The 121,896-nt window shown below is 36.3% G+C and overlaps 5 protein-coding genes across 6 annotated transcripts; 4 read left to right on the forward strand and 1 right to left on the reverse strand.

Moving 5' to 3' along the window:
- The first annotated feature begins 24,734 nt into the window (after window positions 1-24,734).
- Window positions 24,735-28,799, forward strand: LOC121426564. The gene has a single exon (XM_041622914.1). It carries the CDS (start codon window positions 24,735-24,737, stop codon window positions 28,797-28,799), a length of 4,065 nt encoding a protein of 1,354 aa, XP_041478848.1.
- Window positions 28,800-28,938: 139 nt separating this feature from the next.
- On the forward strand, window positions 28,939-30,153 carry LOC121426565. The gene has a single exon (XM_041622915.1). The coding sequence runs from the start codon at window positions 28,939-28,941 to the stop codon at window positions 30,151-30,153; it is 1,215 nt and encodes a 404-aa protein (XP_041478849.1).
- Window positions 30,154-45,819: 15,666 nt separating this feature from the next.
- On the forward strand, window positions 45,820-54,576 carry LOC121426830 (alpha-1B adrenergic receptor-like). Its single transcript, XM_041623226.1, has 2 exons — window positions 45,820-45,906; window positions 52,866-54,576. Exon 2 carries the CDS (start codon window positions 52,883-52,885, stop codon window positions 54,152-54,154), a length of 1,272 nt encoding a protein of 423 aa, XP_041479160.1. The 5' UTR covers window positions 45,820-45,906; window positions 52,866-52,882; the 3' UTR covers window positions 54,155-54,576.
- An 8,675-nt stretch (window positions 54,577-63,251) lies between these two features.
- Window positions 63,252-85,758, reverse strand: LOC121425938 (retinol dehydrogenase 7-like). Its single transcript, XM_041622057.1, has 7 exons — window positions 85,683-85,758; window positions 76,089-76,324; window positions 75,288-75,440; window positions 69,682-69,908; window positions 66,872-67,130; window positions 66,066-66,235; window positions 63,252-64,589 (listed from the first exon to the last, which is right to left on the reverse strand). Exons 3-7 carry the CDS (start codon window positions 75,392-75,394, stop codon window positions 64,369-64,371), a joined length of 984 nt encoding a protein of 327 aa, XP_041477991.1. The 5' UTR covers window positions 75,395-75,440; window positions 76,089-76,324; window positions 85,683-85,758; the 3' UTR covers window positions 63,252-64,368.
- A 6,315-nt stretch (window positions 85,759-92,073) lies between these two features.
- On the forward strand, window positions 92,074-119,096 carry LOC121426588 (calpain-7-like). Of its 2 annotated transcripts, XM_041622941.1 has the most exons (21): window positions 92,074-92,446; window positions 97,257-97,362; window positions 98,424-98,605; window positions 99,273-99,337; window positions 101,591-101,923; window positions 102,513-102,602; window positions 103,660-103,786; window positions 104,516-104,601; window positions 105,006-105,099; window positions 105,886-106,032; window positions 106,980-107,207; window positions 107,709-107,853; window positions 108,196-108,295; window positions 109,047-109,173; window positions 109,588-109,660; window positions 110,521-110,585; window positions 111,066-111,530; window positions 113,765-113,827; window positions 116,342-116,481; window positions 117,305-117,394; window positions 118,399-119,096. In XM_041622941.1, the coding sequence occupies exons 1-21, from the start codon at window positions 92,168-92,170 to the stop codon at window positions 118,541-118,543; spliced, it is 3,150 nt and encodes a 1,049-aa protein (XP_041478875.1). In that variant the 5' UTR covers window positions 92,074-92,167; the 3' UTR covers window positions 118,544-119,096. The 2 variants fall into 2 exon arrangements, with proteins under 2 accessions (XP_041478875.1, XP_041478876.1); XM_041622942.1 differs by lacking the exon at window positions 111,066-111,530 and having other exon boundaries at window positions 110,521-110,666; window positions 118,399-119,087.
- Window positions 119,097-121,896: the final 2,800 nt, after the last annotated feature.

A 121,896-nucleotide genomic window follows, 5' to 3' on the forward strand; every position in this document is an offset into this window, starting at 1 on the left:
CCTGTCAGGTGTACCCATTCACCTCACCTGGGTTGAGTGCAGCACAATGTGGATAAATTCTTGCTAAAGGAAACTACGCCATGGCTGGGATTTGAACCCACGATCCTCTGTTTCAAAGTCCGGAGACTAATCCTCTCGGTCACAACGCTCCATATCAAAACAATGAGACATACAAATATCTGATAAATCGAAGTGACGCCACATGGACGGCCTAGGTTCAGAATCCTACTGCTTGACTAATTTTCAGCAATTTAATAAGAGAATTAACTGGGTGATTTATAGACAAAAAAGTAACTTTTAAAATTATTTTCTGAATATTATTTCGAAATCTATCACAGGATAAGATTGTTATTTTAAAGAGGTCAAATGTTTACTAGCTCATTTCGCTCTCTCAGGGTTTTTACGAAATTTCGCTACTGGATATCCGATTCAAACATTTTGATAGGTACGTGATGTAAGAGGACCTAATTGTGATGACAATACTGTACTGGCTGAGAGCTAACCATTGCTTACCGTCAATGCTCTGGTGACCCTCCCCTCCCAACTCCATTTAACACCTTCCACTGGCGTGCGGATGGGGGGGGGGGGGAACAATTACCCTCAAAATCATGACTAAGGAAATAGAGAAAAAGAAAGAAGAAAAAAAAAACAGGAAAGTGGCGAAATATACTAATTTTTTTAAACACTTACCCGTCTTATGAAATTATCATTTTTTTAATATCGAAAGTGTAAAAAAAAAATTACGCTGTCGATTTACCCCTTGGCATCTTTTTAGAAATTCCCCATATTCCATGTATGGTCTCCTATTTTTTTTTTTTTTGGGGGGGGGGACTGATTTCGCCAACGAACTGACAATTCTTTGTCTCTCTGTGTGATCAATTAAAAACACCCGGGTCATCCAGCAAAGAAACCCAATGAAGGTGATATCATGATCTATCTCAAATCCTTTTACAAGTCCCGGAATTTCCTTGTCTGGAAGTTTTGCATTTAATCAAACAGGTCAGATAACAGAAGAAAAGGGAAGGAATCGAGTGAATAATACGATACCATTTCCTGCCAATGTGTATTTTGGGGGTTGTTTGGATCTTTTCCCATTTTCATAAAATAATATTTGCCCATTTTATGTGACTTTTGAAATTTTTTCCCCCTTTTTTTGAGGGGGGTATTTTTTCTACCCCTTTGTTTTCTTCAAAAATTGATTTAGTTTTAATAACTTAACCACCGTTTTTCTAGATCTATCATGCATTTGGGATAAGTTTTCATTTATATTTTTTAAAAATCAGTAACAAGGTAACTTATTGGAATCAAGTTTTACTGACGACAATAAGAAAGGCTTTGGCTTCAAGTTAACAAATCAAACAAGTACTCCAGGCTGGGTTAACGACAATGTTTTCGAGAATTCTGACTGGACCAACGTTTAATGAGAAAACATGTTGAGAATGACAATGACGATGGTCAAGCAGTGGCGTACCGTGGGTCACGGCATTGGGGGGCACCAGCAAAAATTTTGAGTCATTCGCGCGCTCAGTATAGCAAGGTATACTGACCTAATATATTGAATTGAATTTATTTTCATACTTCACAAGATAACAAAATAATAACATAATACAAGAAATACATTTGGTTACATAGAAAAATACAAAGATAATGGCAGTAAATAAAGTGAAATATGAAGGAACCTGCATGAAAAGCAGAGCTTGTAGTGTCTGCAGGTTCCTTAAAGTAATTATGAAGTTCGTAAGGAGATCGGACACTAAAGAATAATTAGACTACAAAGGAAAAGCCAAACATTAGCACAAAATCAAGGGGTAAAGAATTAGAGGAAAAGTGAACAATGTGAAATATAGGAGGGGGATGAGCGAAGAATGAAAAAAAAAAAAAAACTATACCACATTATACCTTTAAAAAGGTACAAATCAAATATATTACATATATTCAGCCAGTGCGTCTTAACGGTGTCCATAACTGGACAAAAGAAATGATTTCAGTTTACATTTAAACATACTTAGAGATAAACAGCTAGTTATTTCGCTTGGAAGATTATTCCAAAGCCTTGGTCCTTCGAATACAATTGTTCTTTGAGCAAATAACGTACGAGTACGTGGAAGGTGAAATGAGTCCCTTTGGCGGGTAGGGTAAGAATGGATAAGGTTGTTTCTTTGAAACAAGGAAGAAAAAAATTCCGGTAAATCATCTTTTGAGAGTTGAAACATGAATGTACCCAAATGAAATTCGTAAAGATCATGAATTTTCAGGATTTTATTTTTCATAAATAATGGATTTGTGTGTGCATAAAAGTCAGATTGGTTAATTACCCTAATTGCCCGCTTTTGTAGTTTGAATAACATTTCTAATTCTTGTTTGTATAACCCCAAGCCAATATACCATAATTTAATCGTGATGAAATGAGAGTCATATATAAGTTTAATAGTATATAATCAGGGAAAAAGAATTTTAGCTTGCTTAAAATACCAATACTCCTAGAAGTCAATTTACTCAAGTAATTAATGTGACACTTCCAAGACAAATCATGATCAATATAGAGCCCAAGAAATTTGGTGGAATCAACCTGTAATAAATTTACATTATCCATGACTACTTGACCAGGTAAACTTTTGAGAGAATTACTAAAAATCATAAAATTAGTTTTCTTAACATTAAGTGACAACTTGTTAGCTCTAATCCAAGACTGAACTGATAGAAGTTCTGTATTCAAAGTATTAAGTAGCGTATGTGGGTCACGATGAGACAGAAAAAGATTAGAATCATCAGCAAACAAAATAAATGACAAAATATTGGAAGAATTCTTAAAATCATTAATGTAAAGAATAAAAAGTAAGGGACCAAGGAGTGATCCTTGTAGTACTCCGCAAGATATTGATTTCAAACTAGAATTTATACCTATAAGAAACAAATTGTTTACGAGAACTGAGGTAGCTCCTGAACCAGTCCAAGGCCTTCCCACGAATACCATAATGTGATAATTTATATAACAATATATCATGATTGATCGTGTCGAAGGCCTTGGAAAGGTCCAGGAATATACCAACAGTATGTAATGACTTATCGACAGCACATGCCACCTTGTCAATAAAAGAAAGTAAGGCATGAACGGTTGAATGTTTTTTCCTGAAACCAAACTGAGAGTCACTTAATATTTGACAGTCGGTTAAAAATTTGATTAAGCGTGAGTATACTATCTTTTCTAATAACTTTGAAAGGGAAGTGAGAAGTGAAATTGGACGATAGTTGCAAACTTCTCGTTTATCATCTTTTTTAAAAACAGGTATAACTTTTGCTACTTTCATATTGCAAGGAACAACTCCATTTTCTAATGATAGATTAAAAATATATGTCAAAGGTGAGAGTATTTCATTAATTATCCTTTTCAAAAGAAAATTTGTTATTCCATCACCACCAGGACTCTTATTCATTTTAAATTATTTACAATATCTTTAACTTCGTATTCGACTATAGGGGTAAGGAAAATAGATTGCGGATTAGGATTCATTAAAAACGATGTAAATTCTCTATCAGATTCAGGGATATTCCCTGAGAGATTAGTACCAATGTGAACAAAGTAATCGTTGTACAACTCGGCTATTTCAGTAGGATCTTCAATAATTCTCCCGTTGTGTGAAATTTCTTTTGTTGGTTCGGACTTTTTGTTTGATCGTAGGACCTTGTTTATCACCCTCCACGTACTCGAAATATCGTTCTTGTACTTGTTGAATTGATCAGAAAAATACATTTTTTTGGCGAGACGTAGGGAAGTTGTCAGTACATTACGATATCGAATATATTTCCTTTTAAGTTTATCATTACCAGGCTGTTTCTTGTATTTGCAAAATAAATTGTTTTTACGGTTGATAGACTTAAGGAGAGATTGAGAGATCCAGGGGAGTCTAGGTGTCTTTTCATATGTGGAGCGGGAAAACTTCTTAAGGGGGATATAGACATTTTAAAGACAGTGCCACTAAACGAATATGTATTTCACTTGTCATATAATGCGAGCGCTTTGCGCGAGCTGAAGTCTTATAATATTCAGACCTAAAAGGGACATGTTGTACGCACGGACAAGATTCGATTCCGGCGGTGAATTTCCCGCGTTTAATTTGCGACGTCATAATTCTTCTTCCGTTCGAGATCCGCGAGCCGTGTTGAATTCGCCTTTTTATATGTACGAATAAACGCGATCTCTGATCCCTTCTTCGCAGTGTTCAACCGGGCTCGCGGATTCAACACCCGAGCCGAGTCAATGTGTAAACACGGTATCTATCTATCTACCGTGAAGCGTTGTGGCCCAGTGGATTAGTCTTCGGACTTTGAAACAGAGGGTCGTGGGTTCGAATCCCAGCCATGGCGTAATTTCCCTCGACAAGAAGTTTATCCACATTTTGCTGCACTCGACCCAGGTGAGGTGAATGGGTACCCGGTATATAGGATTTATTCCTTGAATGCTTTAGCGCCTATATGGCCGCTTGGCTACAGCCGGGGTAATAATAATATACCAAGTACATTTCAGCGCCTTGAGTACATAATCAATGTAGATTTGGTGCTTTAGAAATTATTATTATCATTATCTAAAAGGCTGATATTCGAATCATATTTGATTCTGGTGAAATCATCCTTCAGCTTTCCACTGATATCTTATTTGTACGGTTTGTGCCACGCATAGCCGAATTAATTGATGTTGAAGACAACAGGAACAGATTCCAATTTTTCCAAGTGTAGGTAAAAGTGGATAAAACGGGCGCTTGATCGAATAAAATGTTTTTCAAAGTAATTTTTGGAATGAAGAGTCAAGAAATTCCTCTGAAATGATGATTGGAGGGTTAATGTCCATTAAAGTCCACCTTCAACATTTCCTTCGCTCCTTTGGCTTTGCACACAAAGCCGGCAACGTGGAAGGATATCTTGGACAACTCGTCTGACCATTGCCGGAAAATTGCGCAAAGCACCCACCTCATATCGAATACGACCCTGCAAATCATCAAGTTCTTCAGCAGGAGTTGCAAACACCTTCTTTTCTAAAGTGTCCAAACTGAGGAAATAATCACAGGGCGTGACGTCAGGGGATCTCCATGACCATTCTTCATCATGGTTCAGGGCAACAACACGATGTCCAAAGATTTCTTTGAGTCCATCTCGAACGATCAGACGATGTTGGAACGATGGGCAGAAGCGCCGTCCTGAATCCATCGAACCTGTCTCTCAAAGTGTTGGTCCAACTGTAGTACGATCTCGTCGTTAATCATCTGCGAGTACATTCGCTGATCTACACTTCTTTGGAAGACAAATTTTCCAATCAAAAGATTCTTGCCAGTTCGGGCATCGATGAAAGTGTTTACATCAATCTCTGCCCTTTCATCAAGTTTTCAAAAACTTGGGGAAAAGTGGTATCTGCACCTGTTTTTCCACATCAATTAATTCGGTTGCGAGTGACACAAATGGTACAAATAGGGCATCATTGGAAACTGAGGATTCCCCTTCTCATTTCCAAGCAAAATAAATATACAGAATTAAATGGACTTACAACATCGGCCGCCTAGATTTGGATTACCCTTTTTTTTCTGAAACGCTTTAAAGACGTGTTTAGTTCCCATTCTTGCACAACCTAGCTATATGCCCTGTTGATGGTCCCTTTTCTGTAGTTGCTCTGGACCTTAAAACTACATTATAACTGACGTAAGATAGTTTATAAACAAAATCGAGTAGGATACAATAAAATAATGACCATCCAAGTGTATATCTGCATTTAGAAATAAAAGGCAATGATTTTATTAGAAAATGAGTATGACGTTCCATCATTTTTTTTTCCAAGTAACATGCCAAGGTGTGGGTTTTTGTGTTGACGATTTTCAGCGAACTCAATTTTTCAGCCTAGATTTTCCCATTTAACAAAAAGTTAATATTGTAGATGCACTCTGTCAGAACTGCTTTAAGGTTCATCTATGTAACTCCAGAAGAGTCATTGACGAGATGGCTAAATGTCCTATTTTTCTTTGTCGACTTTAAAATGGCATTATTATGTCGACATGGCGAGGTCAGCTATTAAGTTCAAGTTCAAGTTTTATTTAATTCCTCAACTCAATACAAGATAAGAAATAATTACATACATATAAAATAATAACCATACAAATCAATACAAATGAATATCTTGCAAAGTCGACTTGTACAAAGTTGAACTTCGACATGGTGAGATACAAAGTAGAAAAAAATGATGTAAAACTTACTCGCCATATCGAGTGTGAATGCAATAGAAATCATTTCTTTCATCAAAAATATTTTCAAGATGAATGAATATTCATTTGAAATAATTCATCAAGGATGTTACTACCAAAGGAGAAATCGGAAAAGTTGTGTCAAATCAAGATCTAGTCACTGACTGGTAAGTCGGGGGATTCATAGTCCCATCTGTATTGCATGTATTGTGTGAAGATCGCACATTAAACGTTGGATTTAAAGCATCCTCGTAGGATGGTGGTGCAGTTCTGTCGGGATGTGTCGACGGTGGTGACGGCGGGGGAGCTGTTGGTTCCAGAGAACCCCTACCTGCTGAGCTATCGGAAGTGACGTCACTAAACGATGGAGGCGGTTCGGGTGGTACCGTTGGAAAAGGTCTCGGTTGCAAATCCGGTTCGGCTTCGGCCAGTGGAGCCCTTAGTGGTTCCTGTGTTTCAGGCTCCTGAGATGCCCTTTCCCGTCTCTCCCGTCGCTTTCTGCGCAGTTCTTTGCAAGTTAAAAGTCGGTAAATGTGCGTAAAACATAATTGGATGGCCAGTCCTAAAATACAAAACCACTCATATACCCAGCCAAAGAATCCAATCACCGCATCGGCCATAATTTTGCAGATGGAGAGCAGGCATTCCCACAGACATTTGGCAAGAAAATGTCCGATGGAGCTGCTTATGCAACCGCCAATACACGTGATGACGGCGACCGAACATAAAGAGATGAAGGCTAAGAGCGAACTAGAAAGTCCGCTTGATGAGCCTATGTCTTCTTCATCTTCACCGTTTGCTGGCTCAGTGTCTACTTCGGAAGGAAAGACATCGTTTTGGCCATGATCTGCAATGAAGAAGTTAGTATATGAGGAATATCGACGTTTTGACCTAAAACGTTAACAATTAAGAGAGAAGTCCATCCTAACAAAAAGTTGATTTGAATAAGAGCAGAAAAAATCCAAGAAGAATAAAGCAGGAAATTTCATCAAAATCGGATGTAAAACATGAAAGTTATGACATTTTTCGGTTTCGTTTGATTTCACAAAACAATATAAATGCGTATACCGGTTGGTATGCAAATGAGGAAATTAATGGCATCATTCACTCACTATTTCGTTTGTATTCTATTACATGAAACATGAAATATTCTAATCCCCATTGTCATGTGTAACACAGACTTATTTCTCCCATGTGGAATTAACCATTGTTTGATACTTCATAGTTCAGTCAATTCGGTCCTTTTTGTCTGACTTTTCTCTAATGCTTCATATCAATATTTTTCTGAAATGGACAATCTGCAATCTGTATGGAGAGTAATTAATGGACCCTTTACTTGCAGCCACCAAAAAGCTATGCCCACTAAACAGGAAAATAAAATTTGACAAGTTGAAACTGCAACAAATCAAATAGCATATAAAACACATGATGATTATAGCAATGGTGAAGATCATGTTTATAATGTTTAGTATGATAATTTGATATCGATTGACAATAACATTAACTTCAGTGGACGATAATATCAATTTCAGTGCTGATGATGCTGATACCAATGATATTAATAACAACAGTATTGTTTTCAACGAGAACGAGGTTTATGATATAAAATAGGCGTAATAAATGATACCGTTATACGCTTGATAATAACGAGTTTGATTACGGAGGAAGTTACTGATTTTCGCAACAATAATAACGTGACTGCCAAATATTGTTTTCTGTTAATTTGCATCTTAAGAGAATAAAATGCAGTATGGTCTCATGAACACCTTTATTATGAAAAAGAAAATTAACGTAGGCAAAGCGTGAGAGACTAGGAAGAAAATATTTATACTTATTGCGTTGTTTTCACACACACTTTGAGACTGGTCAGAAGGGATGAATAATTACCTTAATCATTGCAGTTGCTCGCCTCAAATATATACAAAGACATTATCAATTATTTATTATTTTTTGTGTTCTTTCTAATCGTCAATTGTTACAAGACATCTTGATATTTCCTGGCAGATTAATATAATGAATGTTTAAAATGTAAGATAAGTCGGTGTAATTTTTAACAAACCTTGATTCTTCTTGCAGATAAAGTTGAGTCTGGAGGCAAGGCAATCTGATACGGTCCACGTTCCATTTTGTTCAAGATTAATCACTGAACATCTGCTCGTGCTTAGTGTTTCATATCTAAAGCTGTAAACCATAATAAAATAAATAAAATTATGGCCCGAATTCACAAAAGTGAATGGACTAATGTTTTACCGGGGTTAAATTTAGCCCGGGGTTAATACCCCTGGTATAACTTTAGTCGACCTTTGTGAATTCGGGCCAAAAACATAGACCTCAGTCTGTTTGGAGAAAACCAATGGCACAATACAGATACATGTAATTATTTTAATTCATAGGATCTAGCCGTGTTTATGCTTCCACTTTTGAGGCCAGAATCAGCGTTTCCAAACGTGATTAGTCCAAAACACGGTTGCGTCCATGCTTACTTTCATTTAAACGCTGTTTCAAAACGCCGATCGTAAACTCACAAAAAGGTGCGTTTGTAAACGTCGTTTGACCAGAATCAGGCTTTCTGGGGAAGTATAAACAGAACCACGATCGTAAACGTGTTTAAATGACGTCATTTGGTACATGCTTCCGGTGAGATGAAAATCCGCGGGCAAATACAGTCGCATTGCCCTTTTTTTTCTCCACGTAATAACAACTCTCGGAAAAAAAAAACTTTCGAAAAAAGGCGCGCCCGATTTGACCTCGCTTTCCTGCGAAGCCAGCTGGAGATCGTGATTTCGCCTCGAAAAGTTAAGCATAAACAGCACTCCCAGAACCACGTTTACGATCGGCGTTTTGAATCGACGTTTGAAAACGCCGATTCTGTCATCGCAATGGAAGCATAAACACATCCGATTTGTTTTGGAAAATTACACCTTGCTGTCTTTAAAACCATCACTCATAACTTCCTGCTGAACATGCTGAACGAGCTAAGGATTCGCACCTGGCACCACCCGGCCGGTGTCACTTTGCAAAAGTATAGACCTATATGAAAAGGAGGCAAAATGTAAACCTTTATGGAGTTGATAACCACTTTCTCTAAGCGTTTCTGACTTTTGAGGAGGCAAATTTAGATCCGTTATACCTCCATGGTCAACCATTTTGTTGATGAGAATTAACCACACATTTGACAAGTGAATCTTTGAAAAGGGAAAATTATACATTAAGGCTTGTCAGGTGTGACTAATTTCTTTGACAGATATCCCTCAGTTCTTTTGCTAGTTAACCTATTAGCATTCTTGATTCCTTTATATATTGCAGACACAACTTTAGGAGCTACAGTTTGACTTGATATGCAAATTAACTTCTATAGAAACTGTGTGTTGGCTTGAGCGATTATGAATGGAAGTGTGTGAGCTGATGTGTGGAATGAGAGATAGTGTGAAGGGTTGCCTTTCTAGTATAGCTTGGGCAAGCACTGTGCCTATTGACTTTTGGAGAGTGAGGACCTGTGTCTTCCTTTTTGGCCTATTTTCACAAGTCAAGTTGTAAGTTGAATTATACCCTTATATTTCTTCCACTTTAATTGAAAGATAGACAGGTTAGAGAGTAATAATACAAATGCTGTTTGAAATGTGTATTCTGAATATTGAAATCTTAATTCCCTGAATTATCTTTACATGTACTTTGTCCTTATTTGCAGTGGATAAAATATCTTTCAGTTAAAATGCATTATGAATAATAATTATTATGGTATGATAAGTGATATCCTGTTGTATTATGATGAATACTGACATTTATAAAAGGAATGGTTACTGTTACACGCAAGCATTGGTTATGATTTACAGGTAGCTCTTATTACTGAGGATATTGTCTCGACTTCGGCCACGCCCTTTGAGTCTTGGCTTGACACCGGAGACGCCTTTGTGAGGCCCCTTTCTTTGTGGCAGCAACATTAGACATTGGAATTTGATCGCCTGCTACCTCAGTGAAACGGCAGGGGACTTACGCTCCTTCTTTGTGGATGTACTTAGTGAGACTTGGTGACAGTTGCTAACGCCTGGGCCAGCGCTCCAAACTTGAAAGCCAACTGTGCGATCTGCAAGACCGCGTTCTGTTGTATATCATGGCCGAACCCTTCTGATTCTTCAGTCATCAGTCCTGATCCGGCTTACCGTAGGTTTGATGAAGGCGTATTAGGTGACGTATGCTTCTGATAGTTTCCATCAACATCTTTATAGACAAACCTTATGGAGTTGGTGACAACCGTTTATTTCTGAACTTGCACTTCCAATCTAAGTTTCAACCACATGTTCATGAACGAACCTTTGGGGACATCGCAACTGAATTTAACTGACACTCATGAATACAATTGACTTTATCTTCTAAATGGGGTATATTGGCCAATATGCATGTAGGCATTAGTAGTCTTTGTCATTTTTTACACTGTGATACTTGATTAATTTGAAATCTGTTTTTCCAGCAAGTTGATGCACTTATTAATGTGTTATTTATTAGTTGAACAATTTGATCCATTGGAAGTTTGTATAATTTGATATTAAATTGATTTGATATTCGGTGTGCAACCAATTTGAGATTGTTTGGTGTTGGATTAACTGGATAAGTGTTAAACGTGATAAGATTCCACAAGTCCTTGATTAAAAAGGGAAGGTAAAAGTATATTTCAGTGATCTATAAGTTTCTTTTGTTGAAGTTCTTGGCTCAAACCTGACAAGGCTATTTATCAGTTTCATTCTAAGTTTTTATATTATTCTTATTTCCAACAAAAAATATAAAGATCTTGAATGATATCATGAAATTTAAGAATTAAAGTAGAATTGCATTTAACGTAAATTTTGTATTATGAATTTGAAACCAGCCTTAGTATTGAATTCAATGGATATCAATCTAAACATCGTAAAACAACACATGAAATATAATGTTCCTTAACCTCTGATATGTATCAAAGAAAAGTTAGTACATCATCAAGGTATAAAATAAATTGGATTATACATATCTACCTACCCATTTGAGAAACCTTGAGAACTCGATCCATCTAACCAGAGTCCTGTAGAATCCATTACTATCCAGGCTAAGGATGTCAGATTTCTAAACGATTCTAAGTGAGAAAAAAGGCAACCCATGCCCTATCTTATGTAATGTTCTACAAACAATTTATAAATGTACTCAACATGGAGCGATACCTTGTATAAAGGATATTACATATATATTTTCTATTTTAAAAAATGAATAGTTTCTTCTCAAGATTCAAAGTTTGTCTTCTTCCTTTCAGTTTTTAAACAGGAAACAGCTATCTTTTATTAAATTATAGAAATGCTATCATGTTTTGCTTCTATGCCAATGTACCTTTAAATAATTGGAGTATATGTCCTATTAGAGTGTCGTTTATGCATTGGTACTGTATTTTCAAATATTACTAGAGCTACGGACGTTATAGAGAAACAAAAACATGAATGAAAAGTATGAACCATAAACCTACAACAATACAAATGATAGAATGTAATGATCTACTCTGCACCCAAACTCTGGAATAGTCTCCCTTCCTCAATAAAAAATGCATCCTTTGTCAACTTATTTAAAACCAAACTGAAATCCCACCTCTTTCAAGAGAGTTTTTAATAAAGAAGTCACTTTTTCATGTTTTTGCTTATGTATTTTGTAGAAATAATTAATCTTTACTTACTTTTCTTCGATTAATTTAGCGAACTAAATTTTTGCGTATCCTGTTAATTGTTTTTCTGCTTATCTGTTATGTATTGTAATGCCCAGTTGAGTATATCCAAATAGAAATTGCGCAATAGAAATTTACAATTATTATTATTAATTTGAGGCAGTATTGCTAGGGAAATGGGAGGCTCGTAGAACTTTTAGCAGCGATCGAGGAAATGTGATCATGGACCTACTACTAGGTCCGTGATTTAGGTAACGTTTGAAATATTCCTCTCATTCGTAAAATTAATCTTACCAAATCGTACGAACAAATATAGTCTCGAAATATAGTTTGAATACGTTTCTGAAAGAAAGAAAATGTATAGAGTACAGCTTACCTACAAGGAAATCATTCTCATTCCTGTCTACTATGGAGGTCAAAAATCCTCCATCAAATTTACATTGTTCCCCTGCAAGTCGCCATGACAACCTGTCATTATAGAATTTGTAGCAATATCTGGGACGATTTATCCATCCAGTTGGACAGGAAACTTGCCCAAAAAATAAAATAAAAGCAAAAAATAATTATTCACAGCGATTGACAATTACACAACCTTTCACGATCAAAAGTATTTCTGAGAAAAAAATCAATAAATTATGCCTGATAAAGTTCTTTTAGAGGACACATACACAAACCATTACCATTTCATCTTTAAACACCATCAATGAAACACCATCACATCCCAATCTACATCTTCCCTTTATCATCATCATCGTCCTTATTATCACCATCCGTCATATTCATTATTATAATCATCACCATCATCGTCGTCTTTCAACAGTATCTATATTATCGCATCTGTTTCTTTAATTCTGTTTTTAAGTTTATATTCCTTTCGGTCTTTGCCGTCCATTCTGCTCATTCAATGTGATTATATATCTAATATATGTTTGGTGTTTTGGTTTGTCATATTCTCAAGCATTCTGCCTACAATGACAGTCGGTCGTCAAGTGATTTGATGTTCATTATGCATGTATCTGATTAGTTGTCAAAGCTTTTTTTGTGTTACCATATTATGCAGAAGAAAAAATAAAATGAATAAAAAATCTCGTATACTTGATTTGTTTCATAATGATCTGCTGACTCAATCCGGAGACCCATGGAACAACTTTGTCTCAATGGAGTAAGGAAAAAAAACGCTCAAAGAAAAGAGGAAAAAATGCATCAACCCAAACTTCTAGAACCCCCACCCCCGGTATCTAATGATGCGTTCCTTACCTTGGTAACATCTTGATCAAGATTAATATTAGGGCAGTGTCTTACAAAAGGTAGTGATTGATCGAAAATTCTTTACTATCTAAATCAATCAATGTCATGCATTGTTCTGCAGACAGGAAATTTCCCATTTTGGGTACAAAGATGGAAAATTGATTTGTGAAACCAATGATGCATATGTGAGCAAAAACTGTATTAAGAAAAAAAAATGAACAGATAGATGCATATGTTGGCGTCGCTCCATAGTTGTAAATGATCGGATCAGTCACAACTTTTCGTTAGACGGGTTCCAGGAAAGCAGATAGGGCTTCAAACAGGGTCCCACTGCCTAATTCCTAACAGTGGCCATGGTGGGTTTTGAAAATTTTGCCATTAAGGCATTCACCATGGCAACCTTGATCATTTTGATGTGTTTTCTGCCGGGCTCTCTACCATAATCGAGTTGCCATAATGTTAAAGGGGATTTCACACCGAAGGTTGCGTAGAGTTGCACAGAGACTACGCAACACTACGCTACCATTGTTTTACATACGCTAGTCTGCGCTGGTCTACGCAAGTGGGTAGGCGGGAGGAACGCACAAATTAAAATGTTTATTTTTTGGCGCACTGTTGGCGTGGAGCAAGAGAACGCAGGGCATGTACAAGCCTACGCAACACTACGTAACGGTACGCCACTCCTACGCAACACAACGCCAAAATGCCCCGGTTCCTCAAAACGCCTTTTTGGAATGGCGTAGTGTTGCGTAAAGACCTATGTTGACTTGCGTAGACCTGGCGTAGTGTTGCTAATTATTGGCGTAATCATGCTGGATTCTACTGTTTCTCATCAGGTTTTTGCTGATTGTGCAGTCAGTCACGATAAAAGCTCTGCCATAACCAAATCAGCACTGTACTTCATTTGAATGATTGATTGTTCTGTCCATATTGATGCAAGATGCCCCAAAATAAGACAAATAGGGGCAAGAAATCTGTCGTTTTTGTTTCAAGTGACCAACGTAGAGATTCACCTGCACCACAATCTGAACATAGTGATGCAGCGAAGACTTTTATTTTGGAGGATTGATTGTAAGAAAAATAATTCATCTTCGGAAGAAATATAAAATTATGACGAAAGAGAAAATATAAACTACCTTGACAATCAATAACACGAATTTGTGAAATCAGGAGGTGTGTAATAAACATCAATGCCCAAGGAACCTGATAAAAGAAGTGATAAGAGATGACGTGAATCATATCAAAAGACAGACATATTCTTAAGCCAAACGTAAAATGGAGTCTGTAACATTTTTATTAATACTCGAACAATTCTCTCGTGCCCGATAGTAATATTATTTATTCAGAAGTTTGAGAAGTTATCATAACCCAATCAATCCAATTACACAATTGATAAATGAATATGGTGTCATTGAAGATGAATAAATGACGATTGAAATTTTGATTTTACTACTACTACTACTACTACGACCACGAATATTACTACTTCTACTACTACTACTACTATTACTACTACACTACTACTACTTCAAGCACTACCCCTACTACTCCTCCTCCTATTATTACTACTAATACAACAAATATACTTCTCCAACTACTATTACTGCTTCTAGTTTAGTTTAGTTTAGTTTACTCCAACGATGTTGTAGGACGAAGCCTGTTCATCGATCAAAGTAGAAATGTCTATTGTTGCTCTCCTTCAGACAAAATTAGATGCGCTACTTATGTTGGCATGGAGGGGTGGCAGGGGTATCGTAGACAGTGAAAAATCCCATGGAAACACACAAGAAACGAAAATTACTCAAAGTCATAGGCAATCTTCTCCCAATGCTTATTAAAAGCAATCACTGAACAAGCAGTAACTACATCTTCTGGGAGACTGTTCCACACATCTATCACTCGGTTAGCAAAGAAAAACTTACGCACATCAAGACGCGAATATCTTTTCTCTAGCTTTAAGGAATGACCTCGCGTTTTACCACCTTGTCTCAGATAGAAAAGTTCAGAACTTGAATCATAGTAACCATGCAGATATTTGTACACATCAATCATGTCACCTCTTTTACTACTGCTGATGCTAACACGTAAAAACGTAACACGTAAAAACGTGAGTCACTTACTCCGTGCAGTGAATCAAAATGACGCTTTCATAACCTCACTTTGTAGGCGAGTGACTTATTTTTTACGAACTAAAAACATAGACCTACATAATATTCCTACTGAATAAATCCATGCCAAATCCAGTACTGATCACCCAACCTACCTGAATGGAAATATTGATGTTTAGGAGTCTGTTAAAACGGTATCCATCCATATCAGAAGCAGAGACACTGATCAGTTCAGTTCAAGATAAATCACAAAGATAGGGAAGATCGTATTGCAGAAATAAACGGCCTCAGAGCGTTTATCTAACAGTCACGGTATAGCAAAAAAGTTATAGTCATTGCAGCACACGTATGAGTAAAAGAACACCGGATAAATATTGAATCCTAATTGGTACGTTGCGATTCCATCCGTATCAGTAAAACAAAATCTCTAAAAACACCATTTAGAGCAGTTTAAAACAAAGACTTATCGAACCGATCATTTACTTTGATATTTTGAAAACACGCAAATTTTTCGTCCCACATTTCAACGCTTATAATTCAATCCGCAGCCATGTACGATTTCAACGATTTTAGCCTTTGAAAGTGTGCATACACTATATCTAGCAGTTGTTGGTCCTACATATTTGTAAAAGGGCGCCTTCCAACTTGTCTATTTGTATTTATCGGCTTGGATCTTTTGAGTTTTTACTTAATCTGCAATTACTGCTATACTGTTTTCCACCATTAAGCTGATAGCATAGACATCAGCAGTGCACGGTCACACAATGTTTTCAACATAACTTTATTGGCTTAATCATGTCTTACATGTTTTGCACGGTCATTTTGTCAAGTATATATTTTCTACTCAATAATCATTTCGAAGGGGCGTAAGGTGATGTGCGTGTGTGTGTATTGCAATTTGAATAAGACGTGACCGGACAAGTTAATTATTGTGTGTTTGTATAATGATGGACACATAGGGTTATAAAGGTTTAAATCTTGGAATTTCCACGTTCAGTATATCAAAAAGTAATAGATTTGAATTAATATACATGTATGCCATATTTCATGTTAAAATGTCTTCTACTCAAGCATGTATCTATCTAATTTGGATATCAAACACGTATGCATTGATATCCTATTCATTGATGAGGTGGAAATATATGAGTTTGTACCATCAGGATGGATTTTACATCGAGAAGTTGCCCGGATCTGGTGGTAGTGTGTTGTACAAGATACTTACAATATAAGGGTTGTGAAAATAAACTTTATTGCGACCTTAAACCTTTTTTCCTCGTGTCTAAGAATATATAATCATCTCAAAGGGCATATCTATGAACAATGTTTCGTTATGAAAGAAATTGTAATATACAATGTTCAAGTTAAGCTTACACTTCGGTTTCATGCTTTGGTTTCTGCTTCCCTTTAAAAATGCAATTGATGGATTGTTATGTTTCAAAGGAGAAAAATTCCATCTTGAATGTTTGCCCTGTATTAATATTTGCAAAGTTTTATTTTTAGCACCACGTCATGTTCCAAGAATCACCATGTAGAATAGTGTATGGGTTTATAACACTTTGAAATGTGTTTAGTCCCCGTCTGAAAATGGTCCAAATCGTTTTATATTACCAACGATGAAGAGAATATTTTTTCACAGAAATAATTCTGTCCTAGTCAAAGTTGACCTTGTTTACTGTGTATTTCATTCTATTCATTAATTTAAATTGTTGTTTCTTAGTCTACGATATAAGCTGTAGGCCTACCTAGAAACTGTTTTTTACCTCGGACCTAGGTCAATGCTTTTACATATATAAAAGCCTACGACCGGACCCAAAAGTGAAAGTGACATATCACAATAAACTTCAAAACTCAGCATTGCAGGCTGTATGCATTTTCAATGCTTCCCAGCTAGGCATGTTGCTGAAGAATAGCTCCATCTATAGGCATGATAGGGTTCGAAAATAAACTTTGCTTCTCAGATTACGCATAATGACGTAGAAATATCGTAATCATCCTTCCATGCAAGCTTGAATTAACGAAACCTACAAATTTGGACTGAAGTTATTATACCGTACTGTGGCACAGCCTTCCAAACTCCATCTCCATTCAGATCATGTGTAACGTCTTTTCATGACATAGCAAATTAGGCCAAAGAAGAGCCAAACAAAGAATTACAAAAAAAAATAAAGCGCTGAATACTTGCTTGTGCAATCTTCCTCTGCAAATAATCTTTTTCTACATAAATCAAAACAATGCAGACACAGTGTGACTTCACGTAATCTAGGCCATTAAAGGTCAAGTCCATCCCACAGTATTGTAGATTGGAAATGATTGAGAAAAGTCAAACAACCATAATGTTGAAAATTTTCATCAAAATTGGATGTAAAATAAGAAACTTGTGACATTTTTAAGTTTTGCTTATTTTTTCTCAAAGCATTTATAAGCACAACTCAGTGATATGCAAATAAGAGAATCGATGATATCCCTGACTCATTCTTTGTTTTTTTTTATATAATAATATTTCAATTTTTACAAATTTGACAAGGACCATCTTAACTTAACCGTAAAATGAAAAATAATGGTAATTCCACCTGTTCAGGGAGAAAAACCATTTGTTCCACATGCCAATGAGGAGAAACTTTTTTATATTTCATATAATAAAATACAAAAGAAATAGTGAGTGGGTGACGTCATTAGTCTGCTGATTTGCATACCGACCATGATGTGAAACTAAGCGAAACCTTAAAATGTCTTAATTATTTTACATCTGATGTTGATGAAATTTTCAGCGCTATGCTTGTTGGATTTTTCTCCTTTTATTCAAAGGAAGTTTTTTTTTATTGGTGTAGACCTGTCCTTTAAGAAGCCCATGCAGTAAAGCTTATTGTCGAAGCCAGTTAATTTAAGTTTTCTTCAGCAAAATGCTCCGTTGTCATGCGGTGAATGTGAATACAACTTTTGTACAATAATGTTGTGTTGGCCTCATAAAGTTCAGAAAAGTCAGTTATACTCTTTGCTCCGGTCATATGAACATAATTATACATGTAATAAATCAATCAGTACTGAAAACAATGTAGTGTTATTTTTGTACAAATAAACAATAAAGAATAAAATACGATTACTTAATCTACAGTGTACATATTGAGAAGTGTATATGTTTAGGTTTTCCATAATCTCAAGCATGTTTGTCTACAATGGGAATCCGTATTTCGCTAGTGAATTTATGTATGTTTGTGATTTATTATGGCAAAACATATTTGGCGCAATGTTGCGCAAAAGAAAAATGAATAAATAAAAAAATATATTTAAAATATTACAAGCATGACAAGTGTGGGTTGTGTGCGTGCGTGAGTGAGAGAGAGAGAGGGGGTGGGAAGGGAGAGACAGGGGAGAGAGGTTGAGGTGATTGTGTGTGTGCGTGAGTGAGAGAGAGGGGAGAGACAGAGGAGAGAGGTTGAGGTGGTTGTGCGTGAGTGAGAGAGGGGGAGAGACAGAGGAGAGAGGTTGAGGTGATTGTGTGTGTGCGTGAGTGAGAGAGAGGGGGAGAGACAGAGGAGAGAGGTTGAGGTGATTGTGTATGTGCGTGAGTAAGAGAGAGGGGGAGAGACAGAGGAGAAAGGTTGAGGTGGTTGTGCGTGAGTGAGAGAGAGAGGGGGAGAGACAGAGGAGAGAGGTTGAGGTGATTGTGTGTGTGCGTGAGTGAGAGAGAGGGGGTAGAGACAGGGGAAAGAGGTTGAGGTGATTATGTGTGTGCGTGAGTGAGAGAGTGGTGGAGAGACAGAGGAGAGAGGCTGAGGTGATTGTGTATGTGCGTAAGTAAGAGAGAGAGGGGTCGGAAGGGAGAGACAGGGGAAAGAGGTTGAGATGGTTGTGTGTGTGCGTGAGTGGGGAGAGAGGGGGAGAGACAGAGGAGAGAGGTTGAGGTGATTGTGTGTGTGCGTGAGTGAGAGAGAGGGGGAGAGACAGAGGAGAGAGGTTGAGGTGATTGTGTGTGTGCGTGAGTGAGAGAGAGGGGGAGAGACAGAGGAGAGAGGTTGAGGTGATTGTGTGTGTGCGTGAGAGAGGGAGAGACATAGGAGAGAGTTTGAGGTGATTGTGTGTTTGCGTGAGTGAGAGAGAGAGAGGGGGGATATTTCACGCGAAATATATGACCCCACTGAGAGCGACCCTATGGCAACAAGACCACTTTACATGAAGTGGTTCTAGTCTAACAAAAATAAGGTTTGACCTTAAAAAAATTATAACATAATATTTTTCACCGCAATGCATTTCCAAGAAGTACCCCTAAATCAATATCCATTCTTTAATTTCAAACCTGTTGAAAAATTCCTAGAATCTACGAAACGTATTCTATATTCTTTCCAACTTCTGGCAGAGTCACCATTTAAGTTACGCGATGAGGAGTGCAGAGTCAATCATGGTAAGCTGCATGTATCTCCCTTTTAAAGAGCAACAATCCCAAGTTACGATCTAGATAGGAGAACATAAATGTCTTTCAAAGTGGGGGTTTACATAGATATGACAGCAAAAATTGCTATTGAGGCATTCCACAAATCATGTTACATCTCACAACAGCCTAACCTCAGAGAGTAATGTATACTAGCCCAAGAAGTTATGATGACCACAATAAGGAAGGTTGTGCAGTAAGTCAGTTCTAACCAAATATCTGGCATTCATTGGTACACGCAGATGGTGGACATAAACGAAAAGCTTTTAGATACCCATACTAATTAAGAGAGTGTTAATGAGTATGTATTGCAGGTTTTGCCCTTTGACATCTGAGGGCCTTTCTAAAGGTTAATCGATGACGTCAAAATGATACTTGTCATCATCGGTTAAAAACACAAGGCTATCGTATGCTTGATCATGTTGATGATACAGTTTTGTTCATTAGATCACATCTAGGGAGCGTTTTATCAATATTTTCATCTGACAAGTTGTCAGATCTGACATCTTTTCATGATTTTGATTGGCTTAGGTGTTCAAAGATTGAATTAAAAATGACCATTTTTGAAAGTCACAAGTGTCGTGTTTCAGATTGTGTTATTACAAAGTTTGACAAAGTGGGTGAATTTATGGTGTTATACTGTTTTACTACGCATCATTTAGCCACTCCACACACAATTTTGATATCGTATGTTCATAGTTGAGTGAGCACATTGTATTGCAGGGGCCGCGGGGGGGGGGTTCAACCTCCCACTTTTTTCAAAAAGCATCTACAAATATGTAAAAATGACCATACGATTGTGATTTCTTGCATGGTCAGCCCCCACCCTCCCACTTTTGGCTCAGTCACCCACCCCCACTTTGAAAACCGTTCCGCGGCCCCTGTATTGTGACGTATCATCATAGGGGTTTATGGTAGTATCCTCTACAACTTGTTAGATCATGTTAAAATTTGAAAATGTTGGTGGCTCCCCCCCCCCATTATAGGCCCCTCCCCCATTTTAAAATTCTGGATCCACCACTGATTTGCCCATATATTATACTGGTCATGAGAAACTGTTACAAAAAGAATACATTTATGCCGCATAAAGAGTATTCATTCCTAAGTTTTCAAATGTGCTCGCTCAACCATGAAAATGTTATAAGTTCGGAAAGTGCGTGATGATAGAAATGATGGATGATTAAAAAAAAAACATTTGAAACCGAATTTGCCCTCAATATTCACTTTATTACCATTTAAAATGAGTCTGTGACATTGAAAATACCATTTTTTCCACTTTGATGCGTGCTCATTCATGCATGAATAAACATATCGATTTCATTCTTGCACAGAATTCTGCCCATAGGTTGATAAATATTACTGCCAAATGACATTGCTAAAGACAGCCTTGAAAAAAAGTTCCACCAAATTGAATAAGGGGTTACTTATTCTTAAACATATGCAGCCATAATGTACACAAGTCTATGAGAGAAGAAGTCAAATTTCTTACAAATATGAAATGAGGGTTTGTTTCATGGACGGTTTTTGTTACTTCTGCCAACAGTTATTACACGAAATTTCGCACATGGCTTCAGGTTAACACTATCCAAAAGGTGCGCACACCAGTGGGGCCAAGGCCTTGAACTTTCTTCTCATTTGCATAATTTTCAAATATTGTATGCTCACTGATGCATTAAACATCGGGATTTTCATAAAAATCAAATCAAATGAACTATGCAAAGAGGTTTGAGACCGATATCCATAGTTAAAAAATTGCATTTTTACCAATAACGTAAAAAAAGAGCTAATCACATTCCACATGTTCATTCAAGCGTGAATATTTAATTAAACGCCTTTGAATCATTGAAGCATGTTAAATTGTCTGAACATAACAAAAAAGTTGACAAAAGATCATTTTCAGTTACCAAAATGAAACAATACTTGCCTATGATATTTGAAAATCATATTTTTGTTTTCAATAAATGTTCATTGAACCGTGAAACGATAAATAATGTTGAAGATACTCTTCCCAAAAATAACTGTCATTATATTCTTTCATTCTTATTGATATAAATGTGTAAAAATCAAATTATAGCAAATATGGACTTGTGTTTATTTAACCATGAAATTTAGCCAAAAAAGTTATATCGTCTTTTAAAAAGTACCTTTTACAAAACTTCTGACTATTTTTCATGATGAGAATGTGGAATTAGTTCCAATAAAATGGAATCAAAGTCATGATATTTGGCTTGTCACTTTTAAAAGTGACATTTTTGCCTTTTGATGGTGCTCACTGAAGCATGACGCAAAATACGTCCACAACATTTACTCAGAGGGTAGCTTATAAAATTACCTACGCGCTCATGTAAGTATATATTAAAAACTCGCATTGGTTCGGAAATTATTGATGTTTGTTTAAGGGGGGACTTACTTTTTTGTTGTGTATATATATAAATTTCCACTATTCTGGAAGCTTCTAGTATTGTCTACAAAAAGAACATTCTGCCCTAATTTCTAGATCAGTCTAATTTTAGAAGATTCTTGAATGACCTCAGTGAAATTAACAACGTAAACAACATCCTATTGTCCTTTTCCACTATAGGAGTCTATTGTGTAGCAATCTCAATTGTTTGTACATTCCAGAAATAATACAGAAATAAAGATAACTCCATCTCATTAAGTAGGCATTAATCCTAACAAAGCTTTACTGAGACATTCTAGAATATTCTTAATCATTACATGCTATAAATGTCCTTAAAGAGGAAATAACTAAATAAATGAATGGAATTGCTCTTATAATTCTTATATATAACACTACTGAGAAAAACTGAAATGTCAAACATCTAAAAATATCAGTTTATCATTAACATAATTAACCATTGATTTAAGTATATTTTTACATGTTAAGGCCCTCGACTGTCAAAAGTCAAAGCCTGTAAACACCTAGGAATTTTCTCTGAAATATTCAGCGAACATAAAAGTTGATGTAAAAAAAACCAATTTACCAACATAAACATGCTCTTCAGAGACTATCGATGCAAAACATCAATATTCTGACATTTAGAGGTCTTTGGCATTAAGGATATTGACTTGTAGTTGTCAGCAGAGGTCAAATTTGACTTGATTATATCCTAGTTTTAAAATGAAGTTATTGACAGGCTATAACACGTCCGATGGCTGTATAAGGCTTTGCTTTGTAAAAGTGAAATGATTAGACCAGTGTTTGTACTATTACCAAAATTCTCACAATATCAACCGTGTTGGTTTTATCAGTGCAAATTAGACATCTTTCCACCTCCGAGTCTTTTCTGGACTTAAAGTATGTAATTTTGGCAACTTCATTAAAAATGTATTGTGCTAAAATAAATTGTAATGCAATACTTTATACGATAGCCTTGTATGTAACCAGTAATGCAACGTTTCAATATTATAAAATGTAAGGCCATTGACGTTTCCCCTCTCTCCTGGGTCAAAGGTCAAAACATATAATGCACAAAATTCTCTCTAAAATATTAATATACCAAAGTCAGTATTAGATAACTTTTTTCATTATAACTACATTTATGAAATAATGACGCAAAACATCATTTTTTCGTATTTCGAGGTTGTTAACCTTATGGCCACTGACCTCTAGAGGTCAGAAGAGGTGTAATATACCTTACATCCTAATTTTAAAGTGAAGGCTATGGTGACATATAACACTGGTGAAAGTTTGATGCTTTAATCATAATTTTCTTTATAATGCTATGGCCAGATCAGTCATTGTATACTAATAAACATGTTATATTCTATGGATGGCAGCCATTTTGGATTTATACAAATCAGACGTCTTTCCACCACTGGAATTTTTGGGGACTTTTAGAGTAGACTTGTTAACTGCAAAAAAGGGGCTTACCGCTGCATTTTTGAGTACAAATGTCCCTGTGATGAAAGTACATCTGAATTGATAAATTAGCGCACCAGAATTAGCGCAGAAGTGATTTAGCACTTTTTGCATACTTTCACTATTGCACTACCTGATTAACATATTTGTATCTAGCACTCCCTTAGTCAATATGTACACTTACATAGCACCATGACAGTGCATTTGATTTTTGGACATTGGGTTGTGTGAGGGACCAGGATTTTGCCCTTCAAAATCACAAACATCCTGGCTCAGAAGACATTCAATTTACTTGAGAAAGCAAGCAAAGAGGTTAGTTGATGTTTTATTTTATATATTTTTAATTATGGTCTAAGCATAAAGTGAGATTTTAGAGATCTTTTTCTTGGTTCATAATGACTAATGATAATGTGTATGTAGTATGTATAATGTATGTACAAACTATAGCAGGCTCATCGATCCCATTCATAATCAAATAAGACTCAAGAAACTACATTTGTACTACATTTATTATATGATAAAGAATGATTGTTGATTTGTACTTTTATTCTTATAATTGTAGTGAGAACAAAGCTGAATTGTGTTTGTAGTTTGAAACCTTTAATGAGTAAACAATCATATGTATAGTGGAGAGAATTTGGAATCTAGTTTATATTAGACTATTTAGGTCTTCCAAAGATTGATGTTGCACTATTGTTATTTAAGATGTTTCATTTTGCTGGTATTTATTATTCCTTTTTCTTTATCATTGACTCCACAGTTTTCACGGATTAAAGATATCAATCAGATTAAAGGAACGAATTGGTTTGAAAGAAGGATTAAAAGTACCAATTGGATTCAAAGGATTAAAACGACCAATTGGATTGATTGTATGGATTTGATATCAGATTAATCGATTAAACAACGAAATCCTGTAGAGGCCTTTGTTACGCTTGTCTTTTGTTGTCGACCTCACTACAGCCACAGTGAAAACTCTTTGTGCAGCGAGAATTCTTCGACGTGAATTTCCTTTTTCGACACGATCAAACATCCTCGCAGTTCATCGGACTTTGTGAATTCTTCCAGCTACGGAAGAACTTCGAATGCAAATGTGGAACTTTGATATTCAAGTTCGACACGATGAATGAAATCTTCGTGATATGTTGATCTCAACCTTCTTTCATCACAAATCTTCTATTTGGGAATAATCATGGCAGAAGGAGTTGAGAATGGACGGGATAGAATGCCCACTGAGAAGGGTTTGCAGTATAAAGCAGACGTCACAGTCAAGACATGGAGAGATGCCATTCGACTTTGGAGGAGAAGGGCAAATAAGCATCGCCAGCTTATAGTTGAAGACGATGTCAACACTGTGATGATTAAAGAATCCCGTAATCAAGTACAGGAAGCCATGGACATGGCCATTTCTTCTCAGGAAGAACTTGCAGCTATAGCTCCTTCAGCAGATCTTGATGATGGTGAAGATCTACTTGAGACTATCGAAGATGAACATTCTTCTTTAATGAGAGAAACAATGAAAGTTATTCTCCGATTGCAAGGTGGGACGCTTTCATCTAAGTCAGGTTCCCGATCATCCAGAGGGAGAGTTCAAGACTGGGTTGATCGTCAAGTGTCAGTTTCCCCTCGAGTTCAGAGTATAGTTGATGGAGGTAACAGTGCCCCTTCAATGGAACCCACGATTGAGATGAACAACTCTGCTCCACCTTCGGAAAGCCCTGCAACTAAGATTGGTCATCTACAAGAACCAAAGTCCAGCAATGATGATGTTCTCGCCAACAGTTTGAAAGAGTTGCTATCCTTGAATAGACTTCCTCTTCCAGAGCCTGGAATTTTCTCAGGTAACCCTCTTGACTACACGGCATGGAGGCGAAGCTACGACGCATTAATTGAACATCGTGGAATTCCTATGGCAGAGAGGTTCTACTTTCTCTTGAAATACATGACGGGTGAGCCGAAATCCTTGGTAGAAGGCTACTCTATGATCGGCGATGGCAGAGCTTACCTTAATGCGAAGGAAGCATTGGAACAGAGATATGGGGATCCATTTGTAGTTTCAAATGCCTACAGAGACAAGCTGGATGCTTGGCCCAAGGTTGGATCAAGAGACTCCTTTGGACTTAGGAGATTCGGAGACTTCCTGAAACAATGTGACGCAGCATCCAAGTATGTTCCGCACCTGAATCATCTTGATGACGAACGGGAAAATCAAAACCTACTGAGGAAACTCCCTGAATGGCTAGTCGTTAAATGGGGAAGGAAGGTTGTTCAGTGGAGACAGGATTGGAAAACCTTTCCACCATTTGCCATCTTTACAGAGTTCATTGACGAAGAGGCAACCGTTGCTTGTGATCCCGTCACCTCTCTTCAGTCTCTGCAGACCTCAAAGGAAAGGAAGAAGTCAACTCCTCGATCTTTGCAGACTGGAACACACAATCACAAAGATGGCTCTGCTGAGAAGAAATATCTGTCATGTGTCTTTTGCAAGGGTCAACACCATATTAGTGAATGTTCCTCATTCAATTCAGAAACGATGCAGAAGAAAAGACAGACTATTAAGGACAATGGTCTCTGCTTTGGTTGCTTGAGAAAGGGACACATGTCAAAGAGATGCAAGAAAAGAAATACATGCTCCGTATGTAAAGGAAAGCATCCAACTGCTCTACATGATGATGAGTGGAAAGAGAAGCGACGGGATGCTACTAACAGAGAGAGGAGCAGTAAGGAAACTCTGGAATCAAATTCTCATGCTTCCCAGTCAGATTCCAGTCAGTCTATGAAGTCATCGATGATTGTTCCGGTATGGCTATCACACGAGTCCAGTCGTAAGGAGAGACTAGTGTATGCGCTGTTGGACACGCAATCCGATACGTCCTTCATTCTCACACAAACCAAAGAAGCAATGGGAATCAAAGGCGTACAAATACACTTATTGCTTTCTACAATGACGAGGACAAATGAGAGAATAGCTTGTGAGAAGGTGACTGGATTGAAAGTGAAGGCTTACTACAACTCCGAGAAGGTAATTAGCCTCCCTCCAAGCTATACAAGAGACATTATCCCAGCAGATCGACATCATATTCCTACTCCTGACACAGCAAGATCCTTCAAACACTTGTCTAGGATTGCCAATATGATTGCTCCTCTTCAGGATGTTGAAATTGGACTCTTGATCGGCTACGACTGTGCCAAGGCTCTAGCTCCTCGTGCTGTCATCCACTCTCCTGACGAAAGAGGACCCTATGCAGTCCAGACAGACCTAGGATGGAGCATTGTTGGGACGGTGAACGCAGGTTATGTTGAAAGTCACAATGATCCCATTGGTGTGAGCCATCGTACAACTGTACGGATGGTGCCTGAGGAGGTACAGTTGAAAGGTCATCGCTCAGAAGTGATCTTCACGCATCCAGCTACTACAAAGGAAGAGATCACCCCTCTTCATGTTGTCCAACTTCTCGAAGCTGACTTCACTCCTGATAAGAAGCAGAAACCCTATTCCCAGAATGATTTGAAGTTTGTTAAGCTAATGGAGAAGGAGATTCACGTTTCAGAGAGTGGACACTACGAGATGCCCCTTCCCTTCAAGGAGAAAGAGGTACCTGTACTGCCTAACAACAAGTTTGTTGCTGCCAAACGTTTGAACCACCTGAAGAAAAAGTTTGAAAATGATGCCACCTACTATGACCAATACCTACAGCAGATGAACAATCTTCTTGAAAAGAAGTATGCAGAGAAGGTGTCCGAACCAGGTGAACCAGGCAAGCTATGGTATATTCCACATCATGGAGTACAGCAACCAAAGAAACTGAGGGTGGTGTTCGATTGCAGTTCACAGTTCAGAGGAGAGTGTTTGAACTCTCATCTTCTCACTGGCCCTGATTTGACCAATGCACTTGCTGGAGTACTGTGCAGATTCAGAAAAGAGAAGGTAGCCTTCATGTGTGACATCAAAGAAATGTTTCATCAGTTTCATGTCAACAAAGAGTACCGTGACTACCTGCGCTTCCTCTGGTGGCCAGACGGAGACTATCGTCGAGAGCCTACTGACTTCAGAATGAATGTGCACCTCTTTGGAGCTGCCTCTTCGCCCGGGTGCGCAAATTTTGGATTGAAGCAGATAGCAACCGACATGGCAGATAAAATAAGTCAAGATGCAGCCAAGTTCATCCAACGAGACTTTTACGTCGATGATGGGCTTAAGGCAGTAGAAACAGAAGAAGAGGCCATCGATCTTATCTCAAAGACCAAGAAGATATGTGGACATGGTGGTCTTCATGTTCACAAAGTTGTCTCCAACTCAAGGAAAGTGCTAGATTCAGTTCCAAAGGAAGATAGAGCTAAAGAAGTGAAAGAATTTAATCTTCTACTCGATCACCTGCCTGTAGAGAAAGCTTTAGGGGTGCAATGGTGTGTCGAGTCTGATACTTTCCGCTTTAGGGTGACCTTCCAAGACAAGCCTTTGACTAGGAGAGGTGTGCTGTCAACCGTGATGTCTGTGTACGACCCTCTTGGATTGTTAGCCCCATTGCTGCTTCCTGGCAAGATAATACTTCAGGATCTTTGTAGAACTTCTGCCGCTTGGGACGACCCCCTTCCAGACCTACTTCAAGACAGGTGGAATAAGTGGAAAACGGACATTCTCCAACTCAAAAGGGTCTCCATTGACAGGTGTTACAAGCCGGAAGACTTTGGGGAAGTCAAGAATGTCGAGCTACACCACTTCTGTGATGCGAGCAACCTTGGTTATGGTCATTGTACTTACCTGAGAATGATTAATGGAAGGGGGGAAGTACATTGTACGCTTGTGTTGGGCAAATCCAGAGTGTCACCAATCAAGACAGTCACAGTACCAAGGCTGGAACTGACTGCAGCTGTTCTGTCAGTGAAGATGAGCGCCTTTCTTCAAGCTGAGCTAGACCTCAAAATTGATAGGGAGGTCTTTTGGACTGATAGCCGAGTGGTGCTAGGCTATATCAAGAACGAGACAAGGCGTTATCATGTCTTTGTTGCAAATAGAGTCCGCCAAATTAGAGATGAATCATCACCCAATCAATGGAGGCACGTCAGCACTCAAGATAATCCAGCTGATGCCCCATCAAGAGGACTCACGGTCGATCAGCTTGAAGCATCAAAGTGGTTCATGGGTCCAGACTTCATTTGGGAAAGCGAAATTCCGGAAGAAACTGAGGAAGAAGCTACAGTCATTCCTAAAGATCCTGAAGTAAAAAGCAACACCCTCAGTAAAAGGGGTAGATGAGCTCGAGTTAAAGCGATTTGATCACCTCTCTAGTTGGTATCGAGCGAAGAGAGCTGTGGCGAACATCCTCCGTCTCAAATCATACCTACAGAAATGCTGCCAAGCAAGAGGAGATGGGAATGACGTCAAGAAAGTTGTGATGGAACCTCTGACTACTGAACGACTTCTTCATGCAGAGAAGGAAATCATAAGACTGATTCAGAGGAGGACATTTGATGAAGCGAAATCATCAGAGATCAGCAAGTCTCACAACGAAAGAGAAAGAAGGCGTCGTTGCAAGGAGACCAGTCGTTTGTGTCGTCTTGACCCATTTATAGATGATGATGGCATCCTTAGAGTTGGAGGACGTTTGAGGAGATCTGACCTCTCATTTGAAAGTAAACATCCTGCCATCCTTCCTCAAATTCACCTGACCAAGTTAATTGTATCTCAGTGTCATACTGAGGTGGCTCATGGAGGAAGAGGCATGACGACTAACCATCTCAGAGCAAAGGGATATTGGATCTTGGGTAGCAGCAACTTCATCTCGAAATTCATCTCCCAATGTGTAGTCTGTCGCAGACTTCGACAACCTCCACAAATTCAGAAGATGGCAGACTTACCTGAGGACCGTCTTTCCCCAGCTCCACCATTTACCTATGCTGGAGTTGATTGCTTTGGGCCTTGGCTAATAAAGGAAGGACGGAAAGAACTGAAACGCTATGGTCTGATATTCACATGTATGGCATCGAGAGGTATTCACATCGAAGTTCTACACTCCCTCTCCACCGACTCCTTCATCAATGGTCTCAGACGCTTCATTTCTGTCAGAGGCCCTGTAAGACAATTGAGATGTGACAGGGGAACAAACTTTGTAGGTGCTGAGGTCAAACGATGTGCTGAATCCAGTGAGAAACAAGTAAAAGACTTTCTCCTGAAAGAGGGATGCGACTTCATCGCTTTCAAGTTCAATGTACCTGCTTCTAGCCACATGGGCGGAGTGTGGGAGCGGCAGATCCGCTCCATACGTCAGGTCTTAGATGTTCTGCTACACCAGGCAGGCCAACAACTAGATGACGAGTCGTTGAGAACTTTGATGTGTGAGGCGGCTGCCATTGTAAACAGTCGTCCGCTAACCACCGACCTCCTGAATGAACCAACACATTCCACTCCATTGACTCCTAATCATCTGTTGACTCAAAAATCGAGGGTCATCTTCCACCCCCTGGTAGTTTCTCTCGAGAAGATGTCTACGCGAGGAAACGATGGCGGAGAGTACAACACTTGGCAAATGAGTTTTGGTGTCGATGGAAGAAGGAGTTTCTTTGTCAGCTTCAGTCGCGACAGAAGTGGACCAAGCCACATCGCAACATGAGAATAGGAGATGTGGTAATTATTAAAGACGATAACACTCCTCGCAATGTTTGGCCTCTTGGAAGAATCGTTGAACTGTATCAATCAAAGGATGACTACATTCGTAAGGTTAGGGTCATGGTAGGAGACAGAAAATTAGATAATGTGGGAAAACGAAGTAACCCAGTGACTTACCTTGATCGTCCCATCCACAAGCTAGTTCTTCTTCTTCCGAGTGAAGACCAGGAATAATTCCCAGCCAAGGAGCCAACGTGACTCATTAAGAAAGACTAAAATGCTCATACAGAATCTGATAATCTTCAAGTTAATTTGATGATTTGATCTGGACTATAATTCACCAAAACTTTCTTTGAGAACTTTGCATGGAGCACAGTCTGAACTCTAAACTAATCATAAGATATGAATACATCAATTTGTGGGTTATGGAAACAGAAATTGACTGTGTTAAAAATTTGAAGTAAAACTTTGATTTTACTGTCGTTCTAAACATTCTGAGTCTGATTTAAGACTATATTGCTTCGTGAATTTCAGACAATGAGTCTGATCATTGCAGAATAATTGCTTGATCATGTTTTTTCATACACATTCATAAAAACGTTTACCAAAATTCAATTCGATCGAACATACATTGGTCTGGAAATTAGACTAATTCTCGTCATTTTCATTCAGAAGAAAATTAACAATTTGGTATATTGCATATTTTCAAAGTTTTATAAAGATGCAAGGTGGAGAAAGTCTTGAGAACAAGTACGTTTCCAGTCGTATTCAAACTTTTCAAAGATGACTTTGTGTGTATTTCAGAATATTTCAATATTTTCATATACATGTATATAATGAGCAGGAAGAACGCATAAGTATATATCATAGAATGTTGAAATCTTCCAAGGAAGAGTGTTGATTTATCTAAAACATAACAAGTTTTGACTGAATTCAAGTTGAATTCATCTGAGATATGGTACACTATGCAATTTGTCTTTCTATTATATTGATGCAGATTATATACACGTATCTCACATGCATCGAGGTCTGAATCTATATATATGATTAATCTATATATATATCTCGTCTGAAGATGAGATTATAAAATTTATAACGATTGTCTTCCTTTTTGGCAGAAGCCTTTTTTCTTGGTTAGATAAATATTCCATGAAAATAGAGGAAAGGTACAAATATTGGAGGTTAAGTTCGTATTCTACCAAAATGATTTGTTTCTTGATTATGAATACTTATTGATTTCTTGAAGTAGTCAAATTGTGTGAACTTGATGTTTTTATCTATATACAAAGAAAATGAAAAAAAAGGTGAAAGGCAGAAAAATAGTAAATTGATGTTTTTGTTTTACATTGAAAGCCTTTCGAGTACTACGACACTTTCGAATTGGATTTACGCTTGTAAATTATTGTCAAAATTGAAGTATGACATTTTGCGATATCAATGTTTCATTATCATGTTTTGAAAGATGTAGTTTGAGTTTCTCATCATTTGTATATAGTACTTAGTGTATCATCTTATGGTTGATGGTATAATTTTACAGCCAGGGAATGTGATTTCGTGAAAATTTTCTAGGAAACGTTCATGTATACTTAGTCTAGTAGCGTAAATTTATCTTTTAGAAGTATACATGTATGTATTCTATAAAGTACTTAAATTTAGATTTATTCATTGCAGATGTTTTCTTGAGGTAAATTAATGCTTAATTTAAAGGAGCCATGTGATGAAAGTACATCTGAATTGATAAATTAGCGCACCAGAATTAGCGCAGAAGTGATTTAGCACTTTTTGCATACTTTCACTATTGCACTACCTGATTAACATATTTGTATCTAGCACTCCCTTAGTCAATGTGTACACTTACATAGCACCATGACAGTGCATTTGATTTTTGGACATTGGGTTGTGTGAGGGACCAGGATTTTGCCCTTCAAAATCACAAACATCCTGGCTCAGAAGACATTCAATTTACTTGAGAAAGCAAGCAAAGAGGTTAGTTGATGTTTTATTTTATATATTTTTAATTATGGTCTAAGCATAAAGTGAGATTTTAGAGATCTTTTTCTTGGTTCATAATGACTAATGATAATGTGTATGTAGTATGTATAATGTATGTACAAACTATAGCAGGCTCATCGATCCCATTCATAATCAAATAAGACTCAAGAAACTACATTTGTACTACATTTATTATATGATATATAAAGAATGATTGTTGATTTGTACTTTTATTCTTATAATTGTGAGAACAAAGCTGAATTGTGTTTGTAGTTTGAAACCTTTAATGAGTAAACAATCATATGTATAGTGGAGAGAATTTGGAATCTAGTTTATATTAGACTATTTAGGTCTTCCAAAGATTGATGTTGCACTATTGATATTTAAGATGCTTTGTTTGCTGGTATTTATGATTCCTTTTTCTTTATCATTGACTCCACAGTTTTCACGGATTAAAGATATCAATCAGATTAAAGGAACGAATTGGTTCGAAAGAAGGATTAAAAGTACCAATTGGATTCAAAGGATTAAAACTACCAATTGGATTGATTGTATGGATTTGATATCAGATTAATCGATTAAACAACGAAATCCTGTAGAGGCCTTTGTTACGCTTGTCTTTTGTTGTCGACCTCACTACAGCCACAGTCCCACTTGGCACAAATGTTCCTTGAGTCAAAAGAAAAAGATTCATCCAAAGAGACACGCTGTATCTATGCAAATAAGCAAGTAATTTGCATAAATTTGCATATTATGTCGATATAGTAAAAACAAGTAATTCAGAATAAATATTTCAACAGAACTGCCCTAAATATGAAATAAAGACTTAGGGTAAGACAGGGAAGAAAACTGTCATAAAATAATTGGGATATCCTTGTTTATTATTACCTAATTTACATAAATTATGCAAATTATAATTTAAAACAGAGTATTCTTTCAAGAATCCTGAACTGTTTTTATAAATAACAGCAATTAATACAAAATGTCAACATTCTACATGAAAGAGAATATATTAGCGAAAACATCGATATGCTTCATGACAGTATTAGTGTCTTAATTTGCTTAGAAAGAGGGCAAATATGTCAAAATGTATGACGTGATATTGCGCTAAAACGAGACCAAAACAACCTCTATGTCACAGTCACACTCACGAATCGGACAATAAAGCGATCAATGGTATGTCATTCGAGATAACACAATCTCAACACAATAGCTTCCATCGGCTTCTCGTATCGCTTTTGTTGGTGTGTCTGCCACACCGTAATCTGTGATACATACGGGCAAAATGCATTTCGGTATCGGTAAAACACTATTAATTTTGTTTTATTTGTTTCTCTTGGAAAATTTACAGGAGACATTGCTTTGCAGGTTACTGCTTAAATGAAGCTCTGGCACATGAATCATGACGAATGTACCCCACATCAATCCATATTTTAACTTTGTTAAAATATATGTCTTTTGGAGACCCCGAAGTGGCAAAACTGCATTCCCCGGCTCGCGGCATTCTCGCTACTTTACAATACCAGTTTGACTTGTTTGACAAGTTGCGTTTTTGGTATAATAAAGCAACTTTTATATCTATATTTCATATTTATCTATATTGATAATATTATTAATGTTATTATTATTATTATTATTGTTCTGCAGTTTGTAATAATGTTCTAGCACAGTAAAGGCTATAACCCAACAGGAGCATGCCTAGGATACCCTTTTCCCTTTTGGTTTTATGTATTCAAAAATCGTTTATTGTCTTTAGAACTCTTAAAAGATTACTTTTGTTTGTATCAGGGGCGGAAATTTCTCCCAAAAGGTAGGGGGGACAAGGGTCTGGAAAATTTGACAAGCAAAAAAATAAAACGCTATTACCTAAAATTAAAGGTCATTTTGACGAAAATATATTTGACAAGCAAAAAAAAATTAATAAAAAAAAGGTCATCTCGTCCCAAAACGTACGTTTTATTCCCATTTTGAGTGATATATTTCTTAGCATCACCAAAGACCCAAAAAAGTAGGGGGACATTTGATATTGTGTCCCCCCTACTATTTTGAGTAGGGGGGACACGTCCCCCCTGGGATTTCCGCCCATGGTTTGTATTGATATCTTGGAATAGATTGAGGAGAAAATACTCTACAATTGACATGTAGAAGAGCTGTAGTACATTGAAAAAAAAGCCACACGTAAGCTCTAAAATACTCAAACCCCTTTATTGCTTCCACTCTATGTTAAATTTAAATATTTTCAGAGCCCATTCGGGAGAAAGATACATTTCTACTACACACAGTAAAGCCTCTTTACTTTCTCCTCTTGAAAAAAACAAACATAGAAGGCATTGTTTTATATCTCATAAAATAAGTTCGTGTACATGACGGTGGCCTGTCAAAGTTGCCCAACCCTTTATTTTGTTTTGACAATATATATTTAGAATATCGTCTAAATGAAGCCCTCATCTGGAAAAGGGCACTTATTAAAGGCAGCATCTACATTACATAGAGGAGGCCCTGGTACTTGGAAGCGGGGGCTGAAGCACAACGCAAGATTTTCCGGACGAGGGGGCGGGAGGGGGGTGCTGCGTGTGTTATTCTCGATAGATAGCACCCCCTGGAATTCCGGCAGATGTGACAAAACGAAAAAAAAACGAAACGTTACCCCCAAAAAATCATTTTGTAGTGCAATCCTTTTTGTTTATTTCCTGTAAAATTTATTGATGTAAATTTGAAAAACGAAAAAGGTTCAATGTAAAATTTTGGTCCCAAGAAATCAAACAAGCTTCAGCCCCCTCTTCCAAGTGCCAAGGCCTCCTCTATATAATGTAGATGCTGTCTTTAATAAGTGCCCTTTTCCAGATGAGGGCTTCATTTAGACGATATTCTAAATATATATTGTCAAAACAAAATAAACGGTTTTTGGCAACTTCGACAGGCCACCGTCACGTACACGAACTTATTTTATGAGATATAAAACAATGCCTTCTATGTTTTTTTTTCAAGAGGAGAACGCAAAGAGGCTTTACTGTGTGTAGTAGAAACAGTGGCGTAACTACGGGGGCCCCCCATCGGCTGCCCCCCCCCCCCCCCAAAAAAAAGGGGGGAAAGGGCGAAAAAGCGGGAGAAAGGAAGAGAAACGTAGTGGAGAAAGAAGAAATTATGTTCATTATAAATGTTATATTATATTATAATTATGTTATATTACATGAAAAAACATTTTTCACACTTTTGAAACATTATTTGCTCACATGGCCTATGACTTTATTGTTCCTGGTGCTCGCATAGACCGTTTAAAGAGATAATAATCCTGATGTACTAAAACCTTCTGTTTTCAAATCAATACTGTACACCAAATACATTACCTCGCAATTCGAGTCATAAGTTTTTCATGTAGTGACATTTGCTCTTTTTTATGACTACTTAAATTGATTGCCCTATTTAAGGTCTAATATAAAACATTTCCTGTCCGTGCTAACGTTCGCATTAGTTGTTTGGTGAGATGTCTACTCTTCAATGAATTTCTAAAATCAGTCCTTAAAATGCCTAGTTTTCTGATCTCAATATCAAAAATTTTCAGCTCGCGCTTCGCGCTCGCATCATTTGGTTAATGAAATACGTACAGTCTTAGTGAATTCCTGCAAACAAACAAGACTTAGAATGCCTCTCTTTAGGTCTGAATTTCCGAAATTTTCAGCTCGCGCTTCGCGCTCGCAGTATTTGATTAGTGAGATGCGTATGATAATCATGATTACCATGTCTCCAAAAAATGCTTAATGTGTTTATATGTAATTCTAACAAAATCAGCAAAGGTTGGTACTAGCATTAGATGACTTTGCTGAGATATGTATAATCTTAATGGATTCCTAAAATATATTCCCCATTTTGGGTCAATATATACAAAAATTTCAGCTCGCGCTTCGCATTGTATAGCGAGGCAGGTACATATCATGATTACAAAAAAAATTGCTTATAATGTCCCTTTTTAGGTCTGAATATCAAAAATTTTCAGCTCGCGCTTCGCGCTCGCATTATTCAATCAGTGAGATACATATCCGTTTAATAGCACTGCAAAATGTTTCTATTAGGTCAGTATACCTAAAAACTTAGCGCGCTTCGCGCGCTCCCTAAGTGACTCGATTTTTTTGCTGGTGCCCCCCAATGCCGTGGCCCACGGTACGCCACTGAGTAGAAATGTATCTTTCTTCCGATTGGGCTCTCAAAATATTTAAATTCAACATAGAGTGGAATCAATAAAGGGCAGTGTGGCTGTTATTCAATTTACCACAGCTCCTCTACATGTCAGTTGAAGAGTATTTTCTCCTCAATCTATTCCAAGGTATCAATACAAACAAAAGTAATCTTTTAAGAGTTCTAAAGACAATAAACTATTTTTCAATACATAAAACCAAAAAGGGAAAGTGTATCCTAGGCATGCTCCTGTTGGGTTATAGCCTTTACTGTGCTAGAGCACTATTACAAACGGCCGAACAATAGCCTTTACTGTGCTAGAGAACTATTACAAACGGCCGAACAATAATAGTAATAATAAAAATAATAATATTAATAATAATAATAACAATAATAATATTAATAAAAGTTATAATAATATCAATAATGATGAATGTAAATATAAAGATGTAGATATAAAAGTTGCTTTATTATAACAAAAAAAAACGCAATTTGCCTTGCCGATGGCTTTAAAACAAGATATTTTTTGTATTTAAAGTCGAAATACGGAGAGGGGATGGGGTAAATTCGAAAGGCTCCCGTTGGCTTAAATAAACAAAAATATATTTTTTTTCAGGAATCATGTTGTCTGATGTCTCAAGCATCTGTGTTTTCCAAGTAGATAATACAAGTCAAACTGGTTTTGTAAAGTAGCGGGAATGCCGGGGAGATGCAGTTTTGCCACTTTGGGGTCTCCAAAAGATATATATTTTAACAAAGTTAAAATAAGGATTGAGGTAGGGTACATTCGTCATGATTCATGTGCCAGAGCTTCATTTAAGCAGTAACCTGCAAAGCAATGTCTCCTGTAAATTTTCCAAGAGAAACAAATAAAACAAAATTAATAGTGTTTTACCGATACCGAAATGCATTTTGCCCGTATGTATCACAGATTACGGTGTGGCAGACACACCAACAAAAGCGATACGAGAAGCCAATGGAAGCTATTGTGTTGAGATTGTGTTATCTCGAATGACATACCATTGATCGCTTTATTGTCCGATTCGTGAGTGTGACTGTGACATAGAGGTTGTTTTGGTCTCGTTTTAGCGCAATATCACGTCATACATTTTGACATATTTGCCCTCTTTCTAAGCAAATTAAGACACTAATACTGTCATGAAGCATATCGATGTTTTCGCTAATATATTCTCTTTCATGTAGAATGTTGACATTTCGTATTAATTGCCGTTATTTATAAAACAGTTCAGGATTCTTGAAAGATACTCTTTTTTAAATTATAATTTGCATAATTTTTGTAAATTAGGTAATAATAAACAAGGATAGCCCAATTATTTTATGACAGTTTTGTTCCCTGTCTTACCCTAAGTTTTTATTTCCAATTTTAGGGCTGTTCTGGTGAAATATTTATTCTGAATTACTTGTTTTTCCTATATCGACACAATATGCAAATTACTTGCTTATTTGCATAGATACAGCGTGTCTCTTTGGATGAATCTTTTTCTTTTGACTCAAGGAACATTTGTGCCAAGTTGGACATTTGTACTCAAAAATGCAGCGTTCAACCTCTTAACAAGTCTACTATTAGGGGAATTCAGAGAAATGCATTCCGGTGAAAAAAAATATGTGGTATTTGTTTGATGTTGACAGCCCCCCCACATCGGCTATTTTTCCTGGACTATTCTGAAAACCACTTCAGGAGATGGTGATGAGGACGCTAGTAAAGCGGTCTTCCAAACCGGTTTCCTATAACAATTTAAGGGCAAACAGTTCAGGAAATACAGGGACTAAATCACGTACGCCAAGAATTAAAATCAGTACCACTGAGAAGTTTTGGTAAATACATAGTCACGCGACATTCGTCTTATAGCGGACCTCGTAAGTGCATACTCGTAAGTCAGCATTTAATGTTTATCTCACAAGCATTTTGCTTCAAGATATTATGAGAACGGAGGGCATTTGCCCACTGAGTGGCCTTAAAGCATGTGTGTAGCTTTGGTAAAGGGTCAATAATGTGATTGATAATCGAATATCATCTAATATGACAGTCTTACTGAAGCGTAGAGACCGTTAGATATTTTTCCAACTGCACTTCTCTGAGAAAATTTCAAATATTCAAATCTTGGATATATAGCGCCCTCTCTCGGCGATGCTTGTTTTAAATTTAAAAATGGGCATTCAAGCACTTATCTTATAAATTTAGTGATTAGATATCCAAAAGTTACAGACTAAGAACATATCTTGAAAGTTTCAGCCCATTCCATGATTTGGAATAGGATTTAATTGAAAGACAAAAACACACAGATATTTTAATTTGATCGGGTTACCCGATCAAGTTAAATTTCCATGTAAAATCGCAAAATTTATCCTGTAAAACACATTTTAATTTCATATCCTCCACATCATAGCTGTTATAGGGCATATCCATTCATATTAGCTAGCAATGAATTGGAATAGTGATAGGTGCATTTTGGTGGATTTACCAAAACTATACACAAGCTTTAAGGGGGACGCTCTACTTTCATTTCCATCGCAGATATAAATGTAAGTAAACAAACAACCCCCCCCCATAATTCACCATGAAAAGATGATTAAATATCTTGCCATTATGGAAATCAAAACATTAGCAATGTTTCGCATTGATTCATTCGTCTATTTCATTAATAATATAATAATTGGTAGGATTTTTAATTGTGATAGAAACAACTCATTTGGGAGAGCAGTGGTCGGGCAAGAAAGGCTTTTGGGTTCAAATTCTCACATCCCTTCTCCATGATCGTTTAATTTCTGTTTAGAATAATACAAAAAAGTCAAACTCGTCACGGTGATTGGAATGGCAAAGAACCAGGGGGGCATTGTGCCCGCCTCCTGCTGCCAGACAGTAGTTCATACGTCACACTGTAAAATTTGTGGTTTTAAAACTGACACCAATAATAATAATAATAATAGACAGTTCTTGTATAGCGCATAACACATTATAAATAACATGAAAAACGTCTCTATGCGCTTCCAAAGGACTTGGATATTATTACCCTAGCTTTAGCCCCGCAGCCTTTTACAGCGCTGTGGCATTTCAAGGAATAAATTCCTGCCAGGTACCCATTCTCCTCACCTGGGTTGAGTGCAGCACAATGTGGATGAATTTCTTGCTGAAGGAAACTACGCCATGGCTGGGATTTGAACCCACGACCCTCTGTTTCAAAGTCCGGAGACTAATCCACTGGGCCACAACGCTCCACAATTGGTGTTAATAGAGGACCACACTCTGAGGTGTTAAAATTACACCCTAGAGATTGAACATAACACCAAAGAGTGTAAATGTAACAACCAAAGGTGTTGTAATAACACCAATAGGTGTAAAACTAACACCATCAATTTAACACTGGTGTAAAATAGTCCTCTATGTACACCGGTTAACACCACAGTTCTTGCTGTGCACAATTGTAGGTCAAGCAAAGTCTAACATGGGCCTACAAACATTTTCTGTCCATGCTCTGTCGCGGCGCTTCCTCATCCCCCCCCCCTCGAATCCATGCGCAGCGGTTTAGTAAGATGTTGGTCCTTATGGGAGGGCATAGGCGGATCCAGGAGGGGGGCATAGCCCCCCCCCCCCCGCCCTTATTGGCGGAGCAAAAAAAATAATAAAAAAGGGGACAGAAAGGAGGAAGAAAGATATATTACCATATATCAACTATACATGTGATCCTTGTTTGGGGCAGTACCCATCTAAGTTTACTTAACAAAGTATTATTATTACAAAAAAAGCCCTTCGTATTATTTCATTCTCACACCCCCATTCTCACACTGATCCGCTTTTCCTTGACTACAAAATTTTAAAGGTTCAAGACTTATACCAATTTCAGCTTGGGCAGTTTATGTTTATGTATAAAAACAGTATGGTTCCTTTTGCATTTAATCATTTGTTTTCTCAAAATAACAATTTTCATAGGTATCCTACCAGACAAGCCGATAACTTTCATCTGCCTATCTTAAGAACTCGTTTTGCGCAAAATACTTTTATTTTCACCGCCCCCAAATTTTGGAATTCACTCCATAAAGATGTTCAACAGGCCCCCTCTATCCACTCCTTTAAGAGAAAACTAAAAATAATTATTTTACTGTCTTACCAAAGTAATTAATTAGTTTGTATATTTTTTAGGACTATCGAAGCACACTATTGAGTCACACTCTCGTTGATCCACGTTTGCACTCTCGGTCTTGCCCCCCCCCCCTTTATCTCTCTCTTTTTCTGACCCTTTCTCTCCACATAATCTGTGTCTGTCTGTCTGTCTCTGTGTGTGTGCATCCATCTCTCTCTCTCCCCCTCCCTACTTATCTTTGTCCTCTCTCTCCCTCTCGCTCCCCTTTCAGTACTTTATTCCTTCTCTCTTCCCTCTATTCTTTATCATGTCTTTGTTTTCTTTTTAGTTTTTAGTATCGTCCCGTATCTCTGTCATCTTTTTATCATTTCTCGCTATCACTCACCATCTTGTTATTATTTCCAATATTCTATTTTAACTTATTGTATTTACACCTGCGAATGAGCCCCATTTCTCAAATGTTTAATATATTTTCTTAGGGGATCCACGCTCTACAAGCAATGCTTTTTAGTGGATCCCCTCATTTCCATATCAGATTCTGTTAAAACTATTCTACAAATATTTTGTAACTTGTAATTGATTGTTGATGTGATCATTGTTATCACATTTCATTTGTTTTTGTTTATATCTATAATGTATGCTTGATTTGTATTTGCTTGTAATGTTGATAATGGAAATGGAAAATCAAACTTGAACTTGAACTTGAAGATGAAAATAAGAGGAAGGAGACGAGTGAATAAAATACGACCATGCAGGAGAAGACTTTGAAAATGATTTGAAAAAATATATTTCTTGTCACTATATTAAATTTTCGCTCGCGCTTCGCGTTTGCATAGATCGTTCGATGAGATACATATCTTGCTCAGTAGGCTGATATGTAGCTTAAAATATCAAGTTTTTGAAATATACAATGCATATTTCAGCTCGGACATCGATCTTTCATTATTTTGTTTAATTTACGTATTGATTTTGTTGGAGTGCTCTGTAAAACGTCCGTTTTATTACGCAGATATCATGTGCAGCTTGCGCTTGCATGATTTGATTCGCCAAGTAGAATACATATTGTCTTTGTTAATTCCACAAGATTTTTTATATCAATTCTATAACAAACTACTTAAAATCCCCCTTTTATGACAGTTTATCAAAAATTTCGTCTCGCGATTTGCGCTCGCATTATTGTTGAAAATCAACTCATAAATCATATTCATGATTACAAAAGTGCTTAAAATATCCAGTTTTCAGGCCTTAATGTCAACAAAGCTCACTTACTCATTAGGATTATTACATTAATGAATATGATGATAAAATTTTCATTAATTCCTAAAAACTAAATTGTCCCCTTTTCAGAAAGGAATATATATCGACAAGTTTCTTATCGCGCTTAAGAAAGGGAATAGGAAGATAGTCATCATTTTCATTTGATTACAAAATCTTAGGCCTAGAATGTCAGGTCCTAGGTCAAAATAATTATAAAAATATCAGCTCGCGCTTCGCGCTCGCATCTTTTATCAAGTGCTATCCACATCTACTTCACAATTTCCCTACACCATGTACACAGTTCTCTAGATATTGCTTAAATTCACCCTTTTCATACAGGAATAGCAAGTATTTTCCGCTCGAGCTTCGCATTGATTTTTATGATAAAAAATGAAATGTATTCAGAATGCCCAGATTCTGTCTAACTCATAGAGATGTATACTAATTAGGCTAGAGTGCGTGGTCCCCATAGGCGCGCGTACTGTACGTCTGTGATTGCGTGGAGCGGGGTCCGCCATTGCTCGATAGGTCTAGATTTGCAAAAGTACCCGGATGTAAACATAGCGTACGTTGTAACACTGAAAAAGGGATGCCGTCTCCAGCCTTTTTTCTTGAAGAAAAGAATCCAACCTCATTACAATCGAAAATATTAATGACAAATTGCATCTCAATTAACTATTAATGTGATTACATGGGGATTAGTCTGTGAATTTGGCATTTATACCTGACTTCTCGGGATGAAATTCTCTATTATGATTTTTTGCGTTTACCTCTCCTTTTATAGCCTATGCCTATTTTAGATAATGATAGATAACAATATGTATTTATATCAGATAAAAATAAAAATATACAACGTACATTAATGGAAAGATTGAAAAATAATTCAAAAGACAGTGAATTAGCCCATCTTCTTTGGATTTCCCGACCTTGAACTGCACCTCCTTTTCCCACATTTCCTCCATTCACGTCCTTTGATTCCATGTTCTCTTGACCAATTTGTTTAAATTGGATATGATTTTGTAATGTCCATGTAGGCCTACCTGTATGTACCTTGCTTTTCTTTAATGCACAATGATTTGTATAAGTTAGCGGTTTTGATCTTTGATTACTGTGGCAGGGCATCTCATGGCTTGTTCTTGGTAAGCATGATGTTGAATCTTAATTGTGCTATTGGTACGACGTGTAGGCCTACGTGATGAATTTTTTTCCATAGGAAACTAATAAATTCCAAAACCTGCCGGCCTATATGGCACTGAAAATGAAATTTAAAATGTCGAGAATGACTTTTTACTGTTCCAACTCTTTGCTTTTTAATTTGCTTCACTTTAAGTTACTATTTTTTTTAATTCGCTGTTTAGGGGGTGCATGGGTGTAATTAAAGTGACATAAGCACCCAAGCAAATTCAATTAAACATACTGATCAAAACAAAAATACAGGGGGCGCATTCGGACACCTCAGGCCCTGAAGTGAAAATGAACATTTACTGTCCCACCAATTCCAAAACCATTCCGCGCCCCCATATAAAATGATATAATAATTTTGTTCATCCATGTAAATAACAAACCTGAATAATCAAACTCAGGTCCACAGACTAGCAATTGAAATCAAAAGAAGAAAAACAGGAAATCAAATTCAGTATATTTGTATATACTTTAAAAATAACAAATAAAACTGAATATGCAAAATGCGTATTTATCTGTTTAGTGTACGTTTTGGAAATCTTTGCCATAAAGTTAATATTCAAGCGACACAGACACAGTTAATTAACACAATCATTTCAAGAAAGGAATATACAGCTGAGATCATAAATTAGGATGATCACTCAACAGCGGACAATTTGTAAAATGGTATTCCAAGTATTTGTCAGTTTTCTTGTCAATATAATTCTTTAATGTGTTTAGTTTTGTATTTACAATTTTGCAACCGCTTTGATATGATAAGTTCATTAAGTTTGCAATTATCTCTTTCATGTCTGACATTGTTATCAATTGGTTTTATACACTCAGTTTTAGTAATAATATTCTTTAATTGTAGTAAAAATACACATTATAATATCCTCCTGAACCGCCCCTTTTCTTCCCCTATACTTCTCCTTTTTATTCTTCCTCTCCTTATATTACTAGTATTCTGTCCTTGATTTGTTCATATAATATTGGTCCATTGGAATCATTATAGGATCACAAACACCAGCGATATATCAACAGAATGTTTCAGCTGGTTTGCCTATCAGCATAGTATTTCAGCCGGGTTGAATCAAGTCCGACTTTCCAGAAAATCAAAGTGAATTGTTTTATGTTGCACATTGTAATTTGTTTACTCTCTGAAATTTTGAAATGTTTGCAAGTCAATAATACACTGTAAACATCCTACCCCCCCCCCCCCCATTTAGGCCTCCTGTACATTGCAAAATAATATTGTACGACTGAGTGCACGCATTTGATATGCAAATTTTGCTGTCAACGAACTTTTCTACATTGATCGCATGTAAGAAAGTAATTAATATGATTGATGGTTGCCTACATTGGAAATCTTCATCATCAATTAACTGACCAATGCGTAAATCATTTTCAAATGTTATAAATAAAAAGTAATTTTATGATACTCACGAGTTATTGTGATGTTGGTTACATCGACGTTTAAGCCCACGGGGAAAAGGGAGTTCGGCCCTATTCTAAATTTCTATATATGATTTCTATATGTGTAGACATATATAGAAACCAAATTATAAAAATTTTCAAGTGAAGAAATAAATTGTCAGCAATCAGCATCATAGTAATTAGGAAATTATACTTGAAAAAATACAGTCGTGTTTTTCGCGTCTCAGATGCACCAGACACTGTGATAGGGCCATTTTTGACGTACTTGAATACCAAATTATATTAAAACATATTAAATTCATTAATCAGGAGATAGAACAATATGCCTAGGCCTACATGCTATTTTCAAAATTCATCACTTCCAAATCATATGAAAATAGAAGTCATATCATTATATCGAAATGTTATGACCCAAGCAAAAATTATTGGGGATGTAGCCTATTGATCGTTGGCATATAGTATGTGCTATAGTGGGCCTATATAGGCATGCCTGTCTTCAGTTTTGTTCGAATTTTGGTTCATTTGAACTTTAATCTAGTGCAATATTTACAATTTTGCTTTTCTATTTGCTTTCGCTCTCATATGTCATCATTTTGTTCCGGTTTTATGCTCATCCATGTACTTGCCCCATAGGTACTGTACGCGCATGGCAGGCTGCGAAGACCTATCGAGTAATGGCGGCCGGTCTCCGCGTAATCACAGCGATTTGACGAAGTACGCCCTCTAGCGTTATTAAGTATATATCTCTATGGTCTAACTCTAAAACACGCGCAAACATGTTTATTGAGATACGCAGCTTGATCTTTACTCAAAACGTGCTAAGCTTATCCAGTTTCAGATCAGAATATCTACAATTTTCCGCTCGCGATTTACGCTCGCATTATTAATAAGGGAAGATACCAAATTACCCCTTTTTCATGATTTACAAGAACATGAATAGAGTGTCCCATTTTTAGGTCTGAAATCTCATTTTTTTCCCCGCTCGCGCATTGCGCTCACATCAATAATTGTTTGGTTGCATGCCTACATCGTTAATGATTGCAAAAAGTGCTTAGAATGTATTTTTTTGGGGGGGGGGGTCGGAATGTCAAAAAAAAATCAGCTCACGCTTTGCGCTGGCATTATTTTATAGTTGAAATATGTATCGTAATAATTGCTAAGTGCAAAACGTCCCTAACAGGTCCCTTTCCAATAAAGCCAGAACCAATAATCAAATATGGGTGAAAAAAATCGCCCCCCTCCCCTTATTGGCGGGAGCTGGATCCGCCCTTGCGAGGCTACGGTGGGAAAGACTAGAGTCAAATTCTACTCAAATTGATATTAAAGCACCCCCCCCCCCTCCTTAAATCACCAGACAACGTCAGGCGTGCAACTATATACATTTAACTTACCCCCCCCCCCTCGACCTGGTTCCTGGCTATACGCCAATGTGTCCGCCGTCTTTACCTGCCTATACATCTCTTATCTCTTAACATATCCTGTCTTCTGACATTGTTGACCCGGAGACAAAAGGCATTAAAATAAAAGACACATCAAAACGATCATTACAATAATATTGGAGTCAGTTTCATCATTGAGGTCTAACAGATTGGTTTGCATCTGAGTTCTTTTACTCCTTAGTTACTGCAGCGAGTTAGGTATGTATTACTACTTTTTTTTATTTGTAAATAATTTGAAGGAGTTGTGTTTTTTATGTAATATCAAATGTACCTATCCCGTTGAGTGCAAATTCTCTTTTTTGTGTATTATTTGATTTTTGGTTAATTCGGTTTCCTCTTTTTTTTTATTTGGAGTGGTAGAGGGATAGCTTTGTACATGGCATGCTATTTTTGCTGGTTTTCTATTCATCTCTATTCTTCAAAAAAGTTCATGTCCCAAAGGCCAACTAGAATTTCGAGGATTTTTTTTGTTTTGTTCAATTACGTATTAGCACCACATGTGTTGTCGGCTATTACACTTACTGTGTACTACAATTCAAACATTTGCGGGCGTCGTAAAACCAACACAAGTGTTAGTTTTGAAATAACACCCGTGCATGTAAAAATATAATAAGCTTGCAGATTCATATTTTCGTTTTTTCCTAGGGCCTTTTCACACGTGAGTCTTGAATCATCATTATAATGATGATTGCAATTTTGTTTAGAATCATCGAACCTTTCACACGGAAAATTCTTATCGTAACTTGAGTGAAACTAAAATGTCAAGTCCACCTCAGAAAAATTTTGATCTTAATCAATAGAAAAAAATCAGACAAGCACAATGTTGAAAATTTCATCAAAATCGGATGTAAAATAAGAAAGTTGTGACATTTCAAAGTTTCACTTATTTTTAGCAAAATAGTTATATGAACGAGCCAGTTACATCCAAATGAGAGAGTCGATGGTGTAACTTACTATTTCTTTTGTTTTTTATTGTTTGAATTATACAATATTTTCAATTTTTGCAAATTCGACGATTAGGACCTCCTTGCCTGAAGCACAAAATATTAAAATAATGGAATTCCACGTGTTCAGGGAGGAATGAAACTTCATTTCACATGACAATGACGAGAAAATGAAAATATTCCATATTATATTTCATTTAACAAAATACAAAAGAAATAGTGAGTGGATGATGTTTTGTGAAATTAAGCAAAATTTTAAAATAGCATATCTTTCTTATTTTACATCCGATTTCGATGGAATTTTTAATGTTGTGTTTGTTGGATTTTTCTCTTTTTATTTAAATCAACTTTGTGTTGGGATGGACTTGTCCTTTAAATGGAATTCACCTCCAGATTAGAATTCGAATTCATTATTGTGCTAGGCGTTCGTCATTCTAGTTTGGTTTCACACGTGCTAAAAATTGGTAATTTGCCTCATTTTACACTGGATTATGATTTTGATTACCGTGTGAAAGGGCGGTTAAGTGGCCACATAATTTGCGTTTATACCTGACCACAAATAATTATATGACCTTGACCATATCATTTTTTTAATCAAAATGTAAATTGCAGTCTTTTAGGCCTACATGATTATATTTCAGCTTATTATGTTTCTAATTGCAGACTGAAATTATGGTATTTTCTCATTCTTAGTGGAAATGCAAACCTGAAATTCTAAAAAAGTAATGTAATATTAATGTTAATAACAGTCAGTTCTTGTATAGCGCATAATTAACACATTATTAATAACGTCTCTATGCGCTTCCAAAGGACGTGGATATTACCCTGGCTGTAGCTCAAGCAGCCTTTCCAGCACTCGGCATTTCAAGGAATAAATTCCTGCCAGGTGTACCCATTCACCTCACCTGGGTCGAGTGCAGCACAATGTTAATTTAATGCTAAAGGAAACTACGCCATGGCTGGGATTTGAACCCACGATCCTCTGTTTCAAAGTCCGGAGACTAATCCTCTGGGTCATAACGCTCCATATCAAAACAATGAGACATACAAATATCTGATAAATCGAAGTGACGCCACATGGACGGCCTAGGTTCAGAATCCTACTGCTTGACTAATTTTCAGCAATTTAATAAGAGAATTAACTGGGTGATTTATAGACAAAAAAGTAACTTTTAAAATTATTTTCTGAATATTATTTCGAAATCTATCACAGGATAAGATTGTAATTTTAAAGAGGTCAAATGTTTACTACAAATGTTTACTAGCTCATTTCGCTCTCTCAGGGTTTTTACGAAATTTTGCTACTGGATATCCGATTCAAACATTTTGATAGGTACGTGATGTAAGAGGACCTAATTGTGATGACAATACTGTACTGGCTGAGAGCTAACCATTGCTTAGCATCAATGCTCTGGCTTAGCATCAATGCTAAGCCAGAGCATCAATGCTAAGCCAGAGCATTGATGCTAAGCCAGAGCATTGCTTAGCATCAATGCTCTGGCTTAGCATCAATGCTCCGGCATAGCCGCTATGCGTCAATGCTCACCCTCCCCTCCCAACTCCATTTAACACCTTCCACTGGCGTGCGGATGGGGGGGACAATTACCCCCAAAATCATGACTAAGGAAATAGAGAAAAAGAAAGAAGAAAAAAAAACAAATAACAGGAAAGTGGCGAAATATACTAATTTTTTAAACACTTACCTGTCTTATGAAATTATCATTTTTTATATCGAAAGTGTAAAAAAAATTACGCTGTCGGTTTATCCATTTGCAGCTTTTTAGAAATTCCCCATATTCCATGTATGGTCCCCCATTTTTTTTGGGGGGCTGATTTCGCCAACGAACCGACAATTCTTTGTCTCTCTCTGTGATCACTTAAAACACCCGGGTCATCCAGCAAAGAAACCCAATAAAGGTGATATCATGATCTATATCAAATCCTTTTACAAGTCCCGGAATTTCCTTGTCTGGAAGTTTTGTATTTTATCAAATAGGTCAGATAACAGAAGAAAAGGGAAGGAATCGAGTGAATAATACGATACCATTTCCTGCCAATGTGTATTTTGGGGGTTGTTTGGACCTTTTCCCATTTTCATAAAATAATATTTGCCCATTTTATATCTTTGACCTGTGACTTTTGAAATTGTTTTCCCCTTTTTTTTGAGGGGGGTATTTTTTCTCCCCCTTTGTTTTCTTCAAAAATTGATTTAGTTTTAATAACTTAACCATCGTTTTTCTAGATCTATCATGCGTTTGGGATAAGTTTTCATTTATATTTTTTTAAATCAGTAACAGATAACTTATTGGAATCAAGTTTTACTGACGACAATAAGAAAGGCTTTGGCTTCAAGTTAACAAATCAAACAAGTACTCCAGGCTGGGTTAACGACAATGTTTTCGAGAATTCTGACTGGACCAACGTTTAATGAGAAAACGTGTTGAGAATGACACTGACGATGGTCATGATAGAAGCAGTGGTGTACCGTGGGTCACGGCATTGGGGGGCACCAGCAAAATTTTTGAGTCATTCGCGCGCTCAGTATAGCAAGGTATACTGACCTAATATATTGAATTGAATTGAATTTATTTTCATACTTCACAAGATAACAAAATAATAACATAATACAAGAAATACATTTGGTTACATAGAAAAATACAAAGATAATGGCAGTAAATAAAGTGAAATATGAACGAACCTGCATGAAAAGCAGAGCTTGTAGTGTCTGCAGGTTCCTTAAAGTAATTATGAAGTTCGTAAGGAGATCGGACACTAAAGAATAATTAGACTACAAAGGAAAAGCCAAACATTAGCACAAAATCAAGGGGTAAAGAATTAGAGGAAAAGTGAACAATGTGAAATATAGGAGGGGGATGAGCGAAGAATAAAAAAAAATAAATAAAAAACTATACCACATTATACCTTTAAAAAGGTACAAATCAAATATATTACATATATTCAGCCAGTGCGTCTTAACGGTGTCCATAACTGGACAAAAGAAATGATTTCAGTTTACATTTAAACATACTTAGAGATAAACAGCTAGTTATTTCGCTTGGAAGATTATTCCAAAGCCTTGGTCCTTCGAATACAATTGTTCTTTGAGCAAATAACGTACGAGTACGTGGAAGGTGAAATGAGTCCCTTTGGCGGGTAGGGTAAGAATGGATAAGGTTGTTTCTTTGAAACAAGGAAGAAAAAATTTCCGGTAAATCATCTTTTGAGAGTTGAAACATGAATGTACCCAAATGAAATTCGTAAAGATCATGAATTTTCAGGATTTTATTTTTCATAAATAATGGATTTGTGTGTGCATAAAAGTCAGATTGGTTAATTACCCTAATTGCCCGCTTTTGTAGTTTGAATAACATTTCTAATACAGTCTTGTTTGTATTACCCCAAGCCAATATACCATAATTTAATCGTGATGAAATGAGAGTCATATATAAGTTTAATAGTATATAATCAGGGAAAAAGATTACAAAAGTGACAACTTGTTAGCTCTAATCCAAGACTGAACTGATAGAAGTTCTGTATTCAAAGTATTAAGTAGCGTATGTGGGTCACGATGAGACAGAAAAAGATTAGAATCATCAGCAAACAAAATAAATGACAAAATATTGGAAGAATTCTTAAAATCATTAATGTAAAGAATAAAAAGTAAGGGACCAAGGAGTGATCCTTGTGGTACTCCGCAAGATATTGATTTCAAACTAGAATTTATACCTGTATAAGAAACAAATTGTTTACGAGAACTGAGGTAGCTCCTGAACCAGTCCAAGGCCTTCCCACGAATACCATAATGTGATAATTTATATAACAATATATCATGATTGATCGTGTCGAAGGCCTTGGAAAGGTCCAGGAATATACCAACAGTATGTAATGACTTATCGACAGCACATGCCACCTTGTCAATAAAAGAAAGTAAGGCATGAACGGTTGAATGTTTTTTTTCCTGAAACCAAACTGAGAGTCACTTAATATTTGACAGTCAGTTAAAAATTTGATTAAGCGTGAGTATACTATCTTTTCTAATAACTTTGAAAGGGAAGTGAGAAGTGAAATTGGACGATAATTGCAAACTTCTCGTTTATCATCTTTTTAAAAACAGGTATAACTTTTGCTACTTTCATATTGCAAGGAACAACTCCATTTACTGATGATAGATTAAAAATATATGTCAAAGGTGAGAGTATTTCATTAATTACCCTTTTCAAAAGAAAATTTGTTATTCCATCACCACCAGGACTCTTATTGCATTTTAAATTATTTACAATATCTTTAACTTCGTATTCGACTATAGGGGTAAGGAAAATAGATTGCGGATTAGGATTCATTAAAAACGATGTAAATTCTCTATCAGATTCAGGGATATTCCCTGAGAGATTAGTACCAATGTGAACAAAGTAATCGTTGTACAACTCGGCTATTTCAGTAGGATCTTCAATAATTCTCCCGTTGTGTGAAATTTCTTTTGTTGGTTCGGACTTTTTGTTTGATCGTAGGACCTTGTTTATCACCCTCCACGTACTCGAAATATCGTTCTTGTACTTGTTGAATTGATCAGAAAAATACATTTTTTTGGCGAGACGTAGGGAAGTTGTCAGTAGATTACGATATCGAATATATTTCCTTTTTATAAGTTTATCATTACCAGGCTGTTTCTTGTATTTGCAAAATAAATTGTTTTTACGGTTGATAGACTTAAGGAGAGATTGAGAGATCCAGGGGAGTCTAGGTGTCTTTTTATATGTGGAGCGGGAAAACTTCTTAAGGGGGATATAGACATTTTAAGGACAGTGCCACTAAACGAATATGTATCTCACTTATCATATTATGCGAGCGTGAAGCGCGAGCTGGTCTTATAATATTCAGACCTAAAAGGGACATGATAAGCAATTTTTAAAATCACAATATATGTCTTTGTCTCGCTAAACAAACAATGCGAGCACGAAGCGCGAGCTGAAATTTTTGTATATACTGACCACAAACAGGGACATTTTAATGACTATATTTTAGGAATCTGTTTGGAGTATACACATCTCACCATAGTCATATAATGCGAGTGTCAAGCGTTTGTTAATTTTGTTAGAATTACTTCTAAATACATGAAGCACTAGTAGTACACATATCTCGCCATAGTCATTTAATAAGAATGCCAAGCGCATCCTGATTTTGTTGAAATTACATCTCTACACATGAAGCACTTTTTGTAGTAATTGTAATCATGATTATCATACGCATCTCACTCATCAAATATTTCGAGCGCGAAGCGCGAGCTGAAGATTAAGGAAATTCAGACATGAGAAGGGGCATTTTTAGGCTTGTTTGTAGGAATTCACGAAGATCATACGTATTTCTCTAACCAAATGATGCGAGCGCGAAGTGCAAGCTGAAAATTTTCTATATTCATATCAGAAAAGGGGACATTTTAAGGACTGATTTTAGGATTTCATCAAGAGCAGGCATATCTTACCAATCCACAAATGCGAACGTAAGCACGGACAGGAAATGTTTTAAATGAAGACCTTAAAATGGGGCAATCACTTGCTCATGACTTCGCGCTTTGAAAGAAACCAGATCAATCATTTATATTAATTTAAAGCGTACATTCTATTATTTTGTAATATACACAATTCTATCTGCATTCGTATTCATTCTCTACATGTTATACATTTGTTCACAATGCTCTGGTTCCGAAGTCACACCTTTCTGTGTTGTCTTATATTAGTACTGTTGGAAGCCAGAACATAGTGAATCACCTCGATCAATGATGGAGTATTTCATCAAAATTTCTGTCCGACATGTTTTCAGGGGCCCGCAACTTGCAACTGTTGTAACTTTGCCATTATGGCAACTACCATGGTAACCTTGATTCTGATTGGCTGCTGAGCCCTATTGCCATGGTAGTTGCCATTATGGCAAAGTTACAACAGTTAATTGCAAGTCCTTTATGAAACAGGCCCCAGATCTGACAACTTCCATTGATTTGCTTGCATTGTTGCCATGGAAACTATCGGATAAAACAAGACTTGTCCTATACAACGCCCAACATGTACCTTCCATGAAATGCTCCCCGGATTGTCGTACGGACTGCCGTAAAGATCGGGCTTGATCAAGGTGATCAGATCGAATCGAGCTTATTATGCTGGTAGTGATCGACATTCATTGCTTCATAATGTCTCTCTTTTTCTTATCATCCTCTTCCAGATAAGAAAAGACAAAGAATGGGTACAGTAGGAGGTGATTCCATGTTCATCACGGACATGATGAATGTAGACGCTGAAGATAAACCGAACAACACTCAAGAACTGTTTATGCTTGAAGATTACAACCAGCGTATCGCTATTTCAATAATCATGATCATCATCACTATCGTTGGAATTGTCGGCAACACTCTGGTCATCGTAGCCGTCATCCTATCCCGAAAACTGCGATCATCAACCAATTGGTTCATCGTCAACTTGGCCTTGGCCGATTTCTTAACATGTCTCATGTTACCATTTAATGCCGTTTCCATGTTGAGTCGTGTTGGATGGCCACTTCCCAACTGGATCTGTGCCACAAGTGCCGCGGTATTTTACATCTGTCTTGGTGCCAGCGTCATGACGTTAGCCCTCATTGCCTACAATCGTTGGTATCTCTTGACGCAACCCATTGTGAAGTTCATGAAGCTCTACGAACCACCGAAAGTCTTTGTAATGTTGCTTGTTGCTTGGATGTATCCATCGCTATTGGTTCTAGTGCCATACTTCGCAGGGCTGGGAATATTGGGATACTCTAAGGAGTACAAGACATGTTCACAAGATACGTCACTCCCAACCTCAGACATATACAGTTTAACTGCAGGAGCGTGTGTGATCTTTCCAATCTTTATCATCATCGTTGCCATCTATATTCGAATCTACATCTTCGTGTCAAGGCAATCGTCAGCTATGGCCAAGACTCGTCGCAATGAAGACATTACTTTGGAGATTAGTTCTTCAAAGATTTCCTCGACAAAAACAACCAATACATCGGATACACCTGAACAAGTTGGACCAACTGTGGAAACTGTTTCAGAGTGCAAAATTAAAAGCTCCGAAAAGAGTGCAAATGACGCAGCACGTGGGAACTTGCCAAAGACAAAACATCAGCCTAGTGGGTCTGGCAAGGGTTTCAATCCGAGAGCTTCAAACCCTTCAATTAGAAAAAGTGATAGAGGCAAATCTCAACGGCGCGTTAACAAGTACCATGTCACCGTCACCAAACGGTTAGCTATTGTTGTCCTGGCATTCTTCTTCTGCATGCTTCCTTTTGGTATCAATGTTGTTCTTCCTGACAGCGCCGACATGGCTGTTCCTTGGACTGCGTTACTCATGACCGTTAATAGTTGCATCAATCCTCTGATCTACGCCAGGACAATGCCAGAGTTTCGTAAGGTGATGTGGGCCATCATCCGGTGTCGCTTTCAAGAAATTCCGGAGCCACTCGCTTGCATTCGTCGTCAACGATTTTAAGAGAGCATGATGACATTGTCAAAAAAGTTGAATAACACGAAGTATGCACTCTTGCCTAGAATTAAAATAAGTTACTTTACTGCCGAACGATACATGATATAAACATTAAAAAACAATAATCGGCAACCCAACAAATATGACATAAGGGGAAAAAAAAGAAGCAAGTCACAAAAAATTATTTGCTGTAAAGAAAACAAAATCAGCCCGCAATTAATGTGAACTTTTTAACTCAACTCACCCACGCACTAATCTCATTATGGTTTTAGTACTTCTTAGCAGGAATTAAAGTGAATAAAACTTAAGTATAACAGAATGAAATTCTAAAGGAAAGTACAAAACACAAACTACAGCTTAATGCCAAAGATTTAGTAATGTTTTAGTATATCAAGTATTGTCAGTATACGATTATACCTTTGTGTGATTGATACGTTGAAGAGGCGTAAATCATCAAAATCAGAAGGGATGGGTGCATGAATGGGCGGCGCGATCTCGCGAGTGTTGTGGAGGGGTGGGGGGGGGGGGATTGATAACAAAGGTACAATTTCTACAAGTTTATGATCAACCAATGAAATTGAATGATTTTAGCGAGAAGTTTGATTTCAAATATTGCTCATTGTTATGATAATAATAAAACACATTTTCAGAATAATACAACATATTTTAAGTGCTGTTAAATGTAATTATTATTAGTTATTTATTGTAAAGCGCTTTGATCTTATTTTTGGTAAAGCGTTATGTAAGTACCTGTTATGTATGCATGTATATGCTTTATACAGATCTATGTACCCCCAACAAATTATAATTATTTGTTTGGCGTCACCTGTGCCTGGGAGGCGAAAATCGAACTGAATCACTATGACCCGCAGGTCTCTCCTCCCGATATAACTGATTTGGGGGAATGCAGGTGGACCACTACACCGGCACTTATACGAATAGTTCAATGGGTTCTTAACGTGCAAAGGTGGTGACTCTCCTCTACACGGGGCCTCCATTTAACGTCCTATCCGAGGGACGGAGTGTTTTCCATTGTAACATAGCCTGCATCTATGAAACGTGGGAGAGACGTTTGCACACAACGCACTGGCTTCAGTCATCCGCCCGGGGTGGACTCGAACCCACGATCTTTGGTTCGACGGGCAGACGCGTTACCGACTGAGCCAACACCGCTCTAATTATTATTATTTATTTATTTATTGTAAAGCTCTGTGATCATAATTTTGGTAAAGCGCTATATAAGTACCTGTTATGTATGCATGTATGTCTGTATATGTTTTTATACAGATTTATGTAGCCCCCAAAAATTCGACTTAGGTAGTGTGATTTACCTGTATATCACCTTATTTTAATGAGTCGCCTGTACATCTTCTTCTTTTCAATGCTTTTTTTTGGTATTGAATATATATAATCAGATCAAGTGACAAATTCATTACATTGACTAAAGATCATTTTGTTGCATTTGTAGCAACATAGTTACTTTATTTTGCTCCTTCCTTAATTTGCTATCTAGGAATTTGGTCAATTTTTCAACTTTTATCATTTAACTTCTTTTGATCCCATCATATATAGATATATTTTTGTATTCTGTTTGTAAAAAATACTTGTCTACTGAGTCACTTTTGTACCTTACTTTATCCATTGTATCCATCATATTTGTTAGGATTTGATATGTTTATGCAGTATTTTCGTGTTATGAATGTTATATAAATGTCAAAAATACAAAATCAGTGGTCGGAGGTAACCAAAGAAAAGGTGAAAACGAAACGAAGAGACTAAAAATAGAGGTATGGCTCTCAAAGGAAGGGGGTGGACCTGATGTCTCTCAACCCACCACTTAGATCTGCCCTTCGTATGATTTTAAAGTAAGATACACAAATAATATGATCTGCACATTCTTACTAATATGCAGTAGCGTGTATCCTATTAACATGAATATACCACTGTGCTGCGGTCTTTAATACCACATGCAAATGGGAATCTAAGTGCAGTATAAAAGGGATGGTCCAGGCTGAAAATATCAAAATCAGATAACAAATAATGAAATGATTGAATTTAAAAAGTTTATCAATATTTTGTGAAAACAGTTACATGCACATCGTCATGAATATTCATTAGGTGGGCTGATGATGTCATATCCCCACTTTCCTTTTTGTTTTATTACATTGAAATCATAATTGTTTCATTTTTTTCATACCAGTGTAAATGATGTGTCTCCATTATGATGAAATAAATTGCGGTAATAAATGATTAATGCACTTAGTCAGTTGTCAATCCAATAAATAGTTCTTGGTAGAAATTTGTTGAATAAACCCAATTTCATATAATAAAATACAAAAGAACAAGGGGAGTTATGACATCATCAACCCACCTAATGAATATTCATGAAGACATGCCTAAAACTGTTTCACCAGAATAATGCAAATCTTTAAAGTTCAATAAATTTGTTGTTATCCGATTTTGATCAAATTTTCAGCACTTTGCTTCGTGAATTTTACACTATTTATTGAGGCATACATATCTCCAGCCTGGATCATCCCTTTAACATGAACTTACCACTGTGGTGCAGTCTTTAATAGCACCATGGAACTGTGAATCTAAGTAAAGCATTAAGTCGCACATGTTAATCTGTTTAAACCCCCCTCCCCTGGTAGTACATTATTCATGCTTTCCAATGAATTCATATTAATTTTCTTTCAATTTTTTTTCTTATTCTGAAAGATACTAAACAAATAAAAAAACAACAATGGTTCCTTTCATATGATTCAATTTTATTTACCCAAAACTAAGTTTTCAAACATTTTACACAATGATAATCTGTCCTTCAAACCACAATTTGTAATTTGAATTAATACCTGAGGGCCATGTGACAATCCTGTACACCATATTGATCAATGTCATAGATTTTTTTTTCTTTTTACATACATGTACAAATATCAGTATAAATTTCATACACCTGAGATCCTACCAGCATGCTACATATTTACAGTTTTATTGATTTTTCCCCTCTTCACATCTTAGACTTTTCTGTCTTTTTATTAGTGTATGGGTAAACATCACGAATACTTTATCAAAATTAAGATAAAGTGATATAAGAATTTATATATATTGCTTGAAGTGATGAATGAAATTTGATATACATTTTGACCACTGAAGGTATTAAAATTGATTGGCAGCAGGTGTTAAAAACACATATAAAGGTATTGAATAGTAATATTGGAAATGTAGAAAGCAAAACATTGAATCTTGCTTTATCATGATCAATGGTTTCTTATACATATTCTAGCTGTGCAAAACAGATTGACATCACAAATGATTTTTATGCTAATCATTACAAACTTCAAATTGGCAATATGATTATAACAAAATAAGTAGTAAAGAGCAAATTACCAATTTTTTTGAAAACTTTTGCTAATATCATTCATTTCGTTGTTATCTCACCCTTTCCCCCCAGAGTATGAAAGAGTAGAAGCTTAAAGGGGAAATTCACCCTGGAGAAAAGTTTGTTGTAAAATAGCAAAAATAAAAAATAATAAAAAATATATTAGTGAATGTTTGAGAAGAGTTAAGAAGATAAAGTTATTAGAATGTTAAGTTTTGGATTTGTGATGTCATCAACGAGCAGCTACCGCATATGTTATGTAATATAAAATGCATAAATTTACATTTTTTAGTGGTTCCTGGTGACTTTTTTACAATTAAAATTCTAATAACTTTTTTTATTCTTTGATGGATTTTTCTCACACCTGTGGCAACATTTCCATCATTTTTTGCGCTATTTTTACAATAAAATTTTGTCAGGGTGAACTTTGTTACCAATTTGAGGACCAATATCAGATTCAGCTTGAAATCCAAGTACCTCTATGGCTTAATAAATATTGATATAATTCACTGAACCATTCTTAAATGGCCTTGCATTACTCAGTTATTCTCCATGTAAACAATTACAAAAATTCCTCACTATGGGCTTATGTCATTTCAAAGCTCTGCTTCAACATAAGAAAATATATATACTTCCAAGTCAGGAAAGCAACATAACAGCTCAGAAAAAAACAAGAAACATGTCCACAGTTCTTAGAAAACTTCAAATTAAAATCTTATGATGATTGCTGCTACAGTGCACCTCACATTTAGTTTATGAATGCCTATACTTATCTTTATAATTGAAAAATATTGACAGACAAGAGCATCTGAAAGAATAATCTTCAAAAACGAGACATGAAAATTTTATACATGATATTCATTCTGCCATCCCATGACAAATAGAAGCAACTTTTTTTTTTTTTCAAAATTGACTCTTCTTGATTTTGGAGATTTTCTGGATGCTTGACATGATGCTCAGGGAATTGTAGTCACATAATCCCAATTTTTTAAATATAGACATTTCAAAAGAAAATAACTATATGTATTTTTTTAATGGCACATTTTCTTCATTTACTTGTACTATAGAGCTGCTTCATTTTGTCATGAGATACAGCATAAGTGATCATTGTAGTAAAAAAATTCTTTTTTTTGGAAAAAAAAGTTGCTGCTTTATCAATATGGTTACTTGGCATGTTGATGCCACAGGTAAGAGGAGAGGTAAGAGATATTAAATGAGAAACAGAGAAATATGAGAGAGAGAAACCAAATATCAGCATTAGCGTGACAATTACAGAGAAAAGGCTACAAGAAACGTAAAAAACAAAAATTGTTTTTTGCGACTGTAGCGCAAGAAATTAATACTGAGCAAATAAAAATTAAACACGAGCACAACATATACAGTACAGACAAAAAGTTGCAAATAAACTAGTGCTGTAAACATCATAATTTATCAAAATTCAAATAAAAAAAAGCTATTTTCAATTAAATTCTGACATGATTGAATAGAGCAATTTCAATAATAGGTGGGATATCATTTTTGGTGGGATATATTTTGCAAGTATACCTATTGCCACTCAGGGAAATTGTCCCATTTTGGCAATCATAATCATATGTATTTTCAGCACAATATGATAATCCAGTATAGTTAAAGCAAGTTTTTGGACCTGTCCTTTACACAAAAAAGATGCGACCAAATCTAAATCAAGTGTAAATGTAAGTCTATGATAAACCATGTACAATAAGTTTTACAATTGATTGTAATTAAAAATATCTCTTTGCATTACACCCTCCTGGGCCTCCGTCTTAGAAAGAGTTGTCATCGATCTGAACAACCAGAACTATGGAAAGCCATCAACATCTAAGCTGCATGTTTGTTCAAAATATTTTCCAGATATGTTTATTTATACATTCATTTTTTCTTGAAAATTAAGTGTGTTTCTCTATATTTACAAAGGACATAGTGCAAAATTCCTGTAGAAATTACGACATTGATGGATTTCCAAGTAGCTGAGGTAGATTGGATCAATCATAACTCTTTTTTTAAGATGGAGCCCAGATACTCTTATACAAAGCATGTGTCATTTGTTTCTTTCATGTGAAAGTTCGCATAGAGGGTGTTGCAAGAAAATATTTGCAATCAATTTCATTTTTTTGTTGTCGCTAATTTACAATTGATATATAAATCATAAACATAGCAAAATTGATTTTAACTTCTTGTTGCAAGGAGCAGATCAGTAATCAAGTGCAAATTTACTATAAATTGCAAAACTTATGATTGATTTGGGGACCCAATATTGACTTGCAATTGATTACAAGTTTCATGCAACACCCCATTTAAAGAGGAAATTTCTTTGGTTCCAAATAAGATTTGACTTCTGGGCAAATTCAATACTTTCAGTCCTCTTAGTTAATTCTTACATAATCTTCAATAGGTAGAAACTAGAATATAACTACAATCGGCTACTTTATTGAAAATATATTCTATATGATCCATGACTACTCATATTTCATTTGCTCAATTCTGGCAGATTTGAATATTTGAGATACTGAGCTCTCTGAATACAATGGACTTACAATCACCATTACCTACATTTACATGTACCTAATCAGGCCATAGTTGACACCATCTGCTGCTTAACAACCAATTTGGACACCATGTTAAGAGGACAAACAAGAACCTTGGCAACGCACCCTTTACCTGTGAATGCTAACACTGGGCAGACAACATCGCTGCAGCATTCTGCTATTTGCTGCAAATCTATATCAAGTGCATGCATGCATTTATCACCTTTTCCCGCCAACATTTCTCAAGTTTATGGAAATATTTGCCATGATGCTGCTAAACTGTCGGTATGCAGTAGAAGGATAAGTCATTGTATTGATTACTGCAGTTTCAACATCCCACAACACTGCAAGGAGTAATAAGTCTAAACTCAATCGTAATTGCTCATGATGGGGTGAGAATGAATATTCTCTAACACCCTTGCTTGTCCTCTGAGGGCGTGCTTGGGTCTCTTAGGCCGTGTCACATCACATATACAGGGTCTAAGATGTATAAGACGGATGTTCCTTTGCATCTGCACAAAATTACTTTTTGGTGGTAAAAGGACATCTTTAAAAGACTTTAAAATCTGCCATTTGGTCATCAACAACTTATTCTACTTTCCATTTGGTCACATCCCACATGGTCCAATCCAAATTCATCTACAACCAACTATGTCTATTGATCTTTGGTCCATTTGCCACTGGACTTGGTGCTTTTACCATTGTGTATAACTTCCTGTTAGTCTACTCCCATTTCATCTAATATCGATTTGTTATTTGAACACCACTTAGTCTATATGATGGAATGAATCGGTATTAAGGCTTGGTCCCACTGCCCTTACAGATTCAGAAAGGATGTAAAATGGAAAAGAATCTTGCCATCCGTTGCAAAACGTTAAATATCTATTATGTACTCTTTGCATACGTGTATCTTACGCTCTATATCCATTGAGCATCCATCCACTGTGATTTCATTGTTTGCCCATTTTGTCCATTGTCTGGAGCGGATGAAAACAGATGGAGTCACCCTAAAATTTTGCTTGTCCGCTGTATCCGTTATCGGCACGTTAAGTGTCCGTCGGTCAGTCGGACCTGGCCTTTAACTTAATTATAATTTGACAAAGTGCAAAGTAAATAGAGGAAGTCTAAATTAGACTGGGCATTGTAATAAATGACAATTCATACTAATAACACTTAGACCAAACGATAGGTTTAACCATGATGGTATTTGATGATCTATGACAATCTGCTGGTAGACCAGATGGATACAAACTTTCATGTTTCTGAAACGCAATAATTCACATCCATCATGAACTGGTCAATGGTGTCCTCTAGAAGTGGAAGCATTGTGACAAATGCGTTCCTGTGTAAAATACCAACATCAACCCCTTTTCAGGTACTAACATTCTGATATTGCTCCACCTATCAAACACCAGGGAATATATAATACTGAATACAAATGGTGCTAACAGAGGTATATGAAAAATATCCTGATTTTTCTTCTTTGCATCTCACATTTTCATATTTCAAATATTGAGAAATTGTTTGTTAATAAAAAAAAACTAAATCAAAATACAAAAACTCACTCCCTGCAATCATTGTTATTGTTGAGAAGCATAGAGATACCCACCATGGCATGGGAACACAGAGAGTAGAAATAAATTGCAAAACCTGCAGTGGCCAATCAAATTTGCTATTGCAAGCCTGTCTTGATAACAGACCCATAATCTACCAATCACATTCATTGTTTGAAAGTAGCAATTGATTGCAGACTCACATAGGCTACTGTTTAACATGTGTACATCTATCACTATAAAATATACTTTCATTAACATGATAAGTATTCCATCATGTGACCTTATTATCTCATATAATCTTCAGATACTCATCTTGATTGATGGCATTGTTGTTGGGTTTTTTATTCAAATTATCACACCAAACCCCTAAATTGATTTATGTGATAATGATCAAGCAAATGTAAAGCAGGAGGCAAAGATCTGTTGACCAATTGAACCTGACATCCTCAAACTAACAATTAAATGTTAATTTTGAGACTTTCATTGAGCTTCAGAAAACACATAGCTTTAAAATGATCTATAACTTGTCAATTACATGATTGAATGAAGAAGAAATTCAATGGGAGCTTCAAAGAATGATGAGAAAACAAGGTTTGAAATTTATGTTCACTCCAGCATGAGGTCTCAGTGAAACTAGGATGTGAAAGAAAAAAGGGTGTCAAAGAAATTCTTCATTCTCAGGTTTAATTCAAAGCCTATCTATAGTTTTGGTAAATTCCTCCAAAGTGCATGTCACTATTTCGCTAAAGACAGACTTTAACTTTACCAAATTTCAAATTTGACTGTAAATAGAGAAAGAATTATTCTTTCAGAAAAGCCAATTTTCTATTTTTTCCTCTTTGAAGACCATTCACTGGCTATTTATTCTTGGTTTGGGGTGGCCGATTGCCCGATCATTATTAATGTGTTTATGACATAGCTTGAATATCTACATGAACGTGGCTATCAGTTAAAATATCCTTGAAAATGACAGTCAGAAGCTCTTCTTTTAATAATATTACACTTCAACATAGCACTACTAATAAGAGGTCAAACTATGTTATATCATTTTTGCTCATAAAGCTATCATTATCCTAAATAAACTTAAGTCTTTTTCTGAAATTCTATTCTTAAGTTCAATCTTTAATACCCATTGTTTGTCATCCCAGATAATCTTCTTGTTCATTTTAATATGTCCATAAAATTAGAAATACATGCACCAGCTCATACATGTATGAATTAATATACATAATGCTGAATAGAAAATATATATATGGCATATATAAACACAATACATGTATTTCACAGAACGGCAGTATTTGGCAATTATCAAAATATAATTTACAAAATAGACAAGGTTATTTACATTTATTATCTAGACTGGATTCATTCAATACCCAATTCACACATTTGCATTTAGCAACTAAGAAAAAATGATTTAAAAGGAAGCTTGGTCTTCAATCACATAAATGGGTCACAGGGAGTGAGCTGGACCCCGTCATACAAAGAGTTGTGATTAATCACTTTAATACAACTATGGAAAGCCAGCGATGCCAAAACTTCAAATGCAAACATCCCTTCAAATTATTTTAATGATGAATTCTCTTATTATTGCTATCTCTTTTGTTTTACAAAAGCACTTGCTACGTTCAGTGGGGCATTTCAACAAATAGTATGCAGGCAGAGCTGCCAACAAGAAAAGGAACATTTCAGTATTTTTGAAGCTGAAAATCAGTATTTCGGTGAGGAAATCAGTATTTTCAAAAAATACCAAAGGACCACACATACAACTGAAACTTTAGAAATCAGTATTTTACATGAAACTATCAGTATTCTTCTCACTTTTCAGTACTAAATACTGAAAATCAGTACTACTTGGCAGCTCTGTGCAGGGAGCTGCTTTTTTGGAAAATACATTTTAAATTTCTAGGTATTTTTTAGGGGTAAATTCATCTTTTCTGAACTAAGAACTAGGACAAACTGTTTGTTGTATCTGCTTATTTTCTTGTTCTATATTGTACATCATCTAATTCACTGGTGATAGCACAACATGTCATGAATAGAACATACTCTTCTGCAAGTCTGAATTAGTATTATATGAACAAAATGCAAGATATCATGAGTTTTCCCTGGGAAATACCAAAGTGACTTACAATTCTTTTATTCTTTAAAAGCTTCAAATCTTGTACTCAGACAGATTTAGAGGAATTAGTAAAACATATTCATCAAAATGATAGTTCACGAACATTTGGAAATTGAAATACTGTAAAACAAAATCATATAACAAGCCTTCTCACTTTAGAGCTATGCCACTGGAAGTAAAGACTATACATCCAAAATGTGCAAAACTGGAAAACTTGGATAGGTAGACAAAACCCTTTCATGGTTTGCCTACAGCAGCTCTCCTACACGGCAGGAAAGTCAATCTAAACAGCTTGTTGAAAAATTGTAGCATGCAGCAGTTTTACAGTGCACCTTGATTGAGTGAATGCTTACGATGTCTCTCTCACTGTGACGTTACTGTTGTGTTTATAGGGGAAGAATGTAGAGTCCACACACGATGACTGCAGAAGACAGCTCCATTCAAAGCACCCTCTTGTGAAGACTGGTTCATGAAACAAACAACCAGTGATTTTTCACTGACGACTTGTTACAAGCTATTGAACTCCTTGCATCTGATTGGCTAAGAGAATTTCTGCAAGTAAAAATCCCTGACAGAATGCTTCTTTACAGGACACTCCCTTGTTCAACATGTCATCAATTCTTCTTAATGATAGGAAATCCACCCATACTAATCAGATAGTCACTGATGAAGTTTGGTACATAAGAAAGTGGTATCCAGATGTATTTAGCATCCCAGCCGACTCCATATCTCGTCTTCGGCCACTGACTAAAGAGGGCGTGCTCCATTGCGTCACTCACCAGGTGGAGTTTTGTTGAAGTCCGATTATCAAGCATGTTACATACGTTTTGACGTACTGGTAAGTAAAATGGAAAACAGTAAAAAGAGAATCCATCAATAATGTATTAATGAATAACCAGAGGAAAAATAGGAAAACTGGAAACTAAAAATGTGTTTTTTGAAAGTTTAAATGGTGAAGTGGTGGAATATTGAAGAGGATTATGATTCACTGTGGGATTGGTAACAAAAAGGACTAGGACGATGGACAGATGGATGACATTTGCCTATCACCTCCAGTGGGCAAGACATAGACCACTTCTCATGCATGGAATGGGCTGAAAATTTCAGAATGTAAACTAAATAGTAAGTTACGTGCTTAAATTTCCATCATTTAGAAAATTAATAAACAAACACCTCACAATGAAAGCATTATATTTAAAAATACAAAATTAAAAAAGAGCTGATGAATTTAAAAACAAGGCAAATGCCAAGCGTTGTCTCGCCTGCATATTGCAGTCATAAAGAGACTGCATGTCAAAACTATAGGTCATGTCATTAGTGGAACAAACAGATGCAAAAAGCATCCGAACATACAGTAGCAGTCAGATATCTTTAATACCTGTTTCGAAGCTATAGAAAGTTATTGTGTGTACAACGCAGGACAGTGCCAGTCATGGAAAGTTCACTGAAGTTTGATCTTATTCAAATTCAACTCACATTCAAACTTGACCTGCACCTTCAAAAGATGGACCTCTTGTATGAATTTGGCACTCCTACCTCGAAGATATAGAAAGTTATTGTGTGTACAGCACAGCACAGTGCCAGTCATGGAAAGTTCATTGACCTTTGACCTTATTCAAATTCGGCTCACATTTGCACTTGACCGATACCTTCAAAAGATGGACCTGTTATGAATTTGGCGATCTCACCTCGAAGCTATAGAAAGTTATTGGGTGTACAACACAGCACAGTGCCAGTCATGGAAAGTTCATTGACCTTTGACCTTATTCAAATTTGACTCATATTCAAACTTGACCTGTGCCTTCAGGAGATGGACCTTTGGTATGAATTTGGTGATCCCACCTCGAAGCTATAGAAAGTTATTGGGTGTACAACACAATTTTGCCAGTCATGGAAAGTTCATTGACCTTTGACCTTATTCAAATTCGACTCATATTCGAACTTGACCTGTGCCTTCAGGAGATGGACCTCTGGTATGAATTTGGTGATCCCACCTCGAAGCTATAGAAAGTTATTGGGTGTACAACACAACTGTGCCAGTCATGGAAAGTTCATTGACCTTTGACCTTATTCAAATTCGACTCATATTCGAACTTGACCTTTGCCTTCAGGAGATGGACCTCTGGTATGAATTTGGTGATCCCACCTCGAAGCTATAGAAAGTTATTGGGTGTACAACACAATTTTTGACGACGACGACGCCGGACATAGTGATACCTATTTCTCGCTCCACTACGCAGGCAAGACAAAAAATTACAAGCCACCACACTTTACTCTATTAAAGGTATTTTTGCTTTGAAAAAGTACTCACACATTTGGAAGCCCTCTTCGATGTATTCTTCTTTTCTCTCAGGTTTGAGTCTTTCCCAGGCCTTGTCTAGATTATTTGTGAAGTTGTTTTTACTCGATATCAGAGTCCTGAAGAATCCTGGTTCTATAATAGCTACGTTGATGCCATAGTGAAACATTTTGGCTTCTCTCCTAAACAAGATAAATGAATGATACAAGGATCAAGCATCCATTTTCTATAACAGCTACATGTACGTTGATGCCGTAGTGAAACATTTTATCTTCTCTCCTCAAGGAAGAAGATAAAAGAGATAGTTACATGTAGGTAATATAATGTAGAAGTGTACAAGTGTATTGCGTGAATCGTTGAGGGGGGGGGGGCTTCCGAGGCAACCCCCCCCCAGCCTGGATAGGGTTAAAATGTTTATCATTTGTTGGATAGACATTAATCTTCATCAAAAGGAAATAGTGACTTGAATTGAATTGTCTCACCTCTCAAGGTTTGTTTTTTCCTATAAAAATCCATTTTCGCCAGATATTTCAGTGATATCATAATTCCTGTCCTAAAATGGCCATTATACCATCCTACACACATCCTAAAACATAGCCTTGTGGTTAAAGTGGTTTATGCTCCAATAAAGATTGAAATTAACAGGTGAACAAACTGAATCCTTATTTGGCAAAAAAGCCCTTTAATGACAGAGGCAGTTTATTATTGCAATATGATTTATCATTTTATCAATTGCACGTAACATAATTATTGTTGTAAGTGTGCGGCAGGCTTTAGAACTTTTAAGGACCAGAGTAGCCGGCCTGCACAAGACATACCTGACTGAATCTGAGAATGCCTCCACACCAAACTTAGAGACTGCATAGGCACCACTAGGTAGAGCAAACCTTCCTTCCATACTAGCCACATTGACAATCCTTCCTTTAGCTTTCCTGATCAGTGGTAAGAATGTCACTGTCATGTCCATCAGTCCCAGAATGTTCACATCAAGAACTCTCTGATAGTCCTCTCTCGTGTGCCACTCTTGAAGACCACATGCTACTGATATACCTGCATTGTTTACTAAACCCCAAAGACCTGTTCAAAGCAAAATGAGATAATAATTATATACTTGTTTTATAAATACCGTGCTTTCAAACGCTCTCTTTTATCTATACAGTAATTCAGCATAATTATCCTGGCTTTCGTAGCGCAGCTGTTACGCATGCTGCAAATTCTTGCCTGGTACCCATTACCCTTACCTGGGTTGAGTGCAACACGATGTGGGTAAATTTCTTGCTAAACAAATTTACGCTATGGCTTGGGTTTGAACGCATGACCCGCAAGATGACACATGAGGAGCCTGAACAACAGTGTGTATATAAGAGTTTCACTGCAGCTTTGGTTTGGCTTTGCAGGTATGAGACATTGGGAAAGAAAAGAAACTTGTGCAAACATGACTCTGACTTTATGCTATAAAAATTCACAATATTCAGGAACTTATTATAACCCAAAGCCAATATCTAAATTCTACATAAAATTGGCCTGTGGTTTTGCCCCCCCAAAAAAAAAAAATTTTAATTAGGCATTTTGTTTTCCTCAAGCGAGCCTGAACGTCATGTTCAGCTTCGCTGCATGGTGATCCGGGTTTTACTGCGACTTAAAAATCCTCAACAATTTTTGTTAACCAGCCAAACTCTAACTTCTAAGTCAAACTGTCTAGAAATGTTTGACCAACCAAAATCATTTTGTTCTTCAGCTCTGAATGGAAATACCCTATAAAAACTATCCTGTGAAACTTGAATATACATTGAATATTTTATGTTGAGAAACTAATGAAAATGAATCACTTTTTAGGAAATTTAAAAAACGCTGACACAGATGGAATTTAAAATAAGTATATACAATTACAGATAAAAGTACAAAGTACATGGCTACCAATAAACCAGACTAGTGAGTAACAATAAATCGCAGACTTTGAGTGTAAATATAATTATAAATGTCAACAACCATACATGTAGCCTACATACATCGTACATTAGAAATCAATGCACTTGTGTTGCTTCAAAACCACAAAGTTCCTGATATTGTTTTGAACACCCCAAAACCTTTAATCTATTGTGTGGGAGGAATTAGCATTTAATGTACCACAATACATTAACTGGGTGATGCACTCTACAAAAGTTTTTTTTTTATTTTTTTTATTTGTTTTTATTAAGAATCAGATCAAATTACAATATTTACAGTTATTCAATGAGATTGAAGAAATCACAAATAATCACATTTACAAGGTAAAAAAGAGAGAAAAAAAGGCACGAAATAAGATTAAAACAAATAATATGTTATAAGCAGTACCTATGTAAAGTTATAAGCCAGGTTTCATATACATAAATTATCTTAAGTTTCAGCTATAGAGCAAACTCAATAGGTCGTATGAAGGATAGTCGATATTACATGTACGCTCTGGATATTACAGCGTGTTAAAGAAAACAAACTTCATACTGAATGACCAGATGTACAAGGATGGCATTTGGAGTATAAGCTATCATAATAAACAAACTATCAACAGTGAGCTAAGTAAAATTAATATTGAAGAGGGAAGGAAGTACTCTGAAGTCTGAACATACATACACATAAAAATATATCACTCTACAAAAGTTCCATACGGCAGTGATTTTACTATTTTACAAATGTACCCCTTATACATCCATAACTACTGTGCAAAGGCAATGGTAAAGTCTTCTGACTAGTTCCCATTTGTTTTGAGTTTCAATAATTCACGGCGTTCACAGGAGGTATTGTTAGTGGGTGTACCATGGTTCCAACCCCAAAAACATATGTACCTGGGCATTGAATACTCAATATCAACAACCAGAGTAGTTAATTTTCTTTTACAACAGGTCAGCTGGATAATCTGCTTTAATGTGCTGTTCAGAGTAATCTACAAAAAGCAAGTTTTCTATTTGCTGCATTTACATGTATTTAACAGAAGTAAATAAAAATGTTTAAAACCTATCATTTCTTGTTGAAGGTCAAGTCCACCCCAGAAAAATGTTGATATGAATCAATATAGAAAAATCAAACAAGCACAATGCTGAAAAGTTCATCAAATTCTGAGGCAAAATAAGAAAGATATGGCACTTTAAAGTTTCCCTTATTTTTCACAAAACATTCAATTGCACAACTCAAGGATATGCAAATGACAGTCAATAACTGACCCTCTCATTCACTATTTCTTTTGTTTTTTATTGTTTTATAAATTTACAAATTTGGCAACAAAAACCAAATTGAGTGAACCACAAAATCTTAAAACAATGATTCCATATTCAGGGAGGAATAAAACGTTAACAGGTCAATGATGAGTAAATTAGGATATTTAATTTTCATACAATAAAACACAAAGAAATAGTGAGTGGATGATGTCATCAGTCCCCTCATTTGCATACCCACCAGGATGTGCATCTAAATGTTTTGTGAAAAATACGCGAATCATAACTTTCATATTTTGCATCAAATTTTGATGAAATTTTCAGCGTTGTGCTTCTTTGATTTTTCTTGTTTTATTCAAATCAAGTATTTTGTTTGGGTGGACTTGTCCTTTAAATAGAGAGAAGTGTGAAAATATAAGTTACCCATGTGAGTCCCATACCTGTATTGCTGGGTAAGGATCTTTTAACTTCTTCCAATGCTGCTTCTATATGATCATGTTTTGTAACGTCTAGAACCAGTGCCTTCGTGCGTTCAGACGTCTCTTTGTCGATCTCTTCCGCTCCTTTAGCGTTCAGGCATGCAGCAAAGACGTGGACACCTTTGACGTCCAACTGCTTCACAAGAAGCTTGCCAAAGCCACTATCACAACCGGTTATAAGAACATATCTGGAAATTAAAATTCAGAGATCAAAGATACATTAAGTTCATCTTGTTGGCAAATTCTACAATGATCTATTTGTCATAGCATATTTTCCAGAACATCATTCTAACATCTCTGCTGAAAACATTTATAGGTGAAGCATACAAACATAATCCCTCCTTCTCCCCACCTCCTTTTTCCCTTTATAACCTTCTTCTCATTTGCATTCATCTAGGTATCAACATCTCCCTCTCCTCCTTTTTTCCTTCACCCCTCCTCCTCCCTCTTCTCTCCTCCTGCTAATTTTGTTAACCTACAAAACGAAAAAACAACAACAATATTTGTTTGCAGCTTTTTAACTTGGGATAAACTTCAAAACAATCTGATGCTCGGTTGCACAAATTGTGCATCATTCCTCCCAATTCAAAACATAGTCCATTGAACTCTACTCAATGTTTTGTGAACAATGAAATAAGTATTTAGTTATTTTACACTGAAAGCAGATCTATTCAAAAGCTCTTAATTCTGTAAAATATCCAGGGTAGTCTTTAGATACAAGTTCAATGACATCTCACAAAACCGCTCAAGAGCATATTGACAGGATTCATCTGTGATCTCTCAGCTGCTTTTATTAAAGTAGAACGCAAACCTATTGACTCACAAAATCAGACTACATGTACATGTATCCTATTTTTTCAAATATGTAATTTCTAGAGAAACAAGTGGAATGCCTCTGGCCGTCTCACCTGCATCACGCAGTTCAATATAGCAGCAGTGCTGACTTTGAAACTAATCTAACTCGCACAAGATGTTCAGTGATACATGGTTACTCTTATGTCCACTTTTTATGAACTAGACCAATAAACTTACAGAGATATGATGGTTATTCAACAAATACCCCCAACATGGCCAAAGTTCATTGACCTTACATGACCTTTGACCTTGATCATGTGACCTGAAACTCGCACAGGATGTTCAATGATACTTGATTACTCTTATGTACAAGTTTCATGAATCAGATCCATAAAATTTTAAAGTTATTATGGGTAATTCAACAGATACACCCAATCCGGCCAAAGTTCATTGACCTTTGACCTTGGTCATGTGACCTGAAATGCGCACAGGATGTTCAGTGATACTTGATTACTCTAATGTCCAAGTTTAACGAACTAGACCAATAAACTTTCAAAGTTATGATGGTAATTCAACAGATACCCCCAATTCGGCCAAAGTTCATTGACCCTAAATGACCTTTGACCTTAATCATGAGACCTGAAACTTGCACAAAATTTTCAGTGATGCTTGATTACTATTATGTCCAAGTTTCATGAATCAGGTCCATAAATATTCAAAGTTATGATGGGAATTCAACAGATACCCCCAACTCGGCCAAAGTTCATTGACCCTAAATGACCTTTGACCTTGGTCATGTGACGTGAAACTCATGCAGGATGTTCAGTAATACTTGATTAACCTTATGTCCAAGTTTCATGAACTAGGTCCATATATTTTCTAAGTTATGATGACATTTCAAAAACTTAACCTCAGGTTAAGATTTTGAATTTGATGTTGATTCCTCAAACATGGTCTAAGTTCATTGACCCTAAATGACCTTTGACCTTGGTCATGTGACATGAAACTCTAAAAGGATGTTCAGTAATACTTGATTAACCTTATGGCCAAGTTTCATGAACTAGGTCCATATACTTTCTAAGTTATGATGTCATTTCAAAAACTTAACCTCAGGTTAAGATTTGATGTTGACGCCGCCGCCGCCGTCGGAAAAGCGGCTCCTACATGTATAGTCTCACTCTGCTATGCAGGTGAGACAAAAACAGATTTTATGAAAACACAACATGATTGCAGCCATGTTGTATCACTCAAAGAAAACATTGATAACTTTGGATAATTTATGATTACAGAGTACATACAGTACATTCTTACAAGTTACAATGCACAAGAATGTAGCACATTGGGCTTTGTACAGTTTTATTTGTCCATGCAAAATATTGATTTCAGTTTTTCTTCTTTGATTATTCTCCAAGTTCTGCTCCTTTTTAATCACTTCAAATATATGCAGAGTTTTAATAATATACTGGACTAATGCATAATCATTCAGTCTGACTGCAAAGTGCTACAGAAATACATCCATGATCATTAGAAGCTTTTTATTACTTCAATATCAAAGTGAAATCAATTCTTGTCATTTAATCCCTATTAAAGCCTAAACTCAATCATCAAATTCATTAGAATCCCTATAATAAAGTGTTGGAATGCAATTCAATATAACAAGCTGCCTGCGTCATCTCAAATTTCATTGAGCTATTCAAAATTTAGTTTGCCGTTGAGGTTTATTAAAAAGATATCTTTGTACATTAATCACATTATCAAAAGGTTAATACCATTATAAACACCGACACTCAACAAACATCGATCAGTAAACTGAGAATTGTTATTATGATTTGTGGCCCAATAAAAAGTATGTTTAAATCTTTGTTATCCAAGCAAAAGCAACGCTTTAATAGGGATTTCCATGGAGCCAAAAATGTTTTGAACACCGGTCATTCACCGTCTCAACTATTTAAAATACAATAAATTTGAATGGCTTTTGTATTATGATGAAAAGTATGATCTACTTCTTCAAATGTTCATATGCAGTAAACAGCGTATAAAATAGGCAGTTCTTGTACATGTACATGTGTACAGCAAATATCACACCATGTACGCCCTATATGTACAAGGTACATGTACATGTACTTGTCATAAAACATCCCAGCAAGAGCTTCTCACATTAATTTTTAATTAATCTTTTTAGCCTTTATAGCCACATGTACTTTACGCAGTTTACTTTGAAATAGTTGCCCACTGTATTGAGAGCTCTGGGCTTACGCGGGTTTGATATCAAATATCTTTTTAAAGTGCACATCGTAATGTGATGTAATGTGCTTCAAACAAAATTTGTTATGAAAACAAATAGCAAATATCATGAATTTCATGGATCTGGAAAGTGTATTGCCTCTTGAATTTTTGAATGAAATTTGCAACAAAACAAAACTCTTGTTGGATTAGTGTCAATGGTTTATAAAGCACCAAGGCAAGCTACCATGTAGCAACATAACAAAGTTTTCTTCTTTTTTTTTAATAGAGTAATATCCTGGTGGTACAGGAGCATGCGGCTTTGATGACCCCCTTTTTCAGACCTAATTTTCAGTTCAGCGCCCCACTCTCAAGACCTGTAATATCAAACTTTTCAGTTCCCAGGCCCTGTCTAAGTCGTCCGGCGCGAGCATCGCAAAGCTTGCATCTGCATGCACGGCTTCATATTTCCTCCATACCACAGTGCCATGCATGCACAGCGCTAGCGCGCACCACCTTAGTTCAGTTCCGGGTTTCCGCTCCGAAGACCCTGTTTTTCACACCGCCCGGTATATTTTTAGTTCCCAAGGCCCTGCATTTTACCCATGATGTAGTCAGTTCCTTAGACCCCCATTTCAGAATTTCATGAGGCACACCCCTATCAAAATATTATATGAGTGCCTCCCCCCCCCCTCCCCGAGTAATACATATGCCTACAGTGTACATACTTGTCCATGTAGAGTATAAGGTTAGGATACTGAACTCTTCATCATGTTTGACTACTCGGCACACCATATCAATAATTCAATTGTATTCTCTCAATAACTCTATACCCTTGTTCATTGTGAAGATGAAGAAGTTACACAATAAACAAGGCCAAACCTCAGACTCTACATAGTACTATTCTATAGGAAGCCAGACATGTACATTAACTTCAGCATTTCTAATGTACAATATGCATTCCATCATGGGTCAACTGATTAAATGGTAAATTACACACTAAGGCATAGAATACAGTGAACGACATGTAGGGAAGGGGAAAGAAAGGGGGAAAACATGCTCCCAGACAGTCTGATTAAATAATTCAATTTTAGGCTCTTATTTTTGAAGGATATTCAATAATTTTCACTTTGCAGTATTTGCAACATCTCTGAGGGAGGACGGGAGCGGATACTTAATACCAGGAGACATTACAAATTATTCAAAAAATCGAAGGAAATAAAATTATACAGCACTCTCAATGTCAGCCTCACTCAAAGTCAAGTTAGAACTTTGTTTGGATTTTCACATTGCTGGAGATATTACATGTAGTAGGCTTGAAAGCAAGAAAAGCAACAATCAACAGCCACCTACAGCCCTGACCTACACTGTCGATTTATAATTTTAGCAATAAAATATTCTTTGATTTAATTATTGTTCCTAATGTTTTATTTTCTTAATAGTTTTACGGACTGCAAAATAGGTGTGCAAAGACTGTCCAGTCAAGCTTGCTATAAAGTGCGTCCCAGAAAAAAAGAAACCAGGATTCCACATATACATTTTTTCTTCAAAGGCAAACAAATTATGATATCTCACATCATCGTACAATTCAACTACATGTATTCCTCTACATTTTGATTCCTAATATGTGACGAACACTTCATTAATTGTGCAAGACGAGTTTGAAGTTATGACAAATCAGTTTGCGCAGAAAAAATGGAAAATATTGATTGGTGACATGACAGCCGTGCTTTTGACGATTGACTCATTAGCATTTCTTTTGTATTCTTTGTTAAGTTTATCTCGCTGATCCCTGAAACGAGTCTGGATTCGGATTAACACATGAGTTTCTACACAAATCATTTCTGATAGGCCTCAATATTCATTGTTTGCAACCTGCCATGAGTGAATGATTTGCTGAGATGTTGGTATCAAATTAAAGATGAGATTCCACTCTTAACGTACTGTACATGTAAGCATCAAATTCATGATAAAAACATGATTGTGAAATCTACCTCTGACAACGGGTTTCCTTTTTTTTTGTGGGACGCACTGTACAGTAGGCCTCTGATTATAGCATCCTGGAATCCACATATGAAGAGTTGTTCATTATGAAGCTTAATCCAAAGTGACAGGTTTATCCCGTGATTGACCCCATTCATTTTCCATAAATATAACAGTACCCCCCCCCCAACATGACATGCACCTGTAATCCAAGATAAATGCAGGGAAAATGCATGAATTGAACCCTGCAATGCTCCTCCCCCCCCCCCCCCACTCTCCCTCTTTCCTCCATGGCTTTAACTACAGAATAGGTCAACCAATTTTCCTGATTCTAAAACTAGATATAATTGTATATAAAAGGTTTAAAATATGAAACAAAACTTCCACTGTCTCATTGTGTTATTTTACTCTAAACCTTCAAGAAAGGATTATAAATCAATCAACATCCAGCAGAATTCTGTATTACTCTTCTAAGATTTGTATTGACTAGAGTTTCTGTCAGCAACAGATTCAACATTCAACTTGGTAGGAAAAGCTAAATGTGAAAATAATAAGAGAGTACTTGCCTTTCTGTTAGTTTGTCCACATAAGGTTTCCTTAGATGCCTTTCAATCAGTCTGGCTATGATGGCAAAGACAAGAATGGCTGCAGCATAGTAGATTAGGCAACACATGATGGTGAATCAACATTAGCAAAGCGATGGCTGTAACCTTTGAAATCTGTAAGGAAGAAATTCCAAACAGATTCAGTACAATAGAAGAGATGAATTGATATCTAGATTGCCTTCATAGATGGCCAAAGGGGCTTTTGGACTATAAAGCTTTTTGAGCGAGAGCAACTCAAAGAAAAAGAAAAGCCACAATGAGCTGAGCTACATGTAAGAGTAGTATTCAGCAATGGTTGCAAGAATCACATTGGGCAAAGGTTAATTTATAGCAGCATCTGGGTTTCTCATTCTGGTTGATATTATTACAGAGTTCAGCAACTTCGACTGGATCCTCTGATGAAACTTTTTTCTCCCAAATAAAAAATAAAGACAGAATCAGAATCGCCTAGCTGAACAATGCAGAACATCAAACAAATTTGGAAGATAATGGTACAAAATCCTCACTATGATTTTCAACATTTTCAAATCTTACAGAAGATGGAAATATACAATGAGTAGGGAGGCAAGAGTTCAAGCCCATTATAAAGTGTGTGCGTACCTTGGAAAAATAAACGGATGACTAGCAATCACTGTATTTCTTTACACTGCTGCTTTTAAACTATCGTAGCCTAGGCTTCCCCATGATAACAAGATAGTGTCTCTCCTTTTAAAATGACATTAATACTAAAACAGTAGAAGCATGCCAAGTCGATGAACTTGCCTGCAATTGCTTCCCTCAATTGGCTGGCTGCTAACGGATGGATAGTTGATCTGGCATTAATTCTCCTTCCTTCCTTTATGATGAAATGGCTGGGGTCAATGCCTTCATCGGGTCAAATGGTATTACACTTGGAAGCAACACACACCCACGTTCATCGGTTGGCCTAATCAGTCATCAAGACGCCACTGACCATGACACCCTTTCACAAGTCATCACAGATTTGGCTGGGTATGATCCTGGATGAATTCAGAGAGAAAAGGAGGAGAGAATTGAGTGATTAGAGTGGAAGGTGACGGGCAATACATTGTAGATCCATCTCTACTGGGCAGCCAGTGTTTTCATATTATCCTGCTACTGTATTTCAGATTCGGCAAATGATAGTGATCAGAACAATATCAAGATTATTCAGAAAAGACACATTATTATCAAGATATTTCATTGGAATAATTTAGCAATTGCAAAATCCAAGTAAAAATATAGAGCTAAATAATTGCTTACAGAAGATGCAGTGTATTTGGTTTGGGATAATTTATCCATGGTACATACACACTCAAGTTTACACGTACATGTACGTCCCCCAACCCTCCTAATTTGGGTAGAGCTTCTTCAATCTCTCTTTTTATATGATCATGAATAGGGCGACTCGGGCAAGAATTCTGAAATGGAGCAAACTCCGGGCTGATAGAAAATCGGTATGAGAGCCAGAGATACAGAGCTCAAAAGCAATGAGAGAGCAAAAAAGACGGACTAAAAAATGGAGAGAGACAGAGGGGGGCGGGGACAAGGGAGTGGAGAAATTGGAAAAGAAGGGGGAGGGCAAGGAAACAACTACATGTACTGTACATGCAAAAATGAAAGTCAGAAGGGGGAGACTCAAGCGCGACAAAGGTAGGGTGAAAATCGCCCGTTCCTATTACGACGCTCCCAGTGAGGTAAAAGCAGAACTGTGTCGGGAAGGATTTTTTTTGGCCTGCTTCGACTAGCGTAGAAAAGGGGTAGAAAAACTCCCTCTCCCCTTTTCCTTCTGTCCCTTCTACCTTTCTCTCTCTTTCCTTCTTTTCTGTCCTCTCTCCTTCTAAATTTTTTTTTCTTCCACTCTCCCCTGCCTTTATTTTCTTTCATCTTTTCTCTCTCTTTTTCCCCTTCCCTCCCCCTTCTCTCCTTCTTTATTTTTCTTTCTCCCTTTTTCTTTCATTTGCTTCTCACTCTGTAATATCTATCTCTCTCTTTTTAGGGGGATCCATACCATGGAGACCTAGTCTACAAATGTAGACCCACATCTGCAGTGTGTGTACCTTTGCTGATTCAACGAGTCTGCATAGCAGACTAGGTCTACTGAGGCTGCAACTCGCTTCGCTCGCCCTTTCAGGCTGGTTTGCTTCGCAAACCAGTAGCAGATCCCACCTCATGAGCCATTCAGTCTGCATAGCAGACTAATGGAAACCTTTACCAGGGTAGGATGTCTGTTGAGATGGAACACACACAGAGGCTCCTACTCGTGGAATTCTACCCCCTTTTTCTACACGCCCTCTGCCGGGGCACTGTCTATTAAAACGAGGCATCGGGTTCACAATGCAAATGTACAACGATAGGGGAAGACAGGTGAGAGCTTGAGAGATGGTAAAGTTGGTCTGCAGGTATGATACTATAAAGAAGGGCAAAGTAACGGGTGGGGGGGGGGGAGCAGTGCAAAAAGGGGGCAGAAAGAGAATGCATCAAGTTTTAATGTACAATCAAGGTGGCAGGTCAATTGGATGAACTGAGAATAGATTGAGTTGATTCAAGTGCAAGCATGGTAGTACAATCAAGGAAATATAAATAGTCCAACAGGAACAATCACTGTGTGGGGGACGAGGGTTATAATTCAGAGAGGCCTGGATATCCAATAATACCCAACACCACCCATGCACATCAGACCACACAAAGCAGATATCCACTTTTCATAATTCTCTCGAGGTGACAGAGAGTTCATCTGGAACAAATTCATAAGAAGGTTTCCAAACTGTTCATTATCCTGAATGACAAACATCCCAATTACATCCATCTTACTGCAGCACTCAGTTACTTGTACTGTAGTCTAAGCAAGTCAAAGCAATGCGTTTTAGTTGGTATACACATGGGATGTCAGAGACTGTAACCAGTCAGACACCGTTCTTATTACACTTTCTAAAACTAAACACTGGAAACCTGTTCAGGAAAGCAGTTTGGAAGATCGCTTTGCTAGCGTTCCCATTTGATCACCCGAAAGTGGTTTTCAAAATCACTTCATGTAAAGCGATCTTGTTGCTATCGGAACGCTCTCAGTGGGGTGACATCTTTCGCGAGAAATTTGAGTTGCGTGCTCGAAATGTGCGAAGATCACTTCCCGAAGAACGGTTATGTCCTAACTTACATGGACGCTAGTTTAACAAGGCAAAGCAATCTTGAAAACTACACCGTGAGGTGGTTTTCTGAACCGGTTTGGAAGATCACTTCTACGATCGCTTCGACCATTCTCACTATAAAACTTGTTTCCACTATTAAAACTAGTTTCTAGTAAACTAGTTTAGGGATGGTAGTGAGAACTGTGTCTTTTTTTTTTAATTTACATGCTGTATGTGACCCTGCAATTCTTGGGTAAACAAATATTGTGGCAGACAGTAAGGCTAAATCTAAAACCAAGGAACAGCCACCTAATATTCAAAATGTTCATTCACTGATTGGTTTTATTTGTGTGAGACCCAAAGACAAATTTCAGTTTTGACTCTGTTCTTAAAAAAGTTCACCCTGAAGATAAGTTTATTGTAAAAAAAAGCAGAAAAAAATCATACAAAATATTAGCGAAGGTTTGAGGAAAATCCATTCAAGATTAACAAAGCTAATATTGTAGATTTTTAAGTTTTGGATTTGTGACATCATAAACGAGCAGCTGCCCATGTGTTATCTAATATAAAATGCATGAATTTTGGTTTAACGGTTCCTGATGACTTACATACATTTATTTTTGTTTTCACTTCATGATTGGCTGTGAAATTATTTGTCTATTACGATAAAAAAGGTACAGTAGAAAGTTAGAAACCTATTCAAATGTTACATTATGAGAAAATGACATTTCATCATTTTTTTTGCCATTCGCAATGTAGGAATGCTGCTAGCATTAAACGTCACCAATCACTTAAATATTATTCTAATAACTTTTTAATTCTTTCTGAAACCTTCGGCAATGTTTTTTATTTATTTTATCTATTCTTATGATAAACTTTTTGTCAGGGTGAACTTTCCCCTTAAAGGGGCACTCCAGAATGAACTAAATTATGTCTGAATAAATAGAGTACTATTAAAATCATTAAAATGTCATAAAATCCTTGTCCAATTTTGATGAAATTTTCAGTGTTATGTTTTATTGTTCTCTATTAGTCCAAATCATATTATTTCCGTTAACTGTTGCATGTGGATTACACTTATGTGATTTGATTTTCACTTTTGAATGAAAACAATATGGGATTTTGAAAACCTTGGTTCTGTTACGCGTAGAAACATTTCAGTCATTTTCATTGAATTCTTGCATTATTTTCAGTGATTTTTTTAAAGGAATCAACTGATGTCTTACAATTGGTGTTTTCTGATAAAACATTCCACATTTCAGATCCCCTACATGCAATTGTAGGGATGGTGATTTTTCATTTTACCAATAAATAAAAGAGGAAATTCTGTTTGGTTCTTATACTTTTCATGTATAAATTCATGGAATTTACCTTTGCAAAACGGAATTCAGGTCTTTGCTGTGTAGGTCTATATTTTCAGTGACAAAATGTAATTTCCATTTTTAGATCAAGTTGAAATGATTTTTCAGAATTTTCAGAAACGGTAAGGACCATTTTTTTAAAGGTAAATCCATAGAGCTATGCACTTTCAGAAGTACTAGACGATTATTGTCTTGCTCTATAATCATGGGTGAAGTACTGGAGATAATCAGTAAGAGCATGAGGATGTTTCCCATGAAATAAATTGTATACAAATGTTATCAGAAATGTATGTAATTTCAAAATGTCAAGGAAAGTTTCTTAAACAAAGGACTGGAAAGTGTTCTGTTTTGGCTAAAGGTTATTGCCCTTTAATACAGCCATCTTTTGAATGATAAATATTCTGTTCAGGTATGGGGTATAAATACAGACCCAGACCTCAAGCCCATATGATACGTGTGGCTGAAGAAAAGCATTACATATAAAAATAGCATTTATTAACACAGGCTGTGGTACATAATTTCTAATCCTGTAAAATAATTCTGACTTTCTTGCAAAGTAATAGGGGTAACCTTCTTGATACTGTATGTTCATTCTAGAGCAAATGTCTATCAATAACACAGCGTCGACTCTCTCGAGGGTCTATCCCTTCAGGTCTACTGAACCCTCCGTAAAAATCACCTTCTTTTATTTTAATAGGGGTTTTATCACCATGTAGTTTGTTTTCTTTGTATTAATTGTGATTTTGTTTGCATCGCACCATTTGGTTACAAATTGTAAATTGTCTGTTTTTCAGTTAAATTCATTTTATTACGATTTGAGCTTGAATGAATGAAAAATATTAGGGTCATCCCCAAATAATTCATAATCCCAATATTTTGATGCTTTCGGTATAAAATAAAGTTGGACTGAGAACCGAGCCTTGCAGAACACCACACAAGATTTCTTTCAAAGATGATAGCATCATTATGCTGGACATCTTGTATCCAGTTTAACAGATAATTCCTGAATCAGGCAAGTGACAAATCAATCATAAGTCTGCATTTTAGAAATGATTAAAGGACAAGTCCACCCCAACAAAAACTTGATTTGAATAAAAAGAGAAAAATTCAACAAGCATAACACTGAAAATTTCATCAAAATCGGATGTAAAATAAGAAAGTTATGGCATTTTAAAGTTTCGCTTATTTTCAACAAAATAGTTATATGAACGAGCCAGTTACATCCAAATGAGAGAGTTGATGACATCACTCACTCACTATTTCTTTTGTATCTTATTATATGAAATATTTTTATTTTCTCATCATTGTCATGTGAAATGAAGTTTCATTCCTCCCTGAACACGTGGAATTCCATTATTTTAACATTGTGTGCTTCAGGCAAGGAGGTCCTAATCGTCAAATTCGTAAAAATTGAAATATTGTATAATTCAAACAATAAAAAACAAAAGAAATAGTGAGTGACATCATCGACTCTCTCATTTGGATGTAACTGGCTCGTTCATATAACTATTTTGTTGAAAATAAGCGAAACTATGAAATGTCATAACTTTCTTATTTTACATCCGATTTTGATGAAATTTTCAGCATTGTGCTTGTCTGATTTTTCTCTATTGATTCAAATCAACATTTTTCTGGGGTGGACTTGACCTTTAACAATAATTTACATCCAATAATTTACATGTAGAGCTCATATTGAGACATTTGTATTTATTTTGGTTGAGTCAGTGCTCTGCAATAAGCATGTCTGTTGTTAGGGAGAGTAAGTGTAGGGGCTGAAGTGTGTGTGCGATTCTGGACCGTGACTGTGAGTTGACCAAGAATTGTTCAGATCAACTTGATTCTGTCTTCCATATTATTTTATCTCAAATGTATACATGTTGTCATAGATGAAAATATCATTGTTTTAGATATTTTGGGGATTCTGCTTGGATGCCTTTTGGGTTATTTTTAGTGGTTGCTTTGTGATAATTAAAAAATAAAGATATCTTTATTGTTCGGCATTCGGCCGCTTGTGCAATGAAAACCTTGGCCCTCAGCGCATTTCAGCAGTCATGATGGAGCAAACAAATTTACTTGATTTTCCCGCCTTCAAATTTTGATGCATCGATGTTCAATCGAATTAAAACTGTTACAAAATAATCAATATGCCTTTAATAGGCCTAACGCAAAATCATGTAACATACAATGTAACTGGCTCTCAGTGTTTACAACATGTACATGACCAAAACAAATGCTGTGTACACGTGCATCAAAAATGGACTTACAAAACGGGCCTAGTCAAAAATATGGGGTAGAGGAGTCGCAATTAATAAAACAACAGATTTGAGGAGAAAATTGTCAATCTCATTGTGACCTGAACTTTTCTTTCCTTCTGACTTATTCATGATACCAAAGTTTCCTCACAGTTGGTTGGGACATGAAATAATGAAGATGAGTTATGATTCCCAAGATAACTATCAAATTTAACATCAGTTGTCATAATACTTTCTGCTAATTTTTGTCCAATTTGAAAGAAGTACGAGTTAAATGTCTAAGCTATTTTTGAGGTTCTTCAGTGCGATTATTAGTCTCAGATTTGATTTTAATAATTTGTTGTGATTAACTGCTTCTGTTTAATGTTCTGTTGATTATTTTCCATGCATTTCTCATAAAGCTCGAATTGCAAAGTATAATTTGCTTGTCGCAGTGCATTGGTCAAAATGTTTTTATATTAGGTGTATTTACAAGAAAAGCTAAGACAATTTTCAGAATACCGTTAGTGGTCTAGTTAAAACAAGCCCCAAACAAAATTGGCGTCGTTGTGAAATTGGTAACCAGTTCCTAATTTCCACCGAACACTTTTTCACAAGACATGACCTACATGTACCTACCTTTTCGAGCTAAATCAGTGAGGCAAAGTTTCTTTACATATCATGGTAAAAGGAGGTACAAATTTGATTTGGTGACCTGGGGCCCGTTTGGTTAGTCATATCTTTATCCACCAACCACGGAGTTAGTTCCAATCTTTATACTAAACCTGTTTCTCAAAAGGCTTCCTAACTAGAATACCTTGATATCGATACTAACGGTAAAAAGAGCAGACGAGAGGTAGCCTTAGTCACAAAATACATAATTTTCAAAAAGAAAAATTAAGAAAATTGCAAATATTGTGATGAATTGGGAAATACATCTTTTCAAAATAATAGCACAGGTAAATTATGCATCATACATATTTGGGCCATGAAGACTGGAGCAATCAATTGCTGGGAAAATTAAATTATGAATTTTCATTTCATGACTAAAAAATCACATATGGACGTTGAAATGGCTAGGCCTACGTTGGAGATATTCAATTTTAATAGTTTATGAAAGAAAGCCATAACGTTTTTCCTTGTAAAATGATAATTATACGGTATCGGTATTTTATGATTCCAAACATCATCAAAATATAGTTTAGCATAAACTTTTTAAATATTTGATACCGAAAAATACGATTTGACAAATTCTATGCATAAACTAGAGATAGAATTTATCCAAATGTTATAGGGGTCTGAAAATGACGAATACAAGTTCAGATATGGATGGCCTGACGTGATAGAATCTTTTTCGTATTTGCTGGCGTATAGGCCGCACTATTTTTTGATGAGAAAATGAAGCAAAGTCGGGGTGCGGCCTATACGTGACGATAGTCAAAAGCCGTGTCCCGCGGACGCTGAATACGTGGTCAAAACAGCACGTATGCGTACGTATGGGACTACAGTGACGCTTCCATTGTAATGGTAGTTAAAACAGCACGTTTAGCGCCGACTTCATTAATAAAACATTGAAACACCGCCCGTGCTTATGTATTTATTCAACCTTATTTGTAAGAAAAGAAGACGTTAATTGAAAGAAATAAAATATATTCGCCGCGCTTGTTTACCGTCGCAGCGCTTGTTTATCTCCGCAGCGCTTGTTTACCTCCGCAGCGCTTGTTTACCTCCGCAGAGCTTGTTTACCTCCACAGCTCTTGTTTACCTCCGCAAGCAGCTCTTGTATACCTCCGTAGCATTTGGCCGCAGCGCTTGATTACCTCGGCCGCTTCTTCACGCCGATGGTGGATTATTTTCATTGCGTCGCCTTCCAGGAAAGACGAAATAGTAAGTTAGAAGAATTAAAGCATGCGTGTTTATTTCTTCCCATTCCGCGGCAATTGTTGAACAATATTCCAACCAAATTTTTTGTCCGACTTCGCCGGGAATTCTGTCATGCATTTTTTTTTTCAAAGATGATTCGCAAAATCGGGGGTGCGGCTTATACGCCGCCGCGGCCTTTACGCCGGCAAATACGGTAAATTATTTTACTGAATGGTTTTGTGGTCTCTTTGCATTACAATTATCATTAAATGCATTATCCCACTTATTTTGTGATGTAATTTCAACCTCTATGATTGATTAGGTAATTGATTGCCTGCGTAAACATACCCATCGCACATCTGGCCAGTGCAACGCAGATGATGTGCTTGCGCCCATGTTACATGAAGAAAAATAAAATAAACTTAAAGAGGTTAGGGGCTTTTTTATCTCCATGACATTGATTTCACCAATATTTCTAGGTGAATGAATTAAAGATAAATTCCAGTTCTGGTAACGATCTCAAAATGACTTTTTACAGAATCTAATTTAATGACCAGCCAAGTGTCTGTTTGTATGAATAAAATATATGTGCCAAAGGATTCCACAAGAAATTGTGTAATTGCTGAGAAATAAGCAAAAGAAGCGCAGATTCGGTCACTTCCGTCGGGTCTTTGTTCCAGCAAAAATAATACACAGTCCCACGTGTGCCTATCTGTGTTGGCGATCTTCAGTGTGATCGTATTTCGGCTTAGATTTTATGATTTCACAAAGTTCAGTTTTGTAACTGTACCAGATCTAGATCCACGATGATATAATCATACTTAACCTTGGTTTTGCAGACGTTTTCACGAAATTAGTATTTTACTGCAACTAGCCTACTGATCATTTATCTTTAACCCCAAATGTTGACATGAAAATGAAGAAAAATAATATATTTTTTGAGAATAACACCATTATTCCTAATTCCTGTTCAATTAGGATACTTTTCCTGACTAATTTTGTCTTTGAAATGATGCTTGATTTGAAATGATGCAATACAGACTTCGAAAAAAGATGAGAGTATTGTCATTTTTGTTTAAAAGAAATCTCTGTAAAGACATGCAAGCGTATTTTTGGATGAAGTTAATAGACGCAATCTCAACCTTTGCAACACTTCCTAGCGGAATGGATTTCAATTGGTTGAGTGACACATGAGAGAGCTACATATACAGTGTATTTAAAAGCGTGTTTCTAAATTGGATATTGATTAAAAAGTAAGTGTGCCTTACTTAGAGATAAAAAAAAATGTAGATAAAATTGTTCTCAGAATCGGAGGGATTTTAAGGGCATTTTATTTCACTGATTTCAACGGAGATAAATATTTTATTTCATCTGAGATAAAATGAATCTAATACCACCACAGTTCCCAATTGCACGGAATGGCCGCAATATTACACAGCCGGACACAAGATGCCATTACCATAAACTATACACGCAAATCTTCTGCACATTTGTTCAATGGGAATAACACAATACCGTGATAAAGACTATCGAATCGTACAGGGGTGAATTCACCATTTATATAGATTGTATGCCCACCTCAAAACTTTACTTAGCATCAAACTTCATCGCTTATCATCATCATCATCGGCACAGCATCGGCATCTTCATCAAGCGCATGTCATCATACTTTAACACATCATGAACATCACTCAAGCTTATCATGCTCATTGTTGCTGCAGACACACACTCGTTTCATATACCTTTAAAACCTTGGTAGAAAATTCGTTTACTTACCTGGAAAATAATTTAGTGATGGCCTTCTCTCTCGTTCTCGATGTATCGGGCCACGAAACGAAGAAGCTACCTAGGCGCTAGGCTAGGCTAGCTAGCTATATATATATATGCAAGCAAATTAAGGCATCAATTAACGTAGAGGGCATGCATGCAACTTTTAAAGTAGAGCTAGAGTCGAGTACGAACTCGTACCCGTACCCCGTACTCCGTAGGACCAAGGAGATCTTCTTGGGAGGACTGTCAAAGTGATTTAGAGCATCTCTCTTTGAAGCAGACAGGGTGGATCCATGGAGGGGGGGGGCAAATCCATCCCGACCCCCCCCCCTTTGAGAGCCATAGTCAATATTTTTATCCCCCCCCCTTTGAAAGTTATAGCATGTAAATTATTTTAATGGGAATGGGAATACATGCATGTCGTTATATGCACAAGTGAGGACTCTTTTTTTCCTTGTAAAAATTTTCGTGGAGGATATGATCTTCAATTTTGCGTGAAATCTTTCTCTTTTTTTTTGGCTCGTCAAATTTTCCTCGGGAAAATGTGCCCCCTTGGAAAACCTTGGATCTGCCCCTGGAAGCAAAGTTACATTTTCTTTTATTCCTTTGTTTTTTGTTTTGTTTTGTTTTTCATTATTCTGGGATCTAGCATAATGGACCTCCCATAACGTGTCATAAGTAGTACATAATTCAGAGGTTAGGTTCCTCTGAAATACTAGTATTCTCTAAAATAAAAAAAACCGTCTCTATTGGCGAACAGAAGGTGGGGCTTGTATACATTAGGCATGGACTGGTTTTTTACGACCAAGAAAAATAGGGGCCTAAAGAAACTGAAAGGAAAGATGATAAAATATGATACTTTCTAAGTATATCAAAATGAATCAAAAATTTAGATTTCTGTATTGGAAAGTTCACAATTTTTTCTCGCTCACAGATTTTTAAAATATAGACTTGGCCATAATGCTGTCGTGTGCATACCCCCCCCCCCCCCCTTAACCGCTGAGGCATTCACATTTTTCTTTCATTGTCAGTTTTTATAAGGGGGGGGGGTTAAACAGACGAAAAATGCTGATGACTTCTCTTCTTTTGTTTTTATGATTCAAAATGGAGTTGCAAGGCCTTATTTCATTTTGTATATAACCGATTCCATATCAGTTCAATAAACAGGGTGGATTAGATTTATTCTTACAAACCCTAGTCTAGTATATCTCAATTCCTTATTGAGCGAAATATTGATTGAGAAGCGTTTCAAAATGTAAAAATCCCTCAGAATTTGATGATTTTTAAAATAAATATTTTATATATTTGCACAAACTCCCACATTACCCCCACCCCCCCAAAAAAAAAAAGATTAGTTTATGGGCATCTATTTGTGAGGTTATGTGTAGTTGCGGGAACATGACTGCCAAGTCGAGTAATATTAAATTGATTTTAAGAAATATTGCCACATTTATTTTTGCTTTCGCCAGTAAAAATTAGCAATGTGTCTGCTCCTGTTATCCGACCAGATGCGCCAGGGGCAACAATATTGCAGAAGTATAATTTCCTTTTGTAAATGGTCAGTGAAGTCCGTAGTTAGGAATCTGTTGTCAAAAATCGGACAGTAAACATGGTAAAAGTCCAATGAAGCAAATTGGTTGGCGTATCCTCGCGGCATTGGTTCCATTCATGGGCGGAAATCCCAGGGGGGGAGGGGGACGCGTCCCACCTACCCAAAATAGTAGGGGGACACAATATCAACTGTCCCTCCCCCCACTATTTTTGGTCTTTTATGATGGAAAGAAAAACATCATTAAAAATCGAAATAATACATGTAATTTAGAGGAGATGACCTAACTTTTTGAGGCCCCCTCCTATTGGCGGAGCCAAACAAAAATAGGAAAAGGGGGGAAGAAAGAAAAAAAGAAGAAAAAAAAGAGGGGAGAAAAAGAAGAGGAAAAATAATAGGAGGGTGACGGGTGAATAAAATAAGGTCAAGGGAAGACTTGTATTTCATATCAATTAAATTTTCGCTCGCGGCGCTTCGCGCTCACATAGCCTGTTCGATGAAATACATATCTTGCTCAATAGGCTGATATGTAGCTTAAAATATCAAGTTTTGAAATATACAATGCATATTTCAGCTCGGACATCGAGCTTTCATTATTTTGTTTGATTTACAAAAAGATTTTTGTTCGATTTACAAAAAGATTTTGTTCAAGTGCTCTGTAAAGTGTCCGTTTTATTGTGTATATATCATTTGCAGCTTTTTGCGCATGTGCGCTCGCATTATTTGATTTGCTAAGTAGGCCTACATATTGTCTTTGAGATTCTTTATATATCAATTCTACAACAAATTACTTAAAATCGCCCTTTTATGACAGTTTATCAAAAATTTCGTCTCAAGATTTGCGCTAACATTATTGTTGAAAATATATCAACTCATAAATCCTATTCATGATTACAAAAGTGCTTAAAATATCCAAATTTCACTCTCATTAGGCTTATAACATTAATAAATACGATAAATAAAATTTTCATGAATTCCTAATATCAAAATTGTCCCTTTTTCAGAAAGGAATATCGACAAGTTTCATATCGCGCTAGGGAAGAGAAATAGGAGGATAGTCATCATTTTCACAATGATGACAAAATGTAGGCCTATAGAATGTCCAGGTCTCAGGTCAAAATAGTAATCACTCGCATCATTTATCATGTTTATTAAGTGCTATCCATATATCCACTTCACAATTTCCCTACACAGTGCTAATAAATTCACTCTTTTCATACCGGAATATCAGTATTTATAAAGAAATAAATTTTATACTAAAATTATCCAGTTTCACATCAGAATGTCAAAAAATTTATGCTTGCGCTTTGCACTCACGTTATTAATGTAGGAAAAGATCAAATTTCCCCATCTTTTTTATGATTTAGAAAAAATGAATCGAGTGTCCCATTTTTAGGTCTGAAATCTCAATTTTTCCGCTAGCGCTTCGCGCTCGCATTAATTGTTTGGTTTTATACCTATACCGTTAAAGATTACAAAATGTGCTTAAGAACGTCAATTTTTAGGTCGGAATGTCAAAAAAAAAAAAAAATTCAGCTCGTGCTTCGCGCTCGCATAATTCAATAGTTGAAATATGTATCGTTTAATGGCTAACTGCAAAACGTGCTTTCCAGGTCCCTTTTCGATCAAGCCAGAACCACTCGCAGCAATTATTCAAGTACATACGCATCTTTTTCAGGTTCACGAACATTGCCCAGAATATTCAATTATCAGGAAAAAATACATGAAATTCAAAAATTTTCAGCTCGCGCTTCGCGCTCGTGCTATTCAAATACTAGTAGGGCTTATGTGATTATTACACTTTGTTATGTTGTTTTATAAGAATGAAGCTAAGAAATGATTGTTAGAACATCGGCGTTTTGCCGCCCCCCTCCCCCATTTTTCTTGACTAAGAAAAAAAGAGAAAAGGAAAGGGATAAGGGTGAAATATAGGCCTATTATTTTCCAAATGTCATGTCAACATCTATCACAGACTTTGATTTTTGTAATAATAATGTTTTTTTCCTCGCCCCTCTCGCTCGCAACTTATTAATTTACGTGATACGCCGTATCGAGCCCCCTCAAATTTTTTGGCTTATTACGCCACCGGGACAACCCCTTCAAAGAAACAAACAAAAGTCAACTTTGAGCAGCCGATCGGGGAGAATGTGGGTGAAAAAATTGCCCCCCCCCCCTATTGGCGGGAGCTGGATCCGCCCCTAGTCCATCCTACCTTCTGGGAGAGATTTCCGCCCTTGGCTCTCTTAATTTTGTTGGTTATTATCACGAAAGTATATCAAGTTCACTCAACATGTTCAACCTGTATATAGGCCTGGGTTACTATAAAAAGAAAAAGTTGTTGAAGTGTAATATCAGTGTTATCGCTCTTGTAATTTTAGGACGGGTTTTAGGAATGCTCAACTCATTATTAATGAAATTAGACACATTTTGTTCCCTTCTTTAATTAATTTTAAAAGCCATGAAACCATTTTGAAACATTCAATGCAAAGCCTATAATATCCATCACAAATGCAATGAAAAGTTGCTAACCCAATTTTGTTTTTATTTGCAATTCAATTGTTTTATATTATTTTCAACAGAACAAAATAAAATGGTCGTATGTACTTACAATGACAAATAAAATTTAAACAAAACAATCTAAATTGATATAGGCACAATGTAATATATTTTTCCATAAGCAAAACAAATTAAAGTAATAAATAAAAGCAAATTATCATGAACATTAAAGATCTGTGAAAATGGAGGGAGTTACGAAAAAGCAAATGCTTGTAGAGTACGAACCACTTTAAATAATTATTGTAGAATAAACTATTTGTTTGAATCCCTCAGACAATTCTGTCATTAGACTCCAATTCTCCGGCTTTCGGTGGGAGATCTCCCGCCGAAAGCCCATTTTCGCAAAATCCCGTTCTCCCTCTCGAGATTTAATATCTCCCACTCAGGCTCTGCGTTCCCCCCTCAAGATTTCTTTTCTCCCGCTTTAAATTATCTCTCTCCTGCCCGCAATATGAAGTTAAGTAGAGCGTCTCGTAAATTCATAAAGGTATCGCAAGTGGTTTTGTATATAGATCATATATGTACATGTATAATAATAAGTTTTATTAAGCCAAAATGTATGATTTGATTCTCTGAATTATTATTTACGTATAGTGCTATCATATTGAAAATTGGCATGAGATAGCACGAGAAAGCAACTAGAACCCCGGCCGCTAGGGACTTCGCGCTTCGCGCACTTCAAATCTGAATCTACAGTTTGCTAGGTAATCCAGTCAGGCTCCAGATGAGAACGTGCTTGGGGTTGGAGTCTACTAGAGAATAACATGAAAGTGAACATAAAAATTAATGAGCAGTTGAGGCATTAATTAATAAGACTTCTCCTCTAAATAGTTACCTGTTTTATTGTATGAACTACCGATATATGAAGAGTTTTATTATCATGATGGTTTTTAATGATTGATTTAAAAACATGAGCATAGCAGAGGGCTGAAGGGGGGCGGGGAGGGGCTGAAGCCCCCCACTTTCAAAAACGTTCCGCGGCCCCTGCATAGAACGATGATCGCGATCGCACCCTCCACTTTCATTATCTGGCATTATCTGGGTCTGGCTTTAAGTTGTGTGTATGTTTTTTTATATATAACTTCCTCATTAATCAGTTTGATTGAAGAGTATGGAGAATCTTAACTTGAGTTTTATATACAGATTATAAGTTTATTTCCGTAATTTAGATTTTTGCTGTTGTACCCGGATTCTGTTCTGTATTTATCCCTTTGTGAGTATAAGTTGTTAAAGAAATGTGAGCAGATTAATTTTAAGTTTACATTTGAAGTTCATATATATTCCTTTTCTCACCATGTTAAAATGTTTATGTGTAAACTTGAAACAATTAAGTTTTAATGATGTCATGTTATATATATTTATTTTTTATATGTGATATGAGGAAGAAATAAATATGATTTGAAAAAAAATTATCATGACTATGTTCGACGATGGTACATCAGAGCAAGCCTGAGCAAGGAGATTTATTTTCCCTTTAATGACGCAACAATAAAATATGTTAGACATTATGTTTCATTGCTTATTTCTTGCAGATTAGACAAAAGATTCCTACTAATTACAGACAAACAGCCTTTACAAAGTGAAACATGCTTTTGTAATGATAATTACTTTACGCTGCTTCTAGTTGTATAATATGTGCATACACATTGCTCACTTTTACAGGGGACAGCAAAAATAAATGTTGCAATATTTGAAGAGTTTGTTGCAAAAGGGGTTAGGTCCACTCCAAGAAATCATTTTTTTTAAATATTCTTTTGATATTGTATTATTCTTATGCGAAATTTTCACGACATCCCATAATGAGAACATAAAATTGGGTATAAAAGAAATCTACCTGTCTTCGCATTTTTCAAAATATTCTTTTCCCAAAAAATTATGGACCTAAACCCTTTTGCAAATAAACTGAAATGGACCTAATCCCTCTTGAAAAAAGGGTGATTTTCTTTACCATTTTAGTTCACTTTTTAATGGGAATTTTCCTTCAGTATCACCTTATAGAGCTAATAAAATCTATACATTAAGAAAAAAAAAAAATTTATTTAAAAAAAATGGAACCAACCCCTGCAAGTGAGCTCTTCATTTCTTGAAATTTGATTTGAAATTAATAAAATGGCCGCATTTGGCCGCTGTTCTGACACATAGCATCACAAATTTATACATTATAACATTAATTCTTTAGTCCTCCATGATCACTGCTGCTACATTTGGGCGCGCGGCTAGAATATGGGGAATTCCCGACAACCGCCATCTACAGTTGTCGAGACGTAAGTTGGCGATTCCCATGGGCATGGCAGAAAACCTTGTCAACTTCCGTACATAAATAGTTTGTTATGCCATATTCCTTGTACATTTATTTGAGTTAAAAGTTGAAATTCGATAGCTCTGAATGTTTTGGTCTAGTTACAACCGTCTATATCCGGACAATTCGGGAGCGAGCGGCAGTTTTAGCAGCCAAATGACTGACGACTTCGGAGGATACGTGGTGGTGGACTACTCCGACTCGGCATCGAGCTCCGCCGGTGGAGGCGGCGGCGGGCATGGCGGGGGGAGCGGGGGTGGCCGAGGAAGGGATGAAGAGCTTCTCCGAGATGCATATGACTTTGCATTGAAAGCTACGGAACAGGATAGCTTGGGCGAATACAGAACTGCTATATTTTATTATGTGGTAAGTATGGCAGTGCCTAGACAGCTGCCAGCCGGCAGCTGTCTGTTTCGAGAAGTTTTTTTTATTGACATTTAAAATTTTTTATTTTATTTTTTATTTCTCCTTTCGCCCCCGAGATTTTTACTTTCCTTCCAAATGATCTAGCCCTAAATAATGTAGATGGGATACAACTTCATTTCCGACATTTCTACGATATTGATTTCATTTTTAAACAAGAATTCATCAAAAAATCAAGAAATATATTATGAAAAGTCGGAAAACTTGCCACCGTGTTTACGTTGCCATCTTGATTTCATTGTCTTTTGCTTTAAGCACGCATATCGCGTGATAAGGGGTTACAATATGGGCCTAGGCCCTAGTATATCAAGATTGTCATACAAAATAGTGGTTTGACATGTAACATTGTCAAAAATGTTTTCCAAATTTGATTCAATTGCCATTAACAATACATGGAGTAACTTAACAATCCAATGTCATGATTGGTTATGAAAGCATGGATACACACTGTAGTAGCATAACACTTTGTCATGACATTGGATTCTTAAGCTAACCCCAATAGGAGCAATAATTAACAGAGTAGACTGATTTGTGTCATTTGAAAGCTGGGGCCCATTTGTCAACACCGTCAATGTAAAAAATCTGACTTTTTTTATTAATAGGTTATAGTGAGCTATGAGTACGTTAACCGTTTCATGAAGCCCTCTCTGTCAAGATTGGGAAAAGTGCTCTTGCTCTTAAAGCAAGAGGTACAATGTACAGAGCATCCTGCTTCGCTAAGAGAGGAGCATGTTTTTTTTTTTTTAGCTGCACTTACATGTAGTAACTTTGTAGAATCAATTAAAATGGCACTGTACATACTCCACACCAGACCTGCCAAATATTATAGTACAACAATACACCAGTCATTGGACTGTGCTTTATCAGAAGAAGAAGTCCCAACAACCAGACTGAATATTTATGACGCCTCCGAACATGTCATAACTTCTTTCCTAATGACGTAGTGGCATCATGTCTAGGTAGACTACATTACAGTATGACATGCAAAAGTGCCTCATAATTTGAAAATTATAATCTTACGTAATCAATCATAGAAGTTCAAATTGCATTGCAAAACAAGTGGGATAGTCAATTAGTTATTCAATAATAATTGTAATGCACAGAAACTGTTAAAATTATTGGTAAAACACCACAAAACCATTCATTTTGAAGTAGTAAAATAATTGAAATGAAGATTCTGCCATGTCAGGCTATCCATAACTGGACTCGTATTCCTTGTTTTCAGACCCTTATCAACATTTTGATAAATTCTTTCTCTAATCTATGCATAAAATTTTTTAAATCCTATATTTCTGTATCTGAAGATTTAAACAATGTATGATGTTTGGAATCATAAATACTGTAAATTATCAGGATTTTACAAAGGAAACCTACATGTATTATGGTTTACCTCTGTAAACTGTTAAAATTCAATATCTTGCCCGTCCCCGGGGTTACCCATCTCAACGTCCACATGTGATTTTTAGTCTTGAAATTAATTATTCATTTCATTTTCTCAGGAATTGAATGCTCCAGTCTTCATGGTTTAAGTATGTATGATGCATAATTTGCCTCTGTCATTATTTTGATAAGATTTATTCCCAAATTCATCACAATAATTAAAAGTTTTATCATAATTTTGCTTTTTGAAAACTACATGTATGCCCTTTTGACTAAAGCTATGTCTCGTCTGCTCTTTTGGCCAATAGTATCAATATTAAGGGATTCTAGTTAAGTTCAGTGAGATTGGTTGGTGGATAAAGATATGACTGACTTGTCTGGGAGGCGTTTCATCAATATTTTCGTCCGACAAGTTGTCAGATCTGACAACTTTCCTGGATTCTGATTGGTTGAGAAGCACTGTTACTACATGTATAGTAGAGCATGATCGGTTAAGGGTTCGCATTGAGGTGAAAAAATTTTTTTAAAGTACTTTTATCAAATTTGCTTTTGAAATAATCTTTGATATCTCAGGTTTCAAAAAACTAAGTTTCATGAAGATTGATGATTCCGAAAGTACTGGAATAGTCCATTTTATTCATGGGGGTGCTGCTACCTCTCATCACGGACGGACATTTCTACTCAAATTAAAATTCACTCTAGTTTTATTGTTTTTAAAGTTACTCTAATTTGGTTTGGATGTTCTTGGACTCTGAACATTACTCTATTATCATACATAATATAGTAGAAAAAAAATATTGGGAAGTAATTTTTTTGGTAGGTGTTAACATTTCCATTTTGAAATTTCCGTCCGTGATGGAAAAAAAGATGAAAAGTTATTTTATTCTTTATCAGAATAGAAATAAAAAATAAAAAGGTTTAGAGGTATCTCTCTAAACGCTGTACATCATTTTATTTGAACATGGCAGAAATCCATACATTTTATCCATATCATAAACTAAATCAAAAATGATCACGGACGGACATTAATTTCATCACGGACGGACAAAGTTAATTCACTCAAATGAATTTCACTCTAGTTTTGTTTTCAAAGTTACTCCAATTTTTTTTATGGTCTTGCACTCTGAACATTAATCTATCATCAAACATAAATTAGTAGGAAAAAATATGGGAAGTAAACTTTCCTTGTAGGTTAACATTTCCGTCCGTCCGTGATCATTTTTATTAAGATAATGTCTATGGATCCAGCTTTTTATTCTTTGTCAGAATAGAAACAGAAATAAAAGTGTGTAGAAGTATTTCACTGGGCACTGTACATCATTTTATTTGAACATTGCTATAAAAATCCATACATTTTATGCATATAATAAATCAATCAAAAATGATCACGGACGGACGAGTGAAATACTTGTGGAAAGATTTTTGTATGCAAATGAGAAACTTTGCTGAGCAGATTATGAATTTAATTTTAGCTTCTAATTGCAGTGAAAAATGGCTCTGAGAATTATTCAGAACTCAAATGGAATAAATCTACAACTCTTCACAATTGTTTGTGATATCTTTGTTTGGCTGTTATTGGGGCTATATTGTTGTCAGGAAAAATTGTTAAACTTTGGAATGCAGATAGAGTTGAAAAGCTACATGTACATGTATGCAAACAAAAGCGGGAAACAAAGTATGGCAAGAACAAGTGAGGTTCAAAGCTGTAGATTTCATCAATTCAAGCTTGCAGAAATTGATGGAGAAGAAGTAGAATGCAATGCATAATCTGATAAGCAGAAAAATCAATTTTTACATGTACAAATCTATGGATTCACAATGCTTCTAACAGAACATGACATCACAGTGAGATCTGTGAAAATTACATGAATACCTTTTTTTGAAGTCCATTTTGGAGCTAATTTCAAGCAAATCGCTTATCTGGTAAACTGTGAAAATGCATAAAGCTTGCACTGCAGTGTTCAGAAGTTTTAATAAGCTTTGGATTGGAATATTAATTTCAATTTTGGATTCGGTCAGGGCCTAAATACATGAGGGCTGTTGATGTTATGGGGTGTCTCCGCTTTGATGTGCAAAAGATGGATTTAAAGAGAGCCCCTGACAAGTATTCATCCAACAAACAAGCATAAGGATCAGCAACCTGTTGATCTTTTAGATTTAGTTTTTGGACCTTAAAAAAACATCTTTACTCTTGGAAAATTAATGCCTAAAAATCATCATGATCATAAAAATACTTGTATCAACATGATCATTAATGAACTAGCTGTTGATTTTGAACCTACTAGTATTACACACCATTTAAAAAGACAATATTCTTTACATTTGATTTTGACAAGAACTGTGTTTTATAGAGCAATTGTATGTCTAGATTATACTGTGCATCTAGCATAGAAATCAAGTTGCTACATCTTAAGTCAAGTTGCAGCAACTTGACTGAAGTTGTACATGTAGCAACTTGATTGTGCAACTAATACTGTTTAATATTATTGAAATATGTACAAATCATCAATACAATAGCATTTGTTTACCCAAAAAAGTATTAAGAACTTCTTACAGAGTACTTCCATTGTATTTTAATTGTGTCCGTCCTGATGGAAAATATTTGCAATTCTCTCAGAAGTTTGATATTGGTTAAGAATTCAATATGCTGAACATAGAAGCTAACATACCCGAGTATTAGTTTCATAAACAATTATTGGTCCATGTAAAGCTGTTTAGATAGAAACAATAAAAATGTACAAAAATTCTAAAAACCACATTTCTATCATGTCCGTCCGTGATATGGCACATTTAGTGGATACCTATGTTTGTAGGTAACCATGGCAACAAACTTTTTTCATCATTCAGCATACTTTGTCCTACCCTTCACTATAAAACACAAAGGAACCTTGTTCATCTTATTCCTAATTTGTTACAAGCCTTCAAAACTTTCAAAATCTATCAAATGTCCGTCCATGATGAACTGATCATGCTCAGTACCGGTAACTGTCGGATGAAACAGGACTTGTCGGATAAAACGTCTGACAAGTCCTTTCATGAAACGCTCCCCTTGTGTTGAGAAACGGGCCCCTGGGTAAGCACTGGGGGTAGGCCTACATGTATGACATGAACCATGCATTAGATCTATCAAATTCCTGTAGATCACTGTGAATCTAGAAATCTCGCCTCAATATGAGTAGGAATAGATCTAGTCAATCTAGATCATACATTCATGTAAAACCCCCAAAGGTGAATTTATTTTTCTTGCTCTGAAAATATAGAGTTTACAAATTTGACTGATTTTGTATTGTTGATTAGTGTATGAAAAGAAAAAAAAAATAAGAATGCATGTTCACTTGCTCAGTGTAAATGCTTCTTTTTTTTGTTCAACCAGGAGGCTATACAAGCAATGTATAATGCTCACCTTGCTAACCCAACTAAGAATCTATCAGAAAAATATGCAGAGTATGCTGACAGAGTGAAGGCACTGAAAGATATAGGTAAGACATGCATGGTATTCTCCCGACCAAACTCGGAATTCTGATTTTTTTAAAATAATTTAGTTTTCTCCAGATTTTTTTTCACTATTTTTTTACCCGAAATCCTTTGTGCGAGAACATTCTCATGCTGTTTTTTTTCTTTATTTTTACTGTTTTCCTTAGTCAAATGGTAATGCTATCATGCAGACTTGCCTTGAAAAATCACCTTCGATTTTTTTGTTAATTATGCAAGAGCTTGTAACCCTGACCGGGGCGTCTCGGACCTCGGCGGGGACTTAGGCACCCTTGGCTGCTTCTCAGATTTTTTTTTCAAGAGGGAATATCATGCGTGGTAAGAGTACATGAAAGTATGTATTAATTCCAAAAAGTTTTGCAATATTTGAAAGTATAAACAATTTGCTTCTTTTTTATGGGGGGTGGGGGGGGGGAAGTAATATTCATCCATGCATATTACACATAGCACATTGATAATGTCGGTGCATATGCGCATGTACATGTATGTCCTCCCCAACAGTGAGTTGGTTTGAGTAAATCGAGAATGAATAAAACAAACATAAAAATTTTATCATAATAGAATGCAAATAGATGTACAAGTGACATTTTCAAAGTTTCATTTAATAAAAAAATATTACAAAATGTAATATTGCCTATGAATAAGCAAATGATGTCATATACTCAATATTTCTAATCGTTGCACAAACAGGCAGTTCCAGAAACAGATGGTATCATCGTCTCACCATTTTTCCTAAATTTATGATGTAAAGCATGGTTTGATTCAGGGTAGACATTAATTATTTTTTCAGGGGCTATTTTTCTGTCACCTTTAAAATTACTACCAAAACATCCATGTTTGTTCAGGTACTATCTTTATTATTGATTCATATACCCTGTTTTATTACTTTTTTGTTATCCCAGCTTTTAATTCAGAGATAAAAAAAATAAGAAAAATGATTGAATGAATTTTCAAGACAGTACAGCAAACTGCTTTATTGTCTTGTTTAAGTTGTGTATTGATTGATACGTATGTTTAACATAAAGTGATGAATCATTGTCCATTTTAGTCAACAAGACGGCAGGTGGCAGTCATGTCGGTGCCGCCAGTGTTCAACCTACATGTAGAGTCAGCGAGGAAGCAGAGAGAGCTAGCTTTTTGATTTATCAGGCTTTTCAGTTAGAAGAAGAAGGAGGAGATGAGGAGGCAGCAGAACTCTATCTAAACGCTGCAGAGCTCTGCATCAAAGCTGTAAGTCGACCCCCCCCCCCTTTCCCTAGTCTGCTGGCGAAACCTTTCACTTTCACTATAGTGGTCTGAATATGCAGCCTAGGTCCTTGCCAATGACTTGTCTAATTGCTTACTCAGTATTAAATCTAAGCAAGTTGTGTTTGTGCTAGTCTTGTGTAAAGACCAACTTGTTAATCAAAGTTTCAGTTAGGGGCTGTACCTGCATACTATTCCCCAGTAAGAAATACAGCTGGCAATCACAAAAACAATGTCTCTTCATTCAATTGAGTATATTTCTTTATGACTAGAAAATCATCTGCTTTAAGTCCCGATAGGTATGTTGACAAATTCTCTTTGTAACAATGCTGCAGGAAAAGATGTGCTGTATGAAACACAGAATAGATTGAATTGAAAGTAATACCAAAATGTAAGATTTCAATCTATTTTTTTTGTGTTTCATTTTGTCCCAGCTTCATTTTCTGTTCACCATTAAAAATTGCTATATGAATCCGTGCTACTGACCTACATATGGCACTTTTGTTTTCATAATAGACGTCTTTACAGTTAAATCTTCCATTTTTACATTTTGTGCACAAGAACTAACATATTGATGTGTAAATTTGCTTCTACTTTTTATTTTTTAACATTTCCTTTAACTGTTAATGTTCTTATCTTTATACTATTTTAGAGTAAAACAAGTAGTCCAGAACAGAAGACCAAGCTAAATAGACTAGCCAAGCAGGCCCTTGACAGGTAAATTAGATTTAAGAAAAGAGAGAATGTTGTTGGCAATATGTGACCAGGCATGACGAAACCCACAAAAAGTCACCATAAATGATTTTTTTTTTTTAGTTGAAAGAGAAATACAGTAATTTTAAGATGCTATGTATTGGATGTTCCTAAGCTTCATTCAAAAGAGGACACCACTGACTACCACAGAGTGTTACTTCTGAGAACCTAAAAGCTACAGCACTGACGTGGACAGGATACGGCCTTGTCTTAACTGCCGTGGTGCATTCAATTTTACCTCGAACTGGCCTATTTAATAAAATGTTCTTTTCTTGATAGTTGTCGATATCGGTAAGATTATTTTTACCAATATATTGACAGAGAATTTTTTTTTTACTGATATTAACACTGATTGGATGTTCCTAACCCTTATTCAAAAGGGAAAACTATTGACTACCACAGAATGTTACTTTTGAGAAAAGAAGGATTATAGTTGACACATCTATTAAAGCACACTTACCCTCACAAGATTGTGCAAGATTATAAAAATAGTGGATTAGAACTCATTCAAATTATCTAAGAAGGGGTCATTACTAAATTGGATCCAACTTTGTTTCCCTTATTAAGCGCATCCATTTTTTAAACATCGGAGATATGTATGTAAATAAGGAAAATACTTTGGTTTTCAGGAAGAAGAACAAATGGCAAAATAATCCAATATATTAGAATATCAATCTAAGGCTGATTAAAACTGTCAAAACAACCATTTTGGTTTTGTTTGGAACATCCCTTTTTCTGAAGTCAATAGAAAACAAATACTCTTAAAAAAAATACTAGAAACTTTAATTTGACCCTTCTGACCAAACACACTTTTGATGTCCTTCTCCCGAGAATCTCACAGTACATGTTTTTGTTGGATTTTGGTGTGCCTGGTCGCATACATTTATGTTGGTATTTAAATTTCACAATTGGGTTTAATAGCAATGTACAAAACTCTATGGCCCATATTCTGAAGTCCGGTTTAACTTAGACCATGGTCTAACTCTGTACTAAAATTATGGGAAGCCAAAAGTGTCAAAATTTTTATTAATTTGTATGTTTCTTTTGTTTACTGTGCTTTTTCCTGATTCATCATTGGTGAAGACAATCATCTATTTATACTTCCTACACAATTATGAATGATTTGAGAGACAAATGAATTAAAATATTATATTTCAGTGTTAGTGATTTATGTAGCAATTGGCTATCCATACTTAAAGCACAACTTTAAACCTGAGTTTAAGTTAAACCCGACTATAAAATACGGGCCTATGTTGTCCCATATTCTGAAGTCTTGTTTTTACTTAAATTCATGTCTACAGCTGTGGTTTAACTGGCTGACCAATTGTGACGCTACTTTCTAACAGTTCAGGGTCGATTTGTGCTCATATTTGTTAATCAATTCATTTATAAGTGTCTGGAAATAATCACAAAAATAGTTTTATTCACTATTTAATGAATGGGTTAACAACACAGGTAATGCAAGGAACATACAATGTAAACAAAACGTTGACAGATTGGACTTCACATGATTTTAGCACGCAGTCCATGACCTAATTTAAACTGGACTTCAGAATAAAGAGGGGCCTTTGTTCTTGTTTATGTTCTTCATATCATCCTCCTCACCCTTCTTCGCCACTTCTCTTTTCTATCTATCTCACTAAATGTTCTTATTCTATTTTCCAGTACCACCCCTTCTCTCATTGTCTGCTACCCCCAGGCCTTGGCTTATCTCTCTTTCCCTCTCACCTCCCATGTCATGGAATATACATGTATCTTGCAAGAAGATCTTATGTTATGATACAATACTGTAATTATGTTTTTGATCATTTGCTTTGTAATTATATTGTTATTCATGAATTGTTAATTTTCCCATTCAGTGTACTGTGCCTCTTTCATATACCAATAAATAAATTAAAAAAATTGATTAATTTTTTTTTTTTTTCAAGTTCATATTATGTTTCTTTACAAACTGTTTACATGTAGATAATAAGCAGTTTGAGAACTGTGCTATCTCATAAATTTCAAACTTCAAGAACTTAGAATTAGATTAGAAGACATTGATGCTTGCCTTTCATGTACCTGGTAATATAGGAGTGCCTTGAGCACCTACATGTATTAAGGTGGATGCGTGCACGATACAAATCCTATATATTTATTTTATGTACTCAGGTATATTGCTCATTCAGGGAAGTAGTAGAATAATTTGAATATATGTTCTCTAATTTCAAATCTTAGAGCAGAGGCGTTGAAGAAGAAATCCGTCACCAGCAGTCTACCATCCCCTCCAAGGGACAAGCTTTCCACCAAGAACCAGAATCTACCAAACGATAATCCCGTTCTAAACCTCCCAGAAATACCCAATGACCTTCCCAGTCTAGACAATGAGACACCCTCCTCTGCTACTGGTAAAAACACCCCTAAGGAGAATGGAAGAGGCAGGAGTACTAGTGGATCTGCGGGCAGTTCCACTACATCCGGTAGGGGTGGTGGTGGTGGTGGCAGTGGAGGTAGCAGTGGAGGAGGAGGTGGTGGTGGTAAATACACTCCAGAGGAAATCGCTGTTCTCAGGTAGGGACAAATCTAAATGAACAACAACAAGACATATCAGGTTAAGCATTATTTCCAGCCTTCGTGAAAAAAAGTTTGAATAGAAAAAGAAAAGAACAGCTCAAACGTCCTTATACATTGTACATTAATATGAAGATAATGATATAATAATAATAGAATAATAAGTACATGTACTACCTGAGTAAGTCTGGTTCTCATATCACAGCATTTGGTTTATATAAACTGTATCAGATACTACATCAACACTCTATCTCATTTTTTTTACTTAAATTAAATTTCCTAACATTTGATCTTGATTTTTAAAGCCTCCATTGTTCATTGCTATTTCTTGAGTTTACTATAGCTATGAATTTAAATGTATATATACTTCCACCATTGGTAAAGCGTTTAATGGAAAAAATGGATTAACAACCAATGATATTAGCCTTTTTGAACTACTGAAATATAAAACTGAAAGTTTCAGTTTAATAGAGATTGCTCGTCTTTTAGATACTGTATGTTGTATAATATTGTATCCCTAGTTGTATTTGTTTCTCTTGGCCCAAAGTACTTGTCCTGATAGAAGAATGCAACTGTCTCTATTTCACAGAAAAACCTCTGAAATCAATGGACGGTCGTATCTGCCATTTATATCTCAAGCAGACCTCAAGGAGAGATTTGCCTACCCTGTGCCTTTCACGTAAGTCATTCTCTATTATTTTCACTTTTATAGCTTTCCAAGGGTTATTGAAGTCTACTGATGCCTGTGAAAGGAATATTTTTCAATTTCTTTCCCTATTGTACCACATAACACTCCAAGGAATGAGATCTACCCCTATTCAGCAATCCAGAGTTTTAAATTTTATTGTTTCCTCGCGGATTGTAGATGGCGGGCTGGGTGTTTCATAAAGCTGTTCCTAAGTTAAGAGCGACTTTAAGAACGACTGGTGATCGTTTCTTATGGTAAATGGTATATTCGTTAGCGATGGTTTAGCGATGGTTTTCAAAAAGGATCACCAGTCGTTCTTAAAGTCGCTCTTACATGCAGCTTTATGAAACGGCCCCCAGGTTCATCTACTTCATTTCTCTTATACCTCCCTCTCTCCACATAGCACAATTCAGTGCATCCCCTTCGTCAACACAGACCTTGTAACTCTCCTCCTCCACTTGCTCCTTCCTAATCTTTCTGTCTTTCACCTTCACCTTAGAGAAATATTTTCACTTGACATTCACTCATTTCTTCCTAAAGAGGGATTGAAGCTGCTGAATCATATGTCTCAAAGACTTTTCACAAGTGTCTCGGTGCAAGGCAAAGGTTGACAAAATGTTGCCTTGATGCTCTCTGTCTATCCCTATTAACAAGTGGAATGCGTTTCCCATGAAACTTCCAGATTCTGTTTATATATATATATATATATATATATGAGTGTTTTTTTGTGTGTGTGTTAGTAATTAAATGATTGTCTGAAGGGTGTTGCAAGAAGATGTTTGCAATCAATCACAATTTTTTAATGCAAATTTACAAGTGATTTATCATTTTGACTAAGTCTAATCAATTTACACTTGTTGATGCAAGAAGCAGACTATCAATGCATTGCAATTTTTCATTAAAATACATAACTTTCAATTGATTTTTAACCTAACCTTAACTCTCAATCAATTACAGGTTTCTTGTAGCACCCCATTATTGTTTTCCCTCAATGTTTTCTTGTGTAGTTTTTGCTTATTAACATGTACGTACATATATTTCAACATAGGGATAAAGACGGCAAGCTTGTCTTGTGCACTAAACAGAAGGATAGGTTAGGGAAGTGGGTTCGTCCATCTGATATTTGCAGTGATCCTAAACTAATCTACGCCGTATCAAGCTTCAGTGTCAGACAGGTAAAATGCAACATTCAAGTGCAATAAACTTTTCAAGTACAAGTTAAGTTAAAGTTCACATTTTGAGTTTAAGATTTTTCAAATGATGTTTTGTGAATTCCTAAATCCTAAGAGCTAGCCATCTAGATCACCCATGTTGAGTGTAATGATATACCATCAGTACTGCCCTTTGATTTACCAGCCAAAGGGTCAAGGTACCTTTTTAAGAAAGTTACAAATTCCTTATAATTGTGTATAAAATGGCAAATGGAAGTTTGTCCTTATCATTTGTCAGTTTGTCCTCTGATTTTATAATCTCCTCAGTACTATTTATCTTGTCGATGAAAGAGCGCCGTTAGAAAATGTTTTTTCGCTCGTGGTTCAGAAACGCCCTCACACAATGCCCTTATGTATGCTGCTAAGGGCGTTTTTGCATTCATGCAATGTACAAAAGTGTGGTGTTAAGGGTGTTCTTGTACCGATACAACGTATTATCCTTGGTAAGAAAATATCAAAATTGATTTCTCTCATACAGGAAGTATGCAGAGATGTTGATCTCTTGTCATTGGAATATCAAGTGGGTTGATAGTATCACTTATGCATTTGGAAACTTTGATAAAAAAAATAAAAATGAATCAGTTATTATCCACAACTCATCAAATGTACAAAGGAAATGGGTAAATTATCTTTAATCAGTTTACTAGATCAGATATGAGTGTTTAAAGTAACTTCATAAAATTTCTTTTACAGACAATTGTTCAGGACTGTTCATTCCTTGCATCATTAGCAATATCAGCCAATTATGAACGAAGGTTCAAGAAACATCTACTTACAAAGTAAGTTTATTTTTGTCAACATCGCTCTTTCTTTCTCTCATTCTCCATCTCTATCCCCCTGTCTTACACACATATATATGCACACTCTCCCGTACATATTTCAATGATCATATCTGTTATACAGAGTTTCGGAACTGCTTATAATGCAAGTTATGTTTAACAAATTGTGTATTATAGATTTATCATGGAAAAGCCTTCCAGTCCTTACTTGGTTAAATGAGTCCCTGTTTCCCTTTGGGGCAGTATTATTTTACCCATATGCTTACGGTACTGAACCAATCTACAATCATTGTAAGAAGTTTGCGGCAATTGCTATGTCAATCAATATCAATGTGTCTTTTACAACAATAGTTATTTCATTTCACTGATAAGATTTTTGTTCCACCCGTATCTTTGTGTTACAGCATTATATACCCCCAAGACCGTAGTCACAAACCAATCTACAATCCATGTGGGAAGTATATGGCTATTCTGTGGATCAATGGTGTCAAGAGAAAGGTAGAAATCCATGGATACCAAAGTAACCTATCGTAGATATTTGTATATTGTTGTAGTGTAGCCTTGTTTGTTAGTTTTCAATAAAAACATACCCCCCCCTGGAACAAAAAAAGAAGGAAAAAAGGGATTGCACAAATTATTCTGAAGGCTTTTTTTTATTAAATAGGTTCAATGATGGGAATTGGTTATGTTTTGAAACTGATTTAAGGAAGGAACTGTCTGAAAGTGATTGTCCCAAATAACTCTATCTTGCTGTGAGTCATATGCTATGCAATTGTGAGACTCTACAGAAATATTCAACCAAAACGTGCTAGCAGCATTGTCTGATAAATTCAGTACAAGAGCATCTAAAGAGAAATCCTTCACATATCACCATTTTCCGTGAAGATGATAAAAGATATGATTGTTTTCACATCTCTCAACTACAAAAATTTCCTTTTGGGAAATGAAGGTACGATAGCTTTAAACAAAGAAGCTACCACCAGGGACTTTTTTTTAGGAAAGAGTGATGTTAAGCTGCTTTCCTTTGTACCCATGTTCGACTCAGATGATGAGTTATGAGCTAATCTGCCTCTTTTAACCAGCTGGTTAGAAAGGTATGGCAGTTCAAAACCAAATGGAATGTTATGAATCCTTTTTTTTTGCTTTAGTACCCATCAATGTTTCTTGCATTTTCTAGAGTTACAGCTCATCTCAACAATTTCCTGCTTCCATGCAGTTCCCTAATCTCCTTGTGAAACATTTCTGAATATAAATAATGAATATATGTCTACTGTATTACTGTAGGTGATCATTGATGACTATCTTCCTGTGGACAAGCATGGCGACCTCTTGTGTTCATTCTCTTCCAACCGCAATGAATTCTGGGTATCGCTGCTGGAGAAGGCATACATGAAGGTCATGGGAGGATATGATTTCCCAGGCTCTAACTCTGTAAGTTATGAGTCATTCAAATAGTAAATAAATTGGCAGGTTCAAAGATGACTCTCCTGGGCCCTGGTGCATATTGTATTAACTTTGCTATCCAAAGCTATTTTTAATGGAATCCTTGATTCTGATTGGCTGCTTGGCATTGTTGCCATGGTGGTTAGCATTGGATGGCAAAGTTACCGTAATAATGACTTTTATGCAACTGGAAAATGGTTGGTGTTTCATACAGTTGTTTGTAATTTACCAGTGACTTAGTAGCTGACTACAGCACCTAATAAGAACATTTTCCAGCCAAGCATAAAGTGTATAAGACACCAACTTGTTATGTCTGGTGGTCTACCATGTCTAGCTCTGAAAGTTCAACCTTTTGATTAGATTTGATTTATTTATACCATCTCCACCCCTGCCCGTCATGGTAGACCCGTGGTGTAGTGGGTCTGACTCTTGCCTTATAAACAGAGGGTCGTGTGTGCGAATCCCACCGCGGTCTAGCGTCTTTTGGCAAGGTGTTAATCCACACTTTGCCACTCATGACCAAGTTGGTATAAAATGGGTACCCAGTAGGATTTGCAAGTCATTTTGCAGTGTACATGTAGCTTGTCCATTACTGTGTCCGCCTCAACGGCTACTGACTGGCGGATGTGCATTTATTGTATGCAGGAATGACTGATTGAATCCGATGACCGGGGAAATGATATATCTGTAAAGCGCTTAGGCACGTCATTCCGATGTAAAGCGCCATATAAAAGCGGATTATTATCATTATTATTACCCACCATCAAATTTCAAAGTACTAGTAACCTGTGGCATAGGAGAAGTATGCTGCATGCCTTTGGAAACAAAGAGTGGCACATAGACTTGTCAAGGAAATGATGCATGCATATGTAGAAATTGACCAATTTTTATTCCCTGATTCAATAAGATTTTCACCCCTTTCATCTTTTAATCAGAACATTGACCTTCACGCCCTGACTGGTTGGATCCCTGAGAGAGTGGCCATTAGGATGAATTCTCCTGACTTTGATGCTGACAAGGTCTTCAAGAAGCTCTATGAGCGCTTCCACAGAGGGGACGTTCTCGCAACGGTTGCAACAGGGATGTTACCTGAGGCAGAGGCCGACCGGGCAGGACTTGTCCCTACCCATGCATACGCCATGCTAGACATTAGAGAGATACAGGTAAGTAGGTCTTTATGTGCTTAGGATTATCAAAGCTTTATCGATTGGAAGAGAATCTAAATACTTTGATTTAGAACTTATTTCAACATTGAAGTGAGGATAATTTCAACATTCTTGCAGCTTTAGCCATGTGAATGGCCATTCATGCATATCTTTAACCCTATATAGCCTGGGGCACTTATTATCCCCCCCCCCCTCGACATTTGTTTTGGTAATATTTAACCTTGGATAGTTTGTACTATGATGTTTATTATTTTGTATATCAAGTCTTGCACAGTCATCAATTTCATGCTGTTCATGATCAGAATAGTGATCGCCAATGATTTCCATTGAAAATACTTATCACAATGTCAAGAATACTTGGGGTATTTAAAAAACCAAACTGCAATTTTGAAAGGAATTCTTTTTTTCTTAAAAGAATGTTTAGACCAAAATTTAGGATTTGTTTGCATATATGATTGACAGACAAATTGAGATTTTTTTATTTGATATCCTTGACAGGGAAAGAAGCTTCTTCAACTCAAGAATCCATGGAGTCATCTTAGATGGAAAGGAAGATTCTCAGAAGCAGACACAAAGAACTGGACTCCTGAACTTCAGAAAGCTCTCAATTTTGACCCTAAGAATGCACAGGAGTTTGATAATGGTTAGCCTGATTCTTTTACTTTTTAACACATATCACTTTATTATCTAACTTCTCTGTGCCCCTTTAAAGGATATTTAATGGTATTGCCCTGCCTTTGCTTAGCAAGGTATACTATATATGTAGAACACAAGCATTTTAAGGAATTCCTGCCAGGTTGGCTTACCCTTTTACCCTACCTGGGTCACATGTGTTTGATATACCATACTCTAGAGCCACCATAAGAATGAGACCAAATGGAAAGTAGACAGAGTGCCTGTGATTCAATGTAGACCTCCAGTAGTTTCTCAAATGAAATGATATGTCTCCTTTGCCATTTTATCTGAAGTTTCCTTCTTTCCACAGGTGTATTTTGGATTGATCTTGCCTCATTATGCAACTTCTTTGATGTGATTTATATGAACTGGAATCCCTCCCTCTTTCCACATACCTATATAATGCATGGGTAGGTAGACTTCAGATTGTTATATCAAACTGTTTGGTCCATATTCTGAATTCTAGTTTAATCTAAACCATAGTCTTAGTCTGGGAAACTTGTCTCTGTTCTTATACTGTAGCATCTTGGATAATACCTTGGATGTAGGCATTTAAAGTAATGGTGAAGAAAGTTATAGTTTTTTCCTCCAAACACGTATTGCACCTTCATTCAATGAATTGAATCGTATTGTGTTGTCACCTGAAGCTGTGCAACGGTACTTTTTGGACAGTACAGAATGTTGCACATTCAGCCTGTCACTTGCTTGCGTACAACAAGCTAGGTAGGCGTTCAATAATAAATGCAGCATTTATTATGCACCATCTGTCTACTGAACTATTCTGAGGAAATGGGGGGGGGGGGGGGTGCTAAGGAAATACAGATAACAATGTTATAGAGATTGTTTCAAGTTTGGCTACCCAATGTAAATAAACTATCAATGTAGACCATGGTTTGTGTTACACCAGAGTTCAGTATACAGGCCTTTGTTTGCTGAGCTAGAACCAGGTGAAAATAAGGACTATGGATCTTATGTGATGTTTCCTGTAAATTCTCCCCTAATACCTTTATGCTGAATTTGTTGAAAATGATTTTATTGGTCAGTTGTACTTCATAAGAATACAGATGCATGTATTACATTGAAATGATTTTATTGGTCAGTTGTACTTCATAAGAATACAGATGCATGTATTACATCGAAATCTGTTGTTTTATACCTCAGTATGTGGTCAGCAGCAGAAGGCCCTAAGAAGGACAACATCAACATTGGTAACAATCCACAATATCGCTTAGAGGTCAAAGGTCTTGGTGCTATGTGGATTCTTCTCACAAGGCATATTACAGATAAAGTATGCATCAGTCAATAGTGAATTTTAGTTTTGTGTGTTAGCAACTCTGTTCTAGTTTAATGAGTACATTGTTAATATAAATAATTGACACAGTTGGGCTTACTAACACTGAAACCTTAGTTACTACATGGAGCTTGAATTTTGCCCCCTGTGATGAAATCAAACATTCACTATTTGGAATCTGTATTAATTTACTTGCTGAATCAAACATGATAAATGGATGGCATTTACATATAAATACCATTGTAGGTTTAGGCCACATATTCAAGACATGTTTGAGATTTCAAGGCATTCATTTCTGTGTTTCCATGTTTTTGTATCTTTAAACTTTGTTTTATACCCCACCCCCTCTTTCAATTTACGTTAGAATTAATTAATGCATCATATCCTTATCACATTCTTTTGCTAATTCAGGATGACTTTGCAGACAATAAAGAGTTCATTACTCTTCTGGTCTACAAAGGAGGAAAGAAGGTCTACTACCCAAGTAAGTTCAGGCACAAAATTTCTCTTTTTCAGTCAGAGATCATTTAATTTTCAATAAGTTTCAAGGCTGCTTTGACTAGAAATGATTTATTCAAGCTTCAAAAACTGTTATAATTTTGATATTGTCACCTTTGAACTGTTTAGATCAGTAGTTGTAACTTCAAAAACAACGTTTTGATATTTCATGTGGAAATATTTATAGTTATTTGTACCAAAGAGATCTGTGTGTGTACATACAACTATTTGAGAATATCATTCTAACAAGGGCAATCTATTTGTATTACAGTAAATAAGACAATTAACATAATTGAACGTTTGTTGCATCACACAAACATGTAGTGGACTCGTATACTAAATTCAGTTTCATATTATTTTTACACCATTCTATACAATGGAGGATTGAAACCGACCCTTCTTTCTGAAATGATTCTCTTTTTGAACTAATTGTAATTGACCGCCCACAAGTTGTTTTTTTCTTAGAGGCATTCACAATAAAGTTTGGAGAGGGGGTGCATTAAATTAATAATTTCTCTTTAAATACATGGGTTTTCGTAAGACTACAATTGACAATAGAGCTGTTCTTTATGTTAAATGAAATTATATTTACCTTTACAATTCTAGTTTGTGCAAAAGCCATTGAAATAGTTTTTAAAAGTATCAAACTTTTAAAATTTACAATATTCAAACGTTATTTTCTGACTTTATCATACACATTCAGTGTTTAATACACACAGCTTGAATTTTACAAATATTCCTTAAAAATCGCAGAGAAAATACAAAATGCAAGATAAACAGTCTCATATTTGTTATTTGGAGTTGCGTGCTTGAAATGTTTTGCTTTGTCCTCTCTCCACCAACCAGATGATCCAGGACCATTCATGGATGGAACCCGAATCAACAGCCCTCATTATCTGTGCAAGATGATAGTGAATGATAAGAGTTCATCAATCTATACCATCATAGTGTCACAGTTTGAGAAGAATAATACCATTCACTATACACTTAGAGTAAGTAAGATGATAGCAAATGAGAAGAGTTCATCGATCTATACCATCATAGTCTCACAGTTTGAGAAGAATAATACCATTCACTATACACTTAAAGTAAGTAAGATGATAGCAAATGAGAAGAGTTCATCGATCTATACCATCATAGTCTCACAGTTTGAGAAGAATAATACCATTCACTATACACTTAGAGTAAGTAAGATGATGGTGAATGATAAGAGTTCATCGATCTATGCCATCATAGTCTCACAGTTTGAGAAGAATAATACCATTCACTATACACTTAAAGTAAGTAAGATGATGGTGAATGAGAAGAGTTCATCGATCTATGCCATCATAGTCTCACAGTTTGAGAAGAATAATACCATTCACTATACACTTAAAGTAAGTAAGATGATGGTGAATGATAAGAGTTCATCAATCTATACCATCATAGTCTCACAGTTTGAAAAGAATAATACCATTCACTATACACTTAAAGTAAGTAAGATGATGGTGAATGAGAAGAGTTCATCGATCTATGCCATCATAGTCTCACAGTTTGAGAAGAATAATACCATTCACTATACACTTAAAGTAAGTAAGATGATGGTGAATGAGAAGAGTTCATCGATCTATGCCATCATAGTCTCACAGTTTGAGAAGAATAATACCATTCACTATACACTTAAAGTAAGTAAGATGATGGTGAATGAGAAGAGTTCATCGATCTATGCCATCATAGTCTCACAGTTTGAGAAGAATAATACCATTCACTATACACTTAAAGTAAGTAAGATGATAGCAAATGAGAAGAGTTCATCGATCTATACCATCATAGTCTCACAGTTTGAGAAGAATAATACCATTCACTATACACTTAGAGTAAGTAAGATGATGGTGAATGATAAGAGTTCATCGATCTATGCCATCATAGTCTCACAGTTTGAGAAGAATAACACCATTCACTATACACTTCGAGTAAGTAAGATGATGGTGAATGAGAAGAGTTCATCGATCTATACCACCAGTCAAATATATGTATATTGCTGTACACATGCATGATCCCAAAAAGGCAGTTAAAGGGGTGTTTTTTCAGTTTTGCATGTGGGCCGCAAATGTGTTTAAGGTATGTTTTTTCCCCAAGCTTTTTTCCCTTGGGCTTTTTTCTCGTTTCTGAAAAGTGTTCAGTTTCTTCCCGAGGGGGGGGCATACCCAGCATGAATATGGTTTTGTCTATTTTTAAGCTTATTGTAGGCAAGTAGACCATTACGTCAAACCCATGTTAGGGGAAAGACCGCAGTTCAGACTGCAAACTGCGGTATTAGACCCCAAATTGTGTTTGAGATCATTTCCAAGCCCTGGGGGCCGTTTCATAAAGCTTTTCGTAAGTTAAGAGCGACTCTAAAAACGACTGGTGATCATCGCCAATGGTGTGTACCATTTACCGCTAGACAGGATCACCAGTCGCTATTAACTTACGAACAGCTTTATGAAACACCCGCCTGATCAACCCCGCTTGGCCAGGTAATCCCGCTGTTTCAATTTCACCTCCACAGGCCAGATTATGAGCGATGAGCCAAGGATGAAATGATAAACAACAGCTATGCTATTACGTAAGACTTCTCTGCCTGTAGTAGGACCTTCGGAATGAAATTATTGTATTCGATATTTAATCACGTTTTCAAAGGCATTTGTATTCAGAAATTCAATGTTAGTCCATTTTCAATTTTGAACGAAGAAAATCGACCTCGAAATAAGGAAAGTAAGTGAATAAAAAATGGCGGCATGCTTTGCTGGGACCTTGCTCGGGCTGTTATGTTATCTTCGGACCGAGGTCAAGAAACAGGTGTTTTGATACTTACTTGGGCAGTAGGGTTTATCGTACTGGAGAAGAGAATTGAAAAACCATGGAGTAGGTCCATGGAAAAACTGGGGTATAGTGTTCTGAAACGGAGGTTTTCGTCATGCACAACTAGTTTAGGGTTCTTATTCTGGCGACAACTTGTTCAGCTTCCAAAAAATGGGTAAATGAAGCCCACAAAAAGCTTGTTTAGGGGGTTATTTTGTACACAGAGAAAAACTCGTATAGTGGGTGTTTGGAAATAATTTGGCCACGCGTGTGTACAGCAATACATTTGACCTCCCCCCCCTGGGCTTTACCATTAAAGATAAATTCCTGTTGTGGTAACAATCTCAAAATGAGTTCACACAGAATCTAATAAAGTTACCACCAAGTGTTTGTATGTATAAATAAAAAATATGCGCCAAGTGACTCTGGAAGAAAATGCATAGCTGCTGAGAACTGAGAAAAATAAGCACAGAATTCAATCGAATGCCATGTATTTTTCCAAGCAATATAAAAACACTGTCCCACATGTTTTTTTGTGTTGGTGGTCATCAGAATTATTGACTTTGAGCTAAGATTTCATGATTTCACAAAGATAAGTTTACAATAATGTACCAGATCTACATGTAGATATATGATGATATGGTAAAAGCTTACCTTAATTTCAAAGACTTTTTCATGAAATAATTGTTTGCTGCAATTTTTATCTTTTACCTTTGAATTATCACAATTTGAGTAGAATAACATGAGCACTATACACTAAGTGTAAGATTATGCAGATTATTTCACAGATGTCTTTTTTAGGGATGTAAGCTTAAGTTAAGAATAATTATCCAACAAATTTCAGAGATGCAGCTTGATCATGTTTTTCCTGAAATATTGAATTTTCATATCGAGCAAACTTAAATAAAGATGAGGATAAACCTGCTCTTTTTATATACATCAAACATGGAAACCTGTGACTCTATGGGGCTTCAGAGATACAATCTCCAGATTGGAACCAAAGATTTAAACCTGGATTGGATCTCAAGCTGCTATAAACGAAAATATTGCATAAATTATATAGATAAGAAAATTGAGTTGTACATAAAAATAAATGCAGTTCTTGTATTGTTTTTTTTTTGCAGCTCAGGAGGTCTACGTGATTAGCTGTTCAAGTTCAAAGATAATTTTGATTCAGCCAGTTACTATTGAGGCACAAGAAACCATATCAGTGATGATGTTAGTACAGTGTCCTATTTTTTTCTTTTTTTTTCTTGTTAACTCACAGGCGTATGGAACATGTGAATTCAAGCTATCAAAGATCGTGGATCCTTACAAGTACACTAAGAACGTAAGTCATAACAGACTTGTTATTTAGATATTTGAATATGCTTTACATGTACGTAAAGCATATTATGTTATTTTATGTTATAATAAAATTGAATAAGTTTAAAAAAAATCTTTTTACATTTGTGCTTGCATATAAATGAACTTTTGGATATGATTGTAATGATTATAACAAATATTTTAAGAAATATTGATTTTGAGAGAATTTTCATTTATTTGTATTTTTTGAATATTTTCTTCATGGAGTTTGATAACATGTTCTAAAAGGAGCACTAAGCTAGACCAGAGACCATTTATGTGTCTAGTGTGCAACACTACACAGTTACAATAATCTGAGATGTCCCAATAATTAGTTCTCTTCTTCACTTTTGTAGTATAGAAATGGTAGAAAAGAATGAAGGGTTCTTAAGTTAATTTTGAAAGTAATGAACAGTATTAACCCTAAAAAGACTGGGGGGGCTGATTCAGCCCCCCCCTTGACATTTTTCGCGATAGATCTGCCGCGCGAAATTTTTTGACCGCGTCCCTTGCTGACTTTTTAATTTCAAGTCTCGCGCAACTTTTGAGACCAAAATTGTGACCCCCGGGTACGCGGTTCTAAAATTACGCAACATTTCGTAAGTGCATGCAGACCCAAAATTACTCAAAAACGTTAATTTGTGTACAAATCCAATGCAAATAGTGTTCTTAGCCAAAATTCATAAATGTATCATTATTTTTCCTTTTACTGCTTAAAATCAATTAATTTTATCTTGTTTATGGTCAAAATAAAGTCCCTGACAATTTCCATTGAAAAAACAATAAAAAACAAAAAGTCGAAAAACAAAGAAATACATAAGAAATTTAGAAAACAATAGAATACATAAGAAAATAAATGTGATTTTGAATTTTTTTAAATCAAGTCGATCAGATGCCTACTTACAGTATGTGAAACAAAAATTAGCATTTCAGGGGCATTATTTATTTAATTAGAGCAAACTTATGATTTTACGCATAAATTAGCATAATTAATGAGCAATGAGATTTTTGCAGAATTTGATGTTATAGTTTTGTAGATAATGCCATGGGTAACGCGTGTGCCAATTTTCGTCGCGATCGCGCGATCGACGGCCGAGATCATAAGGGGGGGCTGAATCAGCCCCCCCAGTCTTCTTAGGCGTTGAAATAGCCCAGTCTATTTAGGGTTAATACTGCAATGGGATAAAAAGAGAATAAGTGAAAATATCAATTATAAATTGTCATAATCATTTTCTTAAAGTTACTTCAATGTTTAACCCTAAAATGGCCGGGGAGTTGAATCAACCCCCCTCAACATTTTCGCGATCATTCCGCTGCGCGAAGTTTTTTTATCGCGCCACTCGCAGAGTTTATACTTTCAAGTCTCGCGCATCTTTTGAGACCAAATTTATGACACCCGAGTACGCTGTTTCGAAATTACGCAACATTTCGTAAGTGCATGTCAGACCAAAAATTGTTCTAAAATGTGATATTGTGTAGAAAGTCAATGCAAATTGAGTTTTCTCATCTTATTCATAAAGATATCATTATTTTTACTTTAGACAGCTGAAATCAATTGATTTTAGCATAATTATGCTTCAAAACGGTTGTGCAATAAATCTGGTGAAAAAAACAAAAGGTTGAAAAACAAAGAATACATAAGATATTCTTAAAACGATAAAAATCATAATTGATTTCCAAACTGAAGTTTTTTTAAATTGCGATTGTAGAATGCTACAAAGAATATTTTTACCAAAAATTAGCATTCTAGGAGTTTTAATTTGTGAATTAGAGCAAAAAATATGATTTATGCATAAATTAGCATAATTAATGCATATAAAATAAAATCTCATTATTTTGGAAAATGCTACAATACAGTCTTTTAGATTACATCCCACACTACCAGCGTGCAAATTTTTGCGGCGCTAGTGCGATCAGCGGCCGAGATCTCAGGGGGGGTTGAACCCCCCGGTCACAGAACAGCCAAAAAAGCCCGGCCTAGTTAGGGTTAAGTTGTTCAAAATATTAGCAACAACATGTAGAGGGAATGTGAATTGAATTGAATTTATTAATTGTCTTCCACAAAACAAAAGTTACGTATGAATCTTCGTATTGCTCACATCTCATAATACACATAAAATATATTAACCAAAAATACAAATAATCAAATATAAAAGAAAACAATTCGAAGGGCATCAAACTAAACATTTCATATTTCTGTTGAGGTCCTGGAAGAGCAAGTTAAACATGTATGTTATTTGATGTCCCCTGGCCCTCATAGTAATGGACTTAAGCAATCAATTGATTAAAAGTACATGACAACAATCATATGTATACATGTACATGTATATACAGTATATAAATCAGATGATTGCAATAAATTTGTGGAAAGACAGAGTAAAAAAAAAAAAATTAGATATTTTGTAATATCACTTTTGTGTTATTTGTGGCTACAACTGTACCAAATTAGATCGACCATACATGATAATACTGAAACATCAGCATAATTGGTTTATAACAGATTACTGGTGAATGGAAGGGCAAGACGGCAGGAGGATGTGCTAATAACAGAGAAACATACGTCAACAATCCAATCTATCAAGTATGCCTTCAAGATCATACCAGAGGAAACTCATTGCTTATAGACCTGAAAGGACCAAAGTAAGTCATAGAAGGTGGGACGGGTTATTGTTTTTAGGAGAATTTAAAAGGGATGGTGATCAAGTTGTTACGGGGGGCAACAGGGAGGGGGCTGTGAATACATTCGCCAACAATTCAGTCTACCAAATATGTTTTCAAGATTACAGCAGAGAATACACATTGCTTATAGACTTCAAAGGACCAAAGTAAAAGTCATAGAGGGTGGGATGAGTGATTGGTTTGTGATCAGATGGGGGGGGGGGAGGCCTGGAGGGAGGGAGCTGTGAATACATTCACCAATAATTCAGTCTAATAAATGAATTTCAAGATTGCACCAGAGGAAACTCATTGCTTATAGACCTAAAAGAACCAAAGTAAGTCGTAGAGGCCTGTATGCTGATGTCTGGTTTAACTTTAACCATGTTCTAACTGTGGGCTTAAAGTATAAGAAGCTGACAATCTCAAAACTTTGTTAACACTGTATCGTTTACTGTGCTCATTCATCATGTTTTAATGATGAAGCAAACTGTTTAAGCTACATTTTACAGATATTAGTCGAGTGTCATTCGAGCCAGCCTATTGAACCTGTACCATGAGAGATTTATTTCATAGTTGGCTTTCCATAGTTTAACCTCAACTTTAGACCACCATTAGAATATAGACAATTTTTTTTCTAATGATGAGGATGATAGCAAAGTCAATGAAAATGACAAAAATGATGATGATGGTGCTGGGACAAAACTCCCTGTTGTTGAAATAATTTTAATGATAATAATATGATGGCAGTAATGCATTGATGATAAGCTTCCTTATTCAATTCTTGATCATTTCTTATGATCCTTAGGAATTACCATGTAGGGTTTGAAGTTATATGTGTCTCGTCAGAAGGGAAAGGCAGCACACGATTTGAGAAGAAGATGAGTGGAGACTACCGGTAAGGACTCTCTCATATGTTACTCAAACTTGATGATAAATATGCTTGTACTTACATGTGTTTAAATTGATCTTAACCCTTAACGTGCCATGAACACATATCTGTGCATCCACTGGAGTGCCACGAACACATTTTCGTGCAATGGTCATACAACTATTGTTATGCCTATTGCATTTTGAGGAGTGCATTGCATGCATGAGTGATTCCATTGTTCAGTTCAGCTTATGGTCAAGAGGTTTAACAGTATTGTCTCATGAGGGATTCTATTTTTTTAATAAATAAAACATTTAAATATAGACTCTTTGAAAAAAGTGGCACTCGCTGATTACAGTGAATGGCACATTAAGAGTTAATACCTCCTTTATGCAGCAATAATTACCCTGGCTCTACCAGAGCCACTGTTACATCCTCATCATTCCAAGGATAGCATAGAAAAACAATGATACAGACCACTCTGGAAAACAATTGAATAGCCCTACTGCTACAATCATATGGCCACAAGGGTTTGTATCATTTGTAAGCATCAGTATCCATCCGTAACGTAATCTGCATGATCCGCATACATGCAGATAGGCAACATGAGTTTTGAAAATCTCAAAATTGCGGATGAAAATCTGTAACCATCTGCAGCTATCGTGGACTTGTGACTGCAGCTTTAGCCATTGATTGGATAACTTATTTTTGTGTTTGATTGATTTACCAAGATGTGCAGTTAAATTAACCATGAAAATCATGTGTACATGTACAAATCCAAGTTATTGGACTCTTGTAGTGAAATTATTTACCAGCCTGGAAACAACTGATATTGCTCTAGTTCATACCTGTAATGTTTTTCTTCATTTATTACACATGTTTCATATCCCAAGTTTGAGAGGTGTACGTTCTTTTCGTCAAATACACGTACCTCAACATTACATCGCAACAAGTTAAAAGCATTAGAAAAACTTGTGTGGACTTCCATAAAGCAATTAAGTATTTATTTCATATTTTTTTACACCTTTCAGGAATGGATTCACAATACTGGAGTTAGAAGACATTCCTAGTGGTGTCTACAACATTCGACCTACGACCTTTAGCCCTGGTCAGGAGTCACCTTTCTTCCTTACGATATCATCGTCCTGTCCAATGAAAGTTGTTCATCTCCACTAAGACCTGGGATAGAACCATGATTAATAATAGTGACATTGTGAGAGAAATAGGTTTTTATGACCTATGAACTTAAGCACGGGTCAGGAACAACATTTTTCCTTATGATATCATCATCCTGTCCAATGAAAGTTGTTCATCTGCAATGAGAACAAAGATAAATCTTGATGGATATTAGCGACATTGTGATAGAAATAGGATTATTTGACCTTTGACCTTCAGCCTGGATTCTGGAATGATGTTTCAGGTCGGACCTGGATGTAAATAGTCATATTTGATTGATACACATGTGTCAAACCTTTATTATACACACATATTGTCTCTAAATCTAATATTATGAGGATTCACCTGATGAGAGTTAGCTAAGTAATTCCCCTGGGGCCAGTCAAATATATCGCTGTAGTACACGCGTGACCCCAAAAATGCGGTTAAAAGGGTGTCTTTTCAATTTTGGCCGCAGGCCGCGCGTGCACTCATTAAGGGTATCAAAAATGCCGATTTAAAAAGGAGTAGTTTTAAAAGACTGGTCAATGGTTAATCGCAGGGTCAAACGTATTTGGGGTATTTTTTTTCCAATTTTTTTTTTTTTGTTAAGACTGGCCAAATTTGTTTAGGGTATATATTTTTTTTCCAACCTTTTTCCCCGGGTTCATATTCTGGTGACAACTTGTCTAGGGACAAAAATGTGTAAATAAAGCCCGCGAAAATCTTTTTTAGGGAGTTATTTGCACACAGAGAAAAACTTGTTTCGGGGGTGTTTGGAAATAATTTGGCCATGCGTGTATACAGCAATACATTTGACTGGCCCTCCTGGGGTAATTCCATCAAAATATGAATATTCAAACCCCTGTATGTCAGACCTTCCTGAAATGAATAATCATGTGGCATGAAGAAAGAGTGAAAGGGGTGGGGGTCAGGTGTACAAAAAGGTTGATTATTGTATTGAATTGCCAAGCTGCTGCATCAAAGTTTCCCTGACACATAATACAAAGCCCTGCATTTATTCACAATATAAGATTGGCTTATGCCCTGTTGACACTTGCACGCATTGTGGTTCCCGCATAGTTTGCGCATGGGCACGCACTCATGCGGGCCAATGCGCGAGCTATGCGTGCCAGCTTGCGGATAGGTGCGTGGCAGTGCGTGAAATGCGTGCCAAAATTTTCAACATGTTGAAAATTGTGGCACGCATTACAAATTCGTGAACTGTTCGTGAACTATGCGCAACCTATGCGCAACCTAGTCGTGCCACTGCGTACCACTTCGTGGCATCGAAATAGAAATTTCGTGGCGCAAAGAATAGTAGGCACACCCCCGGGGTAGTGGCACGCAGTTCACGACTAGTTCACGACAGGGTCGTGCATACTTTGCGCATAGGTCAAGCATACTTCACGCATAGTTCACGAATGATATGCGCAAAATTGTGAGTGCAGACCACGTGATCAGTATGAGTCGTCCTGATCAACGAACGTAGAGGGTGTTAACACAAGAACGTTGAATATTTAAATTTGCGCTAGATATGTCACAGAATAGGGTGTCGAGAATATTTGATGAAAGCACGTCGGGACAGTGCGTGAACACTGCGTGAATTATGCGCGAACACTGGGTGAACTATGCGCGAACTATGCGAAAACAATGTCCAAACATGTCGTGAACTTGTCGGGACATTGCGTGAACTGATATAGCCAAGTCGTGCCATAAAGTGTCCCGCATTGGCACGCATCAATGCGGGGCAATGCGGGCACCACAATGCGTGCAAGTGTCAACCGGGCATTATATTGCACATTGATCATTTATGTATCAAGTTGACAGAGGAACATATATCATACCAAGGGTACATTTTAAGAATCCCTAACTGATAAGTTGCCCTAATCTGACAGTTACCATAGTAACAGTCGGACACCTGTGCTCAGCCAACCCAAGCCAAGGAAAGTTTTCATAGCCAGCAATATGTACCAGAAAAGATGAGTTGGAATGTTTCTTTCATCTTTATTTCCAACTATTCAACTGAAATTGTTTGCTTTTTACTTCAATTCATGCACTCATCAAGCATCAAACTGTAATCAAGTGAGAAGGAAGTATCGTGACCTATTATTTCTTTTATTTTTAAACAATTGAAATTAATGGCTATCGTGGAGATTATTTCTTGCGGCTGAAAAGGTGTATGGGTTTTATGTAAACAAAAAATATTTTGAGACTCGAATGTTGAAAATTTCTTTATATACGTTTTCCCTTGAAAAAAAGTGTGTGCTTACAATTTTAGAGCAAAGAATTTAGAAAAAGAAAATTAATTAAATTCTCCGAGTTGCCTCATCTGTTTTAGGAAAAGTCAAACAGATACTGAAACCGAAATTTAGTCCATTAATAGTCCTTTACAATATCTTTGCTTTCTATTTTCCAGGCATGTACATTATGTATTTTACTTAAGGCATGTTAACAAAAGTCAGAACACTGTCTTTCGGCGTCTTTTCATCACTAATTCACACAATTCATCTAAGAGAGTGGAATATAGGAAAGCCGTTGAGACGCTTTAATAGAGCAACAAAATTTTTTGTTTTGTTAAATTACCTTTTTATGCCTTCCAATTATCATGAATTTGTAGATTATTCTCAACATGAATTATATTTTCTATTTTGTAGATTATGTGCAATCATATGATATTGATTTTTATATTAGATTAGAAAGGTTTCATATTTCGTATATTATGTTCAATTTCATCAACTCCTGTAACTGTATTGGAGATGCATATGTTGTAGCTAATGGGTTCTCAAAATTGTGCTGCCATTCACTTTGTTTTAAACTGTAAATTTAAGTTTTGTGCCACATAGATTTTAAATTTTCATATTTGCTTATGAATCTTTATAACTATTTTGTATTTTTAGATAATGCTTTTTGATCATCATTTTCAAAAGGACTCTTCTCTCATCGTTTCTTTCCCCCCCTCCACTCTTATCTCGCTCCTCTCTCTTCTATCACCACATTCTCTCACTTCTTCCCTCCTTCCTTCAGTTTTTCCCCTCTCCACTCTTCCTTGCAGCCATTCCTTTGCCCTTCTTTCCCTTTCCTCTCCTCCTTCCCTCTCTTCTAACCTGCCCCATTCCCCCTCTCCTTCTAACCTTCCCCCTTTCACCTCTTCCGCCACTCTTTCCCTTTTTCCTTACTCTTCTCTATCTTCTCTCACCCTTTCCCTCCTCCACTTTTTTCTATCTCTCTGTCTCCCTTCCAACTCTTCCTCTCCTATCACCATATTCTCTCACTCTTACCCTCGTTTCTTCCCATCTTACCCCTCTCCACTCCCTTTCCTTCCCTTCCCCCTCCCTCTCTCCAGTCTTTCCCTTCAAAGTATTTCTTTCTCT

Source organism: Lytechinus variegatus, chromosome 13 (assembly GCF_018143015.1).
Source record: "Lytechinus variegatus isolate NC3 chromosome 13, Lvar_3.0, whole genome shotgun sequence".
In the NCBI taxonomy this organism is placed as follows: Eukaryota; Metazoa; Echinodermata; class Echinoidea; order Temnopleuroida; family Toxopneustidae; genus Lytechinus; species Lytechinus variegatus.

What these genes read in the sequence shown, in the direction of transcription:
- LOC121426588 (XM_041622941.1), top strand. Translation starts at nt 92,168, where the DNA reads ATGTTTTGGTCTAGTTACAACCGTCTATATCCGGACAATTCGGGAGCG. An exon ending in GAGGAAATCGCTGTTCTCAG is followed by an intron (nt 101,924 to 102,512) that starts GTAGGGACAAAT and finishes TCTATTTCACAG; the next exon opens with AAAAACCTCTGAAATCAATG. An exon ending in CAAGCTTCAGTGTCAGACAG is followed by an intron (nt 103,787 to 104,515) that starts GTAAAATGCAAC and finishes TTTCTTTTACAG; the next exon opens with ACAATTGTTCAGGACTGTTC.
- LOC121426830 (XM_041623226.1), top strand. Translation starts at nt 52,883, where the DNA reads ATGGGTACAGTAGGAGGTGATTCCATGTTCATCACGGACATGATGAAT.
- LOC121426564 (XM_041622914.1), top strand. Translation starts at nt 24,735, where the DNA reads ATGGCAGAAGGAGTTGAGAATGGACGGGATAGAATGCCCACTGAGAAG.
- LOC121426565 (XM_041622915.1), top strand. Translation starts at nt 28,939, where the DNA reads ATGGAACCTCTGACTACTGAACGACTTCTTCATGCAGAGAAGGAAATC.
- LOC121425938 (XM_041622057.1), bottom strand. Translation starts at nt 75,394, where the DNA reads ATGTGTTGCCTAATCTACTATGCTGCAGCCATTCTTGTCTTTGCCATC. An exon ending in GCATTCTCAGATTCAGTCAG is followed by an intron (nt 66,236 to 66,871) that starts GTATGTCTTGTG and finishes TATCTTGTTTAG; the next exon opens with GAGAGAAGCCAAAATGTTTC. An exon ending in CGAAGAGGGCTTCCAAATGT is followed by an intron (nt 64,590 to 66,065) that starts GTGAGTACTTTT and finishes TTTACTTACCAG; the next exon opens with TACGTCAAAACGTATGTAAC.